The sequence below is a fragment of the Stegodyphus dumicola genome, chromosome 7 (assembly GCF_044657685.1).
Source record: "Stegodyphus dumicola isolate Sdum_Otavi_A_Nest chromosome 7, ASM4465768v1".
NCBI classification, from domain to species: Eukaryota; Metazoa; Arthropoda; class Arachnida; order Araneae; family Eresidae; genus Stegodyphus; species Stegodyphus dumicola.
This window is the reverse complement of record NC_140774.1, coordinates 199,182,849-199,327,027: the sequence shown is the minus strand read 5'-3', so window position 1 is coordinate 199,327,027 and position 144,179 is coordinate 199,182,849. Positions and strand designations below refer to the sequence as shown.

Here is a 144,179-nt window from a genome sequence, read left to right as displayed (position 1 = left end):
CTTATTGCAGCTGAAATAGGAGGCACATCCTGTATTTGAATATCCTACAGTAAATCTGCTTTAAAAATTCACTTCTCTTCTTTGCACGCTCTTCAACATTCTGCTGTACGCCCAAGTGTACATTTAAAAAAAATATTCAATAAAATAATGAATGTATTTTATTAGAAAATGGTAGTAGAAGCATCACGTATGATTTCCGTAGATCTTTGAAGTATTAAAATTTTTAATTTAGACATAACGTAAGTTCACTCCTCAGTTTTCGTTTTTATTTACGGAATAGAATTCTCAAAGTATTTTAGCTACCAGTATTCTTTAGAAATAGACGTGATCGTGTCTCAAGCTAACAATAATACTGAAATGTAATCAAGTTACTAAAAAAATCATGTTTACTGTACCAGATATGACTACTACGTGACATTAATGTTTAATCTAAACACCGTCTCAGTGTTTGCATAAAAATGGTCGCTGACGCTTAACAGACACGCACAGTTAGCCGGAATAGACAGTGCCGACTGGACACTTAGCCAACACTGACGACAGGACATTTAGCCGACACGGGCATTCAGCTGACAACGCGTCAACGGTCCAAAAAACACGCGACAATGTTTTAGTAAAATTTGTTCCTATTTATCCAAAAACGCTGTTTCTAGGGTACCTAATGAAAAGTTTTCTGAATAAGTACCATATTTGTAACTTAAATTAACGTTGAAGAACCTATGGATTTTGAAATTAAACACGAAAGCAACCTTACTTTGGCGTAAATTTTGAAATCAATTTCGGGAGTAATCAGACATTCTATTGTTACGAAATGTACAGGCGCAGTAAGATGGCTTCCCCGCAAAGCAGTTTTGGGGTTGCCATAAAATGGCATAGGAAGGCAGGTTTGACACATTTGGCGAGAAATCGCCCGTTTGGCGATATTTGGCGACCAAATTGGCGATATGCCATGGACGGATGGAGAACCTCCTGGAGCGAATTCTGACAGGTTTAGCCCAGAACATTCTCGAGCACAAGCCGAAAGCTATATAAAACCTGCTGGTCCGCAGTCAGTGTGTGTGACTCTCATCGAGAGTGTGCCTCGTCGAGAGGGCGAGAGAGTCTTTTATTACATCGTCGAGTTTTGTCTTAGACTGTGCTGAGTCGAGAGCTATACTCTTGTGTATCGTCGACTGCATCGCGTTTAGAGTCTCGAGAGTACGTGGAGTTCCGAGAACAACCAAGCAGAGTTGGGAGCTGTACTCGGTTGCTGTGCAGTGAAGCTGTCTCCACCGGTGTGGTGTATTTAATTATGGCAAAGCACACTAGGGCTATCTGCCTAAGGGAAGGGATACCTTTCGTGGAGGACTTTCTAAGGGAAACTGGCTCGTATACACGTTACACATGGGGAAAACCACGAAAACGCCCATGCAGCCAGCCCGTTCACGGGATTCGAACTTCGGACCGAACTACCAGTGTTCAGCGTCTTAACCGCTCGGCCGCTGGTGGGCGCTGTCTCCACCGTTTTAGCCTGACAGGGTGAAGGCTGTGTCGCTGATCGTGTCAGAGTGTTTATAACAGTTCGACGACTGTAAAAGTGATTTTGGAGCTGTCCCGATTAATATTGGTAAATAAAGTGTGTTTCGATACTTCATGAAGTGTCGTCGTTATTCACTCCAAATCTACGAGCCCCGTTCGAACGTGAAGGAAGAAAATTGCGTAATAACTGGTGTCAGAAGAAGAAAAATGCAACACTATTTCAGAAGTGGGGAAAGAAAATTTCAGCGGTCCGAAGAGTGAAACGATTTCATATGGAAAGAATGAGTGGAGCAAAACGATAACAAACGTAACGTAAATTGGATTTCTTTGAATCTTTTCACGTCAAAAAAAATTCTTTATTTACTTAATGACATTAATTTTTCAACACTCTCAAAATTCTCAACACTGCACGTTTCATTAATATTTTCCGCAACAGATCGCGCCACATTTGTTCTTAGCTTTGCTCCATTCATTTCATTAACTGTAAAATCATTTCGTTTTTCCGACAGCTGAAATTTTCTTCACTTCTGAAGCACAGACACTGAACTCACCAGTGCCCGAGCGGTAAAGTTGCTGAACATTGGTAGTACTGGAAGTCCGAATTTTGAATTTCAAACTGTTTTATTACCTATTTCAAATTTTGTAAAACTTTAGCGAATTTTTGATTAACAAACTCAACGATTTCAAAGCGAGTAATGGCAACACTGCACGGAAGAAAACACTTTTATCTCCAGCGCGCGAGACTGTGTATCGGAAATTCTAAAGATGTGCTGTTTTTAAATATATTGTGATATTGCCGTTGAATTGAATTTTATGTGTGTTAAGTGCTAAGAACATAATATTTAATAAATAAAGTATTACACAAAACGTTAAAAAAATGCCCTTTAGGGCGTAATATAAAATCTGAAAGCTTTCACGTATTTTTAAAACTAAATTAGAGTTCAAATCTACAATAGCTTTTTTTCAAAGACTGTTATTCCAAAAATCGTTGCTCCCGAATGTTTAGACGATTAATCTTTGAAACGGGAACAGCCTAAACTCGACCCACATAAAAAGTAAATATTAACACGAAAGGAATGACTAACGAAAATGAACGAAAGAAAAGAGGAGGATAAATATGTAATTAGCATGTCATTCTCTGATTTCTAACCTTCTCGTAAACATTACTAATCTTAAAACAAACAGAACTGAGATTTTTTAAATTATATTAATGAATATTAATGTAGCGGTGGTGCATAAATGCAAAAACTTCGCACGGAAGTGAATATTAATATGCACAATAGGGTTTACTTAAAGTTTAATGCGAGTTGGTGTGTGTGTGTGTGATTATGGCAAAGCCTCGAGGGCTATCTGCCTAAGAGGAGGGATGCCTTCGTGGAGGACTTTCTAAAGGAAACTGGCTCGTATACACGCTACACATGGGGAAAACCACGAAAACGCCCATGCAGCCAGCCCGTTCGCGGGATTCGAACCTCGGACCGAACTACCAGTGTTCAGCGACTTTACCGCTCGGCCGCTGGTGGGCCATTTAATGCGAGTTGGAAAAAAAGAAAGTTTGAAAGGGTTCAGATTTTACAGATTGCCCAAAAGGGCTCTTAAGTTTAATATGGTTTATTGGCAGAGATTACCAACAGATATGGCCCAGGTGGAATAGCGGAACATTTTGTAAGATACTAGATGAATATACATTTAAACTAACACGGGAAAGTTATGTATCTTGTATAGATTTGAAAATACATAACGTATAAGTCAATAAAAATAAAAACCTTAAATTAAGGTTTTTAAATTGGAAATATCATGAATGAAATGCATCTTTAATTAAACCAATCGGATTAAAATGTAAAAAAACAATATTCTGAAGAACTACATCTACTGCTTTTTAATAGTTTAATTTTTTAGTCAAATTAAATCTAAAAGATATTTACATTTCTCCAAATGGCAACAAATTACATCATACATTACAGATTACATTTACATTACATTGATTATATTTGCATTAAATTGATTACATTTCACATTACTGATTACACTTTACATTACAGATTACATTTGTATTACAACAGATTACATTTTCCCAAATGGCAACGGATTCGAATGAAAACTGAAACATCGCAAAATCGGGTTTCGGAGGCTCTTCAGCTAAAAAGATGTCAGTTTGTTTAAACATACACCAGCGTTTCCGAATTTTGTCTCTTTGTTATACAACACTGTTATAAATGTTAGATTTGTGTACTTCGCTTCTTATTAAAAATATGGCATCTTAGAGTAGATCACATTTAAATATTTAAACTGGAAACTTTATAAAGCTTGTTTTTACTCAGTTTTGTATTTACTGTAAGCTCAGTAAAAGTGTACAATATGAGTCATGAGAAGGTTTTAGTAACTTTTTTATTTAAACAGAAATCTCGAACATAAACGTATACTTCCTTATGCTGTTAACCAGAGAACAGGGGCTCCATTACCTAGCTGACATGATGTTTGCCTTGCACGGATTAAAGTCCCTGCCTCCAGAAGCTATTTATGCTAATAATATTAGCCACAGTTCGTGCTTATACTGTAAAGTCATTAGGAATTTTAATGCCGGAAACGTGAAAAATGAGCAATGCCCTCGCCGGGACCTGGACTTCTCGAATACGCACAGAGTATGCTAACTGTTACACCACGAAGTCATGCCGGTAGGAGGCAGAAAATACTCCCTCTTTTAAAGGGAGACTGGGGATTAGGGGACGCTATCGCCAAATCCTGGTGGTGAAGAATCATCATCCATCACCTTTTAGTTCGGGCGCCACTGTAGATTTATTAGGCTATTTTGAAGTAAGAGACGTGAAAAATGAAACAATGCCCTCGCCAGAAATCGAACCTGGACCTCTCGAATACGTTCCAAGTCAATACCTTTCTTCCACGAAAGCATGCAGAAAGGAGAGAGAAAATACCTTATATACCACCCCCCTTTTAAATGGCGAATGGAGATTAAAGAACCCAATCGCCAAATCCTGGTGGTGAAGAATCACATCCACCTCTTTTAGTTCGTGCGCCACTGTAGAGTCATTAGGTTTCTTGTTGCTGGAGACGTGAAAGGTGAGCAACGACCCTGCCGGGACTCGGATCTCTTGAATACGCGCGAAGTGTACTACCGTTAAAAGACGAAGGTATTCAGAAAGAAGGGAGAAATTACTTTACAATCTAAACTTGAAAGATGCTAACCGCTATGGCCACCCTTCTTTTTTTATAACGATTTGTTGAAAACTGCAGTTGAAAGAAATAGACACTGTTAAAGAATTGGCAGAAGAAAGTAATTCGTTATCATCAAATGTCCATCGTTATATGAATGTACTGATGCTATCTATGAGAATGTGTGAACATCTTCATATGAATGTACTGATGCTAATCTATGAGAATGTGTGAACATCTGCCATGCTGTTCATTGACATAAAAAAATAAATAAATAAATTTTTTAAAAAAACTGCTTTTTTGAACCGCTTAGTGACTGGTAGTTCAAAGCTTGCAAAATTTCATTGATGCAAAAGATTCCCAGGAGGCACTTGAAGCAGACATTCAAAACTTTTTTTGCGGGGTGGAGGGGATAAGTCGGTTGATTTCTTTGTTAAGGGCATAAAAAACTATTATAATGCTAGAAGAATATTGTTGATTCATATGAGTTAAATATAGCTTATTAAATCAATATCTTACTTTTGTTTCTTCAAAAACCTACTTCAAAAAACAGCGTTACTTATGGAGTAACTGAAAAAGAATCAAATACTCCGAGAGATCACATAAAGACGAACCGAATCTTTGGCGAGTTATTCAACTCTGAATCACTAGACTCTAGTTTCCTTCAAAATTACCATAAGAAATGTGTGGAGAAATGAATTAAAAGTCAACATTTTAGCATTCCAGGTACAATACAATAAAATCACAAAATATCGGTTATCTCCAATAGAAAAGCATTTTTGACGTCTAGTATATTTAGGCACTGAGAATTTACAAGTTCGAGTTACAGATCTAAGTAAACATTCTTTTGTAAATGAAATAAAATTTATTGCTCTGTATTTTTCTTAGCATTCAAACATTTCTCTAAAATTATAGTCATTTTTTAATTGTTAATTTGATGTTAAAGTTACAGCAATAATTCTATGCTGGCTAAATTTTTGAAATTTGTTTTGTTGGCTAGTAATAAAATCAGTTATTTGAAACTGTAGTCAGTATTTGGATGTAAAAAATATACAATATGCAAGCAAGGCATACAAATCAATCTCAAGAATAGAAACATACTTTGGGTTTATTCATTTTGATTTCAAGGAACTGAATGGCGCTTTATTGTGACATGGCATTATTTCGCTGGTAATTACCGTTTCATTATATTTTGTATCAGGACAGTAATTTTTGTGATTACTATACCTGGAATTTCATTGAAATTATAACTGACGTTATATTTTTTGCCGTTTTGTACCGTGGGATGTTTGGGATGGTTTTCGGAATCAACTTCATCACTGATAAGACCATGTTTGAATTTGGGTAAAATATGGATGATATCGAATTATATCATTTATCAGTACCTTGAACAATGTTTTCAATGCCGAAATGTTCGACAAGTCCAAACATTCTTACATACTTGTTTAATTTCCAAACAGTTGGCCATTTTACGTAACACATCAATTTCGCATATCTTTTTTAAATTGTGAAAGAAAACCTGCTTTCAGAATAGAAGCACTAACAGAAATCCAACGGGTCAGTTAAAAAAAAAATTTCATTTGCATGTCTCTGCACTCAAAAATCACCTGCAATAAAATGGCGCAGGAGACAGCAAACTAATCTGCCAATGCTATGAATAACATTAAATAACAGCCTTCCTTCCTCAGTTTGACATAGATCAAATGTTTCGGATTTGTCTCTCCTCCTCACATGACTACTAGACTGCTATCTGGACCTCTCCTTCCCTGAAATACATCTCTAAAAGAAGTAAGGTGCTTCGCCCTCTTTGCTCCGTCTGTTTCTGCCTCCCCTGAAAAAAACTTCTCTGATATTTTTCAACTCCGTCAGACTCGTCTGGGATTCATTAAGGAACTGGTAAGAGTATTAGAATAGGATAAGAAATCTCCTGCTGTGGACCAGTATGATACAAAAGTATCAAGTATCAGTCTCACGTATAAAAGGCAGACAGCCCAACTTGGCAAGGACGACAAGACATTAAATCAATAGGAAACCCACATGAACAAGGTCAAAATTTAATCACCATCCTACAATATGCCACTCTGCCCAGTGCCGCTGTGACATAGCATTTAACGGGTTACGGTCCCTTACCTATTTGCACAGATTTGGTCTGAGTGGCACAGAGTAGATAGATGTGAATGTGGCAAGGACTGTACTCTAGAACATGGATCCTAACATTTTTGTCCCTAACAGCACATTCTAGAATATATGTTGAACGGCGGGCACTATTTATTTTTTGAAGACTAATTTACAGTTGGATACAGCGCATAGATCTAGAGCACATAGTTGGATACATGCACATAAAAAGGAAAAATGATATCGGTCACATTTCGCTTTGTGCTGGTATCTGTGCTGGACGCAATTTCTATTTCATTAAAAATGAAAACTTTTCTCATAGAATTTTATTGAAAACTAACAATTTTATTGAGATCGCATGCACACGTTAAACGATAAGCGGTTGCCATAAGGTACAGGGTTGGGTACAGGGTATAGAATATATAAAACTTATCAATGATACTACAATGTATAATGTCGTATCGCATAAATTCCAAGACGAACCAACCAGCATTACTGCAATTTATAGGGACATTTTATATGAAGTACATCACATATAATTTATTTTGCATGTTGCGATTTATTTTACTCATGTGTTACATTCAATAGCGATTATTTATTTTTTCCCACCATCCATTGTAATTAATTTATAAAAATAACCGTTTTACTTTTGGATTATAATAATGTCTTAAAATTTTGCACCGTATGTTGCATTACTATCATATTTTGCAACATGAAGTCCATTCTGTAATATATGTGTAGCAATTTACTTTAATAGTCTTAAACACTGACGCAGCATGTAAATCTTATTATATTATATAAGCACTAACTGCATTAGATGTAATATTCAGTCTCGGATTTCTCCTACGTTGTCTTACTCTAAGGTTTGTTATTTTGTACTAAATTGTTAATAATGTCCGTTGTCATTTCTAAATTACGTAGTAATTGTGTTTTTCGACTTGCTAATGCTTCCTGTAATTAAATAATTAATGCCTGAATGGTTAAGACAGCTGAATACGAAAAGTTTGACCCGTGTTCGAACTCGAGGGCGAACAGATTGGCTGCATGGTTTTCTCTATGTTGTTGTTGTCCTGTCTATATTATTTTACATGGAAGAATGGTTGCTAGATGCCGGAGCCCACTCCGGAATTTGAACTTCTATTTTCCACCCCAATTTTGAGGGAAAGCACCCCGGGGGGTCCCTCACCCTCTCTCCTTCCACCGAACCACAAGAGAGGACTTCCAGCTCGCCGCATATGCCGCACGGATACTATACATTCACAAACATCCATGTGTTCTCCAGGATTCGAACTCGGTCCCTTCGTACCGCAATAGGCTCTCCTAACCACGATACCGCCTTTAAGATTTTTTTTCATGTGTAACATGGATACGAGCCAGCTTTTCTTAGAGTCCTCCACGAAGCTATCTCTCCTCTTAGGCCGACAGCCCTTGTATGCTTTGTCGTATTTAGATTACCTAATCTAACTTGCAATTAAATATTACAACGCAAAGTATTATTTACCATTATGAATGCGTTATGTATTAAATCTAGTGATGTATATTGTATTCATTTATGAAATCGAATTTGTAATGTTCTTCTACCATCTAAGGTCTACATAATTTTCATGGTGAAGAAAGACAAGAATTTTTGTCCGAATATATGCTGTGTTGCGAAAACTGTAAATATTTTCGCAACAACTGTAAATTAAACTGTAAATATTTTCGCAACAACTGTAAATTAAACTCTTGTTTATTCTTTAGCTGTAAAAAGCTAAACAGATTTATACTCGTATAGCTATAAAGTTGTAACGTTATTTTCTTCCTTCACTTCCCGTTTGTACGGGTTTCGTGTGGATTTGGAGTGAATAACGACGACAGCACTTGATGGAATCACACTTTATTGGCCGGCATTAATCAGGACAGCTCCAAAATCTCGTTTACAGTCGTCGAACTGTTATAAACACGCTAACACGATCAGAGACACAGCTTTCAGGTTATGAAGCTATCACGGTGGAGACAGCTTCACTGCAAAGCACCACAGTACAGCTCCCGATTCTGCTCGGTCGTTCTCGGAACTCCACGTACTCTCGAGACTCTCCGCGCTACAACTCGCTATGCACTCGACGACACACTGAGCACAGCTACTTCGGTTCAGTCTTTCCCTGAGCTTAACACACTCTCTCGACGAGGCACTAACCGCGATACACTAAGAGACTCCTTCGGTGAATTCGACGACCCACTCGGCACTCGTTGCTCGGCTGTCCACTCGATCGACTCGAGACACTAACTATCTTGCACTCTCGAGGCACTCATTCAATGACTGACTATCAGCTCGCTAGACGAGGCACACTCTCTGACTGCCGACCAGCAGGGTTTATATAGCTTTCGGCTTGCGTTCGAGAACATTCTGGGCTAAACCGGTAAGAATTCGTTCCAGAAGGTTCTCCATCCGTCCATTGCATATCGAAAATTTTGTCGCCAAATGGACGATTTCTCGTCAAATATGGCAATCCTGCCTTCCCTCACCATTTTATGGCAAGCCTAAACCTTCTTTGCGAGGAAGCTATCTTACCGTACCTGTACATTTTGTAACAATATATATACCCACTTTGTTACTCGGCTCAGTAAGCTCAATTTCTTTATTCTTATATGTTTGTAAATTGTGCATTCCAGTTAATGATTTAGTTCAACATATTAGCGTTACAGCGTTATATTTAGTTCAACAAAAGTAATCCTATCAAGGCATCAATAAGAGTGAAAATTTCTCATCGGCTCGCACAAATTCTGTGGCTTTATAGCTTTAAGGGTTCGAAGGCTTCTCACGAGCAAAACGAAACGAAATGTTGCTGCAAATTAAATGAAAAATTTATGAATTAGTACGCATAGTTTCTGCTAAAAACTTGCGCTTGGAGATAAATCAGAACTTCGAGATAATAATTTTGAAAAGCCCAGAGCTTATATCTTTCTTTCCTCAAATTTACACACACTTACTTATATAAGACTAAAACGAGCTAACGAATTTTCGATGAAAAAACATTTTAACATAATTGCCTTCAATTCGTGACTGAACGCTAGGGATTTGGAAAGATTCCAAGCGCAGTTACAGAAAAACAAAAGGAAAAAATTGAAATGAATGAATAAATAAATAACAGAAAATGAGGAAAAAAAGAATTTAAAAAATACTTTGGGGTGGGCGGGGCCATTCTCTTGACAATTGTTTTAACTTCGATATTTTACTTGGAGTCCCAAAACGTGGCCACCAAAATCCACCGGAAGCGGAGGGCATGAAACATGATATTATCTGATTTTTATCAGCCCCAAACAGACGCTAAAAATTCTTATAACCACTCCGTTCAAACGCTTGGTTGCTTTTCTGATCGCATCGCTTAACTCAAAACGCTGCCCAGGGTGGAATTTGTGTTGAACATGAAAGCGAGTACGAGTTTACGCTTCTCCGTGGATGGATATGTTTTCTTGTTTTCTGGTAAATCAAATGATATTATCGTCCGCTTGTTTGCTCCCCAAAATCGCAGTTCCAGATGGGTAAGTCGCAGCGAATCGTCTGCGATTTTCGTTTTACTTTGAAATCGGCCATTACTCGACGAAGCGAGCATAACTGTTTTTAAAGTGCCTCTAAAAGGGTAAAGATGGTTCTCAACCGAACCGTATTTGTAAGGCAGTAGGTTCAACTCTTTTTCAAGTGTTGCAGCCCAGAAACAGTAGGTTCTCGGTCTTTTCATTACTCCTATGTTTCTAGTATTTTGAGTCTACACGTAATTGGAGCAATTTTGTTTACCAAGAAGGTCCTTCTACCCCTGAAATGTTTCTGCCGACGGTGGATCATTTTCTTGATTACCTAATAATTTAGGACGGTATAAGTATGGATCACTTGCAAAAGTAAAAATACTAAAAGTCCGATGCAAAAGGGTATTCATATTGCTTTTCGCTTCCTTTTACGAAGTAAAGGAAGTTTTGTAATCGCGAAAAATTCCCGGTATCATATTTCAACGAAGAAAATATCCGTTTTGACAGCTATCGAATGCAATTTAACAATATCTTTGCGGGATATCTGTACGTAAGGACAGGATAAAGGGATCTTTTGCCCCAAACAGGTTATAAAACTAATTTAACACTTTGAGCATAAAAAAATAAATAAATAAATAAATAATAAATAAATTGTAAGGATCTTAAGTTTTACTAACATTTATTTTATTTTAAATCTTTACTATCACTTCTTATTTTCTACTTCCGGCCAGAATTATAAGCGTTAACTGTTTTATGCAAAATTGCTCTGGCGAACGCCAAGTACTTAAGTTGTGGCTTTTTGCCAAGCGAGGGAGAGGAAGGAGTTAATCGAAGCAGACCGCTTACCTTAGAAGTTTTACTCAGTTGCTGGTTGCCTTCCAGGCCAGAGGTTTAATCCTCTTGATAATTTTAAACGTATTGTAGTGTTAACAGTTCTCTGTACTACATACGGCTACACGTAACACATACAACTTCAGTACTACAGTTTACCGTAAACCTTCATCGGTTTGCCTTCCACCACACTTTAAATCATGTCATCCGACTAAACAAAAGTTAGCTTCATTTTTTTCCTATGTTTTCCGTGCTCTTCAAGTTTCCTCCTCCAAACTAGCCTTTGATGAAGAACTAAATTATTTAAAAGCAATAGCTATTGACAGGGGCTTTTCACCCAACATTATTAATCAAGCAGTTAAAAAATTGTCATCTCAACACACTGAAAGCCACACTCTTATTTTAGGAGATTATAAAAATTCTGTTGTCATTCCCTTCTTTCCATCAATTAGCTATAAAGTTGCACATATTTTGCAGAAATTTAACTTTCGGGTTGTTTATTCTCCCATCAATAAAATTTCAACTTCTATACTCAAGGACCCCATTCCGGATATGAATTCCCGGGGTATTTATAGGATTCCTTGCCAGTGTGGTTTAATTTAAATTGGCCAAACTAAGAGAGCCTTAAAATTTCGCGTCAAAGAACATGAGGCATATGTTAGAAAAAAGGAAACACAGAAGTCTTCTGTTGCTCAACATTGTTGGTCCGAAAATCACACTTTCAATTTTTCTGCTGCCAAAATTATTCAAAAAACATCTTCCATTGGAGAACTGGATTTTCTAGAGGCATTTCACATTCATAAAAATCTTTCTGTTCTAGTTAACGATCCTAATTCCAATCCAAATTTGCCTTCGGCTTTTAGAGAAATTATGTTTTAGTTCTGGTTTCGCCAACAGATGGCGCCACTTGCTTATTCTTGTCCAGGCTTTCTTATCTTATCTAATCATTATTTCCTATCTTGTTCATTTGCGGTTTTGCAGCTGAAGATGATGGTTCGGTAAAACCATCGAAACTAGTCCTGTGAAAATTTTGTAAATATAACGCTGATTTTTGTTGTTTGACTTCTGAATTAGTATACGGCTTCCTGTTAATATAAGGCCAATCTTCCACGTTTATTATTTCAAAGTTAAGTTAGAGTTTAGTTATATTTTTATATTCTTACGTTTAGACCACAAGTAGTGGGTCTTTGTATTCCGAAGTACGGAAAATATTGTAAAGAGAGAAAAATAAAGGGTTTCGTATACCCTTCTTGTGTATCCTGTCTACTTCCCACAGTTATTGAACATAGCTTTAGTAAGCTCCCTGTTCCGAGTCAGGTCCTTGCATGTTCCCAAAGAAAGTAGGACGGAACATTGAACCTGATAAAATAAATAAATAAAATTTAATTTTAAAAAAAAACTTTTTTGGAAAAAATAACTTTACACTCTCTTTCCTCTGCTCAGGATATTTTTCTACGCTGAATCCTACTCTTTTACGTCCTCTGATTTAATGCCCAAGTTATCTTCATCCCTGCTGTTTATTAAGCATTTTCTTATGCTATCAATTGGATGGCTCGCGTTTGCCTTTTGGCTACGTCTCTTTAAGCTGTTATTATGCTCAACCGTATTACGTGCCCTTGATAGCTTCGCTGGCTAATTTAATAGAACGGGCCAACTAGTTTAAAACATGTGTCAGCTTCGGTTAAATCACTTTAGTTAATCATTTGTTGGTTCTTATTTCTTATACAATTTTTGAGTTTAAGCTCAAGTGGAGGCTTTATTGTACGTCCTGAGAAAGGGGCGATTTGGGAGCTTCATTTTGAGCAATAAAGCGTAAATCATCCTTCTTGAGTTTGTGCTTCTATTCCTGAACTTAAGGGGACTCATACACCTTAAAACCCATAAGATGTTCGAATAGGTGACTGTTGCAAGAATTGGGATAACTTATTTATTTTAAAAGCAATTAACTACCACCTTTTTACAGCTGACTACATAAAATATCTGCTTTCTGAAATAGAAATCAGAAAGTTTGTGTTGCCACAAATATTTTTATAATTTAATCCGCTTTGTGACAACATTTTTTCGTCATGTTTCCAACTTGCGCGCACAGTTTAAAACATTCTGTTTCATAATTTAATTCCAAATTTAATATATAGCTTTTATAACATTTGGAAACTACTGTAAACCTAAAATTCTAAAAATTTCATGTTAAATTTTTATTTTATTTTGAGTTGAATTTATAAAATGTATTTTATTAAAAAAATTTGTAATGTTTTCGTCCATAAAATTTTTCAATATTGAAATATTCATCAGATTGTTGGTTCAGTTAGAAAATAGTGCCCATATAAAGAATTCCATCCAATTTCAAGTATGTACCCTTAGCCATTTTTAAAATATCATGCGCGCAAGGTGGAAACACGGCGAAATATTTTGTGACAAAGAGAATTAAATTACAAAAATATTTGTGGCAACACAAACTTTCTGGCTACTAGTTTCCAAAGCAGCTATATTTTGTAGTCAACTGTAAAAAGTTGGAAGTAATTGCTTTTAAAATAAATAAAATATCCCAATTCTTGCAACAGTCACATATTCGAAGATCATGAGAGGTTTAAGGTGTATGAGTCCCCTTAAGCGATTATTCGCTCAGCTGTTCACTAGGTTCCTCAGCACTTAGTTAATAGATAAAGTGGGGAACCCTATAACCTAGATGATGTGTTCACAGCAGAGAAAGGGTTGCAATAATTTTACCATGAAGAAAAGTTTAGTTTAGTTTAGTTTAGTTTAGTTTAGTGACGGAGGACGCGAACACCATCTCTCTACCATAGCGGTTAATTGGTATAGCACCGCGTCCCCCCTTTATCTAAAGTAACCCAAGATGGTATGGGGAAGGGAGGAGGCCGCACGAAATCCCCAGAACAGTCGCCGAGTCCCAGCATATATTTTTAATGTCATGTAATAGAAATAAATAAATAAAAAAATGAATTAAGATAAAATTAAAATTTAAAATTAAAAAAAAATGCCAAACAAGGGCCATGGCAGATAAGTACTTTGCCAGAATTAGTGCTTTAAGTGACATACATATGCAGTATAGTATTATATGAGACATTCAATGATACATGATATGTGATATTACGTGAAATATTACTGGATGATACTCAACGGTACTGACATTGGTTAGTTGTATAAGTATAACATTTAGACTGTTGCATACCACACGATACATGAAAACTATATATAACATGAATCTTGAAGACATGACTATATACTAACATAGGGAAGATCACATACTACATATAGGTTAAAGGCTACATACTGCAAAAGGACTACATATTGCATGATATAAGAGACTAAGAGATGGCAATAATTAAAATAATAATGATTTTGCACGATATAACATATTGCTGCATTATATATGGTATAAAGATATAAAGCTATATGAAAAGTAACTCTGAGTGATATACATGATGCAGGATAACTTATTATGCCTGATACCATATGATGCGAATGATACCAAAAATAATATGCTGTATGACACCACGCAAGGCATAATGCAACATGGTAGATATTACTAGTGATACTATAATACAGCATGATTCTACATTATTCTACAAATACATTTATACTGTATAATTACATGATTATATGATGCCACATACATAGAATAACTTAGTACATGATATATACTAAATAACAGGCGATTCCGTTGAGGCTATGTTACTATTTGAAACTACTTAACAGACATGATGCATTTATTACTGCATAAAAATACGCCGAAGAGAGTATAACCTAGCATAATACACAATAGACATATCATAATACTATATAAAATAATGCAACATAATACCACATAATACTAAATGATACTACACAATACCACATGATACATACAGGATACTTCCATTACCACGCATTACTTTGTGTGACAACAGGATTGTATGGACGATACCATGTTCCTACATAAAACTAATGGCATAACGTTATATGATTAGGCAGTGAGCGAACCGACAGTTCACGAAATTTTTTTACGAATTTTACCGATGCACGAGCCAAAAAAAGGTTGAGAAACGTTGGTTTAGAATATTATGGAACAGTGACAGTGTTGACTAACGGACTTCAGTAAGTGACATTAAATGTATCAAGACATTCATAACTAGATTTGTAAAGATCTTTTTAATGTTATTAAGGCCGAAAGTAAATAAAACAAATATAAAAAATTTACTTAAATTCATAGCTAATCAATAACTGCACATATGATTTAGAAGAAAAGATTCAGACACTTTCAGTCATGGCTAATTAAAGAGATTTTCTTATTCAGTACTATTCGGTTTTGAGGGCCGTAAAAAAATTGCAGCGAAAATGTATGCGCAAAAGCGCCCAATCTAGCAAACGCGCCCATTTAACAGCGCGCCAAATCTAGCGTACGCGTTGATTTCAGATTGCGTAAGTTTATATAGTTCTATATTTCTTAAGACGCCATTGGCATACTGGTTTAATTTTTAAATCCTTTTTTGATTTTAAATACTTTTTTGATATCCTATGGATTTAACAATTTGGGAATTGCCCATGGCGAAAAGTCGGCAATAGAATTTTGGGTAAAGTCCAGAATCACCCATTACTTGACGCGTTTTTAAGAATTGCGCATACTCAGTATCCATGTGCACATAGACCTATTTTCACTTAAAAATATTCCTAGAATTGCACAAAAATGGCACTGCGCAAACCCTTGACTTTATCTACGTACACATCGACCTATTTTCACTTAAAAAGAGAAAACAAATTGACAAAAACTCAATTGTTTTTACCCTTGTAAAAAGCGGCAAACAAATACGTGAGCGATTCTGCACTTTACTGAGAATATTTTCAAAGAAAAGGCAACATTCATTCATTAGAGAAAATTACGTTTGAACAACCAACGAGATGAAATTATGCTTTAGCGATAAGTCGGTAGCGAAATAGCGATGCAGGCATCCATTCAGTTATGTTTAGCAATTTTTATACAAATTATAATGATGATCTGAAATAGTTATTGACTGTTATGCTTCCATTCAGTCACGTGTTTAGCCTTTTTCATATAAATTATAATAATAAAAAAGTATTATATGAAATTAACCTTTCATCTAAATTAAAACATAAATCTTACATACAGTGGGTACAAAAAGTATTTGCACACAAACATTTTTGTTCACAATTTATAAGAAAATGCATTAATAAATACAAAAATTGGCATTTAAAAAATAGAATAAGCCTATTCATTTAAATTAATTACAAAAAATACAATAATATTAATAAAAACATTTTTTGCAACAATATTAAAATAGCTTATGTCAAAAAAAGTATTTGCACACTCTAGAAATTTCCATTTTATGCTATTATTTGACAGTCATCCCGCAGTAAATAATATATGTAAGACGACTATAAAAGAGGTGTTGTCGAAACGTTATCAGTTGATTGCCGATTCAAATTGTAATGGCACCTAAGAAATCTGAATTGTCGATTTCATTGCGAGAAAATTTTTTTTCTCTACGTGAAAATGGTTTAAGTTATCAAGAAATAGGTAAAATAGTAAATGTTTGCTTCTCTACTATTTGGTATGTTATAAAGAAAGAAGATCTACATCAAATAACTTGCGCTCTGGACGCTCAAAAAAACTTTCACTGCGAATGAAGCGAAAAATCATAAGAGAAGCATCAAAAAATCCATTTGTTAGTGCAATTACTTTAGCCAATGATGTCGCTTCAACATATGGAGTTCAAATCTGTGCTCAAAGTGTTCGAAATGTCCTGCACGATGCACACATTTATGGGATATTACCAAGGAAAAAACCTCTCCTAACTGAACGAAACAGACTGAAGAGACTTGAATTCGCTAAGGAATATATCAATAAGCCAATCGATTTCTGGGGAAAATGTCATATTCTCCGATGAGAGTGAGTTCAATATCTTTAAATCAGATGGCAGAAAATTAGTTTGGAGACAACCTTGTGCTGCTTTTCATACCCAAAATGTGTTACCTACAGTTAAACATGGAGGAGGTTCTGTTATGATTTGGGGGTGCATGGCTAGCAAAGGAATTGGTAATTTGTGTTTCATTGATGGGAATATGACAGCTCGAACCTATATTGATGTTAAGACACAATAACAAACCGAATAAATACTAATTCAGAAGTCAAACAACAAAAATCAGCGTTATATTCACAAAATTTTCACAGGACTAGTTTCGATGGTTTTACCGAACCATCATCTTCAGCTGCAAAACCGCAAATGAACAAGATAGGAAATAATGATTAGATAAGATAAGAAAGCCTGGACAAGAATAAGCAAGTGGCGCCATCTGTTGGCGAAACCAGAACTAAAACATAATTTCTCTAAAAGCCGAAGGCAAATTTGGATTGGAATTAGGATCGTTAACTAGAACAGAAAGATTTTTATGAATGTGAAATGCCTCTAGAAAATCCAGTTCTCCAATGGAAGATGTTTTTTGAATAATTTTGGCAGCAGAAAAATTGAAAGTGTGATTTTCGGACCAACAATGTTGAGCAACAGAAGACTTCTGTGTTTCCTTTTTTCTAACATATGCCTCATGTTCTTTGACGCGAAATTTTAAGGCTCTCTTAGTTTGACCAATGTAAATTAAACCACACTGGCAAGGAATCCTATAAATACCCCAGGAATTCATATCCGGAATGGGGTCCTTGAGTATAGAAGTTGGAATTTTATTGATGGGAGAATAAACAACCCGAAAGTTAAATTTCTGCAAAATATGTGCAACTTTATAGCTAATTGATGGAAAGAAGGGAATGACAACAGAATTTTTATAATCTCCTAAAATAAGAGTGTGGCTTTTAGTGTGTTGAGATGACAATTTTTTAACTGCTTGATTAATAATGTTGGGTGAAAAGCCCCTGTCAATAGCTATTGCTTTTAAATAATTTAGTTCTTCATCAAGGGCTAGTTTGGAGGAGCAAACTTGAAGAGCACGGAAAACATAGGAATAAAATGAGGCTAACTTTTGTTTAATCGGATGACATGATTTAAAGTGTGGTGGAAGGCAAACCGATGAAGGTTTTCGGTAAACTGTAGTACTGAAGTTGGATGTGTTACGTGTGACCAGAATATCTAGAAACGGAAGAGAATTGCAAGTCTCAAGTTCAAAAGTGAACTGAATAGCAGGATCAATAGAATTCATTGTTGAAAGAACTTTATTTAAATCATCTTTATGACCTTCAAACAGGGTAAAAGTATCGTCTACGTAGCGGAACCATGCCGGGAAGTTTAAAGTTTCAAACAATTTTGATTCATAATAATGCATGTAGATATCAGCCAGGATGGGACTGAGGGGGCTTCCCATGGCTAATCCCTCAGTTTGCTTGTAATATTTATTTTGGAAAACAAAATGTGTTTGTTTCAAACAGAGTAGAGTGAGAGAAATTAGCTCATCAATTTCGATGCAAGAGAAATGAAATTCGCGAAGTCTGGTTTCTAGACATCTTAATGCACCCTCCACTGGGACATTGGTGAATAATGATTTTACATCAAAAGAAACCATGAGTAAATTACTAGGAGAAATGTTTTTAACCTTTTTTACAAACTCTATTGAATTTTTTATGGTGTAAATGTTATTGTCTAATAGAGTGGAAAATCTAGAAACTAAATATTTAGCTAATGGATACGAGGCAGTACCTAAATTTGATACAATAGGGCGGAAAGGAATACCACTTTTATGAATTTTGGGAAGAGCATATAATCTGGCACAATTCGCAACAGATGGGATAAGCGAATGTTTTAAGTTGCTTGAAATGATTTGCGAAGATTTGATCGCAGTTTTTATTTTGGATAAGTCCGAAGGTGAAGGATCTTTAGGGATCGGATTATATGGTCCTTCGTTTAAGAGTTTAGTGACACCATCGATGTAAGTGTTCTTATCCATGACGACTATCTGGCCACCTTTGTCGGCCTTTGAAATGATAATATCCGGGTTAGAATGAATTTCGCGCATTGTAGCTCTTTCTCTCGCAGTTAGATTTGGTTTCAAAGGTTTATTATTGAATTTCATATTATGAGCGATAAGATGCCTAATCATTTCTTTCTGTGAATCTGAAACTTTACTGAACTTGAAAGCTTTTTCGATAGGAGCCAAAATCTTTGGAATCGAGGGTTTACAGGTTTGTGAGAAGTTAAAAATAAACTTTACTGAACTTGAAAGCTTTTTCGATAGGAGCCAAAATCTTTGGAATCGAGGGTTTACAGGTTTGTGAGAAGTTAAAAATATAATTTTAACTTCTTCTTTTAGTTCAGGTTTCACCAACAGATGGCGCCACTTACTTATTCTTGTCCAGGCTTTCTTATCTTATCTAATCATTATTTCCTATCTTGTTCATTTGCGGTTTTGCAGCTGAAGATGATGGTTCGGTAAAACCATCGAAACTAGTCCTGTGAAAATTTTGTGAATATAACGCTGATTTTTGTTGTTTGACTTCTGAATTACTATATTGATGTGTTGCGAGATAACTTCCCACAAAGTGCAATAAAATTCGGTATCAGTAATTCGTACTATTTTCAGCAAGACAATGATCCCAAGCACACTGCCGGTATAACTCGTATGTGGTTGCTTTATAATGTACCAAGAAAACTTGCCGCTCCACCACAATCACCAGACTTAAATCCTTTGGAAAATCTGTGGAATTCTTTGGATTTAAAAATAAGAAAAAGGAAGATTTCAAGCAAATCTGCCCTTAAACAAGCCCTTATTGAAGGGTGACCGAATACTGAGCCTACTGTTACAGAAAATTTAATTAAATCAATGCCAGCAAGATTACAAGCACTAATAGATGCTAAAGGCATGCATACTAAATATTAGTTATTTGAAATTTGCTTATATATTTTATTTCTTTTGTATTCATGCAGTTGTGCAAATACTTTTTTGATACGATATATTTTAATTTTGTTACAAAAAAGCATTGTTATTTATATTATTGTAATTTTCTGTTTGTTTTGGATGATTAAACTTATTCTGATTTGGCAATACCAATTTTTTTATTTCTTAATGCTTCTTTTTATGAATTGCAAACAAAAATGTAGGTGTGCAAATACTTTTTTTACCCACTGTAGTTATTTACTATTATACTTCCTTTCTACGCCGCAATTATTAGGGTTGCCGCAATTATTTTTAGCAGCATCGGCATCAACGTGTTTGGCGGTTTTTTACGGCTCTCGAAACCGAATAGTACCTCTTATTCTTGGAAGGCATAATTTTAAAATGAACTACACATCATAATGGGCCCAATAAGTGCCTGTCCGTTGAGAACCACTTCGATATCGATGAAATTTTGAAATATGCTTGAAGGAGCTGGTGTTAGCAAGTTGGCAGAACAAACGTAAGAGGGAAAATGCAACTTACCTAAGTGGACACCTCAATTCGAAGTAAAAAGCTATTGTTTCTAAATTAGCTCCCGTTTTCTTTATCTGGGTGATATTTAAGCTTGAAATTTTACCATTGGCCTTAAGTAAGTTATCTGTGTCATAAATTTTATGCAAGAATCATACGGCCGCTATTCAATTTGAAATTAGGCAGTTTAGAGAGGTTTATTGTGCAACGATCTCGAGAGCCAATTACACATTCGCTCAGAAGCAGCACGAATATCAAAATCTACCTCACGGGAAGTCATAGCAATTCTCGTCGGTGCTTATAGAGGGTGACTTGAGCAAGCAACTACTTACAGAGGAGCACCAAGTGAGCATACCACAAGTTTGATCGCAAGAGTGATGACCGAAAAACTACACACTTGCGCGCACTGGGAACACATGACGAATTACGTCACACACGCCAAGGAACTCCTTGACACACAACTCCACCATGTATCAACGTATCCAACTAAGTCTGTCGAAGCACTGGAACCGCAGCCATCATTGCAACAGCCAAATCACATCAATTCCCTAGGCTCATAACCCCGCCTACAAAACGTACTGAATTCACAACTAATCACATCTCCTCATAGTACATCAAAATTGCTTGAGAAGGAAGTATGTAGTGATCACGAGAGCCAGTCAGTAGCTCTTATTACAAAGTAGTTCGAATATCAGAATAGCGATAGCGGTACGGTGTTCCACTGTCAGGTAACAAACTCAGGATCGAATCCCAAGACCTTTTATTACCTTCAAAAGCGTATGGAACTCGCACGCTATGGCTCTTACCACCGTGATGGCAATAATTGTGGGCAGTTTCTACGGGTTATTGGATTTGGAGTAATTGACGATAACACTTCATGAAGAACCAAAACACAATTTATTCGCCAGTATTACACAAGAGAGTTCCAGAGACACGTTTACAGTCGTCGATAAACCATGATGAACATGCTGAAACAACCAGCAGTACAGCCTTCAGGCTACAACTCTGAAGGAAGCTTCACCGCAAAGCATTAAATCACAGCTCCCGACTCGGTTCAATCGTTTTCAAGCTAACCACTGAACTCAAGACACTACTACTGAACTGAAGATACTCTCCTACTCCGCGTAAAGGCAGGATATACACAGTCCTAAATGCTTCTCGTATGACATGAAGAGAGTTTCATAAAGCAAGAATTAGTAATAGTTTTTAGAAATAAAATATAGGCCATCATCTTACTCAATGTCTCAAAACATGCCTTTCGCTATTTACAAGCATTATGAATAATTGGTCTGAAGAATAAAAACCATTATTAGAGCAAACTAACATCTGCTGTTGTTGCTGTTACTACGCCTATCGTTGTCAACAGTACTATACAGGTGACAAAGCGATTTAGTTCAGCTCCCACCCCAATTTGGATGGAGAGCACCCCGAGGGGGGACGGGTCCGAAGGTCTCCCACCCGCCTCTTCCCCTACCAGCGACCTCTCGAGAGGACTTTCGGCCTCGCTGCATATTTAGATTGTTCCCCACGTCACACGGACACTATAAATTTACAAACATCCATGCCTCCTCCGGGATTCGAACCCCGGCCCTTCGGCACGGCAGTTAACGACGCTAACGACTATACCGGCGGTTGAGCGGCTACGTTTAATTGTTTATTTGGTAAAATAATTTTTATCAAGCTATCATCGGTTGTGTGTGCAGTCAAACCATTACGAACCCGATCGCACGCAACCATATTTGATTAATCTTTGGATTATGGTAACTTGGCGATATTTTAGCGAAAATTTGGCGACCAACACTGCTACAGCAACCTGCTAGTTTTTGTATGGACGCCATTTTGTTTTCACGAAGTAAAGGCATTTTTTAGTCTAAAGGGATTTGAATCCCGAAGGACTATTAGTTTCGTTTTGGCATTTTGCGTCGGACTCATAAATGTCGGTTCACTTTTCAAACTGTTGCCACAAAATGTTAGAGTCCTGCATTATATTTGAAGAAATTAAATAATGAAAAATCTGCATAAATGTATGTATATTTCTCGTATTGTGATAAAACAACGGTACATAGAGTCATCGAATTTTGAATAACGTAATCCTCCAACGAATATGAGCATGTGGAAGACCCAATTTGAAATTTGAAATTTGTTTTATGATCGATTTCCTATTTTTTAAAACTTTGACGAATTTTTGATTAACAAACTCCAGGATTTCAAAGCGAGCAATGGAAACGTTGTGCAGAAAAAACATTTTTATCTCCAGCGCGTGAGTCTCTGTATCGGAAATTCTAAAGATATGCTCGTTTTAAAACTATTTTGCGATATTGCTGTTGCACTGGATCTTATGGTTTAAGTGCGAGGAACATGATATTTAATAAAGAAAGGTAACGCACAAAATGTTAAAAAACGCCCCTTTGGACGTAATTTAAAATCTGAAACATTTCAGTTTTTTTTTTTTTTTTTTTTTTTTTTTTTTTTACCTTCAACATTTTTTTCCAACAATCTGCTAGCCGAATTACGCTAATGCTAGAACTTTTGTGGAACAAAAGTGCTTAATCATTACGAAGATTAGGTGCGAAATTGGCAGAAAATGCACAATCGCAAACTGCTTGCTGCGTTTTTAAGAATTGCACATACACGGTATCCATGTACACGCCGACCTATTTTCACATAAAAAAAACATCCCAGAATTGCACAAAAATGCGCACACTCTTGACTTTATCCATGTACACTGCTAAAGTCCTAGCTAGTAACCTTTATCGCCTTACCAAAATGTCGCCAAACTACCTGTTACCATATTCCAAAGATTAGCCCCATATTTTAGCAGCAAAACATACAGGTTCAACGTTTCCTTAAAGATCACGATTCTACATTTCGTTTTATTTCCGAGTAATTTAAAATCCCAGCAATCTGTCTACATGTCTTTTAGTTGTCACAGCAGTCTAGCATTTTCGTGTCTTCCGTCTTGCTCTTGGCAGCTATGCATCACTGTCAATAGCAAAACAAATGCAAATGATTCTGACCAAAGTACTCGAAATCATACCTAGATGATTAAATTTCGAGACTTACTAATGACTTTTCCTTTTAATACCATATCTGCATTTTCCATCCTACTTTAATTATGAGTAATCACCGCGTAATTGACACGATTGATAGAAATGATCATGTATTCAATATTGTTAATCGCTCCATATAAGTGCATTAATACATAATAATAGTCAATTATAGTTTCTTTTTATATTTAAGTGCAGGAGAAAACATGTCATACCAAAATATTACTTTTCGAAGCAAAGGAAAGTGCATTAAAAATAATCTCAGATATCGCTTTAATATTCATGCAGTGTAAATATGTGAAATCGTGATGCAACTTTGCACGATGTTTTGAAAATTTTATTTAAAGCGATTTAACATACCAGCGTAATCTTATTATTAGCCCAAAATAGCGTTAGACTCAATGGGCTACTAGTTTCAAAACGGCATTTTGCGTCGTTCCACATTCTGCGTTGATTCACTTTTCAGACTGTTGCCACCAACTATTATCGCCAAGTATTATATTTAAAGAAACTAAATAATGAATAATCTGCATGAAAGCACTAATGTTTCTCGCATTGTGAAAAAACAGCGGTACGTAGAACCATCCAGTTTTTAATAACGTAATCTTGCACCGAATATGGGTATTAGTTTTATAATCTATTTCAAATTGTGTAGGACTTTAAAGAATTTTTGATTAACAAGCTCAACGATTTCAAAGAAAGCAATGGCAACACTCAACGGAAAAAAGAAAAAAAAAATTATCTCCAGCGCGCGTTTATCGGAAATTCTAAAGATATGCCGTTTTAATTATTTTGTGACATTGCTGTTGAATGGAAATTTATGAGGTTAAGTGCGAAGAACATGATGTTTAATAAATTAAGGTAACACACAAAACGTTAAAAAAAATGCCCTTTAGGGCGTAATATAAAATCTGAAAGCTTTCAGATTTTCTTTTCTATATCTTATTAAATATTTATCCTACTTATAGAAATGCTACAAAAGCTTTAGATCTTCGGATAAAACGTTCAAGTGCTTCTTTTGGTAAAATAAATTTTATCGAGACATCATTTTCATGTTAGAAAATAAGAGTTAATATACATTACGGTGATTCAAATTTCGAAAAGTAAATTTTAATTAAATCAAAGGTAATTTCAAATTACTGTGAGAAATCCTGTAGACTGAACTATTCATACCTGACGTAAAGTGTGAAAAATGTATGTGTGTGTGTGATTACGGCAAAGCCTCGAGGGCTATCTGCCTAAGGGGAGGAATGCCTTCGTGGAGGTCTTTCTAGGGGAAACTGGCTCGTATATACGTTACATATGGGGAAAAGCACAAAAACGCCCATGCAGCCAGCCCGTTCACGGGATTCGAACCTCGGACCGAACTACCAGTGTTCAGCGAATTTACCGCTCGGCCGCTGGTGGGCCTAAATTGCGAAAAAAAACATTTATTAAAAATAAATATGTTGCTAATTATAACCAATAAACAAAATATAAATTAATGAAACATATACGGGAATAAATGAGTGCATATTAAGGATCTACACGTATTTCTTTGTTTATTATTTAAATTTTTGTTTCAAGAATCCGTGATCTGGGTACTCGAAAAACAGCAGTTTGAAATTTAGGTTTGGTTTGGTTTGGTTTATTAGATTACGGCAAAGCACTCGAGGGCTGTCTGCCTTAAGGGAGGGATGCCTTCGTGGAGGACTTTATAAGGGAAACTGGCTCGTATATACGTTACACATGGGGAAAACCACGAAAACACCCATGCAGCCAGCCCGTTCGCGGGATTCGAACCTCGGACCGAACTACCAGTGTTCAGCGACGTTACCGCTCGGCCGCTGGTGGGCCAGTTGAAATTTCGGATAATACCAAATAGCGTTGTACTGCCAAATTGTCGTTATAATTTACTTAGTTACGCTTATTTCTTTATCTACCGTATTTCAGCAGCTAACTTTTTATCATTACGTATTTTTAAATAAGCAGAATCATATGTATTTTATCAAAAATATTCAAAATTTCTTCCTTTTTAGTAAGGATGAGATTTTTGAATCTTTTAAACCTTGTAAACTGTAGGGAAAGTACGAAATCGCACACTGCTTGGCGCGTTTTTAAGAATTGCACATACTCGGTATCCATGTACACCTGACCTATTTTCACTTAAAAAAAATCATCTCAGAATTGCACAAAAATGGCATTGTGCACTCCCTTGACTTTATCCATGTACACATCGACCTATTTTCACTTAAAAAGTCAAATAAAATTGACAAAAATCCAATTCGTACTCTTGTAAAAAGCGCCAAACAAATAAGTGGACGATTCTGCACTTTAGCCGAAACGGTTAAATAAGTTGAAAAATCTAATCTTTTTTCGTCGTTGAAAGCCTTCGAATACTAATATAACCCTTGTCTAAAAGCCTTCAAACTCGACTTCTGAAAGTTCAGCATTATTTCGATAATTAATATCATCTTATGGCGACCCTAATTATTAATTAATCCTCAGTTACGTGTTTTCGGAAATTCTCGAAAATTGTTAATTCTTGAATGTTGACATTTTATTTGTTTGTTTATGCACAGCTACTCTTAACGAGAAAGGGGAATTATGTTTGGCGGTGTTCTTTACGAGAAGCAAAAGAAGAGTATTATTTATCAACGAAACGCTAATTCTAAAAATTTTACGAGCAAGATAATATTCAAATAATTATTAAAAAATATTACCTGGGCGAGGCGTAGACGAAAGATGAAAACTTCTTCATAAATATTCGTACCCAAAGTGATCGGAAGTGTTGGTAACCAAGTTCTTCGAAAAACGCATGACGAAGAAATGGCGACTCAACTCATTTAGAAGTTTTCGCAAAAAATTTTTACTATTTTTTGTTATTTATTAATTACATTTTTAGGTACCGACTGCGCTATATAAGGGTTTATATAAGGGTTATATAAAGTCTGAAATAATAATGGAATTTAGAATTTAAGTTGTTTAGAATTTATTTATTAAAACGCAAGCGAAGACTATATGAACTGACATCAACAACTAACGAATGACAAACTTCCGTTGCCACACATATTCAAATAAACATTTCCTTTTTTAGATTCTCCTGAGAACAAACCATATTTTTTTTTAAATAATGTGAAAACACAAACATGATCACAGATTCAATATTCTCTTTTCCGAGTAAAAGCATATTTTTTTAATAATTAGTAAAATAATGAATGCGATATCAAGAATTATGACGGCAATATCACACGATTTCTTGAGATTTTCTAGCATTATATTTTTAAATTAGATTTAATGCTAAGTTCTCAAAAAATCTTATTCTTTTGCTTTCATTTAAGAAGTAGAATTCTCAGTTTTTAACTGAGACTATTCATGAAAAATCAAAATGGTCGCATATCAGTTCATTTAAGAAGTAGAATTCTCAGTTTTTAACTGAAACTATTCATGAAAAATCAAAATGGTCGCATATCAGTTCTTCAAACATATTATATAGTCTTAGAATAAATTAAAAGAATGTTTCAAATTAGAATAGGCTTTCAAAATTTTAGTTTTCAAAAATCATAAAATATTCCTCAAAGATGGATGTACGTGAAAATATTCGAAATCATCAGCGAGTTTTCTTGAAATGCTTGGTAACGATAAAGAATGAAAATACTGTATGAAGAAAGTACAATTTAGTTCCGAAGCAAAATTAAGCAAAATATAAAAGTTGCAATTAAATGAATTATATCATTGCCTTTTTCAACACTAAAAAATTTTACTGTGTTATAATTTTCTTAATTATTTTATGAAAATTAATAGTATTTATGTATTATCGCAAATACCTCGGCGCAACTTGGTGAATTTTACGAAAGAAAAGAACAATTAATTTTGCTGTAAAAAATTATATATTACATACATTCATATTATCATTCATATTAAATTATATATTACATACATACAGTACAATTCAACCGTATATTTATTTCAAAAGACAATCAGCAAACCTACACTGGTGTGCAAAACTTAAGCAACAACGTAAATTTTAATCAGATAGCCATAAAATTGCAGAAAAGGGGTTCTTTCGATCAGTACAATGAATACGCAATTCAGTAGAAAGGTCATGCGCATGCAAATGTCAGGAACAAAACGTCACAGGCGACGTCAGTGTACACAAAGCACGTGCAGTCGACGGACTCAACTCGAAACTACAATAAAAGGAAGGACGGAGACGCAATTAAAGATATTCGATGCAAGTACACATGAGTTCTTTCGTGAAATATGGCTAGAAGAAATCACCTGGATGACTTCGCACGTGGAAGAATGATCGGAAAGTTGGAGGAGGAACATAGTGACACCAGTGTAGCTCAAGAGTTCGGAATCAACAAAAGTGTTGCGCACTTGGAAAGCCTTACAAACAATAGGTACAGTTTTTAGAAAGGTTAGTGGTTGCCGCCGCAGGAAAGCAACTGCTGTGGATGACCGATATATTGCCTTGAAGGCTAAAAGAGCCCGAAACCAGTCAGCAAGGGCCATAGCTCAACAAGTGCGTACAGCAACGGGGCGACAAGTGTCGCGGTTAACTGTGTCCAGACGTCTCCGTATCCAGACGCAGAAGGTAGCCTTTTGCAGAAGGTCCGCCGTTTTGAACGCTGCATCAGTTGGGAAAGTTAGCCATCGGCGCCACCATTTAGAGTGATGCAAGGAGCACAAACGTGGACATCTCATCAATTGTGTTTTGTCCTCTTTGCGGATGAGAGTCGTTTTAGTGCTACAAGAGATTCTCAACGCCAGTTCATTTGGAGAGAGGTCGGGACACGGTTTCATCCCAGCAACATCACGGAAAGAGACCGTTACGGTGGTTCTGGAGTTCTCGTCTGGAGAAGCATTATGCTGCACGGACGAACAGAGCTCCATGTTTTCGACAGAGGCTCTGTAACCGGAGATCACTATTGTCAGGAGGTTATGTGCGTCTGTTCCTTGGTGCCATTGGAGCAGATGTCGTTTTTTTGGATGACAATACACGGCCACACCGGACTCCTGTTTTTCAGAAGCTACTGGAAAGTGAATATATCACTGGAATGGATTGGCTACCGTACTTCCCTGATTTAAATCCCATAGAACATGTGTGGGATGCTTTAGCAAGACGCCTTGCGGTACGATTACATCCTCCGGGAAACACCCAACAACTGAACAGACGCTGATTGAGGAATAGACACTCTTACCTCATGATTTGTTGGACAATATGGTGCTGGGTATGAAGCGACGGTGCGAAGCAACCATTGCAGTAACAGGAGGGCATATCCTATACTAAGGAACATCTGTTTGTTGTTCTTCCTCTTGTGCAGACAATCATGTGTAACGATACTATGAGTTAAATAAAGCCTTTTTTTGTTTGATTCCATACTGTATGCATTGCATTCATTTTTGCGCTACTATTCTTTTATCATCGTTTAAATACAAAATGCTGTCTCTCATTTCTGAATTTCATGTCTCTCAGATGATTATTTGTGGAGTTATGGCCAAAAGAACACCTGTTGCTTAAGTTTTGCACACCAGTGTAGTTACAAACGGGGTTTTGTTTCTGTTGTGAAAGAAATTTCGTAGCGATCACTTTGAAAAGGAATTCGAAGTATTGTTCCTTCGCGATTTTGCGGCAAAATAATATATTCCTGCAGAAATTTCACCTCTCTTTCCTCTGTTTTAGTAAAACTCTAACCCAAGGCGAAAAACAGTCATAAATTTTCTATAAAAGACGTTGGAACTTGGAATACTACTAAAAGAACTCGTACGAATATGGCTACGTTGGTAACTGAATACTTGACATGCGCATACATGCATGAATAGCTGACATGCGCGTGGTTACCACAGTTTGATGCTTGGCGATTTCTACTAAGGCGGTTGCGATAATATGAAAGTACCAAATTCATTTCGAGAACAAAGCCCGATTTATTACAACCACTAGCCCTTTTGAGACGTCGCACGACGTTCCCTTAGGATGGATTAGAGTCGAAAGGAATGCTCCTACAGGACGGGGGGGGGGGGTTTGCGTCGTTAAGTCGAACTTTAGAAAAAAAAAACATTTAAAAAAAATTTAAGTCGTAACGTCATAATTTTTGGTAGCATTTTAGATTATTACTTAAGCTATCGTATGCGTTAAATTTAGCATTTAATGGCCTTCTTTTCTTTACTTTACATGAAAATATATTACAAAAAACTACTTACTACTTTAAAAAGAAGTTTCGGATCCGATATCCAAATTATTCCGAAATTTTAATTGACAAAACGCATTAATAAACTTCAAAATTAATTTAAAAAATCTGATGTGTACACTCCAATGACTTCATTGTACGGAATATTAAATTATAAGCATTTTTTCTTGCATTGGATTGAATTAAATCTTTTTCGCCGACAGCGCATAAACCACAATAGAATAAATGCATTCTTTAAAATTCACTCTAGTATTTGTTTACCATAGCGACACTCTGGCGCTAGATTCACTTCACAGTATTATATTTCGTTCATAGTATAACTCATAATGCACAAAATTTATATCATTTAAAGAATAGAATTATCTAATCGTTGCCACATGTTCTATTCAAATACGAAGCTAGAAGGATGTATACAAGAAATTATGCAAACAAAGCAAAAAAGAAACAGTTTTTCACAGACGATTGAGTATTTCTCATTCAATTAATTCCGTTCTCACTTCGCGAGAAGGCAAAAATACATAAAAATTCAAAATATCTATATTAAAAATTACGAAGTAAATCTTAAAGACCTATTTCCTCGAAAAAATTCCGGAAAAGATTAAGCATGATTTAATTGGCAATAATAAATGAAGGCGTTATCTTTGTTGTTGCGAAGCTAAGCTTCTCTAGATTAGCAACAAATCCACTAGTATGCTGTTTCAAATGTAAACAATCAATTGCCGCCTTAAAAAAAGGCTTAGCGGCACTTAAACATCTTTAAAATTGTTGATAATTCTAAAAATATTGCATACAGATTTACTAAAGGCATCAAAACTTTAACCAGAAGATAAGAACAACATAATTCAATCATTTTTAAAGCAAAAAATGTACAATTTATGAACATATAAGAGTAAAGAAACTGAGATCACTGAGCCGGGTAACACAGTGGATATATATATAAATATATTTTTATACGTTTGGTGCGGCCGATCGCAACCAAAATACGAGGTGCACATCTACATGTTATAGCAGTTCCTACATACAAAATTTCAACATTCTGAGGCTACTCGTTTTCGAGTTATGCAAGATACGTACGTACGTACGTACAGACGCCACGAAAAATTCTTTTAAAGCAGTTTTATAATTCAGAATCTTCAGAATTCATTTTAAAGCAGTTTTATAATTTTTTTGGAGGAAACGAGTGTTTTATTCTGTCCTTACGTACAGATATCACGCAAATACATCGTTAAATTGCATTCGATAACGGTCAAAATGGATATTTTCTTTGAAATATGCTGCCTGAAACTTTTCGCGATTACAATACTTCCTTTTTACTTCGTACAAGGAAGTAAAAAGGTACAAGAAAGACTATTTACAGGAAGAAATAATAAAATTTTCCACAGGAAGTGGAAGGCTGGCACTCAGTGAGCTCATCTCTTATAAATGCCCGTATCAGAATCATTAGAAATATCACTTTATGTCTTAAATATCGAAAATCGTTAAATGTGAAATCTTAAATGTCGTTTTCTTCAATTTTGATGGTGCCTTTACCTCCATCTTTCAGGGCGAATTTTTTTGTTTTTCTTTACTTTTGTTTTCAATATTCTTTTACGTCAACTGTTTGAAAATATAAGTAAATTTTTAACAGTAACTTTCTGTTAATTATAATATGGATTATTTCTCTTTGACGTGTGTTTTAATTGCTCTCGAATTAATCGTGATATTCAGCCATGGATATCGTCGCCGGTATTACTACTATTAATCGGAATTCAGTTTTATTCCTTTCAATAATAAAAAAAAAAAAAAAAAAATGCTATGATATTTCACCTTAAATTAATTTCACATTAATGCACTTATTCAAAACAAAACAAAAAAAAAAAAATCTGAAAGCCTTCAGATTTTATATTACGCTCAAAACACTTTTTTTTAACGTTTTGTGTGTTATCTTTATTTATTAAATATCATATTATTCGCACCGAAACTGTAAAATTCAGTTCAACAGCAACATCGCACAATAATTTTAAAATGAGCCTATCTTTAGAATTTCCGATGCACAGTCTCGCGCGCTAGAAATAAGGTGTTTTTTTTTTTCGTACTGAGTTGCTATTGCTCGTTTTGAAATCGTCGAGTTTCTTAATCAAAAACTCATATATGCTGTAAAAAATATGAAATAAATAACAAAACAAATTCCAAATTAGGGCTTCCAGATGATCATATTCGGGTGGAGACATGCGTTATTCAAAACTGGATGACTCTAACTACCGTTGTTTTATCACAATGCGAGAAACATACATTCATGCAGATTCTTCATTATTCAATTTATTTAAATATAACACAGGACTGTAATATTTGCTGGCAACAAGTGGAAAAGTGATTCGCCGTTGACAGTAAATCAACGTAAAATGCCAAAACGAAAATTAGCCCTTCTGAGCAAAATTCCCGTTTGGGTTAGTAAATAAATAAAAGAACCTTTTTAAATCGATTTACTTTACTCGAAATTTTTCTTTTTGATTAATATAACTCGAACTTTCGGAGAAAAATAATTTCCAAGAGATTTCCACACAGATTCTTTTTGTAATTTTGGGCGCGACAGAGTCATACATCACATTTCACGTTAAATCTTTGCTGAAGAATTTTGTAACAAGCTTGAGCACTGAAACTCAACAAACAAAATCACCTTAATTACACGAAGAAACACATTTCATAACAACAGAAACGCGTGTTTTCGATAGATGTTACACATATCTTCGAGGTTAATTTACGCTTTATTTTCTTTTCCATTAAAGAGGGTAAAACCATAAGAGTAATTTCAATCCAGGAAGGAACATTCTCTCCGTTGCCAAATAATAATTGCAGCTTTTGCAATGAAGCAGATTACCTTTGTTTTCGCGAAGCTTACTAGACTGGTTATAGGCAACGTAATAAGGCATAAATCCGCCCAATTTATGCTGATGTCAATAGCTTCCAGAATCCAATTTGAATGATTTTTCCCAGACAGAAAATAAAGCGAAAACGAAATGCGATAGTTACTGAGCTTACGAATATGTCTTCATTTGCGCAAACTGTCATTACGTTATAGATTATTCGTGACAATATTGTCGTGGCTGTATTCTCGTGGCTTTTTATGACGCAGTTGGACTTTCTAAGAACAGAGGTCAAACAACCGCAAAGAAGTTCCGCATCCCAGGTTGAATTTATTCGTTTTAGGCTTAATGAAAAACAATATTTGGGTTCCTTAAAAGGAGATGGAACAAACTTAATTCGCTAAAAGGAATCCTCGAATTAGAATACAAGTTGGAGGTTTGCGAGTTATGAAAGAAGCTTATAACCCTCACTTAATATCCAGTGCTACAAATCTTCTAATAACTTAACTATACACATGGTTGATATCAAAATCTTCATCGGTTTTGGCATAAGAAAAACGGCTTTCGAAGTATTCTAAGACGTTATCAAAAAGCTCATATATTTTAAGATGATTACTACAAAACAGTATGCCAATAAAATAAAAATCTGATGTGTACACCACATGACTTCCTTGTACGGAATATTAAATTATACGCATTTTTTCCTTCAATTTCATTTAAATTGATTGGATTGAATTAAATCTACTTCGTCGACAGCGCATAAACCACAATAGAATAAATGCACTCTTTAAAATTCACTATATTTGTTTACTATAACGACACTCTTAATGCACAAAATTTATACCATTTGAAGAATTAACTTATCGTTGCACATGTTCTATTCAAATACTATAATAAAGCTAGAACGATGTATGAAAGAAATTAAACAAACAAAACAGAAAATAAACAGTTTTTCACAGACGATTGAGTATTTCTAATTCAATTAATTCAGTTCTCACTTCGCGACAAGGCAAAAATACATAAAAACTTAAAATATCTGTATTAAAAATTACGAAGTAAATCTTAAACACTTATTTCCTCGAAAAAATTCCAGAAAAGATTAAGCATGATTTAATTCGCAATAATAAATGAAGGCGTTATTTTTGTTGTTGCGAAGCTTAGTCTCTCCAGATTGGCAACAAATCTACAATTCTGCTGTTTCAAATGTAAACAAATATGTCCGCCATGTTATTTAAAACTTAACCTCACTTAAACAGCTTTTAAATTGATGATAATTGTACAAATATTGCTTCCAGAATTACGAAAGGCATAAAAACCTTAACTGGAAGATAAAAACAACATAATTCAATCATTTTTAAAGCAAAAAATGTACAATTTACAAACATATAAGAGTAAACAAACTGAGATCACTGTGACGAGTAACAGAGTGGATATATATATAAATATGGTATTTATATACGTTTGGTGCGGCCGATTGCAACCAAAATACGAGGTGCACATCTACATGTTATAGCAATCCTATATACAAAATTTCAACATTCTGAGGCTACTCGTTTTCGAGTTATGCGAGATACGTACGTATAGACGCCATGAAAAATTCTCTTCAGAATTAATTTTAAAGCAGTTTTATAATTTTTTTTTTGAGGAAACGAGTCTTTTATTCTGTCCTTACGTACAGATATCACGAAAAACCATCGTTAAATTGCATTCGATAGCGGTCAAAATGGATATTTTCGTTGAAATATGCTGCCTGAAACTTTTCGCGATTACAATACTTCCTTTTTATTTCGTACAAGGAAGTAAAAAACCTAATAAATTTCAATATAGTGTTACAAATTTGGTATTTAAATAGTTAATGTTAACAGACTTATAAATAAAATTGTTATATTCCCCGCGCAGTGCAGCTCGTGACGAATATCAAAAGAAAGCTAAGCCAGAAAATTAGAAATACAAGAGCACGTGCGTTTAATAATTAATTAATAAATAAATATCTCTTTTTGATTTCGAGAAATTGTTAGAACAATCTCGGGCGTGATGTAAAATAATTGTATAATAGTAGCGCTATTAAGGGGACTCATACACCTTAAACCCCCTCATGATCTTCGAATATGTGACTGTTGCAGGAATTGAGATATTTTATTTATTTTAAAAGCAATTACTTCCAACTTTAGCTGACTACATAATATAGATGCTTTGGAAACTAGTAACCAGAAAGTTTGTGTTGCCACAAATATTTTTGTAATTCAATCCTCTTTGTGACAAAATATTTCGCCATGTTTCCATCTTGCGCGCATGATATTTTAAAAATGGGTAATGGTACATACTTGAAATTGGATGGAATTCTTTATATGGGCACTATTTTCTAACTGAACCAACAATCCGATGAATATTTTAGTATTTAAAAATTTTATGGACGGAAACATTAGAAATTTTTTTTATAAAATACATTTTATAAACTCGACTCCAAATAAAATAAAAATTTAACATGAAATTTTTAGAAATTTAGGTTCACAGTAGTTTTTAAATGTTATAAAAGCTATATATTAAATCTGGAATTAAATTATGAAACAGAATGTTTTAAACTGTGCGCGCAAGTTGGGAACATGACGAAAAATGTTGTCACAAAGCGTATTAAATTATAAAAATATTTGTGGCAACACAAACTTTCTGATGACTATTTCAGAAAGCAGCTATATTATGTAGTCAGCTGTAAAAAGTTGGTAGTGATTGCTTTTAAAATAAATAAGTTATCCCAATTCTTGCGACAGTCACCTATTCGAACATCTTATGGGTTTTAAGGTGTATGAGTCCCCTTAATTTTAATCTCTCTTTATTATTTTATGAGTTATTAAACATCAAAATGGGTCCGGGACTTTATAAACACACTGTATAATACAGGAAGGTAATATTTCGTGGCATTAATTTGAAAAGTGAAACGTTGTTTATAGTGATTCGACGCAAAATGGCATAACGAAGTTAATCTCCCTTTGGTCTAAAAAAAAAATTAAGTTTTCAGCAAATAAAAAGTTTATCATACTTTCAATTTCTAATTTTTATTATGAAAGGATGAAAGAGTGCAGCAATGATACGACACACGAGGTAATTTACCTAGCAAGGTCATCTAGAACAACACAAACCAGAAGATACCTGAAGACCTTTTATAAATCTTCCGTCGGTAGCTTTACTGACAAATGATCGGTTGGACAACAGTATTGTTCTTAAGCAGTCATAACCGTTCCTGAGAACAAAAGTTCACTGAACTATATCAGGTACTTCGTGTTCTATGTTCTTAATCGACTTGTACCCATTTTTTTACTATTGTGTGGCTTCAGCAGATACTGGAACATAGTGTTGGAGGAGCAATTAATTCAAACTGACCCTATTTTGTTATCGGTATATTACAAAGACGAAGCGCTTATGAATGGCATTTACAAGGGTGTTGGTGGGAATGATTACGAAACTAAATTCCGCATGGGAATTAAAGTGCGTGCTTGTAAAGTATATGCACCTCATTTGCGAAACATGATGGGGGTTAAGTTTTATACATGACATGCAAAATGGAAAACATGTGCATTTCATGGCAGTGATTGTACTATAGATCTAGTATTATTAAGAACGATTGCATTCAGATTAATAATTTCAGCTAAAATAAATATATTAATATTGTTACGTGCGTACGGGTTCGTTATAAATTGAATGCACAAGTCTGATAAAAAGTCAATAAAATTTATTCTTATCACAAGAAATAAAACAAAATGCTGAAATTTTTCCTCACAGATATTCGTACAATATCACACAGTAGTTATATTTTAAACTACTCAAACGTTAAACAGAACACAATTAAATCGCAGAGAAAGCTAATCCGATCTCAGAATTACAGCAGCTGAGTAAACAACAACAGCTCACTAAAACAACTGAGCTGAGATGTTCTCTCTCTGGCTTTTATAGCTTTTAAATCGTCCGCAAGAGAGAGCAATTTCTTGAAAGCAAAATGCGTAGAATTACGGTTACAGTTAACATAATGAACAATTACATTTATTCAAATTAAATATCGATTACGGAGATAAACTTTTATTAAATGTTAAATGCACGTGCTCTTGTATTTTTACTTTTTGCGACGTAGCTTTCTCTTAAAATTCGTCACGCGCTGCATTGCAAGGTTAAATAAAACAATTTTAATTACAATTCTACTAAAAATAGCCAACGAAGTACAAAATTCGTAACAATACAAAATGAACGGAACGTAAAAACATTGTTTGTGTAAAATTCCATGAATTTTAGTTGTATTAACTACGGGGGCCCCCCAGTAGCCGAACGGTAAAATCGCTTAAGACTGATAGTTCAGTCCGAGGTTCGAATCCCGTGAACGGGCTGGGTATTTGGGCGTTTCGTGGTTTTCTCCGTGTGTAACGTGTATACGAGTCATTTTCCCTTAGAAAGTCCCACGAAAGCTTAGGCGCTCTCCTTAGACAGATAGCCCTCGAGGCTTACTGTAATCACATTAGCCAAACTTTAGCTACATAGCATGCTAACCAGCATCTTAAGTCAAACTTAGGTTATCTACAGGAAGTGCCAACTGTCATTTTGTGTAAAAAGTGTTATTAAAAAAATCTAATATGGACCCTACGTGACTTCCTACACACATTCTTTGCTGCACTTCATTTAAACTTATTTCCTTGAATTGGTCTAATTTCATTAACCGATTCCTCGAAGCAATTTGAAAATGACATCGAAAACTACAAATATTGAAGTTAAATATCCTTCTTATATTTCTATTTTTTCATAATTGAGTACAAAATTTTTTCAAATGTAAGTAAGTATACAAGTCGGAAAATCGCGTTAAAAGTTAGATTTCGTTATATGTTGTAAATTAATTGTTTTTAAATTTGGCATTGCCAAAACATGACTATTCGGTTTAATCCTAGTATCCGGTGCACATGGGATTTGGCTACTTTTGGCGACTTTTATGATGAGCAGTAAAAACGGGACATATACGATGAGTAGTAAACGGGTATTCAAAGAATATATATAGTTATACATAGTATATACTATGTATATAGTGATAGTATATAGTGTATAGTATACTATCACTATATATACATAGAACGTTCTTTTGGTAATTTTTGGTGTTGGCGATAATTTTCAAAATCGCGCCAAGGCTGCATCGTATACTAGGATTTTACCGAATATTCTCGTCATTTAAAACACTTCTGTGATTGGAGATATACATGAAAGGTATTTCAGCACAGCGATTATAAACTTTCTGGAGAGATAAATCACACCTAGACGATGGAAAATAACACAGCAATGGATGGTCTAAAACGGTTCTGGTGCGGCAGTGACAACACAAAGCAAAGAAAGCAAGGATATGAGCAGGGTGACAAAACATGTTTATTATGCTTAGTACTGTAAGGATCTTAAGTTTTACTAACGTTTATTTTATTTTAAATCTTCACTTCTTATTTTCTACTTCCGGCCAGAATTAAAAGCTTTACCTTATTTATGCAAATTTGTCTTGCGAACGCCAAGTACTTAAATTGTGGCCTTTTTGCCAAGCAAGAGAGAGGAAGGAGTGATTAGGAGCAGGCATGTACTCTGTCTCTTCTGAAAGTTTGTAACCGCTGTGCTGAAACACCCTGGCTATCACGCAAGCCCTCGGAGAGATGCTATGTCCAAAGAAATTATACCAACTTACCGCGGACTACCTGGACAATAGAAGCAGTATAATCATATATAACAACAAATCCATTTACAGAAAACAATCAAGGGCATGCCCACAAGGGTCGTGCATGAGCGCGGACCTATGGAACCTAGCATTCAACAGAATAATCAACCACCAATAGCCAACTTACACAGAAATAATTGCCTTTTCAGATGATGTCGTCTTCATGATGCCATAGCAGTTTTACTCGGTTGCTGGTTGCCTTCAAGGCCAGAGGTTTAATCCTCTTGATAATTTTAAACATATCGTAGTGTTAACAGTTCTCTGTACTACATACGGCCTTTCTGTTAATATACGGCCAATCTTCAAGTAGACACTTGTTTATTAATGCAAAGTTAGTTTAGTTAGGATTTAGTTAATATTTTTATATTCTTACGTTCAGACCACAAGTGGTTGGTCTCTGTATTCCGCAGTCCGGAAATCATTGTAAAGAGAGAAAAATAAAGGGTTTCGTATACCCTTCCTGTGTATCTTGTCAACTTCCCACATTTATTGAACATAGCTTTAGTAAGCTCCCTGTTCCGAGTCAGGTCATTTAATGTTCCCAAAGCAAGTAAGGAGGGACATTGAACCTGATAGTACAGCAAGACACAAGAGCAGTAACAGACAACGATCGCTATCAGAGAAGGTGTTCGAAATTACGACCCCGCACCGTGATGCAGACCTCACATCTCCAGCGCACGGGAGATCTGATGATCTGGAAAATACCGGGCGTGTCCCAGACTTCAAGTTCCTCAGCACTTAACAGGGCTTTCGTACACCAGTGTCTTGATGCATCGCCAGAGGAAGTAGTCAACGCAAGTAAGGTCTGGCGATCTTGCTAACCATAGCACTTGACCCCCCCTACATATTCAATGTCTCAATCCAATGTTAGATGTCTCACTGTCCATCTGCCTCGTACACCATACAAAGCCGTCCCAACATTTTAGCTGTGTTAAGCATAACAAGCATGTTTTCTCACCCTCTTTGTGTCTTTTCTTTCTTGTGTTTCGTGTCATCACTACCGCGCCAGGAAAGCGTTTCCGACCATGCATTACTATGTAGTTCTTCATCATCTAGATGTACTCTGTCTCTTCTGAAAGTTTGTAACCGCTGTGCTGAAACACCCTGGCTATCACGCAAGCCCTCGGAGAGATGCTATGTCCAAAGAAATTATACCAACTTACCGCGGACTACCTGGACAATAGAAGCAGTATAATCATATATAACAACAAATCCATTTACAGAAAACAATCAAGGGCATGCCCACAAGGGTCGTGCATGAGCGCGGACCTATGGAACCTAGCATTCAACAGAATAATCAACCACCAATAGCCAACTTACACAGAAATAATTGCCTTTTCAGATGATGTCGTCTTCATGATTCAAGGCAACACAAGAGCCGACTAAAAAAATACTTGTGAAAAGTGCAACAAGGAAGAACCACGAAAACTGCCATGCAGATAGATTGTTCCACTCTTGCTAAAGTCTATAAGGACCTATTGATCTTGAACAAAGCTCAGATCGCATAAATTTACGAGTGTTAGAGAAAATACTCAATCAGGGTGTTGTGGTTTGAATTTAATAGTTAAAATACTTTGCTTCTTTGTGTACCACCAGTTGTACGCGTACCACTGGTTGAGAATTCCTGATGTAGAGTGAACCATATCCAGAAATCGAAACATGGATATTGCAATTACTAACTGGATATATTGATCTTTACAACGCAAAAGGCACGTGACAGGAAGGAATGTAATTCGTTGAAGGTTCAAGAAATCGTTCCCTCAGCAGACCATACCAGATATGATGCAATTCGGCCAGTATTATAAAATGGATTATTTATAGCTAATACTAAATCGAATGCTATTAAACTGTAAAATAATCAGCTGTTCCCGTCTTCATTAAATGTTTTAACAAGAAAGATGTAAAATTAGGATGAATTAACAAAGGCGTGATCTTCAATAATACGTTAACTATTGTAAGAAATAAGCAATTATTAGAAATTAACAGAAAACAGCTGCCAAGAGAAGCAACCTGTAATCAAACGTTAGAAATCTTCAACACAGCCTGTCACCAACTAAAACTCCAAATCTCCTACACTAAATCCCAAGCACTGCTCATTCGCAAGCCCGGGCAAACTATCAATAGAAATCCCATCCTGAAAATCGGAAACAACAAAATCATGTGCGTAAAAGATCAAGTCCGTGATAATAGATCATACATTTAATTAGATTCAACATCTGCAGGAGAAAAGAATTACCATCTCAAAAATAGCAAAAGCTCTTCGTACAATGAGAGGGAGGATACTCTTGGGGTGTCAACCACCAAATCATGAAGCTAATATTAAAACAGTCATCGGCAAAATCATCAGTTATGGAGCAGCCTTCTTAGCCCTGCCCCCGACAGCAAGAAATGTACTGAATTCCATTCAAAGGCCATTTCTCCTGAACTCAACAAGAGCGCTCTCAACCAAATCCACCAATGCCCTTCAAATACTCGCTAGAGTGACCCCTCTACACACAGAAGCCGAAGCAAAAGCAAACAACAGTAGTCAAGGTTTACACCACGCATTGTTCATCTTTCCTTGATTTTACTCTTTCCGTAAATGTGTGTATGGATTGAGAAACAAAAGTATGAGGTTCTGCTTTTCAAAACACAACAAAATTCTTCATTTGAATTTTTTTACTTATTACGTGCTCCGCCCTTAGACACTACACAGAATGGGAGGGATGCCCCATAGAGGTCTTTTTAAGGGACACGTTACACATGGAGAAAACCACGAAAACCCCCGTGCAGCCAGCCCGTTCGCCGGGATTCGAACCCCGTACCGAACTGTCAGTGTTCAAGGGTTTTTACCGCTCAGCCACTGGTGGACCTCTTCATGTGAATTAAAAGCTACTTTTGTTTCTCCAAAGATAATAAATAACATTTTTCCGAACTCCTTTCACTCTTTATAAAATCGGTTGTCGTCTATAAACAGATAAAACGGCAATTCATAAGAAATACTTGGTTTTCAACCGGCATAAGATATTTTCAATGCAGAGTAGAAAAATTTTTAAAATTTGCAGCGTCGAAATATATTTCTCTTAATGCAGAATAGCAGCAATGAGAATGTTTCATGTTTGTTTATGAACAGCAACATTCATTTAAAAAACTGTGAAATCCTTGTTCGTTTATTTGAAATGTTTCTTTGTAATCACAAACTATTTTGCTTTAAAACAATACAATTATGTAGTTGCAGCGCTTTGTAACTATAGCTGCAGCCCTTAAATACAGTACAACTCCAATTATCCGAACTTTCGGATAGTCGGAGTTCGGATAAAAATCGCTTTCAAAGTTTAAGAAAAATATGAAGACGGAAACGTAGTGTTGGACAATCAACGATTTCAGACATTAAAAGGAGCAAACCTACACGTTTAATAAACTTCACTGCTTGAAAACGAAAATGGAAGTTCCGAAATCGGATCACTAATAAAGTAAGCGGTAAAGGTTAGGTTCGGTTAATTGATTAAGACAAAGCAACTCGATAGCTATCTGCTTATGAGGAGGGATTGCTTTCGTGGAAAACTTTTTAAAGGAGACTGGCTCGTATCCACTGCTCCACCTTACACATCCTGGAGAACAAGCTGGCTGCACGAAAGCTAATCATGTAGCCAGTCCGTTCGCCAGGATTCGATCCGGTTAATCTTCGGATTATGGTAACTTGGCGACCAACCCTGCTACAGCAACCTGCTTTTTTTTTTTTTTTTTTTTTTTTTTTTTTTTTTTTTTTTTTGACGCCATTTTGTTTTCACAAAGTAAAGACTTTTCCCCCCCCCTCGACATTTTTTTTCACAAATCAGCTACCCGAATTACGCTTATGCTAGAACTTTCATGGAACAAAAGTGCTTAATCATGACGAAGATTAGGTGCGAAATTGGGAGAAAGTGCAGAATAGCCCACTGCTTGCCACGTTTTTAAGAATTGCACATACACGGTATCATCCATGTACACATCGACCTATTTTCACTTAAAAAAACATCCCAGACTTGCACAAAAATGGCATTGCGCACACTCTTGACTTTATCCATGTACACTGCTAAAGTCCTAGCTAGTAACCTTTATCGCCTTACCAAAATGTAGCCAAACCTACCTGTTACCATATTCCAAAGATTAGCCTTCGATCCCACGTCGAACTACCGGTGTTCAGCGACGTTACCGCTCGGCCGCTGTGGGCAGTAAAATCGCGGGACAGTGATAATCCGATTCCAAGTGAACGGCCCAGCTGTATAGGAGGGTTCCCCACGCGTAAAGAAACACGAACCAGTTTTCTTTAAGAAGATCTTCCCTTAGGCATATAAACCTTGATGCTTCACCATAATCAAATAAAACACCAAAATGATCTATCTATACCAGGAAAAGACGTTAAATTGTGTCAATGCTTAATCTCTATATGCTTTACTCAATATTATAAATGCCGAAATTGTTGTATTTTCCCATCTTTACGGTAAAACTTTTATCGCCATTCTTTACTTAGCTTTCAAATCTGTGACAATAGATGTTTGCCGCATCAGAGCAAATTATTAACTCTAGTATGTATGTATGTGTGATTATGGAAAAGCCTCGAGGGCTATCTGCCTAAGGGGAGGGATGCCTTCGTGGAGGATTTTCTAAGGGCTCGTATACACGTTACACATGGGGAAAACCACGAAAACGCCCATGCAGCCAGCCCCTTCGCGGGATTCGAACCTCGGACCAAACTACCAGTGTTCAGCGACTTTACCGCTCTTTTGACTAACGCGTACCATCCAAACAGAAATGGGAAAACTTTAGTACCACGACTACATTTTACAATGATTATTTTTCAAATTCTCTATAGAAATATTAAAAAAAAGCATACAGCTTGCCTTTTGTCCAACCTATTGGCTATTTGTATTAGATATGCACACATTAAAAAAAATATTAGATTAAATATTGGTTACCATTTTAATTATCAAAATTTAAGTTATTCTAAAATTTGGCGTGAATTTTAGAGTGAGAGTCAATTATGTGTAGAATTTTAGTGTGAATAGTTTTAAAATTTAGAGTGAAATTTGGGGCTGTTTAGGAGACATCAATTTCTTTATGCCTTCTCTTTACTTAGCCTTAACCGTAAATTAGGATCCACTTTTAATTTTGTTCTGCATTTATTTTTCAAATATAACATGGAAGAAAAATCCGGCTAATCTTTGGAATATGGTAACAGGTAGATAGGCGACATTTTGGTAAGGTGATAAAGGTTACTAGGTAGGACTTTAGCAATAATCTGAGAAGTACACAGTTCGAATCACAGTTATTTTGTCTCAGAGAAATGAGAGATCATGAGACATGTCATGTGACATTTTCCGGAAAATTCCGATCGTGATTTTAGCTAATAAGCATTTAGAAACAATTTCGCTGTTAAAGTGCAGAATCGTCCACTTATTTGTTTGGCGCTTTTTACAAGAGTAAGAATAATTGGATTTTTGTCAATTTTCTTTGACTTTTTAAGTGAAAATAGGTAGATGTGTACATGGATAAAGTCAAGAGTGTGCGCAATGCCATTTTTGTGCAATTCTGGGATGTTAAGTGAAAATAGGTCGACGTGTACATGGACACAGCGTATGTGCAATTCTTAAAAACGCGCGAAGCAGTGGGCGATTCTGCACTTTCTCCCAATTTCGCACGTAATCTTCGTCATGATTAAGCACTTTTGTTCCATAAAAGTTCTAGCACAAGCGTAATTCGTCTAGCAGATTGTTGGAAAAAAATGCGAAATAATATATATATATGCCTTTACTTCGTGAAATCAAAATGGCGTTCAAAAGAAACACTAGCAGGTTGCTGTAGCAGGATTGGTTGCCAAATTTTCGCCAAAAAATTGCCAAGTTACCATAATCCGAAGATTCACCAAAAATCCTTGTTCACACAAATAGGTTCTACAAGGCAATAATAAAAATTTGATAACTTTATTTTAAATGTCTTTTTTTTTTTTTTTTTTTTTTTTTTTTTTTTTTTACCCGGGTTCAGCCAAAAGTTAACAAGCATGTTATTTTTGAAATCTTCAATTAAAGTTCGATAGCGGGAAATTTCTATCAATTGGGTTCTTTTTCTTCAGGAGATTTTTGAATTTAATTGTTAAAAATACTTTGGTTCTTTGTGTACCACCTATTTTTCTCTTGCGTACCATCAGTTGAGAATCGCTGCTCTAGAAAATTTTGTCTGTAACTAGACGATGTTTTAGGACAAGCAAGTTAGCAGGTCGGAGTAGTAAATGCCATCAATTATCATTTGGCAGATTTGCTGGAATTTGTAAAATTAGTCAGTGTTGAATCTGGTAAATTAAACTAAAGCGAGTAGACTGTACTAAAGAAAGGCGGGTGGCGATTGGCCTCCCGAGGACAAATGCTCAGAACCGACCGCATAGCGGGAGGAGACCTGGCGTTTAATCCGAAAACCGATCTGTCGGTCCTTGACCCGGGGATAGGATGTCCGTAACCGGCTGGAAACCACTATAGGCGGCGTGAACCTTGCGCGGGAGATCGTCGTAGGCAGTGGCGGAAGGCAGGTTACAGGTTACGGAGGACGGGGACGTCTGGTGTTTAACATGGGTAAACAGGCGTATGTCCCGCGCCCTCCACTATCTAGAAACATCAACTCCCTGGAGCCCCAGGAGGCTGCACCGGGAGTTCATTTGGATCTTAAAAGTGACGGAAGGCAGGAGACCCGGCGTTTGATCGATGGGCAGAGACTGTGGGAATGGCTTCAGGTTCGCCTGATTGCGTCTCCCACAGCTCAGCGTCAGCCTCCTCGTGGCCCCGCTAGAAACTATACGGTGCCTTGGTTCGTATAGGCTAATGACGCTGAGCAACCAATCAATCCCAGAGGATCGACTGGTGGGAATTTCCGGAACCGACCATTTATGGGAGGAGACCCGGGGTTCTCCCAGACCACTGGCTGGACTTGTGTCCTGCCAGCTTCGATTTGTTGGGTATATAATCAGACTTCACAAGACTAGAGCCATAGGTCCATCCTATGGTAGGCGCGGGCTTGGCAGGGACCGTACTGGTACTGTCGTGTCCGTTGCCTTCGCTGTAGAGACACTCTCATGTAGATTTTAAGCGCTGTGCCAGGGGGGCACGGCTCCCCGCGCAGCCCTTAGTGTGATGGTTTATGGAGATGAACATGAGAAGTCCCTGCGGGCTGTTCGGTGGGTTGGCGCCTCACCGGCACAGTCAACTGAGGAAGGCCTCTGTATCATGTTAAGGCGCTCTAGAAGCTGCCAGGTAATGTTGCTCGAATCGCAGATAATGTACTAAAGAAACAACTTCATAAACATTTCTACAGGCATGCTATGGCATAATGCCTTAATCCACATGTTTCCAACGAGGGCATTCTTACTCCCGGGGAGGCGCTGGAGCCTTCCATTGGAAGCAGCAGCGGATCCAGAGGGAAAATGGAGACGTTAATACAGTCAAGACGGACGATCGTGGCGTACGTAGCTAACTAGGAAATTAATATAAAATACTTTAAGAATACCTACAGTTTTCATAAATAAACATTTTATGTTACTGCGCAGATAAGCATTAAAAAATTTAGCGTTAGGTATACGTACACCTAATTCGGTTTAGTATTGTCGGTGACATGTTAAGCATGCTTTCGAGCAATTAAGCATGTTTCGACAAAAGAACGGAAGCTTGTAATGACTTCTTTACACAGCAAGTGCACCGATATTCAAGTTAACGCACGAGAGGGATAGCTCTAGGAATGTCTTATTTTTGTGTGCTTTGCCAACACTGCGTATCCGCCAGTGTTAGAAGTCTTTACAATCGTTACTTTTATAACTTTCTATGAATGTTTAAAAAGTCATTTTGGCTAATCTTTGGAATATGGTAACAGGTAGTTTGGCGACATTTTGGTAAGGCGATAAAGGTTACTAGCTAGGACTTTAGCAGTGTACATGAATAAAGTCAGGAGTGTGTGCAATACCATTTTTGTGCAATTCTGGGATGTTTTTTTTAAGTGAAAATAGGTCGACGTGTACATGGATACCGTGTATGTGCAATTCTTAAAAACGCGGCAAGCAGTGGGCGATTCTGCACTTTGTCCTAATTTCGCACCTAATCTTCGTCATGATTAAGCACTTTTGTTCCATAAAAGTTCTAGCATAAGCGTAATTCGGCTAGCAGATTTTTGGAAAAAAATTTTGAGTAAAAAAAAACACGCCTTTACTTCGTGAAAACAAAATGCCGTCCAAATCAAAACTAGCAGGTTGCTGTAACAGGGTTGGTCGCCAAGTTACCATAATCCGAAGATTCACCAAACAATGTTATATATAAATCTAATACATATCCTAAAGTCGGGCTTTCGAAAAATGAAAAACACAATTTGAAATTCGTCAGTCGGCCCAGTAGAACAGGAGATATCGAACTGTCCCTCCTCCCCCTCACGCAGTGTACCAAGAACTGAGCAATACCAAATGTACTCGCTGTACATTGATCATCAGCGCTTGGTTGCCAAAAACATCTGAACGACTCCATTGTTTCATTACCTAATTAAATCAGTCGATAAAATTAGAAGCAATACATTGCATGACAAATTATTTGACCAAATTTGCAGTGAAAATGATGATTACAACAGCCCTGCACACAGAAGTTTGTTGGTCCTAAAAAGTATTTATCTGATTTTTTTTTAATCAGTTTGATTCAGTACTGGATTTCCTTGAAGGAAAGAAACGAACAACTGCAAGAAAACCTGATTACGCCCAAAACTGACATCGCTCATTTGACAGACTTATTTAAAATATTTCATGAGGCCAATATGCAACTGCAAGGTGATGAAATGAATTTAATTAAAACAAAAAAGTCATAGCTGCTTTTATAAGAAAACTTCCGTACAAGTGAATGCAGCCACTTTCCCACATGATTAAACAGAAATGTCTTTGCAAAACAGAAAAATTTACTTACTTACTGCCAGCGCTTGGATGTTCTTCATGCTGTTTATGGCGCGATTTTAGGATACTTTAAATATGAATATATCCAGTTCGGTTTTAGATCCTTTTGCAAATGCAGATACAGCAGGATGATGAAATTTAGAAGAGGAACTTTTAGAACTCACAACCATCGCATCTACATCATACAGGTGCTTTGAAAACGCAGGACAACAAAAGTCATTCCAAAAACATGAAGACACTTTATTGAAACGCATATGTTCTCAAACTAAACACTAACTTTGATTCTCATGCATTCTTAGAAGCTCACGTCACTCTACCACAGCTTTAATTCACTTCAGATCGCGCCTTTGAGACTTGAGGAGAATCTAAAATTTAAAACAAATACAGATGAATAAATCCAAAATCTTTCTCGTAGTAAGATTCACATTACTTGAATTTCAGCTTGACAATTTTTCACATGTACAAATTCGATCAATAACCTAGTCAATTCACATTTATCAAGAATACTGGACACGAAGAATTTTTCACCATCTTGATGGATTACCTTAGTTTTTTATTCTTAAAACGTTATTTTATCTTTAAATGTAACAAAATTCACGATTTTACATCATTCAAATAATAACTTTGAACTAAAGAACATTTTTCAGAATTTCGAAATTCAGTAAGGTCAGGTTTTTAACACTTCGTACGAGTATGCAGCCACAGGACAGTAAACCAACAACATTCATACTCCCAGAATACGTTTCCATGCCTGAGGGTTTGTCAACTGACGAATTTCTTTAATTCGGTTGGTTATTAGACTTCGCTCTAACTATCTTTACGTCAGAATTAACTATTGATTGAACAATGATTGCAATTTTCAATAAAGCCTTATCAAAAAACGTAGGGTGCCCATAGCGGCTAGAATCCTTCAAGTTTAGATTAACCCTTTGCGGCACAGTGTGTCCGGTCTGGACACACCTAAAAATTTCCTTCTGTACGCACAGAAAAATTGAATGAAAAAGGATGTGTAAGTTACTACAGGTTACTTTTAACCTTCTTTATTTATAGTAGATGGCAGCTCAACACAAACCAGTCCATATATTTTAGCCATGTTTAGTTTTTTAAGAACCTCATTTTTCAAAGAAATCCTCCAGATTTTTTTAGGGTATAAAAGGAATTATTTGAAAATAAATTTCTATGTTATTTTTTGGCTGTATGCTAATCTCCTTATTCTATATTAGTTTTAAATTTTTACCTTGAAATCTTGCCTAAAATCAACGGCGAACACTAAATGTGCCCAGATGGGGCTCACCGATAATCTAGAACAACTGAGAGTCTGTATTCATTGTTACTCCGCATCTCCTCGGTCATTGACAACAATGCTCGTTTCAGCACTCTTTTCGAAGCTGTATACAATCAGTGCCACTTAGGGCACACTCACAGAATTAAAACAATAAGTGCTATCTTCACAAAATTTTACTTGTGTACTCCTCTAAGCCTAATTAGACTGCCTACTTTTTTTTTTTTTCTCTTAAATCAAAACTCCGACTTTAAAAGGTAGTGTGCCGGAAAGAGTTAAAAGGCATTTTCTCCCTCGTTTCTGCATGCCTTCGTGATATAACGGTACCACACTCGGAATCCGGGCGTATTCAAGAGGTCCAGATTCGTGTCCCGGTGACAGCATTGCTCATTTTTCATCTCTGCTGTTTCAAAAAGCATAACGACTCTACAATTTCCAAGGCAATTTTACGGCTGTTAGACCTGAATCTATCTCAATTAAGTTCTCAGTCAGCAGTTCTCACTTTTAATCTCCCTTTCTTTACAGAAAGAATCTGTTAAACCTATTTTACTTCGTTTCAAGTCATTTAAGTTCTACAGTCATTAACTTTCGAAATAGCCTCACTTAATAATTCTGCAAAATTTGCAAATGTTCTCGTCTACGAGAAACCCAGATGAAGATAGGAAGATTAGGCCCTTTGCTGTTGTCTTGTCCATATTACGTGAAACAATGGTTGCCACAGCCTACTTCGCAGAGAGGTTGGACTTCCATTTTCCACACCCAATTTAGAGGGAGAGCATCTCGGAGGGTTCCCTTCCCTTCAAGCAATCCACACGAGAGGACTTTCGGCTCGCCGCATAGTTAGAGTGCCGCCATGCCGCACCGACGCTCTACATTTACAAACATCCATGTCTTTTTCGGGATTTGAACCCGGGCCCGTAGTATACTCCTCTAGCCACTATGTTATACATAGTTTACTGTACTCAAATGTGAAAGTACAGCACTACTGACTTTTGTGATCATAAAGAAGCGCTGGATTTGACATAGACTTTGATAGTCAATTTACCAACCCACTTCCTCTCATCTTTAATGCTCATACATTGCGAAGAACCTTTAAGAGTGAGGCCTCTTGAGGGAATTCATTGATTGATCCGATAACAGCACCAGAATAAACAATCAAAGCATCAACTTTCGGAATAAACCCGCGTATCCTCTTCTCCCAGAGAGCTTTAAAACTATACGACTTAAATCACGAACTTCGACAGAAAATACTTGAGTGTCGTTTCATTCCCCCACCCCAAATAACGCGTGTGTTACAATTTCACTCCGAAGTGGAAAAATACTCGATAATGTTATAATTCTTTCGCTTAGGTAACTAACTATTTTGGCTAGTCGAATCTCATCAGGCGCGAATCTTGCGCTCTTGACCTTAAGCCCGAATAACTAAGCAGAGTCTGCATATAAACAGTTTCGTTTCTACTGTAATCAGAGAGAGCATCCTCTGTTTTACATATACAGTACAAAATCCGTAATTCGGACGTCCATTATCCAGAATGATCTATAATCCGGACCTCAAAGCCACAAACTTACGCATGCGCGTAAAGCCAGTAAAGCGTTTACTCATGCGCGCTTTCGATAGTAAAGAAAGTAACAGAGAACGTTTTTGAAAACGAAAAAATTTCGATTGACAAGTTAGTCGGTATCCTCGACACAGCAATTACAGGACTTGAACAGTGGAACTTTGTAACTGAACAAGAAATTATGTCTGTTTATAGAATTAAACAGAAAGCAACTTAACAGCAACAGAAAACGAAGCAACTTAAACAACTTACATTGATAGAAATGTTTACTAAAGTAAACAAATAAATATTAAGCTTTTTTTTTTTTTTTTGTAAATTTTGATACCCTTTAGATCATAATTGCTCTTTATTTCATAAACTACGGTTTCATATTTTTAATTGTATAATTTCTGCATGCCATCTTACCAGATTTATATTGATGATCTATAATCCGGAAAAACCCCTAATCCGGAATCGCCGAAGTCCCGACGAGTCCGGATTATGAACTTTGTACTGTATTATTTTCCCTTATTTATTAGGATACACTATATCAAAAATGAGAATTAGTGCACCGAGAGCAGTGGAACTGATTTTTAACATTATAAAATTTGCAAATGACCTGCTATTTTAAGACATGAAAAACATACCTTTCATCTAACAATAATCACTTAAATTCATTTTTCCTTCCTTAAGATACCTTTCGCAGGGATGGAACTTATGACAAAAAATACAATTAAGTCGTTTACCTGTATTGTTACCTGTATGCAGAAGCTGTCGCAAGATCGGTTTATTTCAGTTTTTCCCGGAATAGAACTTTTCCTTTTTTAAATTAAGTTGATAACCCAGCCCAGTTCTTGCTGATGACACCATTTCTTTACCTTGAACTTCTCGAAGAATATTCATCATCTGGTCTGAAGTACGGGAACTCTTGGAATCACTTGACTCAGAATTTCTCCTTCTTTCCCAGGTAAGCAGAGCTTCTTCCGAGAGGCAGCTTTCCACTGATGGAATTAGAAAATTGCCAAACTTCCTAAGATTGGATTCCTAAGATCGCGTTATTCCTTAAGATCTCAGTTGGGCTTCCATGTCATCATATAAGGCTACCAAATCGGCTTCGGTTCGTCCATTTACGACATTCTCCATAATCTTACAAGCGTAATCTGGATCAACAAATCACCTCTTACAAATCGTTCTTTTAACTGTTTGATGGCCTTTGAATAATTCTCCACTGTTGCTAGAAAACTCTGAATTATACGTTCAACTTTGACTCCATAGACTGCACCAGATATTGTATCTTATCTTTATCAGGTAGAGATTTGTCTTCATGAATCTTCTGAAGCAGGCTCCAGAAGGCGAAGTAATCCTTTTGGTAACCCGAAAATTTCTTCAGTTCAATATTCAGCAATTCATTCCCTCACATACAACTTTTAGCTGCAGAAGATTCTTGCAACCACTTTTCCAGTTTAGCGTGCTGTAGGTTTTGGCTTCTTCAAAGTCGCTGGTGTACACTTCCCTACCATCTTCAGTATTCGGTAAACTTTCAGCGGTTTCTGACTGACAACCTTCAAGTCTTTGAAACTTATCAGCAAGTTGCAGCTTTAAAATTGTATCTTCATTTATATCTATAATCAGGTCATTTTCAATTTTTTCTTTTTTCAGAATGACAGTAAATGACGTTCTCAGTCCCTTCTGTTCTGTGTCAAAGCACAGCCAAATCCAGCTCCAGGGAGCATAAAAAACTCCAAGCAAAGGTCTAGATTCAAAACCACCCATCCCACCGAGGGTACCACATCCTTATAATTGCTTACACTCCATCAACTTCAATTATCTCATTACATTTTTCGTGACAGCTATGAGCAAAAAAATATAATAATGAATAAAAAATATTGTACTGTCTGACCACATATTCCAGATTTATGTAAACATCCAGTTTGGGGCCGAAGTGGGCACATCTATCAGTAGCCGGGGTGAGTGCAGTAGCCGGGTTTAGATTTAAACGGTTCTTTTATTTCACGCTCTACCTTTCGAGTGTTGCGCAACAGAAAATTTTTGTCTGCGCTTTATACATTTTAAGCTGATGTACCGTGAAATTTTTAAATTATAGAATTAAATAAAATGCATAGAAACATCAGATTGTGACATTTCAAAGAAAACCCATGAAAAGAACTGTAATAGTAAACTATTTGTCTTAATATAATTTATCATCAGATTATAAATATTTTAATAGATAATATTAATTTAATAATAATTTAATAGATAACAATTAAATTAATAATAATTTAGATAATGCATCTTAGTTTTTAATATTTTCAAACATTGAAAACTTTTATCTGTTAAATATTCTTTAATAAATTACATTTATTAATATAATCAAATGATCTATAAATAAAATAAAGTAATTTAATGAGAAGAGGTTGCATAAAAATTATTTTAGTTTTAATTGGACATGCCCCCTTTACATTTTTGGCTGCATAACTGGGATGGTCAGTCTTCCTAATTGTGAATCTTCATCACAAACTTTAATCATGTTACACACTAATTTCTTAAAATTGCTGCGGAAAGGTTTATTTCTAGAGCTTTCTGGAACGCTAGAATATTCATCGTAAAAAATGAAGATTTGAAAGTAAAAGAAGGTCAGTAACAGCGATGCTCAACGATTGTAAGAAAAAGCATTAAATGACCCCCGACCTCCAAGAGGAAAATATACCCATGCTTTTCACCCACACCCTGTGATACTTCTTAAACAATCTGAAGTAAATTCCAATGATGGAGCACAGCAATAACTTTTATTTTACACTCAAACAAATGGCGACACACAAACAAAAGAAAAGGTATAAAAACTTATTTCAAAAAAATAATTACACTGCTTTGTGCGAGAAAATGGCTCTCGAGCCTGCGTTTCAATATTGCCAATAACCTGTACATTATTTATTATTCATCTGTTTCAAATGCACAAGAGATTAATAATGATATTAAAGCTGTTACAACAGCTACGATCTCCGAGAGGGAAAAACACCCATGCTTTTCACCCACACCCTTTCAATTAAACTGACCCATCTTGGCTCTTAGCCAAACTGCTCTCGCTAATGTGGTTAAACAGTATGCAAGAAACAAAAAAAATGAAACTTTTTTCCTCTACTCATTCAGAATGAAAGGAAAATTTAAATTGGTTTTCTTCTTTGTCAAGTGAATTATTCTTGAAACAAAATGAAGAAAGTGCTGCAAGTTAAATTTCAGAATTACTTATTAAATCTGACACCAAATTTTACAACAAATCAAAATATATGAAAACATTGTCACATCATTTCAGAAAAATCTGATTTTGTGTCAAAATACATATGTTAGATTAATGTTTGCAAGTCACACTCTCGAGGCATGAGATATAAAAGTTGAATTTCGTCAACCATCCTAATATAGAGTAGGGCAAATAAAAGTGGCCCGAAAAACAGAGTAACTATGTTCTCTGGGCCACTTTTATTTGCCCCACCTTGTAGAACAAGATATATTGAACAGTTGTCTTTCTTTTTTTTTTTTTTATTAGGAAGGTGGAGAGACTAAGTGTTTATTTCTTGAAATATTGTAGAATTTCAATTCTTGAGACTGGAATGGTTTGATGAATGCTCTATTACTGTACATTGTTTTAGTGATGCTAATAAGGTGTTTATGCAGTTTTTTATGTGCATCTTTTGATGGCAAAGCTTTGGTACAATTACTACTAGGTAAAGCATGAGTAGCACCAGCGAAAAAAGTAATTAGTCTTAGAGTTCCTTGAAGCACTTATAGCTACTCATTTGTACTGTAAAATTGTTGACGCTCATAAACTGGCAAAGTGCCAAGCTTACTTTTGCACTGACTCATCTGTAGTTCTGACTCGGACAAAAGAAGATTCCCACTGGAGTGTTTTCGTGGCATATTGTGTCCCCGAAGTAAGAGAACGCACAAACTAGACAAATGGTCTAAGTATGAAATGTCTTTTTCTCAGAACTACCTCTGCACTTTCAAACTCAAATGTTAACAAATCCAGATCAAGCTGGAGATCCTAAAAGGTCTCTCCCACTGTAATCATCTCTGGGCCATCAGACAGATGCATCAAGGATAGTTAAACAACCTATTAGGTCTTCTATACCAAACAAACCTATGATCGCAACAGTTAAAATACAAGTGAAAGTTCCTCATCAGCTGAACTCCGAACAGCAAAAATGTTGCAATTTAAAAAAAAATATTGCAGAATGTTCAGGAATATGAATGAACTCAATATTTATAATTTAATTTAGGATGCTTTTATTTTGAAGCAAATTTTATTATTAGTTTTGTTTAAATTTCTAGCTTAAAAAGAAAGAATTGTAAAAGAAGGTCTTCCAGTAGTTATTAATAGAAAAGGTTTTTAGCTTCAAAGTTTGTTTCCATTTGCCCATAATTCTTAAAAAATAAATTAAGAAGTTCAAATCAATTTCAAATACAGATATTCAATTAATCAACAGAGAAAAAAATGCAATACACATATAACAATCATAATAAGAATTCATACTTTTAATTCACATTTTTGTACAAAAAAGTCATTCAACACAAAAATAACACATATTCAGTGCTAATGATGGAATGAAATTCATATGAAATACAGAAAATGATACACCAAAAAATAAATAAATTTTTTATGGCAATGAAGCTAAGAAATTTCTGACACTATAAAGTAAAAGCATACAAATTTAACAAGAGGTTTACATGACGAACAGATGATAATTACCTAGTTTAAGAATGAATGAAAAAGTATGAGCGATCTAATCAATAAATATTCCTGAACAAATATGACAACTTCTGCAAGTTTTCTTTTTTTTTTTTTTTTTTTTTTTTTTTCATTTTTATAAATCTTACTAAAAAAACTAACTGAATTTAAGAAAACTAATTCTATATGTTAGATTAATCTTCAAATACATCTTTTCCAAAAAATCTAACAAATAATAAAATGTATATGAATATAAAACACAAACAGGACATTTTTTCGAGGGCAAATGTTTCAAAATGAAACAAAACAACTTTCTTTGCCACATAGTATGCAACCCATTTTGAAATTCCTGTAATTTAAAATACAACTATTACAGCTCTTAAAACTAAAATCAAATTATTTTAATAATATATTTCATTAAAAATTTTTCTCTCGGACATCTGCCTGCATATATTACATAATTATTTTATGTTGCATAATATAATTATTTTTCACTTACAGAAAAGAGTACTGTCTACACCAAATAATAACAACAATAAAAAAAAAGGAAAAGGAAAGAAATTTTATATATAAATTCATTCAAATTATTATACTGAAATATTTTGAAAATAAAATATATATACACACTGTTTGAAATGCATATAAACATCTTTACAATTGCATTTGTATTTTCAACATTATTTTTTTATTTTAAAAATCTACAGTGTTTGCAAATATAAGTAAAATAAAATTATTACTAAAAACGGCCAGCAGTGTAAAATACATGTACACAAAGTTAGAAATATTACATGCAATTATAATTAAACTCTAGAATTATATTTTTTACGTGTAACATTTTTGTTTGCTATTCATAAGTTAATTTAAAACTAAACAACCTTGCATCAGAAAATTAAATAGAAAAATATTCAGCTCAAATCAAAGTTGCATTTAGCTACATATTTTAAATGGTTTTGCATTTGTAAATCTGGAAAGAGATGTATTTATAAAATAAAATTAAGCTGCAATGAAAATTTTAGAAAAATTAAATAAACAAATCTAACAAATTATTCATACAATTTCAAATGATTTAGATCATCCCGGCATTCCATCAAACATTTCCCAGGTTTAAAAATAAAAACTATAGGCTACAAGTCTTACACAGACTGAAAATAATTAAAAGTTCAAAATAACATAACTATATCTGAAGGCAATTATAAATTCAGACTTATGGAGCACTTCATGAATACTTTGAACTATATTTTTACACTGTCCACCGCCCCCCCCCCCCCGCAAAAAAATTGGTGATAAATTTACAGATCCTAAATTGTCATTGTCTAAAAGCAAGACAATCAAATGACAAGAAAAAATTCTTTTAATATAAACCAACAAAAAAAAAAAAAAAAAAAGGCACCACTTCAGAAAATTTATCGAGTTTCAAATATGTCTTTAAGCATGCTTAACAAAATACAGAGTATTTCAAATTTAGAAACTATAATATCTGAGAACATATTTATACATAACAATAACAGTGATGTATCAAAAGATAGAAATTTTTCAATGCATTGTTTTTTAATTTTAACACTATTCAAATTCATAAAAATTTGGTTTTAATGGAGTTTCAGAATGGACAAAAATTTTATATTCTTCAACTTTAAACAATGTAATAAATAACAAATGATAAATAATTTGCTAAAAATCATGGTCTTAGTGCAGATGCAGAATAGTTAAAATACTTACTCTTCAAATTTATCACATCCAAATATGATAGTTTTTTTTATTTTTCTTAAACTACTTGAATCGTATAGAAATGATTGAGACAAAAGCTCTCACAATGAAACTATTACACTATGCGAAGGGAAAACGAGTGAAATAGACACAAGGGAGCGTGAGGTACTCAGAATGCATAGATGGAGCTGGCCGCAAGCGAACGGTATTAAGTCAGCTCCCGACCCTTTCACCATCATCATCGAGACCGTGGATAGCAATAATGGAAGGCGATTATCACGGTCAGCGATGGACAGTGTGGTTCCTATGGAAGGAAGGAATAGGGAAGTGAGATAGTGAAGATAGGCATAGAAGGGTAGTGAGATCCTTCGTCGTATGGTGTTGGTGTGTGGGGAAAAAAGCACCCTCAAGGCATAGAGTATCCCATTGGTTGGCCATGTTCAGCAATGGAGTGGAGACCGCAGCTAAAGGGTCAGCACAGGACAACCAGCAACATCGCATACAGCAGCTAATGGGGCAGCCACGTCGGATTTGATCATGACAAACAAGTGTATAACGTTCTACAAGATGCAGGAAGAGACAGGGATTGTGCAAAGAACATTGCAGGCGATTGTGCACAGTCATTTGGAGATGAGAAATGTGTGTGCAAAGTGGGTGGACCTCGGACCTCGAACCAAGACCTCGGACTATGCCTTGCTTAACAGCATGAAGGATGCAGTCACGGGCCAACATGTTGAGTCTTCTGCCGAATTGCATGCAACTGTCCATAGGTGGTGCACCAACATTCCCACAGACTGGTTTACCAAAGCCCTTCGGGACCTCCCAGCCAGATGGCAGAAATGTATTGACATGGCCGGGGATTATTTCTAACTGATGTACTATCAGTTTTCTTTTAATAAATTGTATTTTGCTCTATGGCAGCACTTGTGTCATTCATTTCTGTACGACCTAAATAGATTTAAAGTTACTGATTAGTACTTAGCAATATTCTTTTGGCTAAAGTAAAAATGTAGACAGGTGGGAGGGCGAGAAAAAAAAAGAGGTACAAATATTTCCAGGAATATTTAATTCATTCAATGAATCCTGATCTCTACTGTACTGTGATGATGACCCATGCTATGATTGTAGATGAGGGAAGGACCAGTAAGGCCAAGTGCCTATTTTATAGAAAATTTTTTCCCCAATTGATGAAAATTTTGGAAAAAAAAAATTAATTATACTACTCTATATTCTTAACAGCTTACATTACAAATTATTTTTTATACTTGTAGTAGTAATATTCATTTTAAACATAACTTTAAGCTTCACTTCAGGCAAAGAATATCAAGAAAGTTAATTTATCTATCATGCTAATGTTTCTATAGTTTAGTTCTACTCTCCAATGAACATTTAAATTTATACCTGTAAATACAAAACAATAAAAAGAAAAATTTCAGTCTAATTAATATTTTAATCTCTACCCTCCACTTCAGAAAATACCAAATCGATTTTCTTCTTTAAAACTTAACTTCTTTAAATCTGGGTATTTTAATGTTATTAAAACTTACTTTCTAAATCTATTCTTAAAGCTAATAATAAAGAAAATGAATACTCTTTATGATTTATTCCCATAAAATTTCTTTGCAATTTTATTAACCTCCAACAAGAATTTTAAAAGTCAGCTTTACAAGTTTTTGAAAATTTAAAATTCAAATATAAAAACAGCTGGAAATCAAATAAACAAATTCAAATCACTCAGATTATATATCCAGGGAAACTTTTACATAATTTATTGCAAAAATTCTTTTGAAATAAAAAATAATATTGTTAAAATCAAATTTATAGATTATTTTATCATTTATACATTTTCTTATAATATGAATACTTTTCAATACGGACAATACTAAAATATAAATATTTGTACAGTACAAAATGTAAAATTGGCACTCATCTATTACCTCTCAAAATATTGTTGAGTTTTCAAGTGATATTTTGCAACGAGATATTTAAAAAAAAAAATGTCTTTGCGAATTGTATTAAAATAACTTAGACCTTCACATTTGCAGTTAATGCTCTACTTTTCTAAAGCAACTTTTAGAATTGGGTGTCAAGTTTTTCATATATAAGACATATTTTTCATTATGCATTTATCATATGAGCTCTATTTTTACAAACAACATAAATTTATTGCCATAAAGTACAAAATGTTTAATACACATTTAGTTTTATTTTCAAAGATAAAAACTTTCCCTGTAGCTATTCATCTTTGAAAATAAAACAGTATTAAGACACTTTTTTAACTGGCGTTTTTTTAGGTGGAATGCATGAAAGAACAGGCTACTCAAAAATAAGATTTTATGCTTATGAAAGCATCTTATAATTCTCTAAAACTTCATTTATAGAAAAAGCAAAATTAAGATGTATGAAATAGTACTTTGAGCTTCTGGTAACAGTTTAAAACAACTGCACTTTTTATTTTATTATGTATCATATGTTCAGTATTTTTTATGAAAAATCGGACATAGCACATAAATACATCATGTTGAAACACATACACTTGAAACATTCACAAAACAAAGCTAAGCACTTGGTTATACAAACTGTTGGAACAATCATGATGACAAGAGAACATGAATGAATGAATGCATGATATCCAGAATAATCAGTGATCATAGTTTGACTGTTATGGCTATACAATTCCTGAGATAAAATGCAATTCTCATTTTCTTGTCAACTTTGCAGCTTTTGAATATTTTTATAATGAAATAAAAATACTCAATGAACATCTTTGCTTTAGCCAATTACACTCATATTATAATTCACAGATATTTTAAGATAATTAATTGGATTCAAGAAATGAAATCAAAGTGTCTTGTCCTCTTCCTCTTGAAGAAGAGAAGACTTTCCAATTAGAATTTTAAATACCATTATTCCAAAAGATCATTATGGTAACAAATACTGTACATAATATTTGAAATTCATGCCCATCAAGAAGTAGTAAGCTCTAACTAACCTCTATGTCAACTAGAGTTGCAATACATTTAGAGATACTGTGTCAGTAATTTGTAACAAATTTGGGTAATTAATGGACTAGCACAGAGGTCCCCAACAGTTTTGTCCCTAAGAGCACATTCTAGAATATCTGTTGGGCAGTGGGCACCATTTACTTTTTCAAGGGGGAATTTACAGTTGGATAGAGTTAATAATCCATGCACATAAAAAAAAAAAAAAAAAAAAAAAGGTTTGGTTGCATTTCACTTTGTGCTTATATATCTGTGTTAGACACAATTTCTATTTTATTAAAAATGAGAAACTTTCACATAGAATTTTATTGAAACTAAAACATTTTTTTTTTTTTTTTTTTTTTTTTTTTTTTTTGTGATTGCACAGTGGCGGGTGCCATGGTACCTGCCAGCATAGGGTTGGGAATCCCTGAAGTAGTGCAACCACTAATAGATGTTGCCAAATTTGCAGAATGCAACAAACTCTGGCATTCAGAATGCACTATTTCTTCAGTTTTAAACAAGCAATATCGCCATTTTCATATATGTTATTTTTGTTAAATTCCGAATTTAAATTATTTTTACAGGCAAAGTGGTTTTTTTTCGGGGGAGGGTGTTAAAACTCTATTTGAAAATATGTGCTTGTAGTAAAAATTGTGGTAAAATTTCTGCACAAATAAAATATTGCAAAATCCCTAAACAGAGTATGCTTTGGATCAAACTTACATCCCCCCAAAGTCATTGTCACTATTAATGCTTTTAAGATATTTTGAGTGTTTTTCAAATTCTTGAAATCATCATCATCATTTTAAATATCATCACTATATATCACTTATACCCATATTTTATATTTCTGCGCTTGTGAGTTTTAAATACTTTTTCATCTTATTCACAACCATTCTCTTCGGTTACCGATCGTGACTTTTGCGTAGTAAGTTTTGTATTCCTTTCTATGATTAACTGTTCGATGCTGAGGAAGTATTTTGTAAAAAAGTGGAATATTTGTAAAAGAACTGGATAATGACTACAAATACTAACAAAAAATTTGTATGAATTGGTTTATTGACTGATTTTCAGGATAAATACTTGACTAGTAATTAGAATGCAAAATACATATACGCTAAATAACTTCTGGCAAGTCATCATACTGTTTCTTTTGTAAAAAAACTGCTAAACTGTGCTGAGCTGTTTGTGCTAATACGTAAATACCCAAATAAGTAATCCACGAATGTCCAGTCCATTTACAGCTCAATAATATACTGTGGTTATTTTTTATACAAATGGACATTTATGCATGGACTACTTTAATTTCTCTGTAGAAAAGAAGCACATCACAATGTTTGCTCCTTAAACAAACTATACTCTCAGCCCATTTTCCTTAAAATACTTTTTTACAGAACAAATTAGAGCTTTTTTACAGAACAATCTAAGACTGAATTTTGCCAAAAATTTAATGTCTCATTTTCTACACATGAATTTTTATTCCTTGTTCATATTTGTATGATTTATAATATAGAAATATAATTATGTAATTAAAAGGATGAAAATATTTATCAATTAGAATTTCAGTACAGCTGCTAAATTAACAGCGGTCACTTGCAATCTAAATGTTTTAGTTTTTGACATTCAAATTAAGGCTCAATAAATATTGCTTTTAAAAATACTTTCATGCACTAAAGAAATTCAATAATTAATGAAGTTTCTTAATTTTTCAAAAATGTAAGCCATGTCAAATTTTATACAAAACAATACCAGCTGATCACTGAATTCTGGATTATGCAGTTTCTTTAATTATTAATTCCACAGGAAAAATTAATATTGATACAACGCAAGAAACAAAAACATAGTTAAATTATTCTGCAAGCTACAGAATTTAACCTTTTTCTACATTCTTCATGCTACTAAATCATACATATTTTACATTAATTTACAAACACAGCAAGCACCATCTGCCACAGTCTTATTCAGCATACTGTGGAAGTTCAACACTGTGGAAGGCAATTTCAAGCAAATCAACAGAATGTGATTTTGCTTTAAAGAGAAAAAAAAAGTGGCAGGCAGAAACAAGAATAAGAACAGAATACAGCTATTTTTCAAGAAATGCCATAGAGTTAAATTTATTAATAAAATTCAGAACTGTTTCTTTTGATATTCATTATTGGAAGTTTTATAAATGGGAAAAAAAAAAAAAAAAAAAAAAAAAAAAACAGTTACATTATAGTAATACGCTGAATTTTACTTTACATATTTCATGTATTAGCTTATCAATGAAAGAATCAATGAAAAGTGTGTCAAAAAGTGCAATCAATGAAAGAATTCAATGACAACAATAATACAGAAGAAATTAATTATTGCTCTGCATGTATAAATTTTTAAAGTAGCCCTACACAGATTATAAAACAATAACATACATAAATCATAAATTATAAAATAACTATAAAGAAAGCTCGATGAGAATGTAAAAGTTAAAATTACAACTGCCACGTGGAAGGATGAAATCCTTACAAGTATTGTAAAGTTAGTTTTCTCTAAAAATATTTTCATAATTTTAAAATAATTGTATTTACAAAAATATTACAAACATGCCAATCCATACAGATAAAAAATTTGATTTTTTTCTTCGGTCTTTTCTAGGATAAAAACAGTTTTAACACAACTAATGGCTACAGAAATCAACATTATTGAAAAGGGAGATATATGCAGAATATCAGTTGTATTTTTCAAATTATTTTGAATTACTATAATAAAAGACAAATATATTTCTTAAAATGCTAGAATTCATTCCTATTGAAATAAATATATAATGGAAAATTAAAGTATAGTGAAAGTTTTGAAAAAAAAAATGCATTTAAAATGTGAATTTCTTCAAAATACACAAACCAGATCATTCTGCAAAAATATACTATACAATGCACTTAACCAATACAATATATTAACTTAAAAATAAACAACATGTATTAATTTCTTTTGATATCACAAAACATTTCAAGTATTTTGCACAATCAGCACAACAAATGAATAGTGGTACTGATATGAGATCTTAACAATTATTACAACCATCAATTTAAACTGTCAACATTTAGAAACTGGAGGGAACATTTTTTTCTTAATTAGCTCTCAAACAATACTGTTAAGAGGCAATTCAAAACGTTTCTCTTCAAAATTTCTCCAGTTTCTATTTTTTTCTGCTCTTTCAATGCAATCAATAAACATGTTATTAGCATAAAAAAATAAATTACTCCTTTCCAACTTTCAGCTATTTCAAACCTCTAAATAACATACATACTCAAGCTTCCAGCCCAGCATGCAACTATGTCTACATACATGACATTTACCTTTATTCATTCAGCATAAATTAAAAAGGGAAAAACAAGTCTTCTATCAATGACACATTTAGCATTTTTGAGCAAATTTATGGACAATGAAACCAAATATATCTAGAGAGCTTTTGAGCATCACTCACATTTTGAATCTCATTAAGCAGTTTCTTCTGGAGAATCAAATTTTTCAGATTCTTTGAAAGCAATAATACTGCTGTAAATTTTAAGTGCAGGACCAAGTTTTAAATGCAAATGATCAAGTAAATCAGATTGTGTCAATTCAAGTAAAGCTTCTCCATCAATTAACTGAAACACAGAAACAAAAATTATATGACATTTATTTTACAACTTTCATTTAATTACATTTAATAATATACATTATACACATTTGTCATACAATAGAATTCTGATTAACTGCAACTGCTTAAACTGTGAAAGGCTGTAATCTGTGGTCATTTTTGGATTCAAACAAATGAAATTTCAATCTTTATAAAATTCAACACGGCAAATTTAATGGCAATCTTTTATGAAATAAAACTTTTAACAAAAATACACTAAATTATAACACATTTGACTGAAAAAGTGGCAAATTTAATGGCAATCTTTTCTTATGTGCCTATGCAATAAAACTTTTTAACAAAAATACACTAAATTATAGCACATTTGACTGAAAAAGTGAGTTAAACTTTTGAATATATAGTCCAATGTCTATTAAAAATTAAGTCAAAGTTTATGTGATTAATACGTGCAAATTAATACGTATTTGTTCTCTCAACTGGAATCATGTTGAGTTCCAACTTAAATTCATCTTCTAGAGGATTTGTTTTATGTTTCATGCAATAAGCAGACTTGTTTACATCTGCAGAGAATAAGAATAAATTCTTAACAACAACAGGTTTGTTTTTTTTTGGGGGGGGACATAAAAAAGTGGACAAACAAGGTGAATATATTTTGGTATATAGCTATAGAAAAATAAAAGAAAATTTTCTTTTATAAATACAAAATCTAAATTCTAACACCTTTGTTAACTGTTAGCAGCATTAATAGTGTTTGTATTAGTAGTATTTGCACAAGCACAGAACATAACAGCAGATGTGTAAAAATGAATTTTAAAAAACTTTACATCTGGGGAGCTTTTGTAAACAGTGTATTTATGTATTCCCTCCTCCCTCCCCATTTAACAGCATAAACACTAATTTGAAAGTAGTTTCTCAGGGAATTATTCAATTGTTTTTTAGTTAAATTTGTTGAAGCATTTTTACAAAAGAGTTCTCATTCAAAAATTGCCACTGCAATTTTATCCCCCCTCTTTTTTTTTTTTTTTTTTTTTCCTATCACAGAGGGAACTTGAAGTAACATAAATTTCTTTGCAAATAATTAATTGTGTTTTAAATAAATTGTATTGTATTCAATAAATCTTCATTAAATAATTTTTATGAAATGAGTTTGGTTACCTAGTTGTGTGTGCAATTAACCAAAATCTAATGTAAAATTTAGAAAGGGGCAAATTATAACCAATGACAAATGTACAAAATTTCCTAATCTCTACAACCTCTGGTAAGATTATCAGAATTCTACTGTTGTACTTAAGTAAGAATGAGTACGCTCCAAAACTAGATACGAGATACATCCCAAAATGATATAGCTAAAATTCAATTTCATATTGGACCAAAAACTGTAATAAAGCAAATATAAACAAAATAAACTCTACATAAGATTAATAAAAGTCATATAAAAGTTCCGAATCAACTTCATAGCATCAAAAAATTAGTAATTTTCTTTCGAATGTTCTTAAAATGATTTGAGTTCTAATTAAATGTAAAATACTTGTAATATATAATTTTACTTCGGTTGTAAAACTAGAACTGAAGGAAATGAGATTTGTTTTATTAAAGTTCCAATTATTTTTTTTTTTTTTCTAAGTTTATATTTCAATTTGTACATGAAAAATAATGATGATGCAGGATCAATAAAAATTTCATAAACTATATCAAAATAAACTGTTGATATTAATTTTTCTTTCAAATTTAATTTGTTTTCTACTTATTAATAAAGTAAGTGATTTGAGAGCAATAAATGCAGTTTTTGATTTCTATTATTATTAAGGACTAGCTAATCCATGAAATTACATTAATTGGACTCATTATACATATATATATATATATATATATATATATATATATATATAAAGAAAATATATATATATATATATATTCTTTTTCAAATATTTTTTAGGTGACTGGCCACATAATCGGCAAGTAATGTAGAAGAAAGATCTGAATGGGGAAAATATCACATAGCACGCATTTAAAAATGGGATAACTAAATTTAAAAGGGCAAACTTCAATTTGGATGATCTGCTTACTTGATATCAAAGAAACAGACAATTAAGTTTCCTTTAGTATAAGACAAAAACATGTCTAGGAGAATGTAATGCAAATAGTAAAAAATATTATATAAGCATACCATAAATTACTGCTGTATACAGCAGTGAAACAAACTTATCTACAGTCACTTTCTTGCTTCTGAAGTAACCTTAATTTCTGTCTTAATGTTAACTATTTTGATCAATAAAATGCTCCCTTCTGTTTTAATTTCACATTTGTTTAGTGATAACTATTAATAATTTCAAACCCTTCCACTATTCATAGTTGTTCATTAAACTTATACCTTTCTGATTTGTTTCGAGTTAGTTCTTTATTTTACTTGCTTATCATGGTAATTTTGCTTCTTTTCCTTGAGTGCTACTAACATATATCCTAAAATTAATTCATATTTTCCAGATTCAATATTTTTGGTGATCATTACTGTTGGCATTCATACAAATTAAATATATTAATAATGCACATCAACATATTTTTTTACTTATCTTTACTTAGTTGTTACCTTTGGGGACAACTTAACAGGAATTCTAGACAGCTGTCTATGTTAGAGCTGGCCCTTGAGAAATGCTACTATATAATAAGAACACATCCAAAACATAGCATAATGTGTCTGGCATGAGAGACTCATTTACAAATGAATTCACCTTGGGCTGAATCGAGACCTGATTGTCCTCATTACTTCCTTTCTCAGGCAGCGTACACTCGTTGTCGCTTATGGAAATATCATCTCGAGACAAGGGCACATAAAATCTGGCATCCCCCAAGGAAGTATCGTCGGTCCGCTTCTCTACTTGTACTATATCTCTGATTTTCCTCACCCAAGTCTTGTAAACTACTCATTATTAGCCTGTTACGGTGATGATACGGCTATCCCTATCAAGCCTTTTAACGCTAAACATGCCATCTTTAAACTTCAGAATTATGCAAGCTCTATTGAAAACTGGTGTAAGACCTGGTGGGTTAAAATAAATGCCAGTAAATCTTGATTACTTAGCCTCTCCAAGACAATTAAGAGAAACAAGAATTACAGAAACCTAATTTTGTTCAGTGAAATTGTTCCCATTGTTACTAAAGCCAAATACCTGGGAATCATCCTCAATCAAAATCTTACTTGGCATGACCACATTAACAGTATTCCCAGCAAGGTTTTATAAATGTGTGCTATTATAAATAGATTTCTCCTAGTTATCGGCAGATTTTCTAAATTAAGTCTAGGAGAATGTAATGCATTAAGTCGCAGATATTTACACTGTTTGTATTAGACCAATTCTCTGCTATTCGGCTCCAGCTGGGAATAGTCACTGACCGGCAAATTCACCAATTGCAAATCATACAAAATAAATTCCTTAGAATTATTACAGATGCACATTATTTTGCCAGAAATGCTCTCCTCCACAAGGAGCTCAAAACTGAAGAACTTATTTGCAAAGAACAAATGATTGTTTTTTCAACAAAGCTTTCACTAGTGACTATGTAAACTACTCGCAAATTTTTCAACTATGAAATCCTGCATGCAGGCAGGCTTACTAGACCTTTGGCAGCTCACCTTTTCACTGATAGTGATCACAATTGCTTCATGGACTGAATTTTGTATATAGTGTACATATTTTTACATTATTTCTGCATTATTTGTTTTATTGTATAGCTTGCATTATTAATTGTAACATCAGGCTATGCTGTAATAATCTGATTATTCTAGTCTTCTTCAACTGTCCAATCAGATTCAATGTTTATAAGTTGAACATAGCATAATTCTAAATTTAAATTGTGTCTCTCCATACAAAAATATAAACAAACAATATTCTGAGGGTGGAAACGTCACAGTTTCACACATACATGAAAAAATAAAAACTATCAATAAAACAAAACACTTACTTGCTCTCTAAATAGTTTTCCAAGATCTATGCATCCTTTTAGAGATGAAACAAATTTGGCAACTTGGTTTATAGACCATTCTCTTACTGCACTGCCTTTAATAGAATTAAGTCCAGGAATTAATTGAGTATTATGCTCCCACGAAAGAGGCATTTCTTTAGGAGCTATCGTAAATGGAACGTTGAAAACAGAATCGTGAACTTTTTCTTCCAAATCTGTTTTCTTCTCACTTGCTGCCTGAGCCTTTCTCAGAGCTTCTAGTCTTAACTCGGCTGTTAAAAAAAATAAAATGCATATTAATTTTAGTAACTACAAAAATTATATTAACTTTAACCTCTTAACATTTACTTTTGTAAAAAATATGACATGTGTACTATTTTTTACTGAAGAATTTCAGGATTTTCAATGAAACGTGATTAAAATCATGTATATGCTACTGCTGCCATCTACTTCCCTTGACTTAGAACACCACAAATTTTTACCTGTTATGATATACTGAATTTTGCTTCATCTGATATGTAACTTCTTTTATATTTCAGCCCACAAATATCAAGGGAAAGAAAGTATTGCCTTAGTCTGCCATACTAATATGAGTGAGCAACAAGAGGTTAAATTAACAAAAGGGGTTTCTTTAACAATATCTTACAGATTACAACAGTTATAACCAGAGTTCATCAGAATAGTTAAAGCATAATATTATTAAAATACACAGAAAATCTAAAACAAAATACATTCTTAAAACTTGGGATAGTTTAAATTCAAAAGAAAATTTCTATATTATATACAGTACAAAGTCCGAAATCCAGACCATCGGGAACTTCGACGATTCAGGATTTGGGATTTTTCCGGATATTAGATCATCAGTTCAAATCTAGTAAGATGGCATGTAGAAATTAAAAATATGAAATCGTGATTTATGAAATAATGAAGTATTTATAATCTAAAGGGTATCAAAATTTACCAAAAAAAAAAAAGGTTAATATTTATTTGTTTACCTTATTAAACATTTCTTTCAATGAAAGTTGTTTAAGTTGCTCCATTTTTTGTGCTAATACTTTCTCTGCAATTCTGTAGACAGACATAATCTCTTGTTTAGTTAAATTGTTGAAGTCCTGTAACTGCTGTTTCGAGAATTCCGACTAACTTGTCAATCGAAATTTTCTCGTTTTCAGTAACTTCTCTGTCACTTTCTTCACTATCGGTAGCGGTATTTTCAGGATATAGAACCATACTACAGATTTTGCCATTCATTAATTGATTGATGATTGAGAAGCATTGTCATCACAATGAAAAATTTCTTTTATATCATCTTCATTTATTACCGCTTCTCCACATTTCTTTACAAAATCCGTTAATTGGAAAATTTCACCTTTGTTTTACAATATCGGAAAACCTTTAAAATTATAGGCTATCATCATCAAATTTAGCTATCCTTCACTACACATATTTGGCTAGCTTGGCGACTAACGACAAGTTGTTCTGTTAAATTTTATCTTGCTTCTATCGCACATTGAGACAACTAAGCCTGAATTGTATTAGTTATTATACTTATGTCTATTTCTTGCACATGCTTAAGGCTTATTAGGGTTCTGAATAAATAAATTACCACAAATACATAAGCCTTATTGAGGGCCAGCACTAGATATCTTACCGCCTGATGCAGTCTCTATTGGTCCTAAATTCTGCCATACGAGCCCTGGCGCTGGTTCTGGGTTTATGTGAATAACAAATCAGTTAATCTTAATTCAAATAGCCCTAAATGTAATCTTTGGGTCTATGAGTATCTTCAACAAAATCTACTTTTAGCATATGGAACGAAATTTCTAGTAAATTTTTCCTCATCAACATTAAATCTGTAATCATTGTGAAGCTTAATGTCAACATAAAAAGTTACCATACTCCTTTATTATTCAATTACTAACATTAAAAAAAAATTTTTAGGAATTGCTACACTAGTCATTACTCAAGTTGTCATGTTTTGATAAATATGTGGTGAAGAAAGGAAAGTATATTAAATAATGATTTGCCAGGTTGGTGTCAGATCAATGATGTATCTATGTGGAATGTTTTGGTTTGAGATATTCGCCAAAAAGCAGATATGCAGCAAAAGAGCCAAATTACTGATTGTACAAATTTATGCTAAAATGTTTGTTTCTTCAATAACAAGGTATTTTATTTAGTGTCAAAGTGAAATTAAGAATCGGTACTCTCCAGATGTTTTATTATGTGTGCAGGGAAGGAATCAAATGTGCATGCGTAAAACCTAGGAGAAAAATGTTGTTGGTGGTTTTGAGGTCTGGATTTCAGATCATTCCGGATAATGGATGTCCAGATTTCAGACTTTGTACTGTATTTTGTCTAACTAGCTTTGAAATCATACTCCTAAAACAATTTCTACCAATTCCAGAAATAATTTTAAAAATCTCAGTTTAAAGCCACTTACATCAACATTTTCTGTTACTTTTTATTCTCGCAATTTCCGGAATTTTATATACATTCAAACCCATTATCTGTATCTGCTTGAACAAACAAGCTACCTAATTACATTATGAATTTGAATAAAGAATACTTGATATTTTTAAGAAAATTTTATGAAAATCCTGTTCTCAGTTTCTCATTATAACTATTTTGGAAACAATATTTCTTAAATACATAGAGTTATTACTGTTACTGCTGAAGTATGAAATCCTTTATTTAATAAAATACTTCGTTATTTCATGAAATAGTTGATCAAGTTATTATGTAAAGTGTGTAATATATTCTAATTCCACACTTTCAATAATTATTTTATAAAATAATGATAGATACTCCATTAAAGCATAAAATAACAACAATTCTTCCGGTTGTTAGTATAAGCTACTATATTGAGATGTACAGGATGATTTTAATTACAGTTCCAAATTCAATCACATATGCAACATTTTTGTAATTTATGCTAATTTAAACTTATCTTTATTGCAGCTTTTGTGTCAGATACTCAGAACTCAATATTCACTTCATTATCTCAGAACATGATAATGAGTTGCTGGTTTAAAAAACAGGGCTAAATAAAGCCATCAGAAAAATATGTATAGTTTGTTCACAAAAAATGTAGCAATGTAATGAGCCTGTCTAATTACTGTATTTAGAAGATTACATTTTGGAGGACATAGCTGCTCAGAACATCTGCAAATTATGTTTTAATGAAATGAGTTATTCATAATGACATAGAAAAACTCTAATGAATGGCAGGGAATTCAAAGCTAAGAAGAAGAATTTATTGTCATATAAATCTCATTGAGAAGCCTGTACCTAAAGTCTACAGAAAAAGAGGCGATGCCAGATCTAAAGCTGTTATCATGAAAATAATCAAAGAAAGGATTACATGCTGTATAATTCAGTTAATTTATAGAATAACTAATTATTCTGTGAAATAATTAGTCAAGATGTGACATTATTAATTTATTACACTCCTTAACTGACTTTATTAGTTATTTCATGAAATAACTAGCTATTTTACGAAATGGTTGAATTATGCGTAAAATTAGGCATAGCAACAACTTGTGCTTGACATAGATTTTAGTCAAGACTCGATCAATTTTAAGGGCAAACAGGTACAGGTCCCTCTCAATCAGGAGCAACAATGTGCATGATAGAAATCATTCATAAGATCTCTATCTTATGAATGATTTCTATCATGCACATCGTTGTTTAAAATAATTTTCTAATGCATTAATGAATAAGAAAGGAAAATCACAGTAACAGAAAATATAGTCAAACAATTATGTGTTACTTTCTACAACAGAAACAATAATATCTTATGGCAGTAGTCTCCAACTCGATTGCATAGAGTCAAATGCACCACCTGTTAGCTAATGGGCTAGAATGTTTTTTTAATTCGCTAATATAACATATATTGGGGACGGCTAAAGATGGATAATCTCTAGGATCTCTTAGGATCTTTAGGATCGGGCAAGATGGATAATCTTGTCATATTCCATTTAACATCCACAGTTTCTGCCTTTAAGTATTATTATTTATTTTTAAAAAATGAAAGAATACAATAAATGTGGATTAAGCTATTTTATGATAGCCAATGACCAAAAGTCACATTTATTTCTTCCAAGACAAGGTTACCATCTATATTGAATGATTTTGTTTGATAAACCATTAAATAAAAAAGCAGTACAACACTGAAATGGTTTTCAAAGGGCAAAAGGCAAAACCTTAATAAGCAGATACTGGTTCAAAAGGTTTATTACTTTTTTATAGCTATCTGATTTATTTACTCCTGGCATCAAGAGCTCATGCTGGTAGAATTCTGTCAATTGGAACTGTTGATTAAAATTGCATTGGGGGGATATTTGTTAAGAATTTAATAAAATAGCCCTTCTTTTCATAAAGTTGCGTATTTCATTATTGTTATCCAAATTGCTAGTTACATTTCATGCCAATATTTATGTGTGATGGAAAGTGGTAATCTAACTGCAAATCTGAGCTCCAACATGTCAATAAAATGAAAAAAAGTAATTTTTAATGCAATTTTTAATTCATTTCTTTATTCAAAAGATACAAAACATTTTTTAAACATAAAGAAGTAACATATTTAAATAACATACCGATGTGTTTTGGTGGTCTGCCTCTCATACCTGTCCCAGGAAGTTTGAACCTGAAATAAATCAATGCTGTGTTTATAAAAAAGATGAATGAAACAGCAAAATTATAATGATCATAAAAGAAATAGACATATCAAATTATTATCAAGATCAGAATGGGCTGTACTGACAAAAACTGCCCATGAATATGTGCTTAAAATGGGTTATATTCTTCACATTTTTTATGTCAACATAAATAAATTCAGGCTACTGATTTTCCTTCTACAACAGTTTAGTTACCTGAAATCAAAACTCGGAGATATAAATAGTCTAGCTAGGCACAATTTTATTAACTTGTTCTCACAGAGAATTAATAATCTACATATTTTGTTCTTACATTTTAATATATATATATATATGTATATGTATGTGTATGTATATATAATTATATAGGTATGAAACAAAAATTAATATTTAATATTACTCAACTACCAAGTTTCCTAAGCACTACAGATTCAATTCTTTAGCATACTATGAAATCAGAATTCTTCCTCTTAAATATGGATCTACTGTATGCTTCATTTTCAGAATTTCTGTGTTTCTACGTCTCAGTGATCCTACATCAGTACGTCTAAATTTCTCTTCGCCAAGTAAATTGTGGCCACAAATGTCAACTGATATAAAAATGAATTTTTAATATTACTGCCAAGTTTCCTAATCACTACACATCCTAATCACTCAACTGCCAAGTTTCCTAATCACTACACATTCAAAGCTTTATAACATACTAAAAAATCTAAATATAAAAAACTGCTCTATAATTTTTCTATTTCTTTTAAATATTACATAATTACGAATTTTTGAATTGAATTCATTTAGACTTCAAATTATAATTCTTTAACTTTATTGGCTTACTTAAATTTTACTTTGAAATATAAAAATTATAATAGGAGTATTCCGATTTAATTCTGATTATGTTTCATCAAATCATTGCAGCCTAGGTGCAGGATTCTTGATAGTCCTTCCATACATTTGTTTATATATATGTAACCTTGTACTTTTGGCGGGAGATAAAAACATAATTTAAGATATGGTATTACATCTAATCAGTTAGCAGAGATAAGCGACACGCTGTCAGCAGGCAGCCGAAGAGGTGAAAGAGAGAGACTATGCAGCTAGTAGCTTTTTATACAGTACAAAGTCTGTAATCCGGACGTCCATTATCCAGAATGATCTATAATGCGGACCTCAAAGCCACAAACTTTTTTTTTGTATGCTTTACGCATGCACGTAATGCGTTTATGCATGCACGTTTAGCACAAAAAAAAAAAAAAAAAAAAAACGAAGCAACTTAAACAACTCGCATTGAAAGAAATGTTTAATAAAGTAAACAAATAAATATTAAGCTCTTTTTTTTTGTAAATTTTGATACCCTTTAGATCATAATTTCTCTTCATGCACATAATACGTTTATGCATGCACATTTAATGTTACACATGCACGTTTAGCACAAAAAAATGAAGCAAACAACTTACATTGAAAGAAATATTTAATAAAGTAAACAAATAAATATTAAGTTTTTTTTTTTTTTTTTTTTTTGCAAATTTTGATACCCTTTAGACCATAATTTTTCTTCATGTACGTAATGTGTTTACACATGCACATTTAATGTTACGCATGCACGTTTAATGTTTATGCATGCGCATTTAATGTTTACGCATGCACGTTTAGCACAAAAAAATGAAGCAAACTACTTACATTGAAAGAAAAGTAAACAAATAAATATTAAGCTTTTTTTTTTTTTTTTTTTTTTTTTTTTTTGTAAATTTTGATACCCTTTCGATTATAATTTCTCTTCATGCACGTAATGCATTAACGCATGCGCATTTAACGTTTACGCATGCATGTTTAGCACAAAAATCGAAGCAAACAACTTACATTGAAAGAAATGTTCAATAAAGTAAACAAAAAAAATATTAAGCTTTTTCTTTTGTAAATTTTGATACCCTTTAGATCATAATTGCTCCTTATTTCATAAATTAAGGTTTAATATTTTTAATTATATAATTTCTGCATGCCATCTTACCAGATTTAAATTGATGATCTATAACCCGGAAAAACCCCTAATCAAGAATCGCCAAAGTTCCGACGAGTCCAGATTACGGATTACTTTGTACTGTACTAGGTAAGTGCATATGTACAGCTAAACTGCAATTGATTAATTTTAGGTTCTTTAGAAGCAGTGTTGTGCAACGTGGAAAGATCTCGAATTTGGGAGAAAAGATGAACTTGGGGGAGAACATCAAATTTAGAATAGTCAATTTTAAGGTTGCCAATTATTTCTTAACGTAGCCATCATATTTTCTTATCTTACATATATATATATATATATATATATATCCATATATATAAATAGCAACTAGTTGCTATTTATATTTTTGGCCTTGGCAACAGTAAGTGTTGCTAGCAACTGCAGACGACTCCAATAGAAAGTTTGATATTTTTAACCATAACTTCTTCAGAATGTTTTGCAGTTTTAGCTTGATTTGTGTTGTTTACAGTAAATTGAAAAATTCATCTCGGGCAAAAATAGAACTGACTCGTGAACATTTTGGTGCAATTATTTTTCATAACATTTGATAAGGATTATCAAGACAAGAGTGCTTCAATGAACTTAATTCTTTATACAGTGATAGAGCACTAAAAACTGGTATAACGAATTCAATTGTGGTCAATGTTCGCTCCAGGACGAATCCCGTGAAGATCATTCAAAATCGGTTGTTGTGCCAGAAAATATTGATGCTGTGCATGAACTGATAAAGCAAAATTATCATGTGACATACCGTGAGTTTGAGACATCTTTGGGCATTAGTATGAGAAGCATCAATATGATATTACATGAATATTTGGCCTTAAAAAAAAAGACTTGTTCATACTAGATCCCGCATAATCTGACAAACGCTCAAAAGAAGGCTCGCGTCAATTGGTGCAGTAATATGTTGGAAATATAAATTCAAGGTGAATCAAAGGCTGGGTATAACATCTCTATTTAGTTGACAATCATGGATGTATGTACGCTTATGAACCCGAAACAAAACAGCAATCGATTGTGTGGGTGTTTCAAGACGAGCCAAATGCAACAAAAGCTGTTCGCAGAGGAAGAACATCGAAGCAAATGGTTGCTTGTTTCTTCTGCATTACCCGTCATGTGGCGACAGTGGCAATACAGCAATGCAGGATAGTCATCACTACCACTACCTTTCCACAGCCACATATGTAGGATGAAGGTGGTAGAGTACTGCTTGGTATGGTCAACCTGCTCCGCTCATCCCTAAAATGCGACCACATTTGAAGTCATCCAGTTGTTTACAAAGTCTTCAACAACATCACAAACAGCATTATTGATTGTGTCTCCAAGAAACTGCAATGCCAATAACAAGAAAAGATTAACTGTCTGCAAATGTTACCTGTTTTGTATGATGCTAGTTGTGCAGCAGAAACAGGTGCCATGATCAAAGTTAACACTCACTGAAAATTTAATCATTTGCATATTTGTTAGGAAGGAATTTGCATACAAAATTTCAAGATGATCAGTTTTTTTTAAGGGTGTTTACTTTACTTTCTTTTCTCTGGAAGGGTGTACAAAATAATGATTGCTACAGGAATGACTGCCTATTTTCAGACTCGTGATATTGCAATAAACAGGCTTGACTAAATTTTCAAGGCCTATGAATGTTAACTTCTCTCATTGCATATGCTTCTACTGCTCAACTAACACTGTATAAAACAGGTAACAATTGCAGACAGTTACTTTTCTCATTGTTGGTGTTGCAATTTTCTGACAAAGGCCGTGAAGAATTCATGAAATACAATCCCCTCTTTTTATTATTTTAAATTGTACAAAATGGTTTTCCATGGGTATTCATTAAAACTGTGTTGCAAGTGTACTACAAGCAGCCTATGGAAACAGAAAATGCTCATTTAAGAAGAATTCTAAACATGAAAGATTAAGGCCAGTGGTCCAGCAAGAAGCAAAGCAGAAAGAAATTCAGGCCCAAATTCAGAGTTTGGTGCTTATGACGATGTTTCAGAACAAAATACAACCATAACTGAATAAGCATAATTTTTTTAACATGAATAAATTCACAGATATACAGAGAATAAATATACATTATTGTAATTGGATAAATATTAATTGTTCTGCATGAAAAAAAAATTCTTTGACAAATAAGACTTAAGGCATCATTTAGAACAAAAATTAATATAAGACTCACTCTTATTCTTAGGAAAACGTGGTATTTATTAGCTTTGAATATATAAATTTCAAAACTGAAGTACACGGAAAATATATATACCTAATTTAAATATCTTGTAAAGATTAAAATAGCATCTCACAAAACCTAATTGTAATAAATCACATTGTTTTAAATCCAGCTATATATACATTTTACGAGTTAATATAAAAATATTTCAGATGTATACTTACTTTTTTCTACCTCTGCCGACACCATTCCGTGTCTTAATACAATCGACAGGTTTAGTATCTGTACTCACAGAAGTATTAGAAGCAGTTGATGGTGTAGGTGTTGAAACAGGACTAGGAGTTGGACTAACAGTAGTAGCAGTAGTTTGTTGTACTTTTAAAGCATTCTTTTCAGCAAGTGGACAGCCTGAAACTCTATGATGAACAGAGTATTTACCTTTGACATGGCCTACTCCATTACAACCAGGAGTAGGACATCTCCTAAATAGAGCAAGCTGGCATATAATACTTATTTACAATTAAAATTTAAACTACACATATGAAAACACTCTCAAGTTATGCCTAGGCAAAAATATATAAAAATAAAATGCCTCTATTCGGGAGTTCTTTAAAGTAAGACCAAATAAGCTTGCTAAGTGTGTAAAATTATTTTATTTACAGACATTTCTGTTACGTACACAAATATCCATGAAACTTACCTTAATTGCAAAAATTAAAGCAGCAAGAATTATCTATTAAAATTGCTAATATACAGTTTTTTTAGAATGATCTTATATTATTACAGAGAAATTTAGATATTTTATAGTAAATACCAACTACATTTCAAAAGTTCAAAACACATTTAATTTAGCTTAATTAGTTCATTAAGATGGTATAAATTGTACATTTATAGGTAAGAAAAGGAAAAGTGAGATATCTGTGTATTTGCACATAGGCCACCTTGACCAAACCACTGCTATCAAAGACATGACTCCAAGGTACTGTGGGAGGAATCTACACTGCACAAAAAAGGAAAAAAAAGGGGGGGACAATTCTATATCTTCCATTCTATTGGGCCAATTGACGAAATTCAACTTGTCTTTTAAGTCTTGAAAGCATGGCCTTGGATATGTATTAGATTTATACATAGCACTGTTCTAATATAGGTATTTTAACACAAAATCGGACCTTTTTCTGAAATGCCATGCCAATTTTTTTCCATACTTCGATTCTACGACTCAAATTACGCCAACTGCCAAGTTTTGTAAGAACCGCACAATTAAAAAATCGGCTCTCAAAATTTTAGCTCCTCAAAGTTAATTAAATTTGATATATATTTATTAATATTTGTTTTTTTATTAAACATATTTGATTCTTCCTTTCACATTTCAAAATTTAGGTTCATTACAAATAAAATTCGCCCATTCTTTAGGATTTATTTTTAAAACCTGTATTTTTTAAATCTGTGTATTTAAATCACTTTTATAAATTTTTTGAAAAAACTTTTAAATTATAAACTATAAAATTTTTACCATCATCTTAAAGTAGATGTATTTCTAAGCACACCTGCCAAAGATTAGGGTTTTTTATTCAAAATTTCCTAGGATATATGTGAATTTACATATTGGCGCTTTCAAAATTTGGCATATTCGTTATAAGCAAAATGTGGTTTATGCTCCTTTACAATGAGAAATAGAAAAGGAAAATAGGTTGCTATAAATTAAGAAGTTCGGCAAGTGAATTAATCTTGTCGCAGACTGAAAACAAAATGTGCAAAGATAAATTTTTGAATTTCTCCATAAATTTCGCACCAAATTTTGCAAAATTTAATATTTAGGCATAATTTGAGTTGTAGAATCAAAGTATGGAAAAAAATTGGGACGTTATTTCAGAAAAAGTCAAATTTTGTGTCAAAATACCTATGTTAGAGAAATGCTGTATATAAATCTAATATATATCCTAAGTCGCACTTTTCGAGACATGAGAAACGAAATTTGAATTTCATCAATCGGCCCAATAGAATGAAAGATATAGAATTGTCTTTTTTTTTTTTTTTTTTTTTTTTTTTCCCACAGTGTACATAAATGACTAAATTTAACATAAAATTAAGGCACAAAATTTACTACAGTTCATTAGCAACCAAACTCATTAAAGCAATATTATTACTGAAAACACTTGCAGTACAAAATAAAATGCTCTGCAATGAAGTTGAAGCACCTGGAAGAGAGAACAGATGTGGACATCCCGATACCTTTTATAGTAGTGGAGCAGAAGTTAAAGTTGCTTTGGAAGAAAATTTTGAAAAGTTTCAAGAACCAAAGGGCAAATTTACTATAAGCAATAATTTTGGCCTTAAAAATTGAAATTTATTATTTTTATCCTAATAATTAATAGAAAGCTATAGTCTGCTTTTTTTAAAACTTTTTATTTAATATAATTGATATGTTCCTCCTTCCTGAATTTTAAGAGAAGCAGATTTCATTGAAATTTACAAAACTAGATTTTATAAATGAAATAAATGAAGAAAATAAATGAAGGTTGCGTATTTTATTCTTACATACATAAGAATATCAGTTTACCGACTTATTTAGCCCTTTGAGCAGCTCGGGTTTTTGGATCTGTCATGAAAACCTGCATTTAAAGAACCTTCATTAGCTAAATATGTATATTTACCTATTTTAGTCTCTATTTTCATTAACTTACATTTATCAAGATGGCATTTTATATTATCAATGAAAGTAAGAAAGCAAAATATTTTAAATTATAAGCTAATAAATAACAAGTGACAAAACATCTCATGACCGGATAAAACCTGTCATGGTCCTCGGAGGGTTAAAGGATATGAGAAAAACTATATTGTTTAAAACATTTGAAAAAGAAAAGGAAAAATTTAGGAATGAAAAGTTATTGCAGATGATTTCACTCTTTTTACTATCACTTAAATCAAAACAATACATAACATAAATATGTACTGTATAGTAAAAATAAATATTAGATGCTTTTTTTTCTGTTTTATCTATAAATTATTTAATTTAAAGTCTTCACTATTTCTAAATTCTTAGAGCTATCACGTTAGAAAAGAAAAGCATGGAGCATTCTAAAAATGTTACCTTAGCCCATCCGTTGTTCCTCCTTGATCTGACACTTTTTTAGCACATTCGTTCAGTGATTCTTTTGTTATGATTACTCTGTCTTGACATGCATTGTCCAATTTATTTAAATTTATCTGAGAATATGGACAGCCAAAGGCACTGAAAATGAATACAGTACTACAATATTTATAAAAGATTTTAGCTATTAATTAAATGTATGTTTTTAAGTTTTCAATAACAGCATTAAGAATATATTTCAATAACCATATAAGAATACATTTCAAAGCAAAAAAATGAGTTTAATTATTATAAACTTACATTATCAGCTAATTTCAAATAAAATTTCTCAATTAAGATTACTTTTAAATCATACATCATGTAAGAAATATGCAAGAAAATATATGAATTTTAATAAATTCATATTTTTAATATGGATTCTTGAACACACATATTCACTAAAATACCACTTTATAAACCCTCCTTCACAAAATATACACAATTTATTTTGTTTTATCACGAATAATGTTTTTAAATTTTTCCTAGTAATACAGTTTTTAACATAAAAACATATCGAATATGAAACGTATACAGCAAAGACAGAAGAGTTTTAATATATATTTTTATTGCACAAAAGGATGAAGCAAGAATTGATATACATTTCTATTGCACAAAAGGATGATCTCTACTTGTTCATTATCCATATAATATTGCTGATAATCACTTGAATGCTCATCTATCAGCACTATCTATTACATAATATAAGCATTGTGTTCTTATTGCGACCAAATTGCATCATTTTGATATAAAAACTATATCATCCAATCACTAGCCTTTATGCTGTATCTAATCCCTGACACCTAATCACAAAGTTTCAGATAGCTTTCCTAGACATTTCTTAATATATTGCTGCAATTATCATTTGGACTGACTTCATGCACTGGTCAGTTGTGCAGGCTAAAGTCTGAAGGCTTTCACTTCATGTTTGGTTTGGTTTGGTTGATTATGGCAAAGCATGCAAGGGCTATCTGCCTAAGGGAAGGTACATGGAAGACTTTCTAAATACTTATACCTACTTTCTAAAAGAAACTGTCTCATATCCACATTACGCATGGAGAAAAGCATGGAAATGCCAATGCAGCCAGCCCATCTGCCACGTACTGAACCCACAACCAACTACCAATATTCATCCCCTATACTACTTGGCCCTCACTTTATGTAATACCACAGAAAAACATTACAAACTATGAGGACAGAAGAGCGAGCCAAACATGAAATGTCATAACATAATGTTAAAAAGTGTTTTTTTAAAAAAGGGGGATGAAAGAATTCCCTTGCATGGATGCTCTTACTATGTACTGCTACAGTTCTGTTACAATATAATGACAGTTCTGTACCGATACAAACAAACAGCCCATCACACTCATTTCATTTGTGCAGTAAATGTCTGTATCATTTATCAATAGTTTTTGGTTATATCCGTTTCATACTGGATGATTTTCCTTAACTAACTTATACAAAATAACCTGCAAAATTTGAACTAATGCTTAATATGGAGCTATTTTCATTTCATGTATCAAGATAAGATCTAGCTAGAGTTAAAAATACTCAAATATTTAAATCCATTTTATTTAAATAAAAATAATTTTGACTTTAACTAATAACAATTTTAGAGTGCTAAAATTAATGACTTAAAATACATTAATATAATGATCAACATATTATTTCATTCAATCAAAATTAAAAGGAAAATGACTATACATTAGTTAATACATTTCTTATATATTTGTCTACATAACCTACCTGTGATGAGTAGTATACTTTGGACCCTTAATGTGCCCCTGACCTAGGCAACCTGCAGTTGGACAAGGTCCAGGCTGACCAGGAGCAGTAACTATAAAACAAATTTTAAAGTATAATACACATATAGAACATTACAATAAAACATTTTAAATACTTATACAATAACATAATACAAAAGATTATTACCTATAGGTGGTTCTAATGGATGGCCAGTTTTTGAACACCAGTTAATAGGATGAATATCAGGATTGTTATCATCAACCCAATAGTCGTACACAGTAGACCAGCCATCAAAATGTATTAGCAAACTATGATCATTCCTATCAGCAATTGTAGCTACTCTAATTAAAATGGGATTGCGTCTGTCAACAGCTTCCAATTTCATACCCACTTTAAATTCATTAGGTGTACATTGCTTAAAGGCTCTTGGAGCTACAGCTGTACTCCTGGTGTCTGCTAAATACTTTGTCCAATTGAAAGATGCAGCATCTTTAACTTCTAAAATAAGAATAATTGTACAAATAGGTAACGTATTAAATACTTACAGATGCATACTGAAATAAGTACACATATATAATTAATACAGGTAAATAGGTGCCTTTTTTAAGCAAAACATGAAAATTATCTGCCTTAGTCTTCTACTAAAAACTAGTTTGCATTTACATGACAATGGAAAAAGGGGGGAAAAAACATTAACTCTTTGAGGAAAAGGCAATTTTTTCAGCAAAACTCTTGTTTTATTTACTATATCAGGTGTTGCAATGAAATTATTTGTGACAATTACACATATTTTGTCCAAGGCATGCAAAAAAAAAAAAAAAAAAAAAAAAAGACCACTTCTGGTGGTTAGTGTCAGTGACCATCGCCCACAGAACACATCCCTACAGATAAGTCTCTATAGTCATGAGAACAGTTCTTCTTTTTTAAGCAGAGTGCAACTTTGCATGTGCTGCATTCCCACACTGATTTTACATGCTTTTTCTTTGAGCTGCAGAGTGTGCATCGTTGTAATGTTGTCTTCGATGGCTGATGCTTATGTTCTTGAAGAAGAATTGCTGCATCAACTACTGGCTTATGTTTCTTGATTGCCATCTAGTGAGCTAGAAAGGAACTTCAGAAACGATCAGTCTTGAAAACCACTCGCATGAGCAAGCAAGATAGTAAGTAAGATAGTAAGATTCAATAGAAAAGGTGGTTACTGTAGGTAACTACCGCCCTTCAAAGAGTTAACCTGATAGGAAATTAAATCAAAACAAATTATAATCATTTGGTGCTCTTTTTCACTCAATACCAAAAGAGAAACAATTAAGAAAAAAGAAACTTAAAATATTCTGCAATACTTCCAAATTGTTAGGAAAACAAACAGAGAGTGTTAAAAAAGGGGGAGGAACAATAACTGCAGCATTTAAGTTGTATTACATGTTTCAATAAAAACTAAGCAATAAAAATACCTGCACTTAATAGGGTACGGAATTTAAATTGTATGTGAGAGATTCATCTCAAATTTGATATACTGATATTTAAATGCAGTTTAATGTGTGTTTAATACATTTCAAGATAGAAACAGATGCTTTCTCTTACCAATGAGAAAATGTTTTACCTCTCAAAATACACTAAAACCTGAAAGGAATATCAAAATAATCTGCAAATGGTCAAGAATTCACTTAAATACCACTTTCTAGTCTCCTTACCAAAGTACCACTCACTAGTTTAGTGTATTCACTAAAATACCACTTTATAGAAACTTCCATGCAATTTAATTATACATCATAAAAAAGACTTCTGGAAGTATATAACTGATTAGTGCAGATAAATGATAAGTTAATAACTGGAATGAAGGAAACTGCTAATATTTATGACAGTCATAACATTTATGTACTGTTTTAATTCAAATCAAAAGTTTATAAAAAGAATTGGATATCACAAATAAAACTGAAATAGACTGGAACAATCATCTTCAAGACAAATTCACAGCCAATAGGGATGGAGAACAGATGGAAAAAAAGTAGAAGAAACAGCACTGTTTAAGTCAGTAATTCGTTAAGCAAGAGAGTAAATTAACCAGATTAGCTTCAGAGTTACCTTGTTACCCATAGAAATCAGTGGTTCAATACATAAGTTTCTTTATTTGCCTGTGAGTCAGAAAGACTGACTCACAGACAAATAAAGAATATGCAGTCATTGAAAATTAGCAGTATTATCCTACCTTCCACAATCAAAGCAAAATAACTGGACCAGTGTGTTCTAACACAACAATAATACGAGCCAGTGTTAGTAAACTGTTTTCCATTAAAAAATCACTCTTACTGTTTGCATTATTAACAAAAAAAGAATTTTATTAAAGGTACAAACCAATGAATAGTTCGTTTAAAATTCACAACAGCGAATTCAGCAGAATTAGCGTTTATGCACTTGCAGATATCTTAAGAAGCTAGTTAAAAACCTTCACAATATTTACATATCTTATAAGGTATTTCTCCTATCTTCTTAGCATGCCTTCATGGTGTAGCAGTCAGCACACTCGAGAGGTCCGTGGCTCGAGTCCCGGCGAGGGACGCTGCTCATTTCTTCAATTTCCAGCTATCAAAAATCCTAATGACTCTACAGTTGTGCCTGAACTGAAAAAGGTGATGGATGATCATTCTCCATCACCAAGATTTGGCGATTGGGTTTCATAATCCCCAATCGCCCTTTAAAAGGGGAGTATATAAGGTATTTCTTCCACCTTCTTAGCATGCCTTCATGGTGGTCAGCACATTCAGTGAGCATTTGAGAAGTCCGTGGTTCGAGTACTGGCGAGGGCATTGCTCATTTCTTAAGCTTCCTGCTATCAGAAATCCTAATGACTCAACAATCTATAAAAATTTATGCATATTAATCATAAATAATATTTTAGAACTTACCTTTTGGGGGTGTTAAAACACGACCATTGTCTTTACACCAATTCACAGGATGCAAATGAGGGGATGAAGCATCTGCCCAGTAATCATAAACATCTTCCCAACCATCAAAATGAATCAAAAACCTATGGTCCATAACATCAGTGATAGTTGCGACACAAACCAAGGAGGAGTTTTTCTTGTCAATGGCTTCAAGTTTCATCCCAACACGAAAATGCGGACTGGGAGTCTAAATATAAACAGATGGATCAGAAAACGTATCATACTAAATAGTTATATCAACATTATTTAAAAAACTGAAATAACAAAACCTTTTTATAACTAAGTTCTTGTTCATAAATAAGCATTACATTTTTAATTTTGTAATTTAGGAAATTTGCAAAGTAAAGAAGTGCAAGAAAAAAAAAACAGAATGCCATTAAATAATACATGTATATTAAAATAGATGTAAACATATTGCACTGTAGAATATTTGATAAATATTTTTAATGCATAAAAATTGGAAAATCATGCACAGGAAATTTATTACAAAAAATCTGATGTGGACACATGACTTCCTTGTATAGTCTATTAATTGTGCACACTCTCTGCTGCACTTCATTTAAACTTATTTCCTTGAATTTCATTAGAGATATATTTCTCATTCAATCTATTCAGCTCTCACTCCGTAGCAAGGCAAAAAAAATGTAAGAACTCAAAACATCTTCATTAAAAATTATAAAATTTAATTTTAAAAAATAATAAATAAAACACCACAGTTAAAAAAACATTTTGCAATTAAAGTAGTGTTTCTATACAAAAACAAGCAATTTGATCAATGGGCAGAAAGACAAAATTTTAAGTTAACTTCTAGTCCCACTGGGCAAAGTGACACTGAAGTTGGTGCACCAACCTACGTGTTGTTGTTGTTGCTAATCCTCAAGTCCAGCTTCTGCTAGACAAGATCCACGAGTTTATTCACCTTCAAAAAGTCACAGACTAGCATAGGAAACTTAACCATGCGATCGTAGGACAAACTCAGACACCTAAGAATATATGCCGGAGAAGCCTGCTCATTGTTACATTTCAGACAAATCGGGTGTGTTTTTTTACCTGTCTGTAAGGCAAGGCTTCTTAAATGGCCACTAAGAAAGCAGGAGAGTGCTGCCTTGGTACATCTGTCACACTTCTTAGTGAGGGATCCACCAGGGGATTCAAGCCGGAGGAACAATCCAAGTCATTTTATCAGTATGCTTTCTGGCAGAATACAGTTCAAGGTAAGTCAGACAATTAGAAGTAGTCAAAGCCTGCTCGGCATCCTTCTTTGCCAGAGTGTCTGCCTCTTCATTTCCCTAAATGTCCATATGTGAGGAAATCCATTGAATGAGCACATTACAAGAGGACGAGACTTGTTTTAATTTAGTGAGAATTTAAGTTCCAATTTTGTTACCTACATTACACCAGTTTGACAAATGTTGGATTATCAGTCTAAGACTTTAGGGTCTAAAAATGACATTATATAGCTCAGCCCCTCATCAATAGCAAAGAGTTCACTTTTAAAAACTGAGCTAAAGTCAGGAATTCTTTTCTTTATTTTAACAATTCCATTGAAATCTCTGATAAATACCCTACTGCCAACAAGGGAATCCTCATTTTTGCTACCATCAGTACATAAGAGTAGTGTTGTTTGGGGGTTGGGACCAACCAACTTAATTCACTATACTACTAAGAGTTCAAATGTAAACAGATTCACACTACGTTAGGCTTAGCTGCGATTACACTTATAAATTGTTGACAATTCTGCCAATATTTCATGCAAAAAAAATTATCATAAAACATATGACTATCTTATTCACCAATTTGCTGATATTTTCAATAAGTAACCCATGCCATATTTATATTATATAGAAACTACAACTTAAATTATGCAGAATTTTTTCTCTAGCTTTCAGATACAGTCTCAATACTAGTAACTTATTTTTTGCTTAATTAGAGATTATTGTTAAAATATAACTTTTCTTGGAGATTATTTAGAAATGCTTTATTTGCAAAGAAAGACCTTACAGCTTTTGGAAAATAAGCACATCATTTATACTTGCATGAATACAAGGGAATTTATAAACTAAAATAATTTCTCATACTTAAAATAAAAATAACCATTTTAGGTTTTTAGCTCTTGTTTATAAATACGCTTTTAGTCTATTTCATTGTAAAAAATGGAGCCTAATCTGTAATCAGTGTAGTTATATGAAAAAATTCCTTACAAAGTTTCATGACATTCATGCAAACAAAAGAAATAACTCACAATACTTAAACCTGTTACCTGTTACAGTAAAATTTTAACTTCAAAATTACTTAAAATCTATAAGAGATCTTCATAAAGACCTCTTGCATCTACACTCCAGTGTTAAATGAGCATCTTACACCTTTTTTAATGCAATTCATTATTTATTATGAAACACTTCATTAAACATACATAATAATGCTACAAAACACATAAAATAATAATATAATTTATACTGCTTACGCAGTTAATAAATAAATACCAGTAACACACATATATTATAAATACCTGAGGGCTCCTATATGTGAATAAATGCTTTGGAGCTGCTTCTGCTTTAGAAAGCTTAAGATAACTATCCCAATTGAATTCTTGAGAAGTAAATCCTAGAGCAAGATAAAATATGTTGTAATGATAGGGATTCCGGAACATTCGATTATATGAAAAAAATAAATAAAAGTTATTTCTTGTCAAACTTGTCAATTGCCCTATTACCTTTCTTGCTGAATAATCAGTAGTACTTCACCCCCTTTCCTTTTCTACTGAAACAAAAACCACCAAAATGACTGTGATAGGGAGAATTCAGCTTTAGTTTGGTACCGATTTTCAAAAAATAAACTCAATGCATTTCAAGAGAAATTCTGATAGCAAGTTAATACCTAGTTCTTTTAATTATTCTTAGTACAAAGCAATTTTGTGACATCATTCTCAAAATTTAGTACATAAATATTGTTACTCAGAAGAAGGAATGATTTTCAACATGTTAAATAGACACAGTATAGAAGAAGGAATGATTTTCAACATGTTAAATAGACACAGTATAGAAGAAGGAATGATTTTCAACATGTTAAATAGACACAGTATAACTTAAAATAAAAACAAAAGCATACAAATTATGCACTAGAACTCCATTTACCTGAACTAAAGCGAGAAAAGATATTTTCAATAGTGTGATTTTTTTTCATACAATCGAGAAAACTATTTTCAACAGTTATGTGACAGAAATAAAATATATATAATATTAAATTTGTAACCTTAAAATAACTATAATGATATTTTAATTTCTGAGAAAACTAACAGATCAGCATATTTTACCGCTGCGTATAATTTGTATCATCATTTATCAAATTAATATTATTTTGTCCCATATGTGATGCATGTTTATACATACATATACCAATGTTAAGCAAAAATGAATTCCACTAAATTTATACATCCATACAGTACAAAGTCTGAAATCCAGACTCATCGGGACTTCGGTGATTCCAGATTTGGGATTTTTCCGGATAATATAACAGATCATCAGTTTAAATCTAGGAAGATGGCATGTAGAAATTATAAAATTAAAAATATGAAATCGCGATTTATGAAATAATGAAGTATTTATGATCTAAATGTAATCTTTGGGTCTATGAGTATCACCAACAAAATCTATTTTTAGCATATGGAAAGAAATTTTTGGTAAATTTTTCCTCGTCAACATTCTTTAGCGCATTTAAATTCTGTTATCTGCAATCATCGCCAAGCGTAGTGTCAACATAAAAGGTTACCATACTCATTTATTATTCAAATACTTACATTAAAGAATTGTTTAGGTATCGCTACATGAAAATTGTCAGGTTTTAATAAACATGCGAAAATGAAAGGAAAGTATAATAAATAATGATTCGCCAGGTTAGCGTTAGATCAACGATGTATCTATGTGGAATGTTTAGGTTTGAGATGAGTGCCAAGCAAATATGCAGCAACGGAGCCAAATTACTGATCATACAAATTTATGCTAAAATGATTGTTTCTTCAATAACAAGGTATTTTATTTAGCATCGAAGTGAAATTAAGAATCGAGACTCTCCAGATGTTTTATTATATGCGGAGGGGTAAATCAAATGTGCATGTGTAAAGCCTACGAGAAAAATTTTGTTTGTGGTTTAGAGGTCCGGATCATTCCGGATAATGGACGTTTGGATTTTGGACTTTGTACTGTACTTTCAAATTAATCAGTCTTTCTTGTAATAGTTAAAAGATTATGTCCAGCAATATGTACTGATTTTTTTTATTTTGTTTAACGAGTAAAAGTAATCTGAAACAACAAATAAATAATAAAACAAAAGTAAAATAATCTGAAACAATAAAATATTTATCTTCTTACTACAATGCTAGAAAAATTTATAACAGCAATTATGTCTGGCCATTTTGTAATAACAAAACAAAGACTGCTGATTTCTTACATTTTTCAATGAAGCATAGGTAATAGTTTTAAAAAAATCTCTTCTTGCAATTGCAATGCTAAAAAATGTCTCCCTAAATTGGAAAACATATAGATAAAATATGATTTTAGAAGTATTCTTTAAGAATACCATTTTCCACTTGTCTTACAATCTTTTGTTTGATAGTTATAAAAATACTGTAATGCTTAATTCTTTTATTTCTTTAAATTGCTTCATTCTCAACATTTTTTTTTAACTTGCTTAATTTTTCAGGAGCAATTTGCAAATTTATCTTTTTGTCCATTAAGAACATTTTTCCTTTAATTTGATGGTTATTGCCTTTTTGAATCAATATCTGCCTTTTGGTTAACCTCCTCTTCATCATCACATTTCTGCTTTACTACCTCACAGCTTTATAATATTAATACAGCATAATCATGGATCACAAACTCCTCCCTTCCTGAACCATTCAGTTCATGAAAAGTTGTCTGAACAAGAATCGCCTCAGTCGATGAATGGGGTCTCAACTTACGAACACATCAAAAGGTGTTTCGAGTTATGAATATATCAAGTTAGAAACAAATGGTTTTCAAAGGTATTTTGAGATAACAATGTTGCAGAAATAACAATCAGAGACTTCTGAAAACATCAATTTAATATTTTTCATTGCTTAATTCTCATTAACAAAAGCTGGCAAGCTTCACAAAAAATTGTTTGAACACAAATTGCCTCAGACAATGAATGGCATCACAACTTACAAACACATCCAAAGGTGTCTCAAGTTACAAACACATCAAGTCAGAAACAAATTATTTTCAAAGCAATTTCAAGATAACCTTATGTTACAGAAATAACAATCAAAGAGTTCTGAAAACATTTAATTTAATATTTTTCACTTAATTCTTATCAACTAAAGCTGGTAATATTCATGGTCTTGAAAGTACCAGACTGGGTTGTAGGGCAGAGAATTCGAAGGTTTTGACACGAATTTTTTACTTATAACTCTGTGTCTCTAGGCAAAAACATAGGCTATGTTTTGCCTAGGCTAGATGTTAGATGACATCTGGAGCACTGCATAAAAGAAAAGTTGTGTATTGGATTTCTCATTTGGAAAGTGCTTTGTAAGGAAGTTAACAATAAAGGTCTAAAGTTACTACAAGACTATACGTATATGGAAAGGACTATACATACATGGAATATACATATATACATACATATATGGAATATACATATATACATACATATATGGAATACAAGAGGACTATACATATATGGAATATACATTTACATACATATATACACTTTCCATATATTTCTATATACATATATGGAAGGAGCTCAATAAGAAAGAATTATGACACCTTTAGAAGAAGCAATAAAAGATGATGGTGAAAAAAAATGGTCTTCAGGAAAAGAGGATCTCAGATTTGTGACCTGTGAAATTGGTGCAAAATGGGATAATATGCATATCACCCTGATAAAGCATTAACAAGCTACAGCTTAAACAGATTCAATGATTATGGCATGCCTCACTTAAGAAGCATTTTAAAATGCAGGCAACAAATCACTTTGAACAAATTTTGAGTGAAACAGAGGAGTTCTAACGAATACATCTCAAGTCGAGTCTGCTTAGAAACAAAGTAAAGACAACAAAAAAAAAAAAAAAAAAAAAAAAATGTGCTCTAAAGACAACAGCATAATATTTTTATGGAAAAGTATTTTACACCCAAATAATAACATCATCCTCATCATCTTGCATTTATGCCATCCGCTCTCCTTCATAGATTAAAGTCAAGTTTTTGTCTATTTTATCTGTTTAATAGTTTTCATATTCTTTTATCACAGACTTGAACATTTCCATTGGCATTGGGATTATGAGCTTAAGTTTAATCCAGAAACAAATTAATCCATTTTGCATTAATTCCCATGCAGAAAAAGTATATCAGTTTTCTTCTGCAGGAATTAATGCAAGATGACTCTAGGAATGAATCAAATGGCCTTTAGGAATGAATTAAATTCATTAAACCAAGGTTTCTCTGTATCCTTTTTTCTTATTAGCGTGCACTTATTAGCATACATTATACTTGTACACTGCTGCCCATTAAAATTGCAACTCCAGGAAGAAATGATCTAACGAATGTCAAAATCTCATTAAAAGAAGAAGTTGGGATATGCAAATGATTAGTATTTCAGCACACTTAGACTACACAGGAGGGAGAAACGACATCTGAAGCACTGCATAAAAGAAAAATTATGTAGTAGATTTCTCATTTGGAAAATGCTTTGTAAGGTTGGAGTTTGCTCAGAATATCATGGTGTACCTCGAATAAGAGAAAAAATTCAACAGAGGCAGGATCATTGCCTATTGAGAGCGCAGATTATCATTCCGTGCTATCGCCAGTCGCGCTGGTCAACATCCAACCACTGTCATGTGAATATGGAATCAATGAATTGCTGAGGATCATGCTGAACAGCATGCAGGATCTTAACGCCCTCCCATGACTAATACCAGAGAGGACAGACATATTGTGAAGTCAGGCTCTGCACAACCATACGACCACATCACGGATTATTAATCAGAAAATGGGCATGTCTGCAGCACACCCAGTATCACTGGACTATCACCAGGGCAACCATTGCTTCCCTTGACAATGCAGCATAGAGAGAGAGATGGCGACTCTGGTGCACCGAACAACAAAGCTGGGTACATGAGTGGCAGAATATTGCCTTTTCAAATCAGTCCCAGTTCAATGTGCAGTATTCTGATGGCCATACACGTGTCTGTAGCATCCGAGGAGATCACACTTCACCTGCTTGCATTCGATATCAACATAGAAGTCCTGCAGCCGGTGCGATGGTTTGGGCAGCCATTGCATACATGACACGCATATCTCTAGTTCAGATTGATGGTAATTTTAATGCAGATGGGTACATTTCTGACATCTTACGTCCAGTGGTCGTGCCCTATCTTCAAGGCCCTCAAACGCCATGTTCCAAGAAGATAATAGAAGAGCACAGGTTGCACGTCCTGTTCTGACCTTCTCTGGTAAACAGGGTATCTGACTGCCTGACCTGCATAGTCTCCAGATCAGAAAACACCTGGTCTCGGGTTCCTGAGAGACTGGCCCGCCACCCCTCTCCAGCTAATATGGTTGATGAAGTGCGGCATAGACTTGAAGCAGCATGGAATGAGTTGCCCATTTCTGTCATCTAAGCCCTGTTTGACTCCAAGCCTAATGGGGTAAGGTCTGTTTTAGCTGCCAGGGGTAGCACACTCCTGTAAACTTCCAAAATGCTTACAAATTTAATCATTTTGTCTTCATGCCATACTGTTTACGTTCAATAAATATCTTTTTTGTATTTGCTTTCCTTCATGGTGTTGCAATTCCAGCAAATTTAAAGGGTAAAAACAAAAAGGTAAAATTTTCAAAAACTTGAAAAAAATTATAAAAGAATTTTATATACAAATTTCTTAAATTTTCTATTTTAGTTAGAAAATTTAAGAAATTTGTTTAGTTTGGTAAATTAAAAAGAAGATATGAAAATTAACATATAAAACATAAGAAAAATTCCATAAAATATTTACCTTTGGGTGGTTGAAGTTTATGACCCGTTTTTTCGCACCAACCAACAGGAAAAATATCAGGAGAATCAGCATTCACCCAGAAGTCATAACATTCTGAATAGCCATCAAAATGTAGACGCACTCTGTAACCACGTGTTTCACTCACAGTCAAAACACAAAATAAGGATGGATGTTTAGGATCAATTCCTTCCAATTTCATACCAACTTCAAAACCATTTTTACTTGTAGGAAACCCTTGACTCTGAACACAAAAACCAAAATTTCATTATACAGCCATTTATCAACATGTATACAAAATCAGTACATAACTATGTAATTTCACTTTATTGTTCAACTTTGATGAAAGTAAAATCTTCAAGCAATCTTTTAAGAGAGAGGAGCCTTTCAATGACGAATGGGATGTATTTCTTATATCGTAATCCAATAATTCACCACTAATTACGATTATGGCACAGGAGCAAAATCTGTCATATCATTTTCTGATGAATGTACAATAATGTATAACATTTTACCATTACTCCATTAAAGACTTAATTCATAACATTTTCACGACTTATTTGTAATTTTTTTGAGATCACATATGTTAAATGTCATTATGGTATTAATTATCACTGCTCCAAAATTTGGTTACATTAATTATTTATAACAAAACATTTGAAGGCTTGAAGAGGAATGTTGTCAACATTAAGGTATATAATTTGGTTTGCATTAACATTTTACGGGGAATGGAAACTCTCATGCAACTAACACATTCCACCAGGACTTGAACTCTTGCCACTTCACACCTAATTAGCCTGTAACAGTTCTGAACCTCATCTAATACTAAAATAATTTCTCGATGAAATCAGTATTAAATGTTTAAATCTTCCCTTTCCAATCCTATATTAAGTTTCCATGATTAGTGCAGAATATTTAGAAAATGCAGTACAAACAGTACTTTGCAATTATATTTTAAAAAGCAGTTTTTCTAACTCACATGAAAAGATGAACCTTACATAAAATAAAAATGATCATTCAGTAACTTTTACATTCTTGTACTTTGTAGATGCAAATATAACTATAAAATTTATATTTCTGTTAAACAATAATAACAAACAATAGAACAAAAAGTAAACAGTGTAGTTGAGCAAAAGGTTTGGTGTGAAATACCGTACTTTTTGCTCAGCTGGGAGACCTATATGACACCGCTATAACCTTCCTACCCATTCTACCCATTCCTGCATTTCTCTTTACCAGCCTACATCCACAGCCGTAAAGTATGGGAAGCTGGAAAATGACCATTTCCCCCTATAATGTTATCTGTTGTCCAGGAGCAGATAGGCAACACAAATGTTATAGAATAAGCAAAATTATTCATAAATTTAATTATTCATAAAAATACATTGAAATTTTCAATAGGGCAACAGTATCTGAGAATCTTGTATAACCTTTACCACCACAATGACAAACTATAAATGCTCTTAACTGCATACATCACAAAAACATTTACACCGCTCACATGCCCATCAGTATGACAGTTACCTCCACTAATAATACCAAGCACACAAAATCAATAAAAATAAGAAACGTCATATAATATATACCTAACTTTAAATGCATGCATATTTGCACCAAAAACATTTCGAAATATTTTTATCACAAATAAGTCTGTAACTCACATCTTTAAAGAGCTTTACAGGTGCTGCTATGGCATTTTCTTGTTTCAAATATTCCTCCCATGAGAAGTCTCCTTTCTTAGGCTCTTGAAATTCTTTCTTCAAATCAAGAGATTCTTCAGATCCTGTTTCTTCACTTTTTACTGTACTATTCACATTTTCCTGTAAAAGGGCGTTCTACAAATAAAATTTAGTGTTAATAATATGCCTTAATATACATTTAATAAATAAATGGATAGGAAATTATGCATAGTCCATAAAATATTATGGCACATTTGATAAAATATCTGCAAAGGAAGTTAGTACATTTATCTTATTATGTATTCTTGAGAGAAATTTCATTACCAATATGAAAATAAGCTTAATAATTAGCTTATTTTCTTATTGGCAATGAATAGATTTTCATACATATATATTGAAAGATTTTCATATACACTGAAAATACCAAAAAATTATCAGAATATTAATTAAGACCAACCAACCATTTCCACCACACTATACTATACTACTAGTTCCACTGTTCTAAATTTTTGTTTTTATAAAATTACTCAAATGAAATTTTTTTATAAATCATTATATTTACTAAAACTCCTAAATGATATAACTGAGTAAGATGCCATGATAACTCATTTCAGTTAATAATGTAGAATGAAGACTTATCTGAAGAATGAAGAAGGTATGAGAAATACCTTATAACATAATTAATTCTTGTACTTTTCAATATTAATTCTCATCATTGTATTGTTAATAGAGTTTCTCTTACATTTTACAATAAATATTTACGAATGTCACTCCATTAATGCACAAAGACTTCACTGCAAATCCATACAGATGATTGCTCAATTGTTATAAAAGGTTAATTGCTTATTGTGCAAAGAATCTCACATTGAAAAATTGTAAACATTCCTATAAAATCAAAGTTTCCTAGAAAGCTAAAACATTACAACATCCACTGTGTTGCGGCCTGCCGACAGAGGGCACTGTACCTTCATTTTCTTGTTTTTGTATTTAGTGTGCGTGTATAGTTGGAATAAATGTATTGTCTGTAACGCCGTAGAGGAGTTTAACTTCCATCCCCCTCTATAAAAAGGTGAACATCAAATACACAAAAATTTACTATAATCTTTCAGAAAACATGTAACACAAATGTAAGTGAATAAACTAATAACATTTATTCCAAATTTAATTTTAATACAAACTGCAGGGAAAATATTGCTTCTTAACCTACTCTCCCTCACAGCAGCATACAGTTCAGTTTTAAAAATGTGGTCAGCAGGCATTTACAAAAATTTTCCACAACTCTGTAAAAACACGTTTACTTTCCAAACATTAATAGAAATTCACTGCCCTTAGTAATAATAAAGATTGAACATGGCATGTATTTTGTATTCAAATTCATCAATAACAGAACTTAATAATACAATTATTTAATTACAAGTTAAGATTTTTTACCTCAACTGAATATTAATTTTTAAAATGAAAACTTATACAGTCAAAAGTCGTTAATCCGGACTCGTCGGGACTTCGGCGATTCCGGATTATAGATCATCAGTTTAAATCTGGTAAAATGGCATGAAGAAATTATAAAATTAAAAATATGAAACCGTAATTTACGAAATAAAGAACAATTATGATCTAAAGGGTATCAAAATTTACAAAAAAAAAGCTTAATATTTATTTGTTTACTTTATTAAACATTTCTTTCAATGTAAGTTGTTTAAGTTGCTTCGTTTTTTATGTGATAATACATTCTCTTTAATTCTATAAATAGACATAATTTCTTGTTCAGTTACAAAGTTCTGCTGTTCAAGTCCTATAATTGCTGTGTCGAGAATACCGACTAATTTGTCAATCAAAATTTTTTCATTTTCAATAACCTCTGTCACTTTCTTCGCTATCGGAAGCGAATTATAATGACCAGGCATTTGATTTAAATCATATCAAAGACAGAGTACATCGAGATGAAATACTACATTGAGTAAGGAATTATAAGCCAAATAAAATAAAAACATCTGCCCTTAAGATAAGGATAGTGCTGACAGATCAACTTCCAATTCATTGCACGCTGCCCTGGCGTTAAAGATAAACAAAGTTTAGATAAACAAACGTTAAAGTTTATATAACCAAAGGATATGCCTTTATCCATTTTTTGCAGCAATTCCACTTTTTGTTTAATGGACTCCGAAAGATACTTTCGCTTTGTATATCCTTTACATATTAGTAAATATATATCGGAAATTCTATTTGACATAATCGAAAGTTCAAGCTTACTTTTATTAAAATTGCTCTAACAGTCTGCAAAAAATAATAATCCGGATCCAATTCGAAGATTAAGGAACAACGCAATCTGCAACATTAACTGAAATAGATAATTAGATAATTTTAGCTTAGCTTATCCCGTCCGTTATACATTAAACGCGCATTCGTAAACGTATTTTGCGCACGCGCACACGCAAATTCGCAGAAAGTTTGTAGCTTTGAGGTCCGGATTATAGATCGTTCCGGATTATGGGTGTCCGAATTAACGACTTTTGACTGTAATACTTAAATAAATACTATCATAAACATGTTTTAAACTGATAACACTATTTACAGTTTTAAAAAATTTGGGAGATGGTTGGTTGGTTATTTGAACAAAGCAAAGTATTCGGGGACTAAAAGGCCTAAAGGAAAAAATGGCATTCATGAAGGAGCTTCTAAGGGAAACTGGCTTCACATCATTACATGAGGAAAACCAACCATGCGGCCAGCCTATTTCCCAGGGTTTGAGCCCAGGAGGAACTATCAGCATTCGGCAGTCTAACCTCTCAGCCACTGTCAGGGTTTAAATTTGGGAGAAAAAAAAATTAGTGTGCAATATAAAAAGGAGGGAACACAGGGAAACAGAACTTCCCCCCCTCACTTAACTAAATTTTTCAGAGACTTTCAGCTAAATTGTATACTTACATCATTTGTCTCATTTTTTAATTTCTTTTTTTTTATTTTCTCTCTTGCAGCTCCTCTCTTTAGCCATGCATTTTTTCTGCAAAGTTTTTAAAATTAATTATACAAAACACAGCACAATAAATATAGTCATGAAATTAAAAATGATTAATACTAACTAAAAGATGCTGAATATAAAAAAGGGAGAGATGTTACTGATACATTATTTAGTGTTTATGGATTCCAAAATCATACAAAATATGTTGCTTGATACTTGGATTGCAATGCACAGAAGGGAAGGTCACAAAGTTATGCAAATTTGATGGGCTGTAGGTGTATTTGAAATATGTAAATGATCAAATTTTTAAGTGCTTAGTTCCCACCAGCAACATGCAGAAAGAGCTTAAATGGAATAAAAGCCTAGCCAAAAAATAATCATAATTTCTTTCTGACATATAAGATTGAGTCTTGCGGTTAGATAATACAATGCTTCAAACCTGTTGATGTGCACATACCATCATTTGGAACATGAAAATCAGAAACCTTGAAATTTTCTATTTGATTATACTCTGAAATTTTGGTTTATTTTTCTGATAGATTATTACATGTATGGGCTGTATGACAGTATTGTTCAACATTGTCTATTCCAGTAACAGCAAGAAGAACAATGAAGTCAGATGACAGCAGGCCATGGCCAGAAGTCAGTATCTGCTCAGATGAATCATATCTATTGATCTCACTCTGTAGCAAGTGAACTTGGATGTTACAACATACTAACTCTGGAATCAAGAATGGTCTAAACCAGGAATAGTCAACCTGGTCGATACTATCCACTAATGGATGATTTAAGCTTTAGAGGTGGGTGGTTTTCTCCATCCGATGATAGAAGTCCATTCATCTGTGTGCAGCTCTCTCCTGTTTTTCATATATTTATAAGGCTTTCCCACTTCTCTCAAGTGTTGTTCTGCGACTCTAGCATGCATAATGAGATTAGCACATACATCTTAACAAAGAGTGAGGCTAGGAGAAATTTTTCTGATAAACGAACTTTTCCTTTTCCTATCATGGATATGTTCCTAGCTAGATATGTTTCTAGCTAGTTTACTGCAGGCAATATCTCGGCTAGCCAAGATGGATATAAATTTCCTGTCAAATATAAGTAAAGTGTAAACAAATGGATAAATTTAATTATATATTTTTTTACTAAGAGAAAATTACTTTAATTACATTAATGCTAAATTAAGTTACTGCGAAACCAGTGGACAGTAAGAAATTTTACTACCTACAAAGTGGGCGGTAGGTATAAAAAGGTTGACCCCCTTGGTCTAAACAAACTATCAGAATGCACTTGCACGATACTAGGCTCTCAGTTAGATGACCACTGAAAGCTGTCCCATAGAACTTTCAATGGTTCCCATAGGTAATGCTATGGTATACATCCATGTAGTAATGGAGGCTAGAATGGAGAACTATCATCTTCAAAAATGAGTCTCACTTCTGTCTCATAGCAAAGATGGTTGGAGACCATGTGGCCACCAATAACAAGCTTTCATGACAGAACATCATCCTAGATCTATGCCTGAAGCAGTATAATATATGGTAGGCAAACCCCTCTATCTTTCTTGGGACAATCACAGTTCAAAATCATGCTGAATTTCTCATGAAACTAGTGGTACGAGGTACAAGGTACGCGGGAACCATTTTTCATCATAACAATGCTGCTCATACTACTTTATGGCTACATGGACTTCTCAACACCAGCCTCTCTTGAACACATCTGGGCTTCAATGGTCAGCTATTGCAAAAGAAAAAGTCAAATACCAATCATAATGCTTTATATGCCTGCAGTGTGGCAAAACATTCCTTTAATGATGACTTGATAAATGCTAAGGTGTGTAATTATATAGTATGTTTTCTCGTATGACAATCATATTCTTCACGGAATAAATATTGAAAATATCTGTACACGTAAAATTTGGCAAAACAGCTACATTTATGGTAGATTTTAAGGACGATACAAAGAAAGATCTGCTTCTGATCACTTTTGAAACGGAGAGTTTTCTTTAAAACCCACATCAAAATAAGGTTGCTGTTTTATCTAATTTTTAAGCTTTACAATGCAACGTTTGTCTTCCTTTTTGATCTTTTCCTACCAACCAGTATTATTGAGAAAGCAGAATTTCTCCTAAAGAAAAAGGACCTAATGCATGATTGCCCTTCAAATAGATTCCAATTACCTTTCATTTTTGGTGTTGCAATTTCAATGCTTGGCACAGTATAACTATCTTTTCAAGACAAACTTCTCATGCAGTTAGATATGTTTGCCTATTATACTAAAATTATATGAATATGCACTAATTTTAATAAGTGCTCTCTCATCAGTTATTATATATTTCCTTTTTTTAACATTAAAAATGCTTTGGTGAATCATGAACACTTTATAAAAAATAAGCAGCTTAAAATTTAATTATTCTTATTACTCACAATGTAATGAAGAAGTATTTTCAAATTTAACAATAAATAAAGAAAAAAATAACTCAATATGTTTTGCAAAATATTTGGCAAATTTCCAAATAACACCCAGAAATAAAAAAAAAAATAATTTACCTATTAGCATAAGATGATACACAAGACTGACTGCAAAACCGGCCTGATTTGCAAAATTCTACTTTAAGACCAAAGCAATTACAGTTCTCACACCTGCATAACTCTTCCGACATATCAGGATCTTTGGGACCATTCTGGGTCACTTTTTCTGCAGAATTCTCTAAAAAGGAATAATTATCAAATTAAATGCAATAGTTGCCTAACATAATACTACACAAAAGATACTGTAACTTTTAAACAAATCTGAAACTATGAATCTGCCACATATATCACAAAATCAAGAAATTTTTAACATTTAAAGAAAATTTTTTTGATCCAACACTTAAAAATGAGTTTTAAAAAAACAAAAATATTTTAAATAAGTAGTTTACAAAAATTTTAGTATATATCACATAATGTTGCACTTAATGATATGGCTATTATATAATACACATATTTAAACTTAACTTTAAATCTGATCACCGGTAACTTGAACTACTACTACTATGATATATGGTGGAAAATCTTTTAACAAAATTAAAAATTTAATTTGCATTTTAAATATTTTTACATTTTCCACTTCCAAATTAGTATTTTATCAATGCTTTCTATTTACTTGTGTTTACACATCAACTATTTTTCAAACATTTCATTTAAAGATGTTTTTAAAAAAATTAACTACACTAATTTAAATAAAATTCTAACAAATTACATTATAATAAGTATAAGTATTTTGAAACATTACCTGAAATTTAATTTAACACTTAAATTATTATTTATTAAGCACTATAATGCAATGCTGTGTACTGTTATTTTTAAACTAATAGGTGGTGGATCTTGTAAATTATATTTTACCTAAGAAGCTCTGTTACTCGATGTTTGTTTTACTCTGCACCGTCTAAATATGAATATAATGTAAAATATGTAGCAATTTAATGTTGTGCTTCAATGTTCTTTCACCCAATGTGAACAAAATCAGTCTATGCATGCCTCTGCTTTTCTTCTTTTCTTTCTGCAAATACCAAAAGGAAGCCATCTGCACAGGCTATTAGTTTAGTCTCTGAACTGTGGGAATTCTATATTACAACCAGCCTACAATCTCCTGTATCTCCTACTACCTCAATATCTAGTGGCTTAGTTTAACATCAGTACCATTACATCTCATATAGTACTAGCTGCCTTCCCAGTTTTCAAAGATGAAAATAAAGTAGAAATGAGAGTGAATTCTAAATTTATCACCCTTATTTTTAGTGTTATTTTATAACTCTATCTCCGAGGTCCTTCTTCCCCTCCCCTTATTTTACTCAGTTATTTCAGCTTACAAAGGGTTCCATGGAAAGGATAAAAAGTATGTTATAATTTACTACTACACTCCCATTCCCTCTTTGTTTATATCAAACATTTAATTTTTTTTTCATGCTTCACTTGATTTATTCAGAGCGCAGTGATACATAGCTTATAAATATTTCTTTTGCAGGATATTGCCTGTATTCTCTATCCTTCAACCTATGGATCAAAGCATTATTAAAGAAGTAAATAAGACTTAAAAAAATTAAAAAGTATTTCTCCCTCCTTTCGACATGCTTCTGTGGTGTAACTGTAGCACACTCGGTGCACATTCGAGAGATCCAGGTTTGAGTCCTGGCAAAGGCATTGCACATTTTTCACCTCTTTTTTTTTTTTTTCTTTAACTAATTTCTGTGGTGGCACTGCCCATTTTTCCTCCAAGATGATCCTCCAGATAATTAGTGCACTGCCCATTTTTCCTCCAAGACCCATTTTGACTCCCGGCAAGGGCACTGCTCATTTTTCACATTTCCAGCATCAAAATAACCTAATGACTCTTACAGTGGTGCCCAAACTAACAAAGGATGGTGGGTGATGATTCTTCACCACCAGGATTTGGCGATTGGGTCCGCTAACCCCAAGCGCCCTATAAAAGAGGCAGTATATTAGGCATTTTCGCTAACCTCCTTTCTGTATGCTTTCTTGGTGTAATGGTAGCACACTCGGCGCATATTCAAGAGGTCTAGGTTTGAGTCACGGCAACGGCACTGAACATTTTTTACATCTCCTGCTTCAAAAAATCCTGACTCTAGAAAATATCTTGTCATCTACAGTTTTCAAACTCCTCAAGACAGAAAAACTTTGATAAATAAGATAATAATTTCAAATGCTATAGTTCAGATAGCAAGTACACATTTTTCAAAAGCTTATAATTTCAAAACAGTCATCTTTAGTCATCTTTTTAAAAATTAAATAAACTACATAAATAAAATAAAATGGCAAGAGCATACATTATCATCGCTTTTAATTACACATATCCTTGATTAATGACATTTTATAACATTATAATTGCAAAAATATTTATCAGTTAATAAATACAAATTTCATCATTTGCACACCTGCCAAAAAATTCAAAATCATTAAAATGATATATAATAATGCTATATAAATTACAGAATTTGTAGAAATGTATCAGTGTTTCATTAAAAGAAGAAAAATATCTACAATCAAAATACTTAAAAATTCCACTTTCATAAAATTTATATGAAATAAATTACTAACCATCTTGATACATTTCTTTGCTTCTTGAGGTTTTTTGTCGACTTTCTGAAGAACTATCCTCTGATGTAATTGTACCCTCATCCTTAACTGATTTGACAACAGGTGGAACATTACACAAGTCTTCAGTGATCATTTCTAATGTCCCAAATTCATTTAATTTAAACTATAATGAATGAAATATAAATACATAAAACTGAAATAATATAGCTAATTTACATAGAATTCATCATTTAATTCATCAGAAAAATTCTGTAGTAGAAATTTTAATGGGATCCATGTTTAATAAAGGTTTTAGAAATCAAATAGAAACTCTCATAACATTTACTTTGAACTTAAAGTGAACACTGATAGCTTTTTCATTTTTACTTTACAACAAAGATACACAATATGCCAATTTATATTCTTATATTTAAAAAATTCCAGAAAGCAAAATCAAGATATACTTTATACACACTTCAAATTTTAACTCGATGCAAATATTTATAGCAAATTCTCTTAAAAACTAAAAAACTACTTAAATTTGTTACTATTAAAAATTATGCACAGAACAACACACATATTTGCTTTCTTACCTTCCCACAAGCAACAGTATTATATAATATTTTTTTAATATAATTAAAGACAACATTCTAAACTGAAAATATTTCATACTACCTTTTACTCAAGTACTTCACAATTATTCTTATAACTCAGGAGAAAACACTAGATTTGACCTTCATCTTAAATTGTTTTAATTAAAAAATTAGCAACACAATGATCTGTTTTGAAAAAAAAAAAAAAAAACCCTCCATTTTATTGTATTTAAAAAATTCCCCTACAATGTTCAAAATGTTTCAATGTAACAATGTTTAATGTTAAGAAAATGTTTAATGCTCCCCTTCAATGTTTACAATGTTCAGAAAAACTAATACCAAAGATTTTAGCCAAATTTGTTTAAAATTAGGCAAAGACAGACAGAAGTAGAAAAAACAAAATAATATAATAAGCACTGATCCATAAATATCCTATCATTTTAAAAAAATGCTTACTCTTTTGATTATTATGCTGATCATCCTTGACAGCAAGCACTATACAAATGAACATTAAGGGGGAAAAAAATCATGCAGGATCATCATGAACAATCACGAGTGGTGGAGAGGTGAAGATGGAAGATTCATGACCTCTCAGACTGATTAACATAGAAGACAAGTCAAATTTTATTACATGAAATGAACATGAAGAATATCTCTTGACAAGCTCAGGTCAGGGATACTAAGTTATTCATTATATGGAAATTTTCATTTCTAGAATATCTTTCTAGAATTGTTGGTGACGATGAAATGCGAGTTTATGAGTATGGCTATAAAATGAAACAACAATTAGTCACATAAGATGACCAACAAGGTATCCCCATTCCAGTAAAATAATGACAGTCCTAAACTAGTTAAGTTTAGCAACAAATAATGTTTTCTTCTCCAAAACTGCAACAATTTGACAGTACAAATGAGATCTCGGAAGAATCCCCAAAGATGCTGATCACATTCATAAAAAATTATTTTTGTAAGGCATTTAAATCATATAAAAGTCCCTAGAATTCCTGTTTATAATATGCAGTACTTTAATGGAGAATAATGCATGGAAGGAAAGCACACAAAATTAAATTCAAAATTATGCAAAATTCAACCTCAGTTTTATAATGATAGTACAAAACGAAGGAGAGGGAAAAAATGACAATCCCAATCCAATGGCCTCTATCAAATATGTACATTTCCCAATAAAAGTAACATCAGTCTAAGATTGCACTTTGTTTAACATTAAGAGAACAGAATAAGATGAAAAGTAAGTTAATTAATTCTTATTAATTTCATGCTTTTAGTTAACATTTGATATAACTAGTAAAAGCTTACAGTCGTAAATTTTTGTAAGCCTTTTATTATAAAAGAAAGAATTTAATACTTAAAAGCACAAAATTAGAGTATTAATTTTCATATGTCATGGTGTCTTTATGTAAGCAGTAGCTATGAAAGATCACTTATATTTTAAATCCGATACATTAAAATGTAGTAAAAGATTAGTAGCCAGGAATCCAATAGTTCAATATACCTGACAATCCAGCACCCATTTCGGCGATATTTATGTCATAAGATGGTGCTACTAACTAGCATTTCATTTGGAAATATTCGAAAAAGATGCTCAACAGTTACTTTGTGTCTTTTCAGCATTTCCATTAGTCTTTTGTTTAAAGCTTCGTGTTTACATATCTTTTGCTTTGACCAACCACTATAAGTTACTGAAAACAGTTGAAAACCTTCCGTTAAAGAACCCATTAATCAGGCTTTCAGGAAATGGACTTACTAAATGGTTTGAAAATGATGAAAAGAAACAAATAGAAGAATACAGCGATGACATGATAATTTAAAGTAAGTTGAATCTACAGGTAGCAAAAGAAATAAAGTGTGCAGAAGAAGATTCAATCAAGATAACTTAGCATAAGGCTGGTGAAGTTTAAATGCATTACTAAAATTAGTTTAAGAAGTCCGATATGTCTCCCATCAATTCCATATTAAGGCATAATCATGGAACAGTAACAAGTTTTAACTAAACTACCCCTTCCAGTTAATCATTTTTAACTAAAATAAAAGACCATCCAAGGTTAAAAATACTACCGAAATTCTTGCACATCACTCTCTCGGGTGATTGCTCTGCCTCAGAAAGTCACAACTCTTCATTAAACTTCTTTTCCTATTATCTAGAAAGGTAAGCTGCATATACTGAAATTGTGGGGTGCATTTAGCATCCCTAGTGCTGTACAAGTTTAAGACAAATGATATTTCTGAATGATTGTTCCCGTTCAAAATAAAAATGACGTTTTAAACATCAAACCAGTTGCAGTCAGTCAGATCTATGCAACAGTTTTCCTCGGCCATGACTAAAAAAAAGTGGATTGTTTTCATCTTTAGTTGGCTCTCTGCAAAATTCTACCAAAGCACCACGACTGCAAACGTCTAAAATATCACATACATACTCAGAAAACAATACAGGAAGTAGAGAGTACAGAAATAAATCCTGATAAAGTGGTTTAGGATATACCAAAATGAAGGTGTTATAAGGGCCTAAGATCTGAAGATTAAAGATGAACCTATTACACATAATTATACTGACTGACAAACTGCACAGATGGTTGCACATCCAGTGGAATGAGTGGTTGCACATCCAGTGGAATGAGTCAAATGAGAGGAACAATTGACAAAAATAAGGAAGTAGCGTGGGAAAAAAAAAAAAAAAGATACCGATTGGTTATTCTGGTTTACATTTTCTTCGTGACAATTTTGTTTTACCAAGAAAAGAATAAATTAAGTAATAAACGTGAAAATAAACAACAGTAACTCCAAAAAGCCGAATTCAGTTAACAAGAATTACATGCTTTACAAAGATAGGATAAAATAAATGGTCATAAAACTTAAACTGTTGCTGTTGCATGTGTCGTACAAAATGAAAAACTTATGCTGTAAGGTTATTACTTGGATAAAGTATTGACAGCAGCATTACCTCCAAAACAAACAAGTTTTTTTCTGAAAATGGCTGGAAACAAAACTGCAAAAACGTTAGTGAAGGTAATTATAGACAACATGGCCAAGAGTTCAACAACATTTATGGAATGTTCGAAAGAATAATCAATGCAGCAGTACAAAGGGGTTACCAAAATGTCTAGAGATCTTTTGTCATCAAAAACACTTATGATGTTTAGGAAACATCAGTTGGGATAAAGTATAGAAAATATTTCTCTTAGGACATGCAAGACTTGATTGTTCATCAGTTTAGAAGTGAAAATAATGTACTTGTTTGCATTAATCCAACAGAATTATTTATAACCTATATTTAAATTACTAATTAAATTTTCAGATTGATTTTCATTTAGTTTCTTTTTAGTCCAAAGGGGCAATTTGCCAAGGAGAACTATTGATTTCGTTTAGGCATTTTGCGTCGATTCACGATAAGCATTGTTTCACTTTTCAAATTGTTGTCACCAAATATTATTGCCCTGTATTATATTTAAAGAAATTAAATAATGAAGAATCTGCATGAATGTATATGTTTCTTGCACTGTGATAAAAGGTTACCTACAGCCATAAAAATTTAAATAAAGTAATCTTCTATAGAATATGGACATGTGGAAGCACTATTTGAATTTGAAATTTGTTTTATTATCAATTTCATATTTTGTAACACTTCAATGAATTTTTGATTAACCAGCTCAATGATTTCAAAGCGGTCAATGGCAACATCGTATGAAAGAAAAAAATACTTTTATCTCCAGCATGCGAGTCTCTGTATCGGAAATTCTAAAGATATGCTCATTTTAAAATTATTGTGCAATATTGATGTTGAACGGAATTTTACGGTTTAAGTGCAAAAAACATGATATTTAATAAATAAAGGTAACACACAAAACGTTTAAAAAAAAAAAAAAGGGCCCTTTGAACGTAATTTAAAATCTGGAACCTTTCAGATTCTGCCCCCCCCCGGTGCTAAAACATGCAGGTTTAAAAGACATTTTTAGGGTAAAATGGAAGTACTTAGCTGTTAAATTAAGCATATTTTAACAAACACCAAACACAAAATCACTTATTCGGCACCAGATAGCTAACAATAATGTTAGATTACTGATGGTCTACTTTTACTTTAGTTGGAGAAGTGCATCATGAGAACACAATACACAAATCTGATACATGGTATTAAGAATTTGCAGTACTTTGACAATGTAATTTTACATCTTCAGAGAATTTTATAGGTTATATACAAAAGCAATTTATTAAAAAACACACCCTTAATTTTGGTTTTTAAAATTATTACACACAAGTATATATCACTCTGTCAGCATAATGCAGAATAATTTATAATAAGAAAACATTAAAAAAGTATCCATGAAACATACAAAAAGCACATGCATGCAATTATTTACCTTCATGTTACTACCAGGTAATGTTGCGATACCATCTTTCCACTCCATTGCTTGTATAGGATCAAAATCTGGATTCTTAGGATCACATTTTGGATCAACATCGGGTTCTTTCGGAGGAGCAGGGGTGATGGCTATAGCAGCAGGAGCAATAGCTGCAGGCTGTACGGCCACAGGAAATGAAGGAGGATTAGCAGCAATATTCACAGATTTCACATATGTTGCAGGGATTATCGTTTTGTTGTTAGCAGATAAAGGTGGTTTTACATTCGGCTGAATCATTGTTGACAAAACCTGTGTTTGAGACACCGGATTTAGAGTCATAGCTGAATTTGCAGGTAGAGAGACTAGAGGAGCTGTTGAGGTCATGATTACAGGTGTAACAGTGACTATACTACTGTTCAATGAAATTCCAGACATAGTTGTTATGACAGATGCTGTTGAAGAGCCAATTAAAGGACTATTGGCACTGGCAATGACAAGCTGACCTTTCGAAGCTATAATGCTTGTAGGTATCAATGGAGAAATGTGAGGTGTTTGTCGTGGTTTGGCAGATAAAATTGGATTGACATTAGTAGCTGTTCTGGATAAAGTAGGTAATGTCATAATTCCTGATGAAGGTATTTTTTCGGTAGTGAAATGTTGAGCTATCATATGAACAGGAGCTGAGAGTAATGGTGCAGTGAGAACATTCGTTGCTGATGTAAGCTACACAAACAAATAAAACAAAAAATTAAAACATAAAAGATTAGCACAATCCAAACAAATTTAACTATGATACAAAACAAATATAAGTCTAAATACATAATGAAAATAATGACTTTGTTTGCAAATATATTATAAAGAAAGAAGCGAAAAAATCAACAAAAACAAAAATTTAACTTTGCTTTTTATATTTTTTAAAAGAACAGAAAATTATAAATTTTTAAATATAAAAATACACTGAGTTTCTAATTCATGCAAGCATATCTGTAAAAGTGTGTAACAACACTTTAGTAAAATTTACTCCTCTACAGAAACTTTAACTTCCAAAAACAATTATAAAAGAAATTTTACAGAGTGGTACCATAACACCAGACATGCTGTATTATGAAAACTAAACAAAGTTTTCAATCTGGTGATTTCCATGAGTGCAGCTCGTTGTTCCTATCATTTTGTGTGTTGATAACTTACTGTTCCATCATTATGATTAATTTTTAATTACAGGGCTCGCTCTGCCTCATAGTCTTACTTTTTAAACTACAAGTTTCACATCCCAGTACTCACACAGCTGCTTTCTCTAACACAAATTAAGTAAATGTTTAATAAAAGTCAAAGATTGCATTAACCAGAATATAAAGAGATTTGGAATGTATAAAGTAAATTTTTAACAACAAGAAATTAGTAATATATAGACGAGAAAGGTATTCAATCAAAACATACAATTAAGAATTTAGCCTGATTTTTAAGTAAAACTACAGGAATTTAAAAACATGTAATTACTTGTTTCCCAGCCGTCATTCCTGGCATGCCTGAAACAGTAACAATAATAGGCTTTTGACTAGTTGTTGTCACTGGGTCATTTTTGAAGTCTCTTGAAACTGTAAAATAAAATATTTCTCAGATTATTTAAAAGAATTTCATCTTAATCTTTAAAAGATTATTTATGAATCATTTTTCTTTTATTAATTCATACAATTTGTTTAATATAGTTTTTCCTTCGTAAAATGGAAAATGCTTATAGTTGAATACGTGCATATAAATTATTGTATGTATTATTGAAAAATAAAGCGTACCAAAAAGTTCTCTTTGGAAATATATTTTATAATGCCCAGACATATATTATTTTTTAAATTTCACCACATATTTTTTATAAGAAGCAATCTGAAGTATCAAGAATCTAAAAATTATACATTATACAAACATAACTTTTAAAAATGTGTTATTAAAAATTTCTTTCAGCTAGTTATCACGGATTTATACTTAAGTAGCACAAATTTTCAGTGAACTAACTGAAAATGTATACAGTGAAACCTTGAGATACGAGCACCTCTATATACGAGAAAAGTATGAGCGAAAAATTAGTCTCTAAATATGGGCACTGACTCGAGTAACGAACAAATGAGTCAGGTTGTTGGTATGCTGGCACCATTTGCCTATTCGGCTCGACTCGGGAAAAACCCTCGTCGGATCACTCAGTGTTCTTTGATCTATGTGTTTGTGCACTCGTGAGTCAATTGTTCATTACATATAACGTGAAAATAATTATTTCACGATTCCTCCCAAGAAGACTGAGCCTCAGGTAGTGCTGCAAAGAAAGGCCACTGAAATTAAAAAAGAAATCATAGATAAGCATAAGGGTGACAAAGACTTCTGGCCTTTCGACATCGACGTTCTGCACTATTCTGAAGAAGCAGAAAAAGAAATTAAGAAACTTTATGTAGCCAAAGGAGGTACCGTTACTTCCAAGCACTGTCCAAAACTCTGGAAGATGTTGAGAAGCTGTTGTGGTGTGGATTAACAAGAAGCAGTGAAAAGGTCAGTGTCTGAAGCTATTTTATAAAGGTAAATTATGGTTATATTTTTACCAGTGTTATTTATTAGAAAAATTTATTTTTGTGTTGATATTTTTGGGGGTGTGGAATGGATTTCCATTATTTTCAATGGGGAAGTTTGTTTCTAGATACGAGAAATTCGCTATACGAGCTCAATGCTGGAACGAATTTAACTCATATTTCGAAGTTCCACCGTATTGTGTTTAAAGGTGATGGGCAAAATCTCTATCATGTAGAAGAACCATTATTATATCAAATTCATGATATCATGTAGAAGAACCATTATTATACCCAATTCATGATATCATGTAGAAGAACCATTATTATACCACATTCATGATAAATATGAACACTTTAGCCTTGTACAAAATGTCCAGGCACTGGTCTAAGACACGCTCATAAAATTCAGAAAGGGGGCTGTATGGATTTCAATAATCTTGAACGAACATGTTACACAACATACTCTGCCGCTGTTCCTATTATTTATTAAGCTGCAAAGTCTATTATTTATTGCAATTTAAGCACACAAAATACAAAAGTTTAAAATTATATATTACATCTTAGAAAAATTATAATTTATTATTATTACTAATTTTGAATTATCAAAAAATAAGTCATACTGACAAATAATGCTATTAAACTTCTCAATGACAATTACCATGAAATTTTAAATGAGTATAAATATACTCTTTAAAATTTCACGGTAATTGTCAGAAACAGAGTCATTATGTATATGAATAAAACAATTAGGTGTGATGTGTGAAATTGCAAACACGGGGAAACATAATGCATCCAGGAAGTTTGAAGCATTCTATCATCAATTTCATGTTATATGTCTTATAAAACTTGACGCACATATGCTCGGAAATACAAGCTAATTTGTGCTCTATCTATCAATTATTGTTACAGCTATAACAATAGGTTGCACTTTATTCTGTACTGCTTCATATGTGGGGACAACTGTTGGTAAGGATTACCTTTAACAGGATAAACATTTGTCAGTGCACATAACACAGTAACTGCATCTATCTAGAAATCGTTAAAAACTGATAAATTCAGCTGATCCATTACAAATAGAGCAACTCAGTATATCAATTAGACATTAAAAAAAAATTATACAAATAACAAAGCATAAGAAAGATATTTATAAGCTCTCTACTAACACAGCAGAGAAAATAGTACAGCTTTGGTTAAATGCTCTTTGAAACATCTAAATTTGATAAATGAATGGGACAAAGCTAGAATCATCAATAAACGCCGGCACAAAAGCCACCTTACAATTAGACAGAAATGTTATAAGTCACCACAAGACCATGCTGGAATAAAAAAACTTTCTTTTAATCTGCCATATACTTAGATGTTTATTCTCATTAACACAGCAATTCTATGTGAAAAAACATTGAAGGAAATTACAAGAAAAAAAAGGGAGAAACTTGATCAAGCTGTTATCTAGATTGAGTTTGCCAGAAGTCATTGTGCTACATGCAATGTGTCACACAGGCTCTGAATTCAATAAGGAAATCTACCACAAATACACTCACGACTGTGAATAACTATACCAGAGCACAGGCACAATGGCATCACAGAGACAACCTCAGCCTCAATCTTAAGAGTGCCTTTGATATCATGGGGTCGCCAGCTATTAAATATGCACTGGAACAAGCAAGATGCCTAGCAAATATACATCAAGCTTTAACAGTTACCTCTTGGAACTGCAAGCAGATCATCATGCATAACAATGGCATCATACAATGAATACAGACATGATGATGCCCAGAGGATCATGTGCTAGTCCAATTTTATATGAATATGACCTTCATAATCGAAGGAAAATCTAGAAACGAGTTGAAGATATATGGAACTCAAAAACCTCACAGCAGTTCTATGATCTCTGCAGTGCCTTGAAATTAACCATCTCAGAAGACAAATCTAAGGTCCTTATAATTCAAAAAAAAAAAAAAAAAAAAAAAAAAAAAAAAAAGGAAGTCAAGAACATTATTAATCTAGGAATCACCACCAACAATAGCAGGATTAAAACCATGAAAGAATTAAAATAACTAGGCCTTACACAGGATCAATGATTAACTTGAATTCCCCACACTAAGGAACTTAAGCAATGTACTAGCCACTTTGCGCAAAACCTCCGACCAGTTTCAAGGAAACAATTGGTGACTAGGTTTGCACATTCAGAAGACTTGTCATTTTAACTCAATTGTCATAGAAAGGATGGTTACATATACTGATGTCTGGGCTCAACAAATGCTTAAACATCTTCTCAGCATCCAGAGCCTATTTATGCTAAAACTCCCAAAGACATTTTGCATAACAGCAACTGCATCAGTTAATGTCCTGGCAGATCTAACACCACTGCATATATTCATGTTGGGCAAGAAGCAGTAATCCAATTAGTATTTCATCTTTGCACTCCCACAAGCTTCTTCAATGAGTGGCATTATCTAAACAATTATCTAACACCATGTATTATTATGATGTTAGATATGCATTATCTAACATCATGTAGCCTGCAGCAACAGTACATGTTCACCTGGCACTTTTAAAGGGCAGGTGTAAAAATACATCTACACCATCGTAACATCCACAGCAATACTACTCCGACTACATACTTGGATGGTTCATATATGAAAGCCAAAGTTGGCAGTGTACTAGTTCTTCAGCATGGAAAAGAAACCTTACACCTATGGAAACAGTGACTAAGCAATAACAAAGTGGTGTTTCAGGCAGAAGCAGTAGATATTTCCAAAACCATCCAAGTAAATCACTCAGTAAAAGATACAGGGCATTACACCATGTAATACTTCTATCCATACTCAGACATCACTACACATCCCCAAAACAGAATCAGAATTTTACAAGCTGAGATGTGAATATGTGTTCATAACTGAAACGACTATTTCACTGTGCCTACAAAATTCCAAGACCTCATTCTTTATTAAAATTCCACAAAAAAAATCAATATAAATTTCCAAGGAGCACTTTTATTTATTTATTTAGTATATATGTCAGTAATTTTTCTCTTTTCCAGGCTAATGATTTCATCAAATATACAACATTTTTTTTTTTTTTAAGTATAAAAGGATAACATGTATCTAATACAAATTATACAGTACAAAGTCCGAACTTTTTCGGACTTTGGCGATTCCGAATTTGGGATTTTTCCGGATATTAAATCATCAGTTTAAATCTAGTAAGATGGCATGAAGAAATTCAAAATTAAAAATATTAAATCGTGATTTACGAAATAATGAAGTATTTATGACCGAAATTTACAAAAAAAAAAGGCTTTATATTTACTTGTTTACATTAATACATTTTTTTATTTGTTTACATTTAAACATTTTTTTCAATGTAAATTGTTTAAGTTGCTTTGTTTTTTGTGCTATCTCTTTAATTCTGTAGACAGACATAATCTCTTGTTCAGTTACATTGTTGAAGTCCGGTAACTGCTGTTTGGAGAATTCTGACTAACATGTCAATCGAAATTTTCTCCTTTCATTTACTTCTCTGTCACTTTCTTCACTATCGGTAGCGGTATTTTCTGGATCTAGAACCATACTACCGATTTCACCATTCATTAATTGATTGATGATCGAGAGGCATTGTTATCACGATAAAAAACTTCTTTTATATCATCTTTATTTATTACCGCTTCTTCACATTTCTTTACAAAATCTGTTAATTGGAAAATTTCACCTTTGTTTTGCGATATCCGAAAACGTTTAGAATTATCGCCTATCATCATCAAATTTAGCTACCCTTCACTATACATATTTCGCTATGCATTCTGAGCTTGACTAACGACAAGCTGTTCCATTAAATTTTATCTTGCTTCTATCGGGCGATAAGACAATTGAGCCTAAATTGTATTAGTTATTTATGTCTATTTCTTGCACATGCTTAAGGCTTATCAGAGTTCTGAATAAATATATACATAAGCCATTGAGGGTCGGTGCTAGATACCTTACCGCCTGATGCAGTCTTTGTGGGTCTTAAATTCTGCGACTTGGTGCGACCATATGCACTGGTTCTGAGTTTATGTGAATAACAAATCAGTTATTCTTTATTCAAATAGCCCTAAATGTAATCTTTGGGTCTATGAGTATCGTCAACAAAATCAATTTTTAGGAAAGAAATTTTTGGTAAATTTTTCCTCGTCAACATTTTTTAGCACATTTAACTTAAATCTGCAATCATCACCAAGCGTAATGTCAACATAAATTTATTATTCAATTACTAACATAGAAAAATTGTTTAGGCATCGCTACATGAGTCATTACTCAAGTTATCATGTTTTGATAAACATATGGTGATGAAAGGAAGGTATAATAAATAATGATTCGCCAGGTTGGTATCAGATCAATGATGTATCTATGTGGAATGTTTCAGTTTGAGATCTGTGCCAAGCAGATACGCAGCAACGGAGCCAAATTACTGATCGCATAAATTTATGCTAAAATGACTGTTTCTTCAATAACAAGGTATTTTATTTAGTGTCGAAGTGAAATTAAGAATCGGAGCTCTCCAGATGTTTTATTATGCGCAGAGAGGGAAATTAAATGCGCGCGCGTAATGCTTACGAGAAAAAATGTCGGTGGTTTTGAGATCCGGATTTTATATCATTCCGGATAACGGACGTCAGGATTTTGGACTTTGTACTGTATACATAATTTAAGAAATGAATAATCAAACTGATTGTGAAATTTGTAAATGAGTTGTCTCATCTTTATCTAAGGGGGGATTTAAAAAATTTTAGAACTTACAAATCACAGATTGGATTGGATTGTATTATTGATAGATGAGTCAACTCGTAAGTAATAAAAGGAAAAATATAGCAAACTCTGTCTAAAACAAAGTTACACACTAGTATTCGTTAATACTAGTATTCGTGATTTTATTGCTCGAATAGCTCTTTTTTTTAAATCAGTTTCTCCGCGATTCTAAAACTATCACTTGCCAGTTTGCAGGATGTGTGCCATATAAAATGAAATTCATTATCCTGATCATAATATTATAGTACCTGATTATTATATTATAGAAATAAGTAACTGAAATGACTTAAAAATCAAAGTAATACCAGATTTCTAAGCAATTTAATAGAATAGAAGAAAGAAATAGTAAGAAGATAGCCTTTTATTAACAATCAGAATCTCATGAAGTGAAATAAGTTGAATAAATCAGAACGGAATATTAACTCAAAAGCATTAAAGCAAGAAACAATGAATAAATAATAAACCACCAAATCCTGAGTTAATACAATAATATTAACAATTGAAACATGAGAAAGTACCTAATAATGAATATGAATAAATTAACTGAAAAATAACTGAGAATTAATTTTTTAAAAAAATGAAGATTTCAACCATGAAAAATTTGCAATCCAATAAAGGAAATTTTCGTCAAAATTCATAAGCACACATGGCAAAGAATCATAACAAGGAATTGCAATAAAATTCATGACCTATGGAACTTTCGGAAACCAATTTTGTGATGACGTCAGTGATAATGTGAATTTATGAACCTATGCCATCATCTGTTACTTTTTGCAACTGTTAAATTCTTCTCTTGCTACTTGAGATCAAAAATTTCTGCCAATGCTGAATAAAATACAATGCTACATCAACAAATATGAACAGCTGTCCCAATTCAAAAGATTAAGTATTTAAGTTTGTAGAAATACAATGAAAAATAAATAACATGGAATAGCTTCACTCTTTTTCCTATTTTCAAATTACATGCTGATTAAAATAACAATCTTTATTATTATTAATATATATCAAATGTACAAAACATTTTGTTTATTAAAATGATTTAATAAATTAGAAAGTACTGTTAAATAAAAATACACTTCACATATTTTTATTAGATTCTGCAAGTTTCAATCAGTTTCTACCACTGACAAGGTAAAAACCTACTTTTTGTCAGCAGAAAGCCACCTCTGGTTTTGAAAACAGAATTAAATAGCTTTTGCAAAGTTCAAAGTAAACTCTATAAATAGGATATTTAATTATATATGGTACTTTTCGTTTTGCCGGCGCAGGCGATAAAGTCACCAATACTGGTACAACTGGGGCCCAATGTTACCAGCGACGCCTCATTTTCAAGACAAGTAGCAGCCGTTACTTATCAGATTGATTGTTTCTTTCAATAATGGCATACAATTACATAGAAGTTTTACCAGATAGTTTAATTTTATGGCCTAAGGCCATTCGTGGTAATTAAGTCAATTATGATGCAATCACACTCTTACCCGAAGGCGAAAATATATAAAAGGCAAAGTTAAGGATTAAATTCATCCATTCTAATGAGAATGCACTAGCGAAGTAAAGTACTGAGGTTTTACATAATTTTTTAGTAAGCTGTTCGTACAAATTGAAATAATTCTTGCATTTAAACTTGTATTCCAAATTAAGATTTAACTTGAAATTCATGTAGATAATTACTGAGAGAATTAGATTTTTGTAGCGTAGTCTACGTTCGATGAGATCACCTCGAGTCACGTGATAGGAACCGGCGAATCAGGATGTTGAACCATGAAAGCTTAGTAAGTTCTTAAATTAATTTTTTTTTTACAAATTTATTTATTTATTAGCTTCTTATATAATTTTAAACGATATTAAAATGTTTATGCCTTCAAAATAAAAAAATCTAGAACTAACATTTGTTAACATTTTTTATGTGTATACTGCATGTGGTCGCCAATAAAGTCTGCTTGGCGAGATTGCGCTGGCGAAATAGAAAAGTACCTTATATATTTATGTTTACCCTGAAATTAAAACTGGCATTATCAAAATTAAAATAAGCATTTTTGCCCATCCATAGGCACTGAAGTATTCTAGGAGGCATTACTGGCCCGTGGGACAATATGAAACATATAAACATGGTAAAAAATTGTGGTTACTTAATTTTTGTTGGTCATCAATGACTTCAGCTCACAGTCTAGTTACAAGCGAACATTTACAATTACGGACATGAAAAATTTAAAACAGAATAGATACTGTGCATATTTAGGAAGAAAAGAATTGCTTAATCTCGCAACCACAGAAGGGTTAAATACTTTGGTAAAAATACATTTCAGGGTACCCCTTGGCGGAAGTTGGCGATTTTTTGGCACTATTTCTGTTTACGTCCAAAGCACTCCCCAGTAAAATAGCGTCCAAAACATAATTAAAACAAAAAATATTAATCTCAATAAACTGCATTTTAAATCAAACAAGGAAAGATTGGAAATACATGTTATGTAATATACGCAATATAAAAAGGAAATATCGACTTATTTAAAAATTTGTTTCTTCAGTATGGGAGACACACAGAATTCATTAACAGAATCAAAAAATAAATAAATAAAATTATCTAAACTCGAATCTGTATACTGCCGTCACCACATAAATTCACAAAAGTAAAAATGAAAAATATTCTCTGCACTGCTCGACTGTCGATAGCGTTTCTTTCGAAAACCCTTTACCCCACATACTTTCCATGGCGATGATATGAGCTCCAGTTTCCAAATCCTTAAATCTCACTGCGTAATTTACTGAGGTGAACGAAGTCATTTAAATTTTCCTTTATACACCAGTCAATCAATGTTTTCTTTCCCAATCGTTCTAAAGTGTACAGAAACTTCAGGTTAATCATACCACCAGCACGTATTTTACAGTGTAAAGCACAAAATAAGCAATGTACTTTCTAGCCAACATCCAACACATATATGAGCCCTTACAAATATTTTCTCATCATTCAAATTCACCACAATCACCAAACTAACCAACACTTTCGAAAGAAAACTGTAAATATTCACTTGATTATACACATAATATAGACTTGCATCTTTCAATCAAATCAAATCATGCTAATCAACCATTCACACAAGTTGATCCAAATTGCAGGCAGGGTCATTCTTTCATTCCAAGGGGCCATAACTTACGAACTATTAATTAAAATAAATAATTAAAAGAAGTAACGATATGATTATTCGGTACCAATTCATTGCCCTACACAGAATAGACAAAAAATTAATACAAATATGCTTGCTTATTTATCATACCTGCTAATGCAGCAACAGGAGGAACTGCAATTTTTGGTACAGCACTTGAGGTAGCTGAGTGAATTTCCCCATTGCTTATTGTTAAATTATACACAGTTTCAGATGACACTGTAGTAGAAGCAATTGTCACTTGTGGATTCACAACTGAAGCTTGGACTACAGCTGGCATATTTATTTTGGCAACAGTTTCACGAAGTGATATTAAAGGCAGTTGTGGTGATAAGCATGAAATTGTAGTAGTTGCAACAGATGATGATGGAAGAGTAACAGCCATAGCACCTAAGTGCTAAAGTGAACGATATACATTAATTACCCATGTTAACTGGCTGCCTACAATAAAAAAACACTACTGTTAACAGATGATAATTAATTATTATTTATAAATAAATAGCATAACTCATAATAAAGTAACTAAGCATAATAAAAACAGGTACTTCCTAATTATCCACTCCCCTATAGAAAATCATCAACTTACTGATGACTGAAAACTGGAAAAAATCGCTTGTTAGATTGCGTAATCCTGTGTCCCACCAAAGAAACATTTAAAACCTTTAGCTGGTTGGAGCTGTAAAGCTCATAGATACTTTTCATAATTCTCAAGCAAACTAAGGCTTTCTTTTTTATCAGCAATACTGTTCACATTCCCATAATTTGTTACAATCAAAAATAAAATGCACTTAGGAGGAGGCTGATCAGCAGAATGACAGTTAAATATGAAGCATGTAAAAACCCACATGGATTAAACAATTTGTAATACATAAATGCATGGCTTGGCTATTTGCCTATGGAATCTACAAAAGAAGCCAAAAACATAATTATTCTACTGAATATCGAAAGGAGAAATATGGATAACCAGAAAGTATTTAAAAATATATCAAATATTGATTGATGTCATAAAAGCAATCCTTCTTTTCACTGCAAATAATATTTATTTCACACTAGTTTATAACAAAAACACATTTAAGTTAAAATATATCAAATATTTAACATATACTACATTATTCTTGTAGCATTCTTTTATTAAAAGCATATTTTAATTATTTTCTTCAAAGGTATGCAAATGCTGCACATTAAAGAGAATATAATACCAACACTCAAAATTCTTGGAGTTGTTATTTTTCTTTTCTGCAGTATCTTCAAGTTAACCTTCAGCGATATGCACTAAATTTTACGACAAAAACACATGCACATCATTCTTTTAAAACTTATACACAACCAAACCCTCTCTTACACTGCATTTCTTCATGATGTTTGGTATCTTTATTCAGTTTTATGGCTTATTTCAAAATTTAGTTGGGTTATTTTTATTGTTATTATCTGTTTCCTGCATATGTTAAACTATAAAAATACATGACTTAATCACAAAAGAAAACTACTTTCAGGGTAAATATTTAATATAAATGACTTATGTAATATATCAAATGCCTGTATTCAATATATTCCTTATGGCATTTTATTATTTGTTTACCTAGCAGCATCAATCAAAGTTCAGATATATAGAAATTAATAATATACTGCATTAATTTAATAATATACTGTATTAATAATATACAGAAATTAATAATATTTCAATTTATGCAGGAGAGATTTAAAAAAACACAAATGTTAATATATGTTCATTGTACATACACATACATTTGATTTACTGACAGACGTAAGTAAGCTTAGACGAATATTTTTATTTTAAAATCCCTTTCAGCTCATGTAGAAAGACACTTAACAAAATGATACTAATATAAATAACTGTAATATAAATTATCATATGTATATAAGTAATAATGATATAAAATGAAATATAAATATAAAATGTTTCATAGAAAATTTTTCTTATTCAAGCAAACAGTATAGCTAAAGGTAAATCAGATAAATCATTTACACATGACCTGAACAATTATATATCAGAAGTAAAAACATACAGAAATTTTGAAAAAGCTGTTACAAAATCATTTTTTGAGCAAAACATAAAAATTGTGATAGAAACAAACTCATAAACATAATTTAACTCATAAAATTAAAAATGGGAGAGAAAGGATTTTCCATTTCCTATTTTTCTATGAAATAACATTTTTTAAAGCATTTTGTTCTGTTAAAAACACACTTTTAAAAAATGTTATTTAACAACTCAAACAAAAATCATATTTTTTAATTAAGTATATTTTTGAAAATTAATGATTATTTTATTAAAAATAACGTAAGTAACAGGAAAAAAAATTAAACTTCTAAAAAGTATGTGAAAACTGACAACAGCTTAAAACTAATTTGTCTCATAATGCAAGCACACAAACACAAAAAAAAAAAGATGCGCGACAAAGTCTATTATGAAATATTGAAACTCAACACCAAAATATAACCACAAAAACTAGGCGATTGTTCCACAGCATGGGAAAAAAAAAAAACAGAATGTGACAATTTGGGTTATAATAAGATTTAAAAAATTACTTATTAAAACTTTTTTAATAAAAATGAAACTCACTGAATAAATGTGAACATTAACACACGTTAATGTGAACATGGTAACGCACATTTCAGGCAATTATTCCATCCTTCGCTCAGATGCACTTACGAATAGCGCAGATCTACACAGATCACGTGGTCTCTTTCGCTTATTCGGGAAGGACAACTCCATCCATTAAGATCAACGAATTATTAAAACTGCTGTCAAGAGATACCCGTTCTAAATGAAAAAAAAAAAAATCTACTTTAACTTACCACTAGTACATACGTACTTTAAGTGTTCTATGTTGTCTAATCAGAATTTAAATTAAAAGCTGCAACCACTAACGGAACCGAAAGTTCATAAGTCAGAAATATTTTATAAACCTCATTACGATTATGTCAAACTTTTCTTCCTCAGTTTAATACATGTAATAATAAATGTTTACGTCCTTCTTTCAAAATTAAGCAATTTCCAAGAACTCCAGCGTTTTTAACTTCGGAAAAAAAATTGTTGAGATACACGGCATCCGCCATTTTATTACCCGCAAAAACGAACCTAAGTGGGAAAATCTATTCAACAGCAAAGAAGTGAGCTGTGCGCCGGCTCCCTTCGATCAACCGGCGTCAACCCCTTCCACGCATCTGATTGGTTCAGTTATTTCAGAGCCACCAAAAAAAATAAGAGCGAGAAACAATGTTCATGTCGTCGGATTATAGCAACCACAAAATACGCCAACCGTACACTTTTCGACTGCATGGTATACATTAAATTTTACCCATCCGAATTAAATTATAATTTAAAGAGCGCTTTTATATGAAACAAATTTATCTGAATAGAAATGAAAGAAACCAGTTCAAACAAAGAATTTCATCCATTTAAAAAATTATTTGCATCTCTATAGCAGTTTATGCTTGTTTCAAATGAAAGCAGAAACTATAAAAAGGTGCTTTTCCAGTAAAGTTATATAAATTACATTACACACTTTTTTTTCATTTTATTCTTTACAAAATCATCTCCAGGCCAAAAATAGGATTTTAGCCATTTAATAAATTGTTTATTGACTAACTTTAATCCAAAGTCAATTATTTTAATTACCTCAATATTAAAAAAAACTAATTTTTTATGAAATGGTATGTGTAATGTTATGTGGTAATGGTTATGTGGTAAATGAATAGATGTCCTTACATATTGAAATATAAAATTAATTAGTTCATGTAGTTCATTATTAAAGAAAAGTCTATAATTACAGAAAAGTCCAAAAATGAATACAAGCCAAAAACATACTTTTGTAATGATATAAAAACCTACATAAAAATTATTCGTACTATTATAAAATTGTAAATAAGTATATGTAATTTGTTAGTATCATCACAACAAATTGGGCAACAGTACTAAAAAAGGAATTTAATTAACATTAAATTTCACCACTAAATTTGAAACAGCATATAGAATGCTTATGATTATTATCTGATCAGTTTATAATTAAGCACAGTTTTGAAATGATTAATAAAAATTTTTCCTATATATAACAGTTAATAGTTTTATGAAGTTTTCCTAATTGGCATACCTGTGTGTATATTTATTCATTTTGACGAGGATTGCAGAATTTGGTGGTAATTTTATTTTTTAGTTAACTCAAAGTGTAAGCCCAAAAGTGATTATTTTTCAAATATAAAAATAAAATGATTTTAAAATGAGCAACTAAGGCTCTCCTCTAAAAATTTTTTTAAAGTGCATGTTACAATAATATGTGGATGACAAAAAAAAAAGTTATTTTATTTGAAACATTGTAGTGTTTGAAACATAAAATAAAAGTAGTGAATACTCTATCAAGGGTATCATAAGACGACGTATACAATTTTTAAGGTACTGTAAGGTATTTTTCATTCTTTAAGCATGACATTTTAGCTAAAATCTATATTTTTGTAGTTCAACAGCTTAGAATTTTATAAAACAAAATCATAATCAAAATCGCTTTTTGGCATAAATGTCACTAAACTATACAAATTGCTAATATCCATCACTCAATGAATGTTTCATTTATGCGGAAGTGTCCCATTTTTCGATTTGTATGGAACTGTTACGACAGTTCCATCAAAATACTATCAAAATGTGTCAGCTTCCAATGTTTGTGAAGATAGTTTTCTAATTCATTGCTAATGTAAAAAAAGTTAGACTGATTTGAAAATGAGTGAAATATATGAAGAAATAAGCTATGTGATGCTTTTTTACAATTAAAAAAAGTTTAAAATGCTGCAAAAACATGGCCAAAAATTTGTGAAGTGTACGATAAGAATGTTGTGAGTGAATGATGGACATAGGAGTGGCTTGCTTGATTCCATTCCAGAAATTTCGATGTTAAAGATGCTCCTCACTCTGGTCGGACAGTCACTGAAAAAGTCGATGAAATTTTGCAAAATTTGCTGGTGGTGCAGCAAGACCAGCATGCAGGCACTAACAGCAGAGGCACTAGACATCAACCATATGACAGTTTGGAATCATTTGAAAAGAGCAGGCTACAGAAAGAAGCTCGATGTTTGGGTGCCACGCAAATTAACACACAGAAATTTGATTGACCAAATTACCATCAGCGAAATGCTGTGCACAAAGCAATCCAGAAAGAGCAACGAGAATAGGCCAACAGAAAGGGTGTTGGGTTCCATTATGACAATGTGCGGCTATGTACATCTTTGATGACTCGGAACAAATTGAAAGAACTTTGTTTGAAACTGAAGGAACTAACTGAAGTTTTGATGCATCCACCATATAGCCCGGACCTTGCACCGTCTAGCTACCATTAGTTTCGGTCTCTGCAAAACTTCTCTTGACAGTAAAAACTGGGCCGACAGAACAGCCACTGAAAATCACTTGGCCAAGTTTTTCAACGAGAAACTACAGAAATTCTACACCAATAGAATTAAAGGTACCCGAAAAATGGCAAAAGGTCATGTATAATAATGGCCAATATTAAAACTGATTTTCAATAAAAAAAAAATTTGTTCGAAAATGTACCAAAAAACCACATTTTCGAACAAAATTTTATATATGGCCCAATATATAACACAGTGACTCATCTCTAAAATGATCACCTTATGTACTACTTGATTTTGGTCTTCTGTAAAGGTGATTATCTTAGAGACAGAATATTTGATCTGTCTATTTCTTTTCTAATGTATCTAATTGATAAAAGTTAAAATTCATTTAATATATATCTAACTAATAATTCCTATGAACATTCACAAATTTTTTATTATCAATAATATATGTTTCTAATGCTTTAAATGTATAGAATCATTAAATTTTTATGCTCTTTTACATTTAATAATTGAATTTTTAATTTCTTTTTAACTTTTAATGACAAATGAGGCACTAATTTGTTTTTAATTACAATCTGAAATGCTCAAAATGATTCCCCTCTAATGCATTTCTAAATCTCCCAGTTTACACTCTTAGATAAACATACAGTGGATTGTAAATCACTGATATGGAGAAAAACTTAAATATTTTTATTGTTAGGAATTACATTTTGTATTCCAAATTTTAACTTGTAATGTAAAATGTAATTGCATTGGAAAATGTAATAATAATTACAGTAAATTGATAGGGTATAAAAAATTAGGTAAGATTTGTCCACTAGCAACAAATTATCCTTACAAAAATATATCAAATTGTCTAAGAAGAATAAACATTTAGGTATAAAAAGTATGATATTTATGAAGTACAACAATAATTTATGTTTATATAAATATTTACAATGAAGTACTTACAATTTATTATACAATAATTTTGGTATTAACAGTATAATCACTTAGGTATAAGAAAAATGATATTTATGAAGAACATTAATAGTTATAAAAATCAAGATGTAAACAGATGGCATAAACATTTTCTTCAATTTTATAAGAAATCACAATTGTATTAAAAGGAAGCCAAGCTCACCTTTTTAATCTTTACAAAAAGAAATGCCTGGATACATTTTAAATTAATACTGACACTTATGCGCACACAGTGTTCTAGAAAAGAAAAAGGTTCAATTAAATTACGTTTTTAGAAACTTCAAATTTTACAGAATATAATTTATTATTTTTACTTCATATTAAACTTTTATTTTAAAAAAAATCAGAAAGTCTTTCGTCCAAAAATACAAATGTGTCCTTTCACAATTTCTTGCATAATTTAAAATGATTCAACTTTGACGAGAAAATCATTGTAATGCTTTATGGCATTTGGTATTCAAATAAAGAACTGTAACCCTGTACAGGAGCATTAAAATTTAGTCAGATAACAAGATGAATAAAAATCAGAAAAGCCTGAATTGACAGTAGTATATAATCAAGGGTCTATATTCTGACTGGGGTTGTGAAACCTTTTCAGTTTTTGCTCTAATTTATCTACTCCTTCATCCCACCACTTTACACTACAAATGATAGTTGTAGTACTCCAAAGTATGTAAAAAATAATGAAATAAATTATGAACAAGAAGACCAGAAATATCTAAAAGATCAAATAATTTTTAAACTAATACTTGATTAGAATATTCCTTTTCCCCTTCTGCTAATTAAGCATTCAATTTGCACACAATATTTTGTTTATAAATTTGCATATAAATTTTTTAAGTTAGAAGCCATGAACCAATATATTTTAGATCATTTATCAATAGACCAAAATTAGATCTAAATATGTTTGGTCCAGAATATGAAAAAATAAATTCTTATTCTGACACATACATATCAATGAAATCGAAAGCTGAATGATTGCGAAAAGAACTACGTTACAGAACATCTAGTAATGATTCTTCAGTTGAAGTGGTATATAAAAGGTGTGTTAAATTAACCCAACTACAAAAATGTGATGGTTTGATAAAGGATGCCTGGGTTTTGAGTTGACCTTAAGGAACGTTTTCCACCCACATCAGATAATTATCCTTCAATGATTGAATGTATGAAGCCCCATTCTGGTAAAGAATTAGCTGAAGTGTGTATATATATATATATGCAAGATAGAAAATATAAAAAAGCAAACTTCTATATTTATTTCTCTATAACCTCCCTCCTCGTTTTTATTTCATTTGGGAACTTTTATCTTTCTGTCCCTGTCCTAATAATAGCACTATAATTCTAAACTGCGTCATTCAGATTAATCATGCGATCTTACGTAACGCTTACTGCAAATATCTCTTGCCCAATCAAAATAATTGTAAACCAAAACTAACTCGAAATGAAACTTGACTTTCCCTCCTTCCTCTGAAGTACTGCGACTCTCTTCTAGCTTATGCTTTCATCCTGTTAAGACACTTCATTGCAATCATCTATACACTGCAATGATCACTTATATCAAAATAGTATCAAAATTGTTCTGAAAATAGGCAAGATTGGCATTGGCTAAGTGAATTGTAAACACAAAACGTGAATTTAAATAAATAAGAAATTTAATTCAGCCCGACTGCTTCTTCTTTAAAATGGATGGATGCTCTAAGCATCAAGTATTTATGTCATCAGCATCTCTGCATATCTACGTCATAGTCTTCTTACATTCAATGCTTCCAAAATTGTGTTAATATTACATTTATTAGTCATACAGGATTGGACTATGCTACTAACCTCAATGGAACATTTATTCCTCAGTTGGATTTCTGTAAATTAGTATCTACAAATTAATCATTCTAAAAGATATTATATCATCGACTATTTAGATATGTTGTGCTATCATTACATATATATAATTATTTAGTATTGAACCATTATAAATGTAACTTCATAAAACTAAGTGATAAGATAGCATATCATTTCTCTTTATGATGATAAAGAAAACGAGGAATTAAATAAATTAGCTGTTTTTATGAAATTTTTTAAATCAGAAGTGAAAGGAAACATTGACTGCGACTGCTAGAAATCCGTTCGACAATAAAAAGGAAACCCTTTGAAGATCAGATAAGTGGAATTTTAGACTAGAAATCTGACTGCTAGAAATCCGTTCGACAATAAAAAGGAAACCCTCTGACGATCAGATAAGTGGAATTTTAATGAAAATAAATCTGATATCACGACCACAGCTCATCTTTTGAATGCAAATAGTTACAATGAAACAAGTGTATATTTTGTGATCGAAAACATAATTCTCAAGATTGCAATAATGCAAATATAATGAGCCTATATGAAAAATTGCTTTTCTTGAGTTAAAAAGAGTCATGTTTTGAAGCAGTGCAGTAGTAAAGTAATTTTTTTTTTTTTTTTTACTGCAAACTTCATCGTACTGTTATGTGTTTAAGTTCTTCATATGGATCAACAGTTAGATGCTCAGAAATTAGTGGAAATCCTGATTTGTGCCCAATTTAAAGAATCTTGAACTGTGCCCAATTTAAAGGTCAAACTCTTACAAATCAGTTTAAGTCCCCAGGAGTACTGTTACAAACATTGCAAGTTTATCTTAGGGATAAAAATGGTAGATATATCTATCATAGCAACCATTTACGGTGTAGAGGTAGATATTTTTTGGACGCAGGAAAGATGAAAAATTAACAAAGCCTTCGCCAAGAATCGAACCGCGGACCTCCGGAATACCGGCCAAGTGTGCAGACCACCCCACCACAAAGGCACGCCAAGAAGGTGGGAGAAATACCTTACATACCCCCCTTTTAAAGGGCGACTGAGGTTTTTAGGTGACCCATTCACCAAATCTTGGGTGGAAAGAAATCATCATCCACCACCCTTTTAGTTTTGACGCCACTGTAGAGACATTCGGTATTTTTGGAAGCAGGAAAGACGAAAAATTAACAAAGCCTTCGCCGGGAATCGAACCACGGACCTCTGGAATACTGGCCCAGACCACCCCACCATGAAGGCTCGCCAGAAGATGGGAGAAATACATTATAATGGTACAGGAATTCATCATATTTATATTAGTGACAAAGCAGTTAAGCTATTAAATTATGAGCACATAGGAGCGATACCTAAAATTCACAGTTTATTTCGTGGTCTTGAATCTCCTCAGCAGAAGCAACACTATTTTAGAGCATACTTGACTAATTTAGATGAGAATTATAGCTGCAATTTTGAAGTTCTGGAACAAGCAAAAGTATGCAGTAGCAAAACAAAGAACCACCATGACCATGGATGACAGATCTTTGTAACGCAGATAGATCCTTAAACTGATGGTATCAACCATCCCTCACATGAAGTCAAAACTCTGACCATGATATTAACCTCCCAGACATGTAGAGTTTAGAGTGGACAGTAGTATTATAGATCTAGTTGAAAGCCAAACAGCTGTGGAATTACACCAAGTCGCACCTGAACATTTTCAACTTAAAGTTAATGATGAAGGAAATTAAAGTAACATTATCTTAGCTCAAATTACATACCACACTCCATGAAGGCAAATACTCAGCTGAAAGAAGATTGTGCACTACCATTAAGAGACTGAAAGCAGTAACATTTTGGAAACCTATCTCAAAGTCTTACACACATATTTAAAGAGAAGGATAATCAAAGAACTAAAAAAAGATTATGTAATGATCTCACTGAGCAGTGGTTAAGAATGAACAACAGTTGAAAATTAGGCCCATATTTGAAGCCTCTGTGTATACTAGAAATTCAGTATCTCTTGAGTTTCAGCCAGACCAAAGGCCTAAATCTTATGGAACTCCTTCTAGCGATATTAATTTGTTTCCACATGAAATAATTTGCTCTTACAGCAGATATAAAACCAAGCAGGTATAAATTAGTATTTCTAAAGTACCAGAAACTACCTTAAATTTCTCTGGATGGAACACATAATCCAAATAGGTTAAAAGTCCATAGACAGAGTCACTTAGTTTTTAGACTTACATTCAGTCCTTTTCTGTTGAATGCCATGTTAAAACACATTTAGAGAATACTTGTCCTCAATTTAAAGACATTGCTTTGATTTTAATGGACTCCTTCTATGTCAACAATTGTTTCACTAGTTTTTGCAGTGTTAAAGAATTGTTTGTTGAACAATCTAGAGAATTATTATTTTCATAATAATTTGATTTAAGAAGATGGTGAAGCAGTTACTCCATGTTAGAGAGTGTTGAATTTCCAAATTAGAATAATAATGGACTCGAGAACCTAAATGAAGAAAACTAACCATCTATCTTAGGACTAAAGCAGGATCTAACAATGGATGCATTGTTTTTCAGTTCCACTTATTGTCAAACTGTAGATCATCCAGTTCCAAAAAAAAAAAAAAAAAATTTCAGCTATAGTGCAAAAAATTTATGGCCCTTTAGAAACTGTATGATCATGCTGCCAAAATTGCTATTAAAAGTATGTTGACAAAAAATACCATGGGATGAAGAATTACATTACCATGGAATGAAGTAGTTTTTGAACTGACAAACTCAAGATAACATTTCTGAAAGACCTTTGCATTCCCAGATGTACGATAAAGAGAACTTTTCTCATAATATACAGCAATTTACATACATTTGTTGATGCAAACAAGAGTGCTTATGCAACCTGCACTTTTATGCTAACAGAAACTGAAGAGTCCATGACTTGCAAATTTGTTAGAATTAAAAATAGAATAACTCTATTACCGACAATCACAATTCTCATGCTGGAGCTCCTAGGGCATCTGACTGCTGCTCATTTAGTTACTGTTAAGAACAATCTCAAAAGACCAGACTTTCAAAATCCAATACTGGACTAATTCTAGGAATGCCTCAAGTTAGATCAAAAGAAATAAACATTCATAGGGTACAAGAAATAAGAGAGTTGTCTCACCCTGATCACTGGCACCCCATGTTGAGAAACCTTAATTCAGCAGATATTCCATCTAGAGGAAGTTCTGTTTGATATCTTACTGAAACAAGATGGTTGCAATGTATAAAATGGCTAAAATCTGCACTAGAAGAATGACCAATATCTCAAATCATAGCAGATGAAGTAAGTTTGAATCAAGAGAGAAGGAAGACAGCCACGATGAGCACAGAAGAGATATCCAGGTTTATTCCTACTTAAAGATACAATTTTTGCCTGGATGAAACATTTCAGAGTAAATGTGCAGAAGCCTAACATAGAATGGTACTGACAATAATTGACTGCAAAGGAAATACAATAAGCTGAATTGATATTACTTAAAAGTATACAGCAAGAAAGCCTTTGTCGCAATAATTAATCCTGTCTTGAAATGAATAAAATGGCCTACAGGCAAAATATTTGTGAAGTTTACCTACACAAAAGTATTATTGTTGCTCACATATGCAGGATGAATGGCAAACTTCTTCAGCCTCACCAAAGAACCTACCCCTTTGAAGCAATGAACAGAGAATTCTGGTTAGCAAGATATCACTTTCAGATGAAACAAACAGGTCACCAACTCATCTATCTTGTGAAATATATGTCACCTTCTACTCAGATCGATGGAATCTCCACATGTGTCTGATAGTACAGTTCCTGAGAAAGACCATCCGGAACATTCCATGTTAACAACTTGACATGGATGAGTTGTGAAACCACTGCAGTGACTACTCATTTGTAATTGTTATCAAGAATAGGTTTATTGAATGGCAAAGGCCTACAACATTTTTTGTGATGGCTTTAAGAAAGTATATATACATGCATTCTGATATATGACCAAGAACTAAGGCACTATATCAAAAGTACATAAACTGAGGTATAAAATATCAGGGGCATTTTGGCATTATAATCAAGAAAATACCTCTTTCTAATGCCAGTTTTGAGAAATGTGGGCTTTCATAGTGAAACTATATGTTGGTCAGAGGGTTAATAGGTCCTTGTTTATAAAAGACGATCATTTTACAGATGAAATTTCCATGTTTAATCTTCTTATACCACCTTCAAACTGTGTCATTAGAAACAGTATTTTTCTGTACATAGTACAAATGTTGCCAGCAGTCAGACTAGCATATTTTTTCCTTTTCTAAAATAAAACAGTATAATATGATGAAAATGTTTTTTGATGCTCTCCATTCTTAGTAGTGCCCTGAAACAAAATTATACCATGGCACATATTAGAACTATGCGACATGAGCAGAAAAGAGAACATTGAAACATTTGCTTCGATCAGACAGTAACAAAGTAATTGGATGAAAATAAACTTTAATTTGGAAAACCGCAGAACTTTCGGAAGGCCCAATACAAACATTTACATTTCTGCGCTTAATTTTTTTACTTTAAAGAAGAGAAAATTGTTATATATATATACTCAACAATCCTAAAAGCCAAAAGAAAATTTAAAAATATATTTAAGAATTATGAGATAGGAAAAATGATAATTTAACAATGCAGAACTTTTAAAATTAGGCAGAAAAGTAACAGTTTGGCGTAGACTTAACCACTTGCACTACGACTAAACTTCACGGTTGCGGTGCCGTGTGCTACAATATAACAAGCGGTAAAGTGTCTCATTTATGTCGCTCCGTGTCTGCGAGTGCAATCCAGAACTGTACCTTAAGAAATTACCATCTCGTTGTTAGGCGACGTAAGCACCACGTTATTTCCATTTTTGACGGTTTGAGACAAAAGCATCTCGACATGCGTGGCACATCTTTTTAGAGCAAGTGGTTAAATAAAACTATCAGTTTTGAACGCAATCAGACACAGGTGCCTCTTCCTCAACAGCAGGCATCCCCCCTTCGTAGGCAAAAATAATCTAAAAAAAGAGACTTGCTTCTGATTTCCCTTGAAATTAAGAGAATTTTATTTCAAACCAAGTGTTTTTTGCCTGATTTTAAACATTACATTAAATCATTTCTGAGCTCAAAGACTGAGTTCTGGTAAATTAAAGGAAATAATTCATCTTTTGTAGCCCAGAACTTGGAAGTCACATGCATAATGTGAGGTTCCCTTTGAATATTTGATCTAAAATAATGCTAAAATGTTTGACTCATGGGATAACTGCATTATAGTACATAGTAATATTCAGATCCAGGTTCCTTTAAAAAAAAATAGAACAACTTAAACTTCTTCTTTTAAAAAAAAATAAAACAACCACACTGAAGGCAATTTTCAAATTCTGAAGCCCGGACTCTAGTGCTTGTACGCGTTTTTGTAATGACTGAATGATTGAACATAAGAGATGCACTTTGAGTCATGATCGCTAGGTCATGAGCCTACATTGCTAGTGTTGTACAGTCAAAAGTCGTTAATCCGGACTCGTCAGGACTTCGGCGATTCCGGATTATCGATTTTTCCGGATTATAGATCATCAGTTTAAATCTGGTAAGATGGCATGCAGAAATTATAAAATTAAAAATATGAAACCGTAATTTATGAAATAAAGAACAATTATGATCTAAAGGGTATAAAAATTTACAAAAAAAAAAAAAAGCTTAATATTTATTTGTTTACTTTATTAAACATTTCTTTCAATGTAAGTTATTTCAGTTGCTTCATTTTATGTAATAATACTTTCTCATTAATTCTATAAACAGACATAATTTCTTCTTCAGTTACAAAGTTCCACTGTTCAAGTCCTATAATTGCTGTGTCGAGAATACCGACTAATTTGTCAATCGTAATTTTTTCGTTTTCAATAACCTCCGTGTCACTTTCTTCACTATCGGAAGTGAATTATAATGATGAGGAATTTCATTTAAATCACATCAAAGACGGAATGCATCGAGATGAAATACTACATTTAGTAAGGAATTATAAGCCAAATAAAATAAAAACATCTGCCCTGAAGATAAGGATAGTGCTGACAGATTAACTTCCAATTCATTGTGCGGCGTCCCCCCCCCTCCCTGCCGCAGAGCAGCGTGAAATTGATAAACAGATTTCGGAATAGTTAGATAAACAAAGGATTATGCCTTTATCCAGTTTTTGCAGCAATTCCACTTTTTGTTTAATGGACTTCGAAACATACTTTCGCTTTGTAGATCCTTTACATATTAGTAAATATATATCGGAAATTCTATTTGACATAATTGTAAGTTCAAGCTTACTTTTATAAAATTGCTCTAACAGTCTGCAAAAAATAATAAGCCGGATCCAATTTGAAGATTAAGGAACAATGCAATCTGCAACATTAACTGAATTAGATAAATTTAGCTTAGCTTATACCGTCCATTATACATTAAACGCGCATGCGTAAATGTATTATGCGCATGCGCATATTCGCAGCCGTAAAAGTCTTATGCGCATGTGTCAACGCGACGCATGCGCAGAAAGTTTGTAGCTTTGAGGTCCGGATTATGGGTTAACGACTTTTGACTGTACTCATGTTATGTGGGATGTTGTTTGCATAAAACAGAAAAAATATTAGGTGAATTAAATGCCATGGGGGACAGCTGCAAGTATTTGCTGGTGTGTAGCTAACGGCAAAGTATATGTACTAAGATTGAAATTATGATGTGTATGATGTAACCTGGAAAACTCCAGGTGATTAGTTTGTTGAGCAGCCAAAAGCCATACATATTCAAAGGCTTTGAAATGTTAAGAAACAATGCACTAGTGATTTAATGATTTTGAAGTCCTTATGCGCGGAGATAAATTCCATTACATCTTTAAAAAAACTGATAGTTGGTTGAGCGTTTCTGCCGAAATGCATGTTGCTGAGAATTTTCGTTTCTTCCATGTGACTTAGAATGCTATCTGACAGTGATTTTGCTGAGTGAGAAGAGCAAGCTTATAGGCCGATAAGATGACTGATCATGTGACTCCTTCACAGGTTTCAAGACTAGCGCAATTCCAGGTTTCAGTATTGCAGTTTTCCAATTCTCAGAGACATGCTGAAATTGCAGGACAGAGTTGATAATTCCAGTGAATTTTAATAACATAAGAGTACTCATCACTTTGCTCATCTTTATGCTGATGTTATTCAATGCAAGTCTCTCATTTCTCAACATAACTTTGAACCTCTCATAGCATACCAGAGATATGTTGTTTATGCATGGCTATAATAAGAATTGTGTAACTGTGTTAAAAACAATACATTTTGTTTGTACAGACACGGAATGAGTATCTCTGAAACTGCAAGACTGGTAGGTTGTTCACGATCTGCTGTTGTTAGTGTTTATGCAAAACAGACAAATAACAATGAAACCAGCAGTAGATGCCACTTCCATGCATCATCAAAAAAAAAAAAACGGATGTTAGAGACTATCCTGCTTAGTACAGCAAAATTAGTGCCAGACAGTGGCTCAGTTGACAATACAACACAAGTATAAGTGCAAGTATTTTGGAACACATTGTTCAGCGGACACTGTTGGATACTGGACTGCAGAGCAGACATCCCACTCGTGTACCTCTGTTGACCAAGTGTCATTGTCAACTATGCCTACAGTAGGCACAAGAACATCAAGAATGGACCACGGATAAGTGGTAAACAGTGCTTGGTCGAATGAATCACGATTTCTCATTCATCGTGTCGATAGTTGTGTCAGAGTACGCTGTCTTCCAAGCGAACAGTTGCTTCCCTCCTGTGCAGTCATACACAGGCAGATGGTAGCAGTATTATGCTTTTGGTGATGTTCTTATGGGTGGCTCTGAGACCCTTAGTTGTGGTAGAACAGATTATGAAAAATTTAAGACTATTTGACCATAACTAGGGATCATTTGCAACCTTACGTGGCATCTGTCTTACCAACTGGAAATTGAATCTTCCAGTAGGACAACGCCGCATGTCACAAGGCTCGAGTAGTGTTGAAGTGGTTTGAGAAGCTCAAGGATGAATTCCAATTGACCTAACTCACCAGATCTTAACCCAATGGAGCACATTTGTGATATCATGGAGCAACAGCTCAGAGCCCAAACACCAGCATGTCTGAATATCTCGACTTTCATGTGACTGCTGCTTAGACATTTGGTACAATTTGTCTCCTGTCATCTACCAAGAACTTGTGGCATCCATGCCAAGGCGAGTTGCAGCTGTTTTACAGGCCAAAGGTCCCGCAACGTGCTATTGATAGTTGGTCATAATGTTTTGGCTCTTCGGTGTATATACACGCACTTGAAGTTTGAAACATTACATTTTCTTATGTGATACACATCATCATGAGTTGTACAAATATATCAAGTGTTAATAAAAAGATTGATTTATGAAGCAGAGCCACAACTTCAGCTAAACTTTTGAGGGTGATTTGCACAGCCCTCTAAATCTACCTTTTAAATCTTTAAATGGTTCAGATCTAAGTACTGCCGAAACAGCTTATTCCCCTGCAATGTCAGATCTTTTTCTTCTGACAATGGACATTTGAATTATTTATTTTTTAGGTCATTTGGTTTCCAAAGCAACATTCTTTGTTGTTCTAATTTCATTTGTTGTTTTGCATAACTTTCCTTTTTTTTTTTTTTTTTAACTTGACAAAAGCATTACTTCTTCAGTTAACTGAGGACATTGTATCTCTTTATTTGAAAAGTGATCTGATGAAAGAAATTATTCAACCCCTAAAAAATTGCTTCAGATGTAATGTACGAAATAAAATAAGAATACCAGGTGACCCTGTAAAATGTACTTAGCACTTATCAGAAAGATTTTTTTTCACTTGCTTGTTTTTTCAAAAAGAAAATGTTTACACTTTAATTAGCATTTTATTTCAATAACATAATCATAGTATATGTAATATAGCCCCACTAAGGGCTAAGTTATTAAAGACCACTAAATACTGCTAGTTTGACCTGTGTTTAAACCAAGGCAAACAAGTTACCTACATGGTTAATTTTCATGGTTTTCCGCATTGTAACATAAATATGAGCCAGTTTACTTTAGAAAGTCCTTTACAAAGGCATCCCTACCAAAAAGCAAATAGTCTTTATGTGCTTGCCATATTCAAATAACCTAACCCACTTCAAACACAAATACACATCTAATGCAAATGATAATTTCAGACTAGTTTCTACATCAATTTCCTGCTTTCTATGGAATTTAGGTTTATTAGGTACGAAAGCCAAAGAAAGCTAAAAATCTAAATCCTCTTTTAAAAGAATAGAATCCCTCTTCGAGCCTCCATGATCATCTCCCTTGAAATGCATATTGAAACAAACAACAATTCAGTTAAGTTTTACTTAAATAATTATTAAAGTAAGCTATGAAAGATAGATAGTAAATGTTAAACACACATACATGGAAGTAGAATCTTTTATGTAAAATTCAAAGGAAATGGCTAATTTATGCAGCAAAATTAATTAAAATATTCAAAGTAAACATTAATTAAAATATTAAAATTAAAAAGTTTTCATTTAAAATGTGAACTTTTTAACATCCTCATAAAACAAAAGTACAAAATAATATAAAATAAATTACACAGCTAGCAGTAATAATTTCTTAAAATTATGTGATAAAGCCAAACACAAAATAAAACTTAAACATCAATAAACATAAAAGAAAGAATAATTTACAACAAATTATTAATCGAATAGTAAAGACTGTTCAAAATCTTTATTTTCTGTAATGCTACAATGATAACCTGCAATGGTTTAAATCTTTATCATCTGCAATATTATAATAATGTGACAGTGGCAATTTGTAATAAGATAGTTTTAAATCTATTAACTGTACAGAATGTTTGAATAAATCTTTATTTACTCTATTTACAATTTGTTTTACTCCTATAAAAATTTTCGAAATTATTCTTGGCTAAAACTCTGCTTATGTTCATTTTTTATCACTTAATTTATAGTTTTTGGCATAATTCATTTTATATTATGATGTATTTTTTTTCATAAAGATATTAAAGAGTTTTTATATAAAAATTTTAATATATATGCATATATATATAAATATATTTTACAGTGTAGTCATCATGGCTGAGGATGAAAGCATACAGACGAAAGTAACAAAACTTAATTTTTAAGAATTATCATCTTTATTTTTACACATTTCAAATTATCTCTTTTGCACACAAATTACTTTTCAATCATAACTGAATATAATATTTTTTATGTACATTGGTTTTAAAAGTAGGACGTAAGCATCTTAGACAGGAAAGCATAAGTGGTGCAGAGTTTTTTGCATGGCAGAAGTCAGGAAAAGGAAGGTGTATTTGTTTGCGATGCAGTATTTATACTACGGAGGTGTATATGTAAGCTAAGCTGCGATTGGTTTACTTTAGGTTTTTAGTTCCCTTTTCAAGCAATGTAATATGGAAAGATATTGAATTTAGGAGAAGGGATGAACTTAAGGTGAGAACAAAAAATCTAGAATAGTCAATTTTAAGGTCACCAGTCATTTCTTAGCAAAGCGATCATATTTTATTATATCTTACATATACCTAACAATTTTAGATATGTATATATTTTAACTTATTTATATATATCAGCTTAACATGGCTGTCTTGTCATGTTCAGCTGATCCCTGTGATGCTTCTGTGTATCAATGAAAAAAATTCAATGCATTTTGAAGAAAAAAAGGCAGTTTTGCCAAGATTGTCATTTTATTCATAAAGCATTCATATAATGCTTCATTATGTGAAGAGCAGTGCAATGCATTAGAATTAATTGAAATAAATGTCAGTCTGAAATGTCAGTCTAATTAACTGTCACTGAAGTTAAGTGCAGGATTTACATATAAGCTACACAAGTTATAGCTTCAAAAAACCCTCTAAGTATAAAAATCATATTTGGCACTGACATACAATAAATATCTGGACTTATAAAGGACCCCATATCTCAAATAGCTTAAGGTCTTACAAGTCTGGCCTACCAAAATTTAGATTACAGACAGAAAATATGCATATTAACTTGAATTTCTTTTCATCATTATTATTAAATTGAGTTTAAAATTTCATTTTATTTAGAAAAAACTTTTTATTTTGCAAAGAAAATTCCAGGCCATCAGCTGTTATCCGATTGAGAATGCAGCCTGCGTGCAATTTAAGCTTGGAGCCACTGCTGTGATCCGAGACTGGAGACCATTTTAAGGTTTTCCCTGAGATTTAATCCATGAGACGTGTCTAATTTTCTTTCTTTTTAAATCCTTAATCCTTCTTAAAAAGGAAATCCTTAATAAAAAATTACCATATATACCCGCGTATAAGTCGACCCCCCCCACTTCGACATAAAAAATTCGTAGAAAATAAGAAACCCGCGTATAAGTCGACCCCCCACTTCCGAAATCGATCGAGAAACTTCGAAATTTTTTTTCTAAGTACTACATTTATTCAAAATCATATGAGAAAAAAAAAGTAAATATACGATAAAAAATACCTCGGTAAATAAACAAAATCAAAATCCTTCAATGTCTGATTCATGGTCAGATTCGCCAAACATTTCATAGAACTCTTCTGTCGTCATTGGCTAGTCATCATACATATTTTCAGTCTCGAACTCTGTATTGTTACAATCACTACTAGAGCCTTCGTCGTCATTTTCACTTTCAAAATCAGCATCATCTTCCGTGTCGTCTAGTTCGTTGCTAATACAACATTTTTAAAATGATTTTATAATCATTTCAGAGGGTATTTTGTTCCAAGCATCTTTAACCCACTGAGCAATTAATGTAATATCGAGCTTTTTAATGTTGCGTCCATTCCCTGTTGGTTTAATCGAAACTTACTCTAGTTAAAGTATGAAACTCTATGATTAGTTCGTCACATAATTTAAGTCATGAAATTACTTCAAGTAAGTGACTTATTTGATAAGTCGTCCAATTTGAGTGCGGTAAGAAAACAACTGCATTATATAAAGAAATTTTTGAACTTCCGATTCTTTTAATTTTTTATGGCCCCGCGTATAAGTCGACCCCCCCCCCCCACTTTGAAGTCTTTTTTTTTTCCAATATATCTCGACTTATACGCGGGTATATACGGTACATGAGCTGTGCTTTTTTTTTTCTTTCCCCCTCCTTAAGAAAAAAAAAAAACTACATTGCAATAACGTTTTAACTTTACTTCCCATTAAAATATTTTGAACATCCTCTCACACGAAACATCAGCTACAAAAATATACTTGACATTATTTTATGGACATGCATGCACTTGATTTCTTTTCTCACTTTCCTCGCCTATATATTTACAAAGCAATTTTACCAATTCCAGCAACTATTTCAAAAAATATAGAACTGGATACACTTTGGCTATTTTACTACCTCTCCTATCAGAGGTGGCCAAACTTCATGTCAGTAACAGGAACATTTTGGAATTCAGGAAAGCTCGAGATCCACAACTAGATTTTCTGAAAGCCACAAGTCCATATTTACGTCATTTTAAAAGTAGTGAAAGTTTCAGACAGAAAGAAACATCTGATTCTAAGAAATTATTCAATTACATTTTGCTTACTTTATTTTACACATTAGTTTTAAGTTACCATACTCCATACATATATTTTATCTGCATAAATGCCACACCATTTGCCATGAAAGTCACACCATGGCCACCCCTGGTTTCCACCATTAAAGTAAATCACGTATAATTGTTTCAGCTCAGCAAACAATATAATTTTTAAATAAATAATTAAGATTATTAAGGTACTTTGAAATTCCCAGGTTTTACCCTGTGTTTTACTTTTGAACTCTTTTTTAGGACTTAGATCTCTGCTATGCAACAATCTACCTGCCCCTTTTCTACAACCTGAATCGCCAGACTTCGGTCATGTACTATTAACGCCTCCGGGCGATAGGTGTACACAAGATACGCCTTCTTATTTTTCTACCAAAGCGAACTGCCTATGAAAATTTGGATTGATTAACAAAAACTCTCAGTAGTTGAGGCCAAATGGCGAAAGTGAAAGAAAGCAATGATTTAGGTAGATTTATAAAGAGAGATAGATCAAGAAGATAAAAACCTAAAAATATAAAACTTAAGAGCACATACAAATAACATTTTTTCTTAACCCGCGAGCACACGCACCGATCTGACAAACACGAGCCGGGTATGTCATACCCGAATAAAAAGTTTGTAATCAAAATTTGCCGAATAAAATTAATCAGTTTTTAAATGAAATTAAAATGTAAAACCAAGTTAATACTTCATTTTAGACAAAATATGAAAGAATAAGGGGAGGTAAAATTATTTACTTACAATTTTTTGAACATTGTTTACAAAATGAGGTCATATGTTCCATACATATACTTTTGCTACAATTTTCACAAATGAATCTAGTCTTTCTATCTGTACACCTCTTGTAAGTAATTTTAGGTTTTTTTTGGGGGGGTGGTTCATTGTTAACATGTTTATCGGTGGTCAGTGTTTGTCTAGAATCAGGAACTACAGATGCTCGTCGTCGTTCATTTTGAACACTTTCTATTAGCTGCATCCCTAAGGCTTTGAGAAAAGTATGCCTGGTAAGGTATTCCGTTGGTGGTTCCTTCTTTGATAGTAGAATTATTCCTGCATTAATGGCAGCCACGTTTAACTCTGAAAAGAAAATCACCATAAGCCATCGACGTGCTACTCTTGCTGTAGAATACGCAGCTGCCATCTCGTCATGTTATAGAATGTAATGATTTCAGGCTTTTTAGATTCCCTAGTAGATTCATCGATTTGATCGCCGGAATGCATTGTGAATAACAGGATCACACTCTTATTTTTTTTTTAATTTTTTTTTTTTTTTTTTTTTTTTTTTTTGGCACATAAGATACAAGCGTTGCTTCTTTCTGAAAACCAAAAATTGAAGAATATACTTCTCTTTCCTTTGCCAGAAACTCAGGTGGGATTTATCTCTTATTTTTATGCATTGTACCTACTATCGTAATTTTTTTCTTTAGGAGATCTTGAGATAATTCATATCCCATATACCAATTATCAACTGTTAAATTTTGACCAGAGTTGTATAAGGGCCTTATTAAACGTTTGACGACTTCGCTTGCACCATTTTCAACTTGAAATGGCCCATCTGGTTGTTTATCAACATAAATTTCCATACTCTAGGTATAAAATACCCTTGCGTCTACAAGAGCAAATATTTTTATGCCATACTTTGCTGGCTTGTTGGGCATATATTGTTTGAAGGAACAACGACCTCTGAATGATTCCAACTTCTCATCAATGGTCACATATTCTCCTACAGTATCAGCCTTTTGGCAATTTGTGACAAAATTTCCAAAAAATTCTCTGATCGGAGCTAATTTATCAACGTCTCTTCTACTGGGATGATCTGTAATGTCATCAAAACGGAGGCATAGTAAAAGAAAGAGGAATCAGTTCACTGACATTGTTTCCCGAAATATGTCCATTCCCGTTCCGTCTGTTGCCTACAAATCTCCTTACGTTCACATGGGATGATTTATAAACTCCACATAAATACAGCAATCCAATTAAAGCTTTGATTTCCAATTCATTTGTTGATTTCGCATCCCGTTCACGAGTGAAATTTCCACGTACTGAATCAATATAAATATTTGTATTGTCGACGACATGTTTTAATATAGCTTCATCGATAAGCAGTGACCAGGAATCTAAAGGTGTTGAGACGTCTTTAGAATACTTCGTATTTCCAGGGAGTTTAGTTATAATATTTTTGGCGCCAATTCTAACATTAGTCCGGAATTTATTTTTGTTCCATTTTACTCCATTTTTTCCAACATAAAATTCATTGCTACATTCCAGTTTCATTTTCTGTTTCTGTATCTGAATCACTACTCTCTATGGATGAATCATGATTACTGTTATATTCTTCGTCATCAACATCTTCATCGTCTTCACTAAATGAATCCTCATCAGAAGAAACTGTTTCAAGAAGATTTCTCAATCTTTTCATCTCTTCATCGTAAGGAATATACGGCGCCATGCTTACAACTCAAGAAAAACCTATACTAAAAGCTTGAAAACAAGAAGTGCGAAGCGACTCACTGAGAAACGCGAGTACACGTGCGGCAAAGACATGCCTGAACAATGCTGTTCCTAAAAAACTGTTGCACCTGTCACCTCAGGAATTTCCTCCATTAAGGTATGTGACCTTGAACTCAGCTACACCAAGTTTCGTCCTGTTATGAAAGAATGGGTGAGAAATATACAAAAAGAAAAATGCACATGGGTATACCCGTTGCGTGTGCTCGCGGGTTAAATATTACCCATTAACTGCTAGTTTGTATATTTTTAAATACAATAGATTTTTATATTATTGCCAAAACCAAAGAAAAAAATTAAAAATATCCATCAAAGTTAAGGAAAAAAGTTATTACTTTGAAAAAGATGAAATCTGTCTATGCAGTATAAAACATATAATTGAAAATTCTATATTAATTAACATATAATATTGTTATTTATTTATTGTTTTTCTTTATTATAGTCAAATATGACCTTCGGACTGCAAATTAATTGTGATTTGTAGTACAGAAATACTTCAAAAGTAATTTAAACAAGATCAATTACCATTTAAACAAAATACTGAAATTTATTTGCATATTTTATCAAAAAGAAATCCTTATTATTCATCACATTTAACACAATTTAACGTAGCAGAATTTGTATGAAATTGGTAGAACACATACATATATATACAGGGCTGTGGAGTCGGTAGGGTAAATGACCGACTCCAACTCCCTCATATGTAAACATACAGGCATGGGTTACAGCTTATTTTTTTAATATAAAAGAAGTCATTGATGCTACAGAAAAAAAAAAAAAAAAAAATTGATGGCATAGCAAATTATTTATATTAATTTGCATTAGTTATTTCTAAGAAACAGTATAGCTTCGGTAAGTTCTTCTTTGTTGGAGGCCCATAGACCCGATTTGATAAACTTCAGAACTGAGAAGAGTCTTTTCACACTAACTTGAGTAGGAGGGAGAACTGTTACTGTAGGGCTACTTCTTTTAACTTTTCAGGATAGACTTTTATAAGTTCTAAAAGAGGTGTCTTGCAGGCGCAATCATATTCCTCTATTTCTTCAAAGGCCGTGTAGAAATCTTGTTTGTATTTTTTCATTTTTATATCTAAAGGCTCTTGGTTTTTTTATTTTCATTCGCTTTGCCTTAGCCTTTCCACTATTATCCAAAAATATTTCTTAAAATCTAATTCATCACTAGAAGAGGATGATAGAGACTCAATTACAGTGTCTGCAGTTTGATTGTCCTGATTCGAATTCTCCAATTGTTCTAAGAATAATTTCATTGTTAATGAAAGTTCATAGATGACTTTCTTTGCCTTTTTAATTTGTTCGTCATCCATGAAAATTCGGTGTTTCGATTCTACATATATTGAACCCAGCGAGATCTCATTGTCTTAGCAAACTAGTTTCTCTTTTCTTTATTGAAGAAATGATTCCTTCTGCAATAAACCCTCCATTTCAGAAAGAACAAACATCCCATTCTTCCATTCTCGCCTCCTGTCAATTCTTAAGATTGCAGCTTTTTTGTGGCTATGTACGGTGTAGAAAGAAGAGTTTCCAATTCTGCAAGATCATTTTACATTCTTTCTGTTAGAGAAACATTAGGATTGTCTACTTCTTCTAAAAAAGTTTATAAGTAACTCTTTATCCTCAAATATGTACTTCCTTATCGCGTCGCTTGATCAATAATTGCTCCTTTTCCTGCTCTCTTCTTAAGAATGGCATCAATTTTAGAAGTTCTTGCTGTTACTGCTGCTTACCTAAATTTACCAACGAGATTTGTAACTAAATGAATCAGTTTAATTGCTAATGGCAAATATCACATCCCTCCTTATATTTACTTATGTCAGTAAAATATAAAATAACTATTTATTAATGTATACAGTTTATAAATAAAAATAATAACTCAGCTTGTCATTAATTTTTTTCAATTCAATTTAACTTCATTTCAAATTCCAACTGTCCAGCAAAAACTGGAGCCAGAGTCAACCTGTTTTTAGCGACTCCAGCTCCACCTCCTTTAACCCCAAAATCTGTCCGTCTCCAACTCCACAGCCCTGCATATATACAATATATATATGTAATATATATATGCAATATATATATGTGTGTGTGTTCCATTATACACTTTTTCTCCTTGAAGAAGAGGATACTTTTACCTACTAAAAAAAGGGGGGTGACATAATTGCCTGACACCTTCTAACAAATCCTTCCTAATCTAAGGTTGAATTTTTGCCTAATTTTATTAATGTGGGATGCACTTCACTGCGAGGAAAAATAATTAATAATTTTTATGAATAATTACATTATAATTTTATTATTGATATTCAAGACCATGAAAAATTTGAAAACTTGTGAAGAGTTAAATATACTTGTTGCAAATATTTTCTTATTTTAGAATATTCTAATCTACACATTTTCATAAAAATAAGAATAAAAATATATGTTTATTAACCTCTGCACAACTTTTCCTGTTTTTAATTAGTTAAAAAGAAATTTCAAAACTATTCTACAGCATTAAATTAATTAGAAATCAGTACTTGAATTATAAAAATTTCATCTACAGTACAGTATACTGTTTAATGAAAGTTCAAAAAAGAGAAAACTTCATAATATAATTAAAGACATTTTCTTACTTACAAATTTACATGAAAATAGGCATGTGCACTGAAATATAAATATATTTTTACAATACAAATAATAAAAAAAATATCCATTCTGAATCATAAAACATATTTTTTAGTTACAAATACATTTCTTTTATTCATTATTGGTTGAATTTATATTAAAAATATAAAGCTACATTTATAATAATAATCTTACTTGAAATAAATATTCTAAGAATTAAAATATAATGTCTGAATAATTATAATTCACATTTGAAGTTATATATTATCAATTAAAAAAAGGAAAGAAAAAAAAAAATATGGTAACTTTTATGAAAATTAGAATAATCATAAACATGTAACTATATCTAAATCATAAATAAATAAATTTTTTCTTAAAACATACTGTTAAAAATTGCTAATAATTTTTATCCATTTTCATAATGAAAGTTAGCAGTTAATTAATAAAATTGGACATAAAGGTATTTAAGTACCATAAATAGGAAAAGAAGCAATTTTCTGTAGTTTGTGGGATATTTTTCTTCTTTTCAACTTAACAAGAACATTTTACTTCAAAAAAGGTTCAAAGTGTTAAATATTTTTTTTTTAATTAAACTAAAGGACTAAGAAACATTTCATAACTTTCAAAATATCTATATTTAGGAAAATAGAAGAGTATTTTAATAAAACTAGAAATTAATTATTTTCTAATGAAAATACGTTTTCTATTATTTGATGTATAAATCATAAGATATATTCTTCTGGAAAAGATAATTAGTTCAAATGTTGTCATGCTTTCATTTAACACATTTTATTTTTATTACAAAAATTTAAATATAATAAAATAAAACACCATATGAAATAATCATACATTTATTAAAGTAATATTTTAAACAAAAAAACTACTTTTCTAGATACCTTGTATATGAAAGCAGTTCACTGCTAACAGTTTTCAACACTTCAACACTGTATTGCAAGATTTACAATGAGCAAGATTAAAATTCACCACACGCTCTTTGGCGCAATTCAATTTCAAATGTAAAAGAAATGACGAAAAGATCACAGTTGTGATGAAACATACCAAATAAAAGACTCAGGATTAAATCATTAACTTTTTCCTCCGTTAGCTATATTAATTAAAAAAGCTTATTAGTTGTTTATAAAATTTCACTAGTTCGATATAACACACCAGAAGCGACTGCCGACAAAAGTGCGTTTTCACAGTACTGCGCATATCTAGTGCGCAGTAAGCTGTTGTGCTCATCATGCTTCATGTCCTAGCGCAGAGTTTCCCGCCTCGCAAAAGAATGAATGCGATACTCCTCATTTAAATTTTTATTTCATATCCGAAGAAAACTTTTAACTGCGAATTAATTTACTAAGATAGTAATGGCATTCCAGAAAAGTATTACTTCTGGTACAGAGTTTATATTGCTATTTATCTTGCAAAATTTGATTTATTTATTAATTTTTTGTGAAATTTTTCTTTGAAAGAAT

The 144,179-nt window shown here is 32.9% G+C and overlaps 1 protein-coding gene across 6 annotated transcripts; it reads right to left on the bottom strand.

Annotated features, from left to right (window-relative positions):
- Positions 1–54,855: 54,855 nt before the first annotated feature.
- l(3)mbt (lethal (3) malignant brain tumor) lies at positions 54,856–143,891 on the bottom strand. Of its 6 annotated transcripts, none has more exons than XM_085821221.1 (20): positions 143,601–143,891; positions 123,322–123,395; positions 119,419–119,619; positions 116,946–117,275; positions 107,835–107,932; positions 106,356–107,060; positions 101,414–101,576; positions 98,867–99,026; positions 96,284–96,359; positions 93,341–93,514; positions 91,683–91,923; positions 86,181–86,275; positions 83,633–83,858; positions 80,916–81,227; positions 80,730–80,820; positions 78,948–79,088; positions 76,081–76,338; positions 71,619–71,668; positions 67,021–67,292; positions 54,856–63,067 (listed from the first exon to the last, which is right to left on the bottom strand). In XM_085821221.1, exons 4-20 carry the CDS (start codon positions 117,217–117,219, stop codon positions 62,918–62,920), a joined length of 3,486 nt encoding a protein of 1,161 aa, XP_085677347.1. In that variant the 5' UTR covers positions 117,220–117,275; positions 119,419–119,619; positions 123,322–123,395; positions 143,601–143,891; the 3' UTR covers positions 54,856–62,917. The 6 variants fall into 6 exon arrangements, with proteins under 6 accessions (XP_085677347.1, XP_085677348.1, XP_035221205.1 ...); XM_085821222.1 differs by having other exon boundaries at positions 143,764–143,887; XM_035365314.2 differs by lacking the exon at positions 119,419–119,619.
- Positions 143,892–144,179: the final 288 nt, after the last annotated feature.